Below are 144,179 nucleotides of genomic sequence, written 5' to 3'. Positions count from 1 at the left end.
AGAGATCTGTCCTGGTTGGCGGTATGGGATAGATTAGCGACGAAGGGCTTCATGTTTTCCCGCCGAATGGCACATTCGCCCAAATGCCCGAGGGGCTGCAGCACAGACGAGGACGCGGTGCACGTCATGGTGAAGTGTCCCTTCGCACAGGAGGTGTGGAGACTGAGCAGTCTGCTGTTGTCCTGGTTTTACCCGTCGCAGGTGACAAGTCGGGACATTATGTGGGGAGTCTTAAGGGAGGTGCGGGGAGATAACAGAGACCGAACGTGGGCCATAATAGGCGCGACAAAGGAAGCCTTATGGAGAGCCCGCAGAAAAGAGTTGGATGGGTCCCCTATATCACTTTTGGGGGTGTGCTACTGGGCGAGGAGGTTGCTAGAAAGAGTGATGGAAGTAGATCGGGTTAGGCTGGGATACAAAGCTGCAAGTGTGAAGTGGAAATGGCCCCTACCCGGCGTAGAGTAGCGAGGGGACCGGCAGGTATAGGGAAGGGATAGAGAAGGAGGGCTATGCACATGTTAACCGGCCTGCTAAATCATTTGGGAGAGGAATATACGTGTTCGATCCGGGGAAGGTGATGCGATGGAACAGCGCACGGGTTTATGGTGGTAATGAATGTATATAAGGGGCATGGGACGGTGTGCGTTATGGCGGCGAGCTTTTTCTGCTGAATTGTATGTTAGTGGAGCCCGCGGATGTGATGGAGACTCGAAGGCGTCGATCGAGGCGCCCGGGAAGGAGTGTTTTTCAGTACTCTTTTTGTTTTTTTTGTACCTGCTGAGAAGTTTAATAAAACTTTTAAATCGCAATTACCAGCGAAACGTCGTACTCAAATTGTAAATGTTGTGGTTTCACGCTTCAACACACCGGTGGGCTAAAGCAGTGAACTATTTGTCTTTTGTCAACGTGACACTTTTTTACTGATTGGCCGTGTCGGGTGGTGGAGGGTTACGACACATTTATAAATAACGCGATCTAAACCCAAAAACGCTGATTATGAATAATATTGGTCGCGAAAGCCTACGTGTTAAAGTGGTAGCATAGCCCAAGAAATCGCACCAGTGCTCCAAATGGGGCCGTGTAAATGCTAAACAGAATGGGACCAAGCACCGATCCTTGAGGAACCCCAGACTGCACTGAACTGACCGAGGGCTTAAAGCCGTCCATATTGACATACTGCTTTCGCTTTTGCAGGTAAGAGCGTAACCACTCCAGAGCAGAATCTGTTACCCCCATAATATTTTCCAACCGTTCAAATTAAATGTCATAGTGAATTGTATCAAAAGCTGCGCTGAGTTCTAGAAGAACCAGAGCACTTGGTGTACCGTGGTCTGCAGCAACTAACAGATCGTTAACCACCCTAACCAGAGCGGTCTCTGTGCTGTGTTATACTCATTCATTTAAAATCAGATGCTGCCAGAGCCGATTTGCTACAGCGCGCTCAAGGACCTTAGAAATAAAAGGAAGATTGGGAATAGGTCGGTAATTAATAAAGCACTCCGGATCAAGACCTGACTTTTAAGCAGAGTAGTGACAACGGCCACCGTGAATGAACAATACCTGTTTTTAGAGATCTGTTGAATAGATCCAATGCAAATGATTCCAATGGGGCAAAACTTTATTTGAGGATTTTAGAAGGAAATTGGTGTAGAGGACAATATGTCGGCCGGGAATTGGCAATCAGGGCGGAAAGCTCAGTGGGAAAAATAACTCGGAGCATAGTTAGTGGTGTACCATTGAATTGAGGCTGGAAATCCAGAGGAAGAAAATTAGCTGGAGAAGAACACAGCCGTCAGCTAATGGTAGTTAATTCTAGATTTGAAGCTTTCGTGACTGCAAGGATTCATATTCTTAGGATTTTTCGGTAAAGTCACGTAGGTAAAAATTTTAAATTTAAATTAATAAAAGTAAAATAAAATTAACAAGAAAATAAAAATAAAAATCACGACGTTTCGGAGGCAACACAAGCTTCCGTCTTCAGGTGGAACCGTCACAGCACGACAGCTGTATCAAGTAAATGAGAGATTTTAAGAGATACCACTCCGTATATATAATGGTTGAGGGGGGGGGGGAAGGGCCAGGAACGGCCCACTTTTTATTATTATGGTAAGGTGCGGCTTGAGACTACGGCTAGATTACATAACAAATGACTGAGCCTTTATTATGGAGAGGTGCGGTTTGTGACTACGTCTAGCCTACATAACAAAATGCTGCAAATGAGACAGAGCCTTTGCCATGTAGATGGTAAAGTACAAAAGCAGGTCAGGAAGAAACAGCCTCTTGCTATGTTGTTTGGTGGGTAACACTTATAGCATGAAACTAGTGTGTGAAAAAAGGAAGCTAAACCTGGTAAAACAAAACTGGCTGTCTATCAGTAACCTGTACAGTAACTCAAGAATAGTTGTCTGTCAAATAAGATGGTCCAAATAAGTGTAGTTAAATCTTTTTTGCATGGTTAATCACATCTTTCCAATTACTCAGTTTGTAACCATCATCACGGTTGAAATTATGTCTGTGTTTGTATATTTGTATGGCTTTGTGTACAAACCTTTGATGGTAGCCAGGAGGTTTGCAGAGCACCTTGGTCTCGGAAAAGACAATTTCATGAGAGCCCACAGAGTTGTAGCAATGATCGGCAACGGCCGAAGAATCAGTTCTGCCGTGTTTCAGATCTGACTTGTGCTCGCGGACACGATCAGAGACATGACGTTTCGTTTCTCCAATATAGCAATCACCACAACTGCAACTCAGTTTGTAGACTCCAGGATACTAGTTATTTTATTGATGACATTTTTTGACAAAGACTTACACCAGTCAGCTGAAGCCGAAAAATTGCTACAGGGAACTGGCTTTAGTAGTTGATGGATGGTTGAAAAAGAGTCCGTGTTTTACTTTTACTGGCTGCAATAACGCTGGCAATATATTTTGATTTAATCCACTCTCTTTATAAGTAAGGAGAGATTGTTAACAAAATTAGACGTTGAATGGTGAGGCTTGATTTCCTCCAAATCCGTTCAGATTGACGAGCTTTGGTTTTAAGGGGGCGTGGCTGGCTGAAATTAACTGGTACTCAAGTGGAGCCATGGAATGGAGAATGTCGGATAATGTATTGTTATACTGGAGTGCATCCTCATTAATACGGAGTAAACTTCGTTCTGATAAAACCGAGATAGATAAAGCATCAGAAAGTGCAGTTGGACTAAGGGATTTGAAATTATGAAACGAGATCCGGCTGTATGAACGAGCAGGGCGAAATAAGGACATTTCAAAGAACACTGCAGAGTGGTCAGATAGACCAATGTCTAACACAGATATATTATGCAGATGAAGAGCAGTGGAGCAAACCAAAACCAGATCCAGAGTATGTCGGAAGTTCACTGGCAGGAGGACATGAGAGAGACCCAGGTGCTATGGGTTGACTAACTGAGATGACTGGCTGATGCACCACTTGTGCCTCCTACTGTGCCAACTTGCTGTGTTTTACCCGCCCGGCGCTCCACTCAATGTTGTGAGCATCATTCCTCTGCCCTCCGCTGTTGTTGGAGGACGACTGCCTCTCACTGCTCAGTAGCATCCTTCATCCCCCTCCACAGAGGCCGATCTTGACACTGCTGGTACGAGTTATCGGGCAAGTCTACTCAGCTCCACAATTGTTGGTCTTCCAAGTTATTGCATGTATTGGTTTTGAGCAGGCAGGTTTCACACTATCAGTTATCGTTTGGCATAGGATACTTGACAGCGGTTTCTCGAAATCACATATCATGAATTAACAAAATAAGAATAGATACTGTTAATGAGTCTTCCTCCGTTTGAATGTCCTTCTGTTCGTCACTCGCTTAGCAACAGTGACCATCATTGTTTCCTCCACAAACTGCATCAGCTTAGAAAAAAAGATGCAGCTGTGACTCATCATCACAGAGCCGATTTAATTCTTAATTATAGCAAAATGGGTAACGTTCACACCTTTTGAAATCTCTCGTGACACCAGGTCCATAGTGGCTAAAGCAATGCATGTCTGCATCAAATGTAGCTGGGGCTTTTAGTGTTTCCGTTTAATTGGAAGAATAAAAGTGATAAGGACATGCTAAAACGCTGATCAACCTCAAAGGAGGTTCAGTATTCTCCAGGGGAGGCGCTTTGTCACGAAATTTTGCCATGACTCTGCAGCCAGTGAGATATAAAGACACTGAACGCGATGCAATCGCACTCTAGAGCCGCAATCTAGAGGATCTGGGAGACCTAGTTCACACTTCAACACTGCAGGTAAGTCCCTCACATATTAAACCATTAATGTGCGCAGAATACATCGTGCTAAGTTTCCATGACAAATACATGTGGCTTGATACATACACTGCTATTCTGTGATGTCTTCGGCAATTAACGTGGGTAATTTATCATTTATATGATTTATGAGTGCTCTATTACTATCGCTCTAATAATAACTAACGTAAGGGTATGAGTAATATAGTCGAGATGGTGTAATGTATAAGTGAAAATTGTTAAGTTTCATTCACGACTCTGATCCTTACCACAACTGTACCTCAAATTAACACGGTTGGCTACGTACGGTGTGAAATACGTTCAACATACACACAACTGTAGTAGTAATCATCAACCATAACACTAATATAAATTTTATCTCAATCACCAATCCTGGTGTAATCATAAACCCCTTGCACTAACCATAAAAGCGCATTACACCAACCCGTCAACCCATCCCGAGCCCCGAATCCCACCTTAAACTTGGCAACTACTCTTCAACTATCAATAGACTCTGAATATAAACCAACCCCTGCACTAATATAAACAATACATGGAAGACTATTCATAAACCCCTGAGCTAGCACTAATTACACTAATTACATTAGCTATAACCATAAACCCTTACTATTGCTTTGGCCGTAACCTCTCATACTAGCTCTAACCATAACCCCTTACACGAGCTTTAATCATAAACCCTTTAACTATAACCATAAACTCTTACTCTATAACTAACCTTAAACCTTTATACTAGCTCTCACTATAAACATTTATATTTACGTGATCTATCCCAAAAAACACTCTATTATTAATAATATTGGTCGCAAAAGCCTAAGGGTTAAACTGACTAACCTCTATTGAGAGGATACTTTTCTTCAAACCAAAAAATTGTAGAAACTCCACATCAAGCGGATGAAACTGATGTCTTCACTAGCGTTCCTAAAAAAAATCAAAGATAAAACCAAACGCAGTTAAACTAACTCATCACGTTTAATTATTGAAAGCCAATCAAATACTACATAAAGCTAGTGAAGCATTGATAAAAGAGCGAATATAGCATAATCCGAGTGAACTAATTCACATTTCTAAATCACTAATGTACTTATACTGACAAATTAGTAAGTGTCTTTACAGATTAATGGAATATAATTGACACAATAACAAAGCAATCGGCTGACAACGTATTTTAGAAAACTAACTATGCATATTAACAAATTTGCTATACTGACTGACAAAGAACTCTCAACTTAAAATAAACAATTGAAAAACAAAACGGTTATCAACAGGACTCACGTTGAATTAACCAACGATATGATATTAGTCCTATCTAAAGGTCTTAACTTTGCTGTTGCCCCACGTACAATCCCTGTTCATGACATAAATGCTTAAGTGGGATCAGCAGTTAGACATCTCCCACATAATCAAGCTGAGATGACTAGGCATTAGGTTGCCAAAAATAATTGAGAACAGTAAATTGTGAAAAATAAATATTAGTCTTAGTGAGGAAAAAGCCTCAAGAGATTTGAGAGCAAATAAAGATATCCAAGTTCTTGCTGCTGATGAGGGCTGATCATCTGTTGTGATGCCCATTGAGGATCATGATATTAAAATTAAAAATTTACTTCAAAGTAAACGAGACCCAACCAATGCCTTGGAACGCAGGATGACTGCAATTATTGCCAAGTCATTAATTCCCAAGGAAGAGCAATACCTGATAAAATAAAGGGCATCAAAACCACCAAGACTTTATGGGTTGCCAAAGATGCACAAACCTGATGTCCCATTAAGACCATACAAATTACTACAATACATAACAAATAAAGCCCTACATCGGCAGGACCAACTTTGTTCATTAGCAACTCAGAAAGTATTGTAAATATAATTATAGATATTAAGCTTAACCCTAATGATGTTCTGGTAAGATTTGATGTGACTTATCTGTTCACGACGGTTCCGGTGAACGAGTCAATCAAATCACTCGATAATTCTAGAATTGAAGCTTTCGTGACTGCAAGGATTCATACTTTTTGTTTTTTTCGGTAAAGTCACGTAGGTAAAAAATAAAATAAAATTGTATATTAGTGTATTGTGTAGTGTATTCTATAGTATATAGTGTAGTGCATTGTGGAGTGTATACCAGTGCATAGTGTAGTGTATTATAGTATAGTGGATAGGAGTTTATAGTAGTGTTTCGGATATAGTTGTGTATTGTGTAGTGTTCAGTATTGTGTAGCAAAGTTTATCATAGTGTATTGCGTAGTATATAGCAGTGTATAGTGTAGTGTTTAATAGTATAGCGTAGAATAGTGTAGTGTATAGTAGTGTATAGCAGTGTATGGTGTACTGTTTAATAGTGTAGTGTAAAGTAGTCTATAGTATCGTAGTATATAGTGTAGTGTAGAGTATAGTAATGGTGTATTGTGGAGTATATTAGTGTAATGTATATCAGTCTATAGTAGTGTAGTTTATTGTACAGTGTAGTGTAGAGTATAGTAGTGTAGTGTATTGGTAATTTAATTTAGCTGTTTCATTTCTTAATATCTTTCCTTTTTCGATTTAAGGCTTTCGTGACTGCAGGGATTCATCTTCTTGGTTCTTTCGGTAAAGTCACGTAGAAGGGAAATTATAAAATAATAAAAATGAAACATAATAAAAGGCCGCAGGATTTCAGACAAAAAACAAGCCAGTCTGTAGGTGGGGGAGTTGATAGTAGAGACAATGTCTGAAATCATGCGGCCTTTCACTGGAAAAACCACCTCTGCGGTACTAAACTCTACTCACCTGGTATCGACAATCAAGGGCATTTCCCTGTCCCCAGACGACCTGCTTGTCAGTTTTGATGTGGTTTCCTTATTCACCAAAGTTCCTGTACCTGACACCATCGCAATCATTGAAGACTTGGTTCATCAAGGACTGAATACTGAGGTGCCCCCCCTGGTGAGACACTGCTTAACCAATACATACTTCACCTGGAATGGAACTTTCTACAAACAAATTGAGGGCACCCCAATAGGCTCCCCCCCTATCTCCGGTTGTAGCCAACTTTTCATGGAGAAATTTGATTCTGACGCCATCCAAACTGCCACTCTACGCCCGACCTTATGGAAGAGGTACGTAGATGAGTTATGGTTAGTGCTAGAGTAATGGTTTTTGTTTCGATTTAAAGCTTTCGTGACTGCAAGGATTAATCTTCTTAGTTCTTTCGGTAAAGTCACGTAGGTAAAAAATAAAATAAAATTGTATATTAGTGTATTGTGTAGTGTATTCTATAGTATATAGTGTAGTGCATTGTGGAGTGTATACCAGTGCATAGTGTAGTGTATTATAGTATAGTGGATAGGAGTTTATAGTAGTGTTTCGGATATAGTTGTGTATTGTGTAGTGTTCAGTATTGTGTAGCAAAGTTTATCATAGTGTATTGCGTAGTATATAGCAGTGTATAGTGTAGTGTTTAATAGTATAGCGTAGAATAGTGTAGTGTATAGTAGTGTATAGCAGTGTATGGTGTACTGTTTAATAGTGTAGTGTAAAGTAGTCTATAGTATCGTAGTATATAGTGTAGTGTAGAGTATAGTAATGGTGTATTGTGGAGTATATTAGTGTAATGTATATCAGTCTATAGTAGTGTAGTTTATTGTACAGTGTAGTGTAGAGTATAGTAGTGTAGTGTATTGGTAATTTAATTTAGCTGTTTCATTTCTTAATATCTTTCCTTTTTCGATTTAAGGCTTTCGTGACTGCAGGGATTCATCTTCTTGGTTCTTTCGGTAAAGTCACGTAGAAGGGAAATTATAAAATAATAAAAATGAAACATAATAAAAGGCCGCAGGATTTCAGACAAAAAACGAGCCAGTCTGTAGGTGGGGGAGTTGATAGTAGAGACAATGTCTGAAATCATGCGGCCTTTCACTGGAAAAACCACCTCTGCGGTACTAAACTCTACTCACCTGGTATCGACAATCAAGGGCATTTCCCTGTCCCCAGACGACCTGCTTGTCAGTTTTGATGTGGTTTCCTTATTCACCAAAGTTCCTGTACCTGACACCATCGCAATCATTGAAGACTTGGTTCATCAAGGACTGAATACTGAGGTGCCCCCCCTGGTGAGACACTGCTTAACCAATACATACTTCACCTGGAATGGAACTTTCTACAAACAAATTGAGGGCACCCCAATAGGCTCCCCCCCTATCTCCGGTTGTAGCCAACTTTTCATGGAGAAATTTGATTCTGACGCCATCCAAACTGCCACTCTACGCCCGACCTTATGGAAGAGGTACGTAGATGAGTTATGGTTAGTGCTAGAGTAATGGTTTTTGTTTCGATTTAAAGCTTTCGTGACTGCAAGGATTAATCTTCTTAGTTCTTTCGGTAAAGTCACGTACAATGGAAATAATAAAATAATAAAAATAAAACATAATAAAATACAATTCTCATGACGTGTCGGCCACAACGCAAGCAGCCGTCCTCAGGTGAAGAACATGTCTGTCGGAAAGACAGCGTCTGAATGAGCACCACCAAGCTTGGCAGCGTATATTTAAGCTGGGTTAGAGGGGGAAGGGCGCCTTGACAAAGGAATTTGCATATCAAGATAAAGTTTGCATATTCATGGCAAATGCAAATATGGGATTAGTCACTACTTGTGGAATGCGTAGGAGGTGGGGGGGGTCTCAAAGTCATATTATGCCCGTGCATTATGTAGGATTAGCAGCATCAAAGGGAGGGAGTAGGGTTAGCAGTAATAAAGGGAATGAATTTTAATAGTAAGGAGCTGCAGCAGCTAAACCACCACGTAAAAAACTAAAATATAAAATATGCCTCCAGCTAAACTTTTTTCTTAAACCCAACATTAAATTATATACTGCATTACTATACACCACGCTATACCTTAGACTATACATTGTAATATTACACTATGTATTATTCTACCCACCCTACTGTATACCACACTGTAGTATATTGACTATACAATTACGATACTAATATATATATTACCTTATACATTATATAAAATAGATTCCAAGAACACAGGATGAGATGTTACTATCCTTTGTGCAAGCACTTCCAAGAGTTCATGAACAGTGAGCCTGGTGAAATTTGGGGAGCGCATCGTCAGTAGTGAACCTTTGGTTCCTAGGGTGTTTCGGCCTTTCATACTATACACCCTCCCCAAAGGCGGCCAGCGACAGGGTGATCAATCCTACGCTTGCGTCCCATTCCCAATTAGTCATAGGAGTTGCCTTGTTGTTGATAGCCATGGGACTATGCATGGCAGGGGCGTCCTCCTCCCTGAGTCAAGCATTGTTGACTGCATACCTCCTGGCCCTCTCACTTTGGGGCCCAGCTGGGGTCTTTCCTCTTCATCCAGAGCCACTGACTGCTGCCTTCTGCCGCCTCTGATACAGTTCTGATTGCCGAACGCTGGCTCTGGCCCTTAATTCCCAGGTCTCTAAGCAGTCTGGTTGTAGATGTTGCCACAAAACCTCTGCAGCCCACCTCCACTGGTCGGACATCTGTGTTCCAGCCATGATGCCGTGCTTCGGCAGCTAGATCGGCATAGCGCAGATGTTTTCGCTCATAAGCCTCATCTACTGAGTCCTCCCAGGGTACTGTGAGCTCAATGATGAAAACCATCTTGAGCGAACGGGACCAGAGCACCATGTCAGGTCTTAGGGTGGTGGTTGCGATCTCCGGAGGAAACACAAGTTGCCGGCCAATGTCAGCTAGCATTTTCCAGTCGCGGGCCAAGCGCAGCTGGTCTCGCTCTAATGGTGTAGAGCCGTTCTTCGGTGGTTTAGCCCCTTCGCGGACAAAGGTCGTCCGTAAGGGGTGTGATGCTGCTGGGGGTGGTAGGGAGTTGGTGGCAGCTTGCTTGTCCTCCAGGGTGGACGCAAGGTTTTTAAGGACTTGGTTGTGACGCCAAGTGTAACGTCCTTGGGTGAGGCTTGTTTTACACCCTGTGAGAATGTGCCTGAGGTTGGCTGGCATGGAACAGAGGGCACTGTCCGGATCTTCACCATACCATTGGTGAAGATTAACTGGTGTTGGAAGGACGTCATATGTTGCTCTGATGGAAAAGCTCAACCGCCTCGCTTCCATGGCCCACAGATCCTTCCAGCTGATCTTCCTCTTCTCCACACTGTCCCATCGAGTCCACTGTCCCTGTTTGGCAAGAGAGACTGCCTTGGCCCACCTTGCAGCCTCCTCCTGATGGCGTACTTCCTGCACTACCACATTCCGCCGCTCTGGTGCAGTGGCCTTACTCCAAGCAGCACGGCTAGTTAGCCCAAGGCCTCCTCTCCCTTGCTGAACATGGCCCACAATGTCAGCATGTCTGAGGGCTGCTGTTGCCTCCTGGACTGCTTTTCCTGGCCTCCATTTGCACCCAGTTGCCAAGGTCGGCGCGTTGTTGCTCACCACTGGGTCTCGAGATTCATTCAGTGTCATCGGGAGCCTGGTTTTTGCACACTTGATGGTGGTAAGGCATCGTGGAACTCCGAGCCACTTCTTTAAGTAGCTCGTGACTCCTCTTTCCATCTTCTCCACTGTTGAGATTGGAACCTCATACACTGCTAGGGGCCACAACACCCGGGGTAGGAGACCAAACTGCATACACCAGGCCTTTAACTTTCCAGGTAGCTGGGTGTTGTCGATGGACTGTAGGCTACTACTGATGTCTTTGCGCAGCTGTTGCACTTGGTCTTTGTTCTTCAGGCTTGCATCATACCACCTTCCAAGGCTTTTTACCGGCTGCTCAGACACTGTTGGGATTTGGTCATTTCCGATGAAGAATTTCAGGTCACAGAGTACTCCCTTCACAATCGAGATGCTGCGTGACTTGGATGGTTTAATCTTCATACGGGCCCAGCTGATGTTCTCCTCGAGTTTTCTGAGCAGTCTCCTGGTGCATGGGACTGTGGTGGTCAATGTTGTAATGTCGTCCATGTAGGCTCTGAGTGGAGGGAGGCGAAAACCAGAGTCGACTCGCTGTCCACCAGCAACCCATTTTGAGGATCTGATGATAACCTCCATTGCCATTATGAATGCCAATGGAGAAATGGTACATCCCGCCATTATACCTACATTCAGGCATTGCCATGATGTGGTGAACTCTGAGGTGGTGAAGCAGAGCTGCAGATCCTGAAAGTACGACTTCACCAGGGTTGTGATGGTGTCCGGTATGTGGAAAAATCTGAAGGCAGACCACAGGAGTTCATGGGGCACAGAGCCAAATGCATTGGCGAGGTCGAGGAAGACTACATGGAGGTCCCTTTTCTCCACCTTGGCCATTTAGATCTGGTGCCAGATCATGCTGGAATGTTCCAAGCAGCCAGAGAACCCTGATATTCCTGCCTTCTGTACAGATGTATCGACGTACGCATTGCTTTGCAGGTACTCGGCCATCCTCTGGGCAATGACCCTAAAGAAGATTTTACCCTCGACATTCAGTAAGGAGATTGGGCGAAATTGGCTGATGTTCACTGCATCCTTCTCCTTAGGGATCAGGACCCCGCCTGCCCTACGCCACACTTTGGGTATTATCTTCTTTTGCCAAGCTGTTCTCATAAGCCTCCAGAGGAACCTCAGGACGTCTGGTGCGTTCTTATACACTTTGTACGGGACTCCATTTGGCCCCGGAGCTGATGCTGTTCTTGCCCTTCGAACTGTGTTTTCCACCTCTTTCCATGTCGGAAGGCTGGTCTCAATATGATGTTCCGGGGGTTCAATGGGTGGGATATCTGATGGGATGGCCAGATGTTCATGTCGCTTTGAGTCAAAGTTTGTTGTTCTCAGGTGCTCTTCTAGGTCTTTCTATGTTGTTTTTAGAACTCCACTTTTTTCCTTCGTGAAGAGACTTTTATGGAACTTGCGGGGATCTTTATAGAATAGAGTTCTAGTTTGTTCTTTCTTCCTTCTGCGTTTCCGTAGGTTCTTTGCTCTACGGAGGGATGCCAACCGGGTTTTGATGTCAGCCTGAAGTGCCTCTATGCCCTCCTTTTCCACTTCCGAGGCTTTCTTCCACTGTTTCTTAAGCTGTCTCCTGTCTTGAACGAGGCGCTTGATTTCTTGTTGCCTCCTGGAAACTGGTGGGGTTGGAACCTTTCTCCCGCCTTTTGCCTCTTGCACTCAAAAGCTTTCTGCCCCGTACTTATAGATGATGTCCCCCATCCTCTCCAACTTCTTCTCCACTGTGCCTCGAAGTTTCTCGAGGGTCAAGGTAAGGTCAGTATTCACTGTTTCCCACAACTTCTTGTCACTGGCGCCAGGCCACTTCACATACGGTCTGTGCCTTGGTAATCTCCTCTCGACTGCAGGTCTGGGAGGCTGGGTGAGTTCCACTCCTGTTGTTGGTTCCACCTCAGTTGTTACTTCGGTGCTTGAGTTTACGTCCTCCATGACAGTGGTACTGATGCACTGCAAACTATGGTTTGCGTCCAGTTGCTGTACTTCATTCGACTGATTTGATCGCTTTCGCAGAAAGTAATCAATGCGAGGCCTCTTACTCTCTTTACCCAAACACCCCTTCTTCCCCTGGTGGATCCTCAACCCATGGTGTGATGTAACTTTCCTCCAACCACAAACACATACCTGCATCTGTTTGTGGCCCGCTGTTGCAGCGGAACTTGTGACAGTTGCTGTGGTGTTCTCTTGTGCTGTGCTCTCATTACTCGTAGTCGTTTCCGGTCCAGTCGTTACCATGTTGTCAGCCGATGAGTCATCTTCCGCCCCCGCTCTCGCAGACTCGAGGGGTATTCTCGTATGTTGACTTTCTGTAGCTAAAGCGGGTGTTTCCAACATACTGCGAAGCATGGGAAACTACAGAAATGGGAAGCTAACCCATGACTGTCCCAGTGGGGTCTATTCCCTCCTGTCAGCCGTCTCTCCGTGCCGCCACAAGGACTTTCCCCTGTTGTCAGCTGATCTTTCTCAGCAGTCACTGGACAAGTCCAGATATTCAGATTCCAAGAACACAGGATGAGATGTTACTATCCTTTGTGCAAGCACTTCCAAGAGTTCATGAACAGTGAGCCTGGTGAAATTTGGGGAGCGCATCGTCAGTAGCATTACACTTTTATACTATTTATTATTATACAACCTGCTATACACTATACCATTGACCGTCGCATGAAAGGTACTAAGAGGAGACTTGCAGCAGAGCAAAGACTCCATTCCCTGCGGAGAATACAAAAGATATATAGTCAATGCCAGTGAGTGGACTGCGGTCTGAAAGTCACCGTAAACGTGAACACAATCAGTTAAAATCCGAAATGCTTTATGTTCAAGGATGCAGTCCGAAACATGTCGTTTGGTTTCTCCAATGTAACTGCTACCACAGAGGCAACTTAGTTTGTAGATGGCAGGGTACTGTATGTCTGGAACCACATCTTTTACAGACGGAACCAGATCACGGATTTATGTACTGTGTTGAATCGGACCTGGATCTTGTGTTTAATCAGGATTTTGGAGATCTTTTTTGTGACCCCAGCAATGTAGGGTAAGGTGATGGTTTTGAATGGCTCCTCAACAGGATCCTTCTTGATGGTTGGAGTGACGGCTTTGCGGATTGTATAGTCGGAGTAACCATTAGCCTTAAGAGCTTGGCATACGTGCTTGAGTTCACTGGCAATGTGTTCCTGGTCGGAGATGCATTGGGCTCTATGGTGTAGAGTCTTGATGAGGGAATTATTCTGGGATGGATGGTGGTGGGAATCCGGTTTTAGGTAAGCATCCGTATGGGTGGCTTTCCTGTAGACAGAGTGGCGCATTGAACCATCAGGTCTCCTTTTAATTAGGACATCCAAAATGGGTAGCTTGCCATCTTTTTCGACTTCCATGGTGAATCTGATGGCTGGGTGTATGGAATTGATGTGGTCGAGGAATTGGTCTAGAGCAGGACGGCCATGTGGCCAGATGACAAAAGTGTCATCTACATACCTCTTCCATAAGGTCGGGCGTAGAGTGGCAGTCTGGATGGCGTCAGTCTCAAATTTCTTCATGAAAACGTTGGCTACAACCAGAGATAGGGGGAGCCCATTGGGGTGCCCTCAGTTTGTTTGTAGAAAGTGCCATTCCAGGTGAAGTATGTATTGGTTAAGCAGTGTCTCACCAGCGGGGGTACCCCAGTATTCAGTCCTTGATGAACCGAGTCTTCAATGATTGCGATGGTGTCAGGTACAGGAACTTTGGTGAATAAGGAAACCACATCAAAACTGACAAGCAGGTCGTCTGGGGACAGGGAAATTTCCTTGATTATCGATACCAGGTCAGTAGAGTTTAGTACCGCAGAGGTGGTTTTTCCAGTGAAAGGCCGCAGAATTTCAGACAAAAAACGAGCCAGTTTGTAGGTGGGGGAGTTGATAGTAGAGACAATGGGACGAAGTGGTGTATCTTCTTTATGTATCTTTGGCAAGCCATATAATCTTGGTGGCCTGGCTGCAGAAGGTTTCAACGAGAACTGTTTGGTTTGATCAATTAATGCGGTTGAATCAGAAATGATTTTGTTGGTTTTAATGACGAGGCTGTTGGTGGGGTCTCTTTTTAGTTCTTGAATTGTGTTGTTGTATTCTATTTTGGCCATGATGTCAGTGGCATTACCTTTGTCGGCTGAGAGGATGGCAATGTCATCCCTCTTTTTTAATTGAGCTAATTCAAAACGCTCACCTTTGCTGATGTTGCTAGCTGGCATCTTAGCGTTTTTGAGGGTTGCAGCGATTTCAGATCTTGCTACGTCTGCAGCGATGTGACCCATGCCCTTGACAGCCACATCTACTTGGGCAATGATATCATTAACTGGTATGTGTCTAGGTGTGACTGCAAAGTTTAGCCCTTTTAGCTTAAACGGATTTCAGACCATCAGGAATACCATAGAGCCCAATGCATCTCCGACCATGAACACATTGCCAGTGAACTCAAGCACGTACGCCAAGCTCTAAAGGCTAATGGTTACTCCGACTACACAATCCGCAAAGCCATTACTCCAACCATCAAGAAGGATCCTGTTGAGGAGCCATTCAAAACCATCACCTTACCCTACATTGCTGGGGTCACAAAAAAGATCTCCAAAATCCTGATTAAACACAATATCCAGGTCCGATTCAATACAGTACATAAAATCCGTGATCTGGTCCCGTCTGTAAAATATGTGGTTCCAGACATACAGTACCCTGGCGTCTACAAACTAAGTTGCCTCTGTGGTAGCAGTTACATTGGAGAAACCAAACGACATGTCTCGGACCGCACCCGTGAACATAAAGCATACCTGAAACACGGCAGGACAAACACCTCAGCCGTGGCAGATCACTGTTACAATTCAGTGGGCTCACATGACATTGACTTCTCCAAGACAGAGGTTCTCTGCAAGCCATCTGGCTACCATGAGAGATTCGTTCATGAGGCGATCCACATATACAAACACAGAGACAATTTCAACCGAGAAGATGGATTCTGGCTCAGCAATCAATTGAAGGACGTAATAAACCATTTCGGATCTTAACTGATTGTGTTCACATTTACGGTGACTCACTGGCATTGACTATATATCTTTAGTATTCTCCGCAGGGAATGGAGTCTTTGCTCCGCTGCAAGTCTCCAACCACCACTCTTCCATTGACATATTTCGTTGCTTCCTCTTAGTACCTTTCACGCGACGGTCAATTGTATAGTGTATAGCAGATTGTATAATAATAAATAGTATAAAGTGTCATGTTTAATATAATGTATAAGGTAATATATAGTATCGTAATTGTATAGTGAATATACAGCAGTGTGGTATACAGTAGGGTGGGTAGAATAATACATAGTGTAATATTACAATGTATAGTAATGCAGTATATAATTTAATGTTGGGTTTAAGAAAAAAGTTTAGCTGGAGGCATATTTTATATTTTAGTTTTTTACGTGGTGGTTTAGCTGCTGCAGCTCCTTACTATTAAAATTCCTTCCCTTTATTACTGCTAACCCTACTCCCTCCCTTTGATGCTGCTAATCCTACATAATGCACGGGCATAATATGACTTTGAGAACCCCCCCACCTCCTACGCATTCCACAAGTAGTGACTAATCCCATATCTGCATTTGCCATAAATATGCTAAATTCCTCTGTTGATATGCAAATCCCTTTGTCAAGGCGCCCTTCCCCCTCTAACCCAGCTTAAATATACGCTGCCAAGCTTGGTGGTGTTCATTCAGACGCTGTCTTTCCGACAGACCTGTTCTTCACCTGAGGACGGCTGCTTGCGTTGTGGCCGAAACGTCGTGAGAATTGTTTTTTATCATGTTTTATTTTTATTATTTTATTATTTCCCTTCTACGTGACTTTACCGAAAGAACTAAGAAGATTAATCCCTGCAATCACGAAAGCTTTAAATCGAAACAGAAACCATTACTCTATCACTAACCATAAATCCTTACACTAGCTATAACCACAAACCTTACACTAGCTCTAACTATAAACCCTTACTCTAGTTCGAATCATAAACCCTACCTCTGGCTCTAACCTTAAACCCTTGCTAAAGCTGTAACCATAAATCCTTACTCTCGCTCTAACAACACAGTGATACCTTTCCCAACTCTGCCGTATCGAAAGTGTGTGTTCAGCCTCACACGGTCCACGTAGTGAGTTACGTATCCGGAACACGGGGCAATATTTCATGCTCTACACGGTTTCATGCTGCAGTACAATGATGGTGTGGATGAATATCTCGCTACCATCCTTCCCTCCCCAACACTCCCATGTGTTATCACTCGACGCGTTACCAGCCACACTCCAAACACCACCTCCATCATCTTCTTCTTCTTCACCACCATCATCACCATCAGGCTGTATGTGGTTGCGTTATGCGACGCATAGGGGCCCAGTTGGCCACAAGGAGGGCCCCCGAATCAATAGATAAACAAGTAACAAGATGGGAAGAATGTATTTGAAAAAAATATGGCAAGAATTAACCATAAATGCCTAAAACATTGTTACAAATGAAAGCATTATACTTCCGAAAAATACCTGAACACCAGGATTTTTTGGTAATTGATGTGCGCATAAAAGCAAGATGCACGACAGCTTAAATGTTAGCATTATACCTTTACATATTTGTATTAATACCGTCACTGTGAGACTGTCTTCCTCTAACCCAATACACGGTGCAACTAAAATAATATATATTTATAGCCTACATATTATTGTTTACGGGTTAAAAACCATCCGTAACTATTTCAGTAAAAGTGAGTCGGGAGAAAGGAGGGAGGCCACAGTTGTATCTTGTATAGCCCCCCATTGTAATGGGAAGCTGAAATAGGTAGTTGAGCCCCTGATCACCATCATCATTCATTGTGAGTAAAATTGTAATAAAGGACTCGTTCACTGGGTCTGTCTCCGTTGTCCTTTATTTGGGTTTTTTACACTTGTCCCACACGGCCCTCGCTCAGAGCCTCCCCGCTTGGCAGCTCCACAGCTGCCTTCGCTCCCGTAGCCTTTCTCGCTCCTGCAGCTCCGCTGCAGGTCCCCTGTGCAGTCCTCCGGCTGCTCTCACTGCAGCTCCACCGCTGCTCCCCGTTCCTCCGTGCTCGGTCACCGCTGGCCAACGGTGCCGAGTCTTACTGTGTGTGTGGCGATTTCGCCACTCTCCAACCTCCGCCCTTTCTTCTCCTGCCACGCCCAAGATGGCATCTTCGTGCCACGTGGCCGATGGTGCCGACAGCGGAGGCAAGGCGGCGACCTGCGGACCTCCATCGGCTCTCCCCAACGCCGTCCTCGGCGTGACGAGCTCGCACAATTGCGCGAGCACGATTTTCAGTGTCTCCAGCTGCGCCGCCATCTGTCTCCATCGCAAGTCCGCGTCCTCCGGCGCAGACGGGTCCACCGACGCGGCGACGTCTTGGACTCCCGGACCCGTACTCGTTCCCGCACGGATCTCCTCCTCTATCGCAGGCAGGTCCCCCGCCTGAGGAAGGTCGTCGTCGTCGGATGATGTAGCAGATGATGGCGTAGGAATATTCTTTCTTCTGAGCTGTTTTGACATGCCGTTTCACTTCTGACACCAGTGTAATAAAGGACTCATTCACTGGGTCTGTCTCCGTTGTCCTTTATTTGGGTTCTTTACACTTGTCCCACACGGCCCTCGCTCAGAGCCTCTCCGCTTGGCAGCTCCACAGCTGCCTTCGCTCCCGTAGCCTTTCTCGCTCCTGCAGCTCCGCTGCAGGTCCCCTGTGCAGTCCTCCGGCTGCTCTCACTGCAGCTCCACCGCTGCTCCCCGTTCCTCCGTGCTCGGTCACCGCTGGCCGACGGTGCCGAGTCTTACTGTGTGTGTGGCGATCTCGCCACTCTCCAACCTCCGCCCTGCGTGGCCTCACTCTGTCTCTATCCCCAACACTCTCTCGTCTCTTCCGGTATCTCTCCCTTAAGACCTCACCCCTCTCTCTCACGTGACCTAACTCCTCCCCCCCATGACGTCATATCTGCCAGGCCGTTTACGCCCGCATTACACCACCCTCCCCCGTAGAGAAAATCCAGCCGACCTCGGCTGAACAATAACGACAACAAGTAATGCGAGCGAACACAACCATCACACATGCAAGGACAACGAAGCATACAATAAATATAACAATAACAATAAGAACACAACAGTAAAATCCGCGTGCGGGTCGCCGGTCCGTCCCGGACGGGCGGCGGCCCTCCTGCAGACCGGGAACGTGACGGGGTTTTAGGAGCGACAGGATGAAGTCCTCCTGTCGCTATTGGAGGCCCGTCAACGTCCCGGTCCCGTATCCCTGAAGGCCCAGCGTCGGGGGTGTCCCGCGATCGTGTCTGCGGCGGGGTCGGAAGGGCGGCGGGGCTCGGAGTCCCCGCAGCCATGGTAGGCACACCCCGAGCAGAGTCCCCTGTCTCCTGTAGTGTCACGGCCGACTTGTCTGTAAAAGGCACGACAGGCGCTCTTGCAAGGTCAATAGGCACAGGCAAGGATGAGTCGGCAGCAACAGACCCCGGCAAGGCAACATCAGGAGATGACGCATCAGTTCGAGGGGCCACATATGGTTTCAAGCGCGACGTGTGAACGAACCAACGCCGAGATCCAAACCGAACACGCGCAGACTGTGGGTTGGGAACCTCGATGAGGCGAACCGGCCCTTGCCATGGTTTATGTAATTTAGGAGAGGTACCTGGCCGCACCTGCGGGCAATGGAGCCAGGCCATGTCCCCCACCTTCCAGGGGCACTCCCCCTTGGAGCGTCCAGCACACCGCTCGTTCCGGGCCTGGGCCTTGGCCGTAGCCATACGGGCCCCTTCCCGCGCCTCAGTAACACGGCGAACGGTATCCTGAATGTAATCAGGAAGAGACTTAGCAGGTCCCCTCACTCCAGTTCCCAACTGCACATCCATCGGCGGCACGTTTTCACGACCGTACATAAGGAAAAACGGCGAATATCCTGTAGCCGCATGCGGCGTCATCCGGTATGCCGAAAGTACCCCAGGGATATGCAAATCCCAATCTGATTGTTTTTCACTCACCGTGTGACACAACATGGCGGACAAAGTCCGATTTAGCCGTTCGACCATACCATCCGTTTGTGGGTGGTAGGGAGATGTCCGTATCTTTTTAGTTCCAAGAGCCGCACACACTTCCCCCAACAATTTAGAAGAAAAATTCCGGCCTTGGTCTGTGAGGAGCCTCTCTGGCGCCCCCTTGTCCATAACGTACCCAAATAGAAAGGCGTCTGTGATAGACGCCGCTGACTGGTCAGGCAACGGCCAGGCCATCGGCCAGCGGGAGAGGTACTTCACCCCAACCAGCAAGTATTTATTACCTTTAGCGGATGGCGGGAAGGGTCCCAAAATATCCAACGCCACCAATTCATTAACTCGAGACACCTGAATAGACTGTATCGGCGGCACATATGGTTGTTTAGGTGGCTTTCGCCGGGCACAATCGGGACACTGCAACCCCGTTAACACCAGCTCCATCAACCTTTGAAATGTGGCAGGGGCAGCATTTAACCCCATCGGAAGACAATTAAATTGGAATAACCCCTGCGGCGTACGGAAAGCAGTCTTCTCCCGCGAGGGCTCGTCAAGGGGAAGCTGCCAGAATCCCGAAGAGAGATCTAGCGTTGAAAAGAACTTCGCCCCCGACAAGGCATCGAGGGAGTCGTCCATACGCGGCAGGGGGTACGCATCTGCCACAGACACTTTATTTAATTTCCGAAAATCCACACAAAATCGCAATTTGCCGTCCTTCTTTTTAACCAAAACAACAGGCGCACCCCATGGGCTGTTACATGGAGATATTATGTCCGCAGCCAACATGTCATCCACTGCCCTCGAACCTGATCTCGCTCCGCCGGACTCATCCGATGTGAGTTTAACCGAATAGGGGCAGCGTCCCCTGTGTCAATATGATGGTAAAGCAACGAGGTGCGTCCCAAGTCCAAATCGTCGGAGCTAAACACATCAGAATAACTCAATAATAATTTATGAAGCGCGCAACGTTGTTCCCCGGAAAGGGAAGGATTTTCCCCACACAATTCGGCGATCCAGCGATTATCTGCGGCCCCAGGGCCTGAAACACCACCAACCATGACCTGGCTGCCCAGATAATCCTGTGCCGTAAACGCCGTAGTGGCATGTGCCACAACCGTACCAGCCGGCACACACACATTTTCGGTACTTGCATTAAGCACCTGCAGAAACGGCTGCTGGTCCGGCCGGACAATAGTTTGCGCCCCAACGAGCGCCGATCCGCCCGTTATGGTGGCGGACGGCGACAACAAAACCCCAATTGCACCTTGACGACCAGGCACAGGCTTCCGATATCGCAAAGGGATAAGCATCTGTAAGGCAGGTGGAATATCAACAGATACCTCGGACAGCGCCTGCACCTGGGCGACCGGAGCAGGTCGCCCCCAGGGCGACGGTAGAAATGTAATTTTTCGCCCACCCGGTAATTCAATGCAGTTTTCATTAATTCTGATTAGAATGGGCATCTTGGCCAGAAAGTCAGTTCCCAACAAACAAGGAACCGCAAGGGACCTCGAAATTAACACAATTCCCGAGGCCGACACTCCCCCGATAGATATTTTAGCGTCCACCTGGCCCACAATGCCCATGCTACCCCCATTCGCAGCGACGCAGGAATCGTAAACCGGACGCACGGCCTCTGGTGGGATGCCCAACAGATGGAAGATTACTTCCGATATAATGGTCGCGGACGCTCCGGAATCCACTAAAATACGCACGTCCACCCCTTGTATAGAACCAGGTACAGTGGACGAACCCATAGCGGCCGCGACGACCCGCCGTGCCAATTTACGCCACTGCGTTACCGAGCGACGTGGCCCAGTCGATGGCCTCCCCCCGTTATTAACAACACCCGGATCGCACGACAACGGTGATGAGTGAGGTGTCAAGCCTTGCCGGGTGTCTGGTGCGCACCGACTTGCCTGTCCTGGAGGATCCTTCCGCGGCACGTCCGCTGTCGAGGCCTCCTGCTGGGGCGGACCTGGGACACGGGCCCAGCAGTCCCTGGCGTAATGGCCCTTACGGCCGCAGCGGAAGCAGTCGATGTCGTTGCGCCGCGCCGCAGGCCCCCCGTCCTGACGCTCCCGTGTCGGCAGCGCAGATCGCGGCCCCGGCCTACTGCGGGCCGACCACTGAGCAGAGGCGGCTGTCAGCTCCTGCGGGCCCCCCCCCCGTCAGGAACGTACACCGCCTTCTTGGGATCCCAACCCACGGCACCTCCTTCGACGATGGGCCCCCCCGTCCACACCGTGACTTGCTTCCAACGGCGCAGGTTGAAGTGGGCATCAAGACATTTAGCGGCCGCCCGGGATGTCAGCTTTTCGTGGCCACACACCGGCATAGGAATCCCCAAATCCCGGGACAGCTCGAGCATCTTACCCAAGATGAGAGGTTCGAGCAGGTCAGGCTCCGTCTCCGGGTATGCGGCCATGGCCAACTCCAATACCGCACCCTGTATGCCACCGGCAACTCCTCGGGTGCTCGCTGGCGTTGAACAAACCGGTGATGAGCATCATCCGGTGGCTCGTATGCATCTGCCATCTCGTCGAAAACTCCTCTCAATGTTTTCTTCTTCTCGGCCTTTATAGAACGGAAGAATCTCACCGACTCGTCATCGAGAAGAGTCGGTAAAACCTCCAATGCCTCAGCGTCCGTCCACCTCGCTGAGCGTACCGCCGCCAAAAATCTGCAGGCGAAAGCACTCCAATCGCCACCGATGGAGAATTCTTTAACGGTCGTGAGATGACGACTGCGACTCCTTGTTGCGCCGTCCTCAGCCGATGACTCATCAGGCGGCATATTCAAAATGGCGTCGCATCGCAACGTGTTCAAGATGGCGGCCTCCCACCGCGGAGAGCGCAAGATGGCGGCTTCCCGCCGTTCTTCTCCTGCCACGCCCAAGATGGCGTCTTCGTGCCGCGTGGCCGATGGTGCCGACAGCGGAGGCAAGGCGGCGACCTGCGGACCTCCATCGGCTCTCCCCAACGCCGTCCTCGGCGTGACGAGCTCGCACAATTGCGCGAGCACGATTTTCAGTGTCTCCAGCTGCGCCGCCATCTGTCTCCATCGCAAGTCCGCGTCCTCCGGCGCAGACGGGTCCACCGACGCGGCGACGTCTTGGACTCCCGGACCCGTACTCGTTCCCGCACGGATCTCCTCCTCCATCGCAGGCAGGTCCCCCGCCTGAGGAAGGTCGTCGTCGTCGGATGATGTAGCAGATGATGGCGTAGGAATATTCTTCTGAGCTGTTTTGACATGCCGTTTCACTTCTGACACCAGTGTAATAAAGGACTCGTTCACTGGGTCTGTCTCCGTTGTCCTTTATTTGGGTTATTTACACTTGTCCCACACGGCCCTCGCTCAGAGCCTCCCCGCTTGGCAGCTCCACAGCTGCCTTCGCTCCCGTAGCCTTTCTCGCTCCCCTGTGCAGTCCTCCGGCTGCTCTCACTGCAGCTCCACCGCTGCTCCCCGTTCCTCCGTGCTCGGTCACCGCTGGCCGACGGTGCCGAGTCTTACTGTGTGTGTGGCGATCTCGCCACTCTCCAACCTCCGCCCTGCGTGGCCTCACTCTGTTTCTATCCCCAACACTCTCTCGTCTCTTCCGGTATCTCTCCCTTAAGACCTCACCCCTCTCTCACGTGACCTAACTCCTCCCCCCCGTGACGTCATATCCGCCAGGCCGTTTACGCCCGCATTACAAAATTAACAATTTTCAGTTTAACTTTTTATAATAAAATGTTATGCCACTGTTTAAGTCACCATGTATGTTACACGCATGTGTTCTTGGTGTGTGATGATGGGGGGAATTGTGTAGAATTATAAGTGAAACAAAGTGGGGGGGGGGGGGGGGGTTCATAATCATTACCATTTATTGTAATTTTTATGTATTTCAGATTTTTATTTCCCGCACATTCAATTCGCGTCATTGGCTATGTACGGTGCGAAAGAGGTTGAACATCCATACATACATTTCATTCTATGTTAAAACATTTTTTATTTCATTCTATTTACATGAATTATGTGTCTGTTCTCTTTGGTTCTTTCAAATCTCGATTATGTGTCTGTTTTTTATGTTTACGTGATACCAAGTCGGGAAAAATCATGTAGAATTTGTTCAACAAATATGGAGGGGAGTGAAAATTTTGGACCCAGGAACACAATGCCATTTTCCCATAAGGTCTGTTATTTGTCAAACGCAGTATTGCCCAAAATAGAAATTTCCAGAAACACAACCCCTGTGTTGGGCGAGGTATTGCTGTAAATAATTACTCTTACTAACCATAACCCCTTAATCTATCACTAACCGTAACCCCACAATCTATCTCTAACCATAACCCCTTATTCTAGAGCTACCCATAAACCCTTAATCAAATGTTATCCCATTTTTAAATCCTTCATATTAAGTTCACTTGCTTGCTTGCTTGCGCACTTACGACCGTGCAAATCTTTCGGTCGTTTTTTAACCCACTTCCCGTGATCCAATCGAGCTGACATTTTGCACACAGACTCGTTGTGCGTGACAATTTATTTTCGTGAAATTTTTTTTTCAAAATGTAACACTTTTTAGGAATTTTTTTTTATATTTAATTACCATTTGCTTAATGGTGGCAGGCAATCATCTGACCCATAAGTGGCAGCCATCTCAAGCCAGAGGACGAGAGGACTCTAGCCGCCACGCATATAAAGGATTTAGAGTGAAAAACTTTGTTTTTACGGGTTAATTTTTGTAGCTGCTCACTTCGAGCTATAAATGCCCTGATAGTGCATTTTCTTTGTACTGTTCGCCTTTTGGCATTCTCTAGTCTGAGACTGGTGAGACTAGGCCCTAAGGATGGCTGCTGTCTCGGATGTAGGCCAATCAGTTTCAAAGACAATGCATATATTATCAGAGCATGTTTGTTTGCATGTTCACCCAAGTACGTGTGGTTAATGCAGACTTGATTCCTTGCAAAAGGTTTATATTTTGTGTTAGAACATCTTAACACCTGACTTAAAACTTTCGTAACTGCAGGAATTCATATTCTTGGTTCCTTCGGTAAAGTCATGTAGATAGAAAATTTAAATACAAATTAATTTTAAAAAAGCAAAAAACCACGACACAAGCAGTCTTCATCAGGCGGAGAGAAAAGAGGGGGCAAGCCTCCAAATGCAACTGCTTATGAGGGCTTTCAAAGTGAGCAAAGTTGTGCGCGTAAACAGCATGGGCGGGGCAGCCAGTGCCAATGTAGGAGCAAAGCACCACAAGTACAAGTAAAGCGAGTGCGTTAGACAATGGGGGGAGGGAGGGGACAGGGACAGAGGGAGAGGGGGGGGGGTAGAGATTGAGGTGGAGCTGAAGGTGAGGGCGCAGTCCAAGTGTGTTAGACAATGAGGGGAGGAAGAGGTTAGAGATAGGGTGGAGAGAGAGGGGGGGTAGAGATAGGGGGAGAGAGGGGGTAGAGATGGGGGGGGCATTGCACCTCGCTACACGCATCCACACTGCTGACGGTAGAGGTTGACAAGAAAACACAAATCAAGTCATGACCCAAAGTGGTTGATGACATCTTTCCAATGATTGCTGAGTTTAAAACTGTCGTCTCGGTTTAAATTGTGTCTGTATCTGTATATATGTGAAGTGGTGTTATTTCACGCGGACAACTACTTCTTTTTCTCCTCTGTCACTTTATTTGTACAGAACTCCTCGCGTTCAACACCACATATCTCCGTCGCAACTCTACCGCTTTTACTGCTCGTCTGCCACGCTCCGCTCGCTCACTCTCACTCCGCTAGCCTCTCCGCTGATAGCCTGTCACAGTATACTCTGCTAGCTTTTCCACTGCTAGCCTCTTTGCAAGTCTTCCACTTGTACTGCTCGTCTGTTACGCTCCACTCGCTCTCTCGCGCTCCGCTAGCCTCTATGTTGTACTCTGCCAGCTTCTCCACTGCTATCCTCCCACTATGCACTCCGCTAGCTTCTCCACTACTAGCCTCTCACTATATCCTCTGCTAGCTTCTCTACTGCTAGCCTCTCACTATATCCTCCGCTAGCTTCTCTACTGCTAGCCTCTCACAATATACTCCACTAGCTTCTCTACTGCTAGCCTTATCACACTCACACTTAGGATTCCGCTAGCCTCTCTAGTGCTAGCCTGTCTACCCTCACTCCTCCAACCTCGCCCTTGCATCCAGCGGGGGATCAGCCAACACCGCTGGAGAGGACGAGGTGTGGAGAGTGGCATCTTGGACTTCTCTTTTGTTCACTCTTGTCTTCACTCCCACCAACTCAACTCCTCTGCCTCACACGTTCCCGTTTTATCCTGCTCCTCATTAAATGCCCTAATTAAGCTGGCGTCTTCCCATCGCCTCTCGCCCATGGCTTCCACTGCTATTGCCTCAATCTCTCGCCAACCTGGCGATAGTTCCGCGCCTGCATTTTCAGCCAGCCAATCACTGCTATGCATCTTAATTGGTCGTCTCTCTCGTTGCTTTCTCTCGCAGCACCTGTTCGCCCTGATGTGACCTCACTGTCCACAGCTCACACATGCGTGCATACTGTTTGCAAACCCCCCACGCGCGCGTTACTCCACTACATATGGATGGCTTCGTGAACGAATCTTTGTTGATAGCCAGTCGGCTTGCAAAGTACCATTGTCTTAGAGAAATCAATTGCACGTGAGCCAGCCGCATTAAAATAATGATCAGCCACGGCAGAGGTGTTGGTCCTGCCGTGTTTCAGATCTGCCTTATGTTCACGAACACGGTCTGAGACATGTCGTTTGGTGTCCCCAATGTAACTGCTGCCGCAGATACAGCGTAGTTTGTAGACGCTGGGATATTGCATGTCAGGAATCTTGTCCTTCATAGATGAGATCAGGTCAAAAATTGTATGCACTGTGTTAAATCGGACCTGAATCTTGTGTTTGTTCAAGATTTTGGAAATCTTTTTGCAAGGTGATGGCTTTGATTGGATCTTCAGATAGCTCCTTGGGGTGATGGCTTTGCGGATTGTGTAGTCAGAATATCCATTTGCCTTGAGAGTTTGGTGTACGTGTTTGAGTTCACTGTTTAGGTGTTTATGGTCGGAGATACATTGAGCTCCATGGTGTAGCGTTTTGATGAGGGAATTCCTCTGGGATGGATGGTGGTGGGAATCAAGTTTTAGGTAGGCGTCAGTATGGGTTACTTTCCTGTAGACAGAATGGCTCATTGAGCCATCTGGTCTCTTTTTGATTAAGACATCCAAGAAAGGTAGCATGCCATCCTTTTCTACTTCCATGGTGAATTTGATTGCTGGGTGTATGGAATTGATGTGGTTGAGGAATTGTTTTAGAGCCGGTTGGTCATGTGGCCAGATGACAAACGTGTCATCCACGTACCTCTTCCACAAGTACGGGCATACAGTGGATGCCTAGATGGCGTCCGTCTCAAATTGTTCCGTGAAAATGTTGGCCACAACCGGAGATAAGGGAGAACCCATTGGAGTGCCACCGTTTGTTTGTAGAATGTTCCACCCCAGGTGAAATATGTATTGGTGAGACAGTGTCTCGCCAGGGCTGGTACATCAGCATTCATTCTTTGTTGGACCAAATCTTCAATAATTACAATGGTTTCGGGCACAAGAACTTTGGTGAACAAAGAAACTACATCGAAACTAACGAGCAAATCACCTGGGGACAGTGAGATGTCTTTAATTGACGATACCAGTTGAGCTGACTTAAGAAAAGAAGAGGTGATCTTACCAGTGAATGGCTGCAAGGTCTCAGACAGCTATTGGGCCAGTTTGTAGGTGGGTGAGCCAATGGTGCAGACGATAGGACAAAGGGGTGTACCTTCTTCATGGATTTTTGGTAAGCCATATAATCTGGGTGATCGTAGCAGCAGACGATTTTAAGGAAACCCGTTAGGTTTGTTCAATTAATGAAGCTGAACCAGTGATGATACTGTTCGTTTTTGTAACGAGGCAATTGGTGGGATCTGTTTTAATTTTAGTGTAGCTACAATCATTAAGTAGGTCCTGAATTTTGTTATAGTACACGTTTTTATCCATGATGACCGTGGCATTGCCTTTGTAGACTGAGAGGATGATGATATCTTCCCTCATTTTTAATTGAGATAACTCAAAACGCTCCTCCTTACTGATGTTGCTGACTGGTATCTTAGCACTTTTGAGGGTTGCAACGATTTCAGAGCTTGTCACGTCTGCAGCGATATGTCCCAAGCCCTTAAGAGCTGCATCGACCTGAACAATAATGTCATCCACTGGTATGTGTTTGAGGGTGACTGCGAAGTTCAATCCTATAGCCAAAACCGACTTTAAACCATCGGAAGCGGTCATGTTATCTACATGTTCCCGATCAGATGTAGAAATTTCGTCTGTCAATATCCCGGCGTCTACACACTAAGCTGTATCTGCGGCAGCAGTTACATTGGTGAAACTAAACAACATGTCTTGGACCGTATTTGTGAACATAAGGCAGATCTGAAACACGGCAGGACCAACACTTCTGCCGTGGCTGATCATTACTTTAATGCGGCTGGCTCACGTGAAATTTATTTCTCTAAGACGATGGTACTTAGCAAGCCAACTTGCTATCAACAAAGATTCGTTCACGAAGCCATCCATATATACAGACACAGACACAATTTCAAACGAGACGATGGTTTTAAACTCAGCAATCATTGTAAAGATGCCATCAACCACTTTGGGTCATGACTTGATTTGTGTTTTCTTGTCAAACTCTATCGTCAGCAGTGTGGATGGGTGTAGTGAGGTGCAATGCCCCCCCCCCATCTCTACCCCCCTCCCTCCCCCTATCCCTACTCCCCCTCTCTCTCTCCCCCCTATCTTTACCCTATTCCTCCCCCCATTGTCTAACGCACTGCTTTAGTTGTACTTTGGTGCTTTGCTCCTACATTGGTGCTGGCTGCCCAGCCCATACTGTTTACATGCACAGCTTTGCTCACTTTGAAAGCCTTTATAAGCAGTTGCATTTGGAGGCTTGCCGCCTCTTTTCTCTCCACCTGATGAAGACCGCTTGTGTTGTGGTTTAAACATCGTAGTTTTTGGCTTTTACTTTTTAATTAATTTTTAATTTTAATTGTACTTCTTTCTATCTACGTCACTTTACGGAAATAAGCAAGAATATCTTAACACCTGTTTTATTTTTTCAAACCACTATCCCCATCGCTAACCATAATCCCAATAATTACCTATAAAACCTAACTATATCATTGACCATGAACATCAGGCCAAACTCTAGTACAAACCAGAAGTCCTAACCCAAAAGTAAATCAACGTTTATGTGTGTACACGACTGCATTCATTAAAGAAAGAAAGGCTGTGTTTAATTATCTAGAGTCATGCGTTTAATAGCTGTGCTGTTTGAAATGAACTTTGGCTCATTTATTCCGAAAATTTGATAAGAATATACACAATGAAGAAGTTAAACAACAACAACATCACACAATTTACAAAAGTTCACGAAAATTCAGCATACCACTGTGCCTAGCCTTTGTGGAGTATTAAAAAATATAATACCCAATAAACAATGATGCAGCCAGCTAAGCTCTCACATTTCGAGTCCTAAATTATAAACAAAGATTTAGATATAACAAATAAAGTACCAACATTTGGGGGGGAATCAGAAAAAGTGGGACGCTTCGCCAAAGTTTTTCACAGTGACATTATAATATTTTTTTCTTCCGAAAACGGATATTGAGAAACGAAGGCGTACAAAATGTGGAGAGATCACGAACCATTTCCGATTTGCTGACAACATAATAATTTAACGTCTAATGGATATGAAGTGGAGGAAATATTAGAATAGCTTAATAGGCCTTGTACAACAAGTTCGCTCAACATTTGGATAAATCTGTCACGTGGACAAAACTGGAACACTGAGGAGAGTATATTACATACATAGCACTGCTATTAAAAGTGGACCGAATAAAATACACCTCCCTCCATAGATAAAAAATAAAAGTACATATTTTAAATCACCTACATTTTTCTTTCGGAGTAAATATTCTTCATCAGCGTTGGTTCAATGCAAGCACCAACCCTGACGCCTGCTGTATATATCTGTAGTTTGCATGTCTCTCTCCCCGTGGTGGCGTGGATTTTTTTCCCTCCACATTTAAAATCAACAACATGCGTTTACATTATTTCACTACTATGCATTTCTACATGGATAAGCCACTTCGTTTAGTTATTATTTGTGGCCAGGTCGCTTCTGAAAAATAATTTATAGCTCAGTGGGCCTTACCTGGTAAAAAAGAAAAAAGCTTAGTTTAAGAAAAGGCTGGATCGACTTTGCCATTCACTTTCTCATCAGCAGAGTCAGGTTTGCTAAACATCATCATCATCATTATCATCAACCTGGATCTACCGATTGCTGAATGAATGCCTCTGTAATCCATCGCCAAAATATTATTCTGATGCAAAAATCCATTAAAGCTGATTTCATTGCTCCATGTCCAAAGTGGAGTCCTCTCAGGGGCTATCATCCCATTGCTAGATGAGATTATTTTCTATTCTAGGTTAGGGCTTGTGTAATAAAAAAACTAACTATAAACTATTCGTTTTATATTTTACCAGGATAAGGCCAACTGAGATATCAAACTTTTTTGAGAAGCGACCTGGCCACAAATGATAGCTCAACGAAGTAGCTTATCGTCACGTGGAAATTTAAAGCAGCCATATAATCTAACCGCATGTTGATTCTAAATGTGGAGGAGAAAACCGGAGGACCCGGAGGAAAATCCACGAGATCATAGGGAGATAGATACGCAAACTTAAAATATACAGGGGTCAGGGTCAGGATCGAACCGACAACCTCCTGTATATCCAGCGAGGTAGTTAACATCTCGCCACCGTGGTGCCTTTGTTTACACAGCAGTATGGTACACTTACAAAGTTCTCTGTTCATATGTACGTACAGGTGTCCTGGGCTGATGGAGCTGAACGTAACAGAGGCCATGCAGATGACTCCTCCAGGAATGATCTTCATGACGGGTCTCCTGCGCGAGCCGGAGAGCACGAGGCCTCTCGTGTTCACATTTATATTTGTGATGTACGCCCTCACTCTTATCGCAAACACATTGCTGGTTCTGGCCACCTTGCGAGAGGAAGAGCTACACAAGCCCATGTACATCTTCATGTGTGCACTTTTCATGAATGGAATTGTTGTGAGCACCAACACGCTGCCAAGAATCATGTATGATCTCGTGTCCACCAATATAATTTCCTTTCCCGGTTGTGTCATACAAATGAGCTTCATCCACACCACGAGTCTATTCGAATGCTTTATATTGGCTGCAATGGCAGCGGATCGGTACGTGGCTATATGTAAACCCCTCCACTATAGTTCCATCCTCACGTCTGTACTCGCTGTTAAAATATGCTTCGTATTAGTTGTGATTTCATCCTTAATGTTATCAGGAGAAATGGTATTGGCAAGCCTTATTCAGCTATGCAGCAAGCCAAGAATTGTATGGATGCCAAGTTGTGATTTTATGTCATTGACAAAAATGAGCTGTGAAGATGTAACCATTAACATCATATATGGGTACGTTATTACAGCTGTAACAGTTTTTGTCTCACTGGGGATCATTGTGTTTTCCTACGTCCGCATTCTCTACGACTGCCACAAGTCCAACCAGCGCAAAAGTCAGCGTAAAGCAGTCAGCACGTGCGTTACTCACTTCCTTGTCCTCATTACCTTCTATGTCTTCTTCCTTTTCATGGTCTTACATCATCGCATTCCGAGCTCTACAGTCATCCCCATCACGATCCGTTCAACCCTCAGCTCACTCTACTACATCTTCCCTCCCGCGCTCAATCCAATTATTTACGGCCTTCGTACGGCTGAGATTCGGCAGAGTTTAGTGAAAATGTTAAAGTATAAAGTTGAGTCCATTTAAAAAAACAAGCATCGAAATTTCGTTGGATGTGCACCAAAGTAGAAACTCGATACGATGCGCCCAAAATATCAAATACCTAATTATTCTATAAGCATAGGTTTTACCCTTTCATAAAAAAAATTCTAAATATAAATGTGAACTGACATTCAATTTCAACCGTTTGAGACATCACGAGAACTGATTTTGACACACCACCACCCCACAAGATTTTCTGACCAGGGTAGCGAATCGCGGGAAAATAAGTAATGCTTGCAAACATTTGTATCTATTTTTTTATATATCGTGCCGATTTATAATTCTCTGTTTCATTTGCTATATAGTACTAACCAAGTGCCAACCATGAGTCCACAGCCGTGCCTCCCCTGTGCTTTCCCGCTTCCCTCTCCCTCATCCGCTCTCAATTCCCTCCCTCTCACATCACCCACTCTCAGCTATCACCACCCGACCTAATTAACTTCCCTTTATCTAATAACTCTCTGTCCTCTCCCACGCGACTCACTCTCTCTCATTGGCCTATCTTGCCTAACTCAACTGTGTGTGTGCTCACTCCGATCTATAAATGTCCTGACAGTGGCATTGTCTTTATGCTGTTCGTCTTTTGGCGTCTAACACTGTTTGAGACTGGGCTCTAAAGAAAGCTGTCTCTGGTGTGAACCAATCAGTTTCAAAAACAACGCATATACTTCCAGAGTATATTTTTGTTTGCATGTTCACCACAAGTATGTGTGGTTAATGCAGACATGATTCCTTGAATAAAGTTTCTATTTGGTGTTTTAACATTTTAACACCAGTTTTATTGCTAGAAAGGGTAAAATCAATTCTTGTATTTTGAAACTGGCATGAAAGTTCCCATGATGTAATACACGTGCTATGTTCTGGTTTTGTCAGGGATTGCGATTAGTAGCTGTGAAGGATGCAATTGTGTTAATAATTTAAATAAACGAGTTATTTTTTTTCAATGCATATATTTAGGCCGAATTAGAATAGCCAGTGTCTATGAATATAAGGCTATAGTTCTGTACTTTAGTCATATGGCCATATTGCTAATCATTGTTTACTAATCACATGTCATTCGTGTGTTGTTAATTAAATATAGCATTGAAAAACACATTGTATATCAATAGCATTATATAGGTGACGGAAAGGCTATGGAACTAATCTGCGGGCGATACCTTTTATTGGGACTATTTTTGGGTAAACATTCATCCGCAACTCAGATGTGAAGGAAATGATTCGGGTTGAAATGTAATAATTATTTTAGAACGAGTCTTGATGTCGGAGCTAAATACAATGTATGAAAACACTAAAAACTAAACTCTTTTCTTTTACCAGGTAAGGCACCACTGAGCGATGTAGCTCACTTTCAGAAGCGATCTGGCCACGAATGATAGCTCAACGAAATGGCTTATCATGTGGAAATGTATAGCAGCCAAATACTCTAAATTTAACATATCGCCAATTATCGACATTATACATAACTTATGTAATACCTCCTTAATTGTCGACAACATGTGAAATAATTTGTAGGAATTAAACTATTACGTTTGTTGCACGCATTAATATAACAAATAAAATTATACATTTCATAATCGAGGACACATTCAATCAACAGGTATTAAACATATGAAATAATACAAAATACATTTGTAAAAAGAATCCGTCGATTAAATTTAGTCGATTATCAATTGCGTATGCCTACTCAATCGACAGCGAAGAGAATACGCGGTCACATGTTACCTCCGTTCAACTCGGCTCGCAGAGGGTCTGCGATGTATTTCTCTGGTCTGGTGGTCACAGAGCCCTTCACAAATCATGAGACCATCTTCGTGAAGGCAATATCCCGTGTGTGTGTGTGTGTGGGAAACAACATGGGGGAGCGGTAGTGCCGTGGTTAGCGTGCTGCGCTACGAACCCGGCCACCCGGGTTCGATTCCCAATCACGTCCAATACCGGTGACAATTATCTCAAGCAATCCTGTGCCTCCTCGAGGTCGACTCAGTCGCAAATGAGTACATGATACGGTGTGTAAACATCGCCAATGGAGAGACAAAGGCGGCCAGGCGTGGTAGTGGCCACCCACCCCCTCGTGTGCCGTGCCGGCCTTCATAGGTGCTCGCTAACAACACTTGCCCCAACAGTCTGGTAAGGCTACACAACGGATCTTTGTCTTTGTTTGGGAAACAACATCCTTAAATATAGACACATTCACCCGTGTTAATGGTGCAACAAATGTAAAATTAACTCTCCAGCAGTCGTGTGCGACTGTGGTTATCCAGAATAGACCATACAACATATAACGCGCAATGCCCCGATCCACACATACGAAAGAGACATCACAGCGACGATGCACTCTGCTGCTCCTGACGCGGTTGTCTGGGCTTGATCACCTGAATGTGACATTGGAGTTGTTGCTCTGTATCTACACCATCAGCCCCATACGAAATAAGAAGAATGGTGAAACATCGTTAATTTCGTGAAATAAACCAAAATCAAATGACAGCTGCTTGCTTGGGATTGCTTCCTGATTTAACGCAGCTGGTAGTAATAATGTATTTTGTATTATACTGTACAGGGTGTTTAGTTTTGTTTACCTGGGATTGGAGTGGCTTGCTCGGCTGTCTGCAATATCTTGCGCCCTCCTCTGACTCAGTGGGCGTCACGATGGCTAGGAGATGTTAACTACCTCGCCTGGTATACAGGAGGTTGTGTGTTCGATCCCGACCCTGCCACCTGCTGTATATTTGGAGTTTGCATGTCTCTCCCCGTGGTGGCATTAATTTTTCTCCGGGTCCTCCGATTTTTCCCTCCACATTTAGAAACATGCATTTAGAGTATTTGGCTGCTTTAAATGTATCACGTGATAAGCCATTTCATTGGGCTATTATTTGTGGCCACGTCGCTTCTGAAAAAGAGCAATATAGCTCAATGGGCCTTACCTTGTAAAATAAAAATAGAAGATAGAAATAGTATATTTGGAGTCTGCGTGTCTCTCTCCCCATGGTCGCGTGGAATTTTTCTCTGGGTCCTCTGGTTTGATTCTCTCCACGTTTAAAATCAACGTCACGCGTTCAAAATATTTGACTGATATAAATTCATACGTGATGATAAGCCACTTCGCTGAACTATCATTTGTGATAGCCAAGTCATATAAAAAAAAAAGCTATACAGCTCAGTGGGCCTTACCTGGTCAAATAAAAAATAGTTTAAGTTAAATAGACTCACTATCCACGTGCATAATGAGCCAGATGGGGAGGCAGGCGCCATGAAGGGTTGAGGGAAGGTGGATCTGTGGCCACCTATAGCACAGAAATGTATCTGAAGGAGAGGTTACGTCCAAAGGATGTGCGCGCTGCTGGTAATATACAACAAAACATACAGCAATATAAAAAAACTTTACAAAAAGTGATCAATTACACTTGCCAATTTTTATCGTTGTCAAATCATAGTTGCAAGTTACAATGCGAGAAAGGCAATGCGAGAAAGGCGACGAGAGTTGTCCCTCATTGTGGCATGCGATGTGTCGCCATGCGCTTTGAGTGTTTCCTCCGTTTGTTTTGCCAAAAAAGGCGACTTCAAGGGGATTCGCGTAGTTGTTTGGGTTACAAATAAATACTTTGCTCAGGAAAGTATATTACGCAATGATATATCTCTAAAACTGTTTCAGTGGCCACGACTAAACATATCGCACCTCCGATTAGCACGGTTGACGACGTATCGTGCGAGACTTTCAACATACATGAACCTCCGATGAGCAAAATTGGCTACGTACGGTGCGAAAGAAGGTCAACGTATATATATCTCCGATTAGCACGATGGACTACGTACCATCTGAAAGACGTTCAACATACATATATCTGAACTGATTTTTTTTAATGGACTTGCATTGGCAGACTGCTGTGCTGTGGACCAGCATGGGGCAGGGTCAGTAATGTAGCGCGACTGCCCCCTAATGACTGCGCGTCGCACACAGCAGGGTGCTCTGTCCGGTGCTGCACGAAAGACAACGGCTCTGCACAAATGTCGCGGCCAGGGGCGAAACTATGGTTGGGGGGTTGTGGCAGCGTTATGTGACGCATAGGGACCCAGTCGGCCACAAGGGGGCCCCTAATCAACAGATAAACAAGTAACAAAATGTAAAGAAAAATATTTTAACAAAAATATATATTTTTAATTACTATAAATGCGTAAAAACATTGTCACGAATGAAAACATTATACTTCCGAAAAAACCTCGCGTGAAATCTAGTAGCGCTACTGCTGGTGTTTGTTACTGAACACCAGGATTTTTTGCTAACTGACATGCACATCAAAGCAAGACGTACGACTACTTAATTGTGAGCATTGTACCTTGACATCTTTTAATACTGTCACTGTGAGACTGTTCCGCTGAACCCAATACACGGTGCAACTATATATAGTTATAGCCTACATATGATTGTATACGTGTTAAAATATCCGTAGCTATTTCAGTAAAAGTGAGTCGGGAGAAAGGAGAGGGGCCCACAGTCGCATCTTGCATAGCCCACCCCCCGTTGTAAGAGGTAGCTGCGCCCCTGGTAATCTGCGTGCATTGATGATGCGTTGATGACGAAGAGTTCGCAATGACGCATTTTCAGATGAGTTGCACACTCGCCCAGATGCGCTGCTGTTCAGAAGATGAATCACTGGTCTGAGGGGGAACTCGGTGGGGGGCGAGGTATGAAGTTCGGCCCAACCCTGTCATTACAGGAATAGAAGTCTCTACTGCCTTGTGCAGCGCTTTGTGGCTGTAACTTGTTGCATGGTCAAGCGCTGTGCAACTCTGGGAGCGTGCTTTGTGTTTCGTTCTGATCTAATTACAAACTGCAAGAGGTCTGTCCAGTGAAGGAGGCTGTGCTCAGTCTGCCAAGTAAAATATCCTTTGGCTGTGGACTTTCTGTTCGTTGCAGAACACGTCTAAATTGAAAGCTAATTTATTTAGAACTGCTTTTTGCACGGTTGGCGACGTACGATGCAAAAGAGGATCTACACACATGCTGTACACACTTAGAGGCCCGCAGACTCACACAGAGACCCACATACTCACACAGACACTCAAAGACTCAGAGATCTATAGACTCATACAGATATCCATGGACTCACATAGAGACCCAAAGACTCACATTGATTGGAAATAATTTCTTTCGAACTTATTTTTGTGTTTAGTTTGTTGTCCTTCCCCCGCACCCCAGATTATCGCGATTGGCAGCATACGGTTCGAAATAAGTTCAACACACACATACATCACAGGGCCCGGGGCCAATCTGTCTCTAGGAATTTATCCAATGGGGGGATGAAGGTGGGAGCAAACACGCAAGGATAATGTGGAATGCGCGTGGAAAGTGCTACTCGTTCTCTATGTGTTGCCTGCCCATCCCTGTCCGTGAAGCACGGACATGGCTCGCGTGATGAGGTGCTGATGAGGTGGTGAGAATCTCTTTCTCGAGCGTACATGGGGCAATGGAATTTGGTGTAGCCGAAAACAAGTTTCCGTGATTTAGACTACCATGCATCCATTCCCATTGCAGTTACTGTGTCGCATGATGCTGCCACATAGCAGCGTTACGCGACGCATAATTGCGCCCCTGCTGATCCACATCACAATGTACTGCGCCTACCCATCCTGATAGTGGCCCTGTGTCACAAATATGGAGCGGCCCCCGCGTTTACGACGTAATGCGTCCTGGAAGCCCTGCCGTAAATCCGACCCTATTTTCCTCTAGACCAGTGGTCGGCAACCTGCGGCTCCGGAGCCGCGTGCTGACTCTTTTTCTGCCCCTTTGCGGCTCTTTTGCTGCCCCCTTGCGGCTATTTGGCTGCCCCCTTGCGGCTCTTTTGCTGCCCCCTTGCGGCTCTTTGGCTGACCTCTTGCGACTCTTTGGCTGACCTCTTGTGGCTCTTTGGCTGACTTCTTGCGGGCAGCCGTTTTTTTTAAAGAAAAAAACCGTTAACCTCAAACATAATTCAACACAAATATAATAAGCAAATTATTCAATATAGCAGAGAATGGTTCACTATGGAATGCCTTGGTGACAACAAAATGTACAACAGTCAAACTGTATTGTTGAAGAATAACTAAGTGAAGAATATAGCTAAATAGACGCGGTTTATTCCATCACCTATTTTGTTTATTTAAATCAGAACGTGTTTGTCATCGGCCGTTTACCTGCTGCTGTGTTTGTGTGCAGGTACCTCTGTGCGTGTGATGCGGCTTCTGGAACTATTTTGATCAAAGACAAAAACAAAAAGAACAACGGCTCTTCTTCTTATCTTACCTTTGAACATTTGCCGAACCCCTGCTATAGAGAGTAGAAACACAGAAACATCACTTGCCGAAGTGTTTTGTCCTTTTATCAGCCATATTTAACAGGGGGTTTAGTAGGTGGAATTCCGCACACAAAAAACACTTGATAACAAGAGCCCCACGCCAAGTCACATCGCAAACCAGACTTGGCTCCGTTCAAACGCGTTCAGAGTCGTGTTGGAAGGTGCCTCTTAAATCAAGTCTCTGCGGTGTAAATCGATGCACGACGGCAATGCATGAACGTCGTAAAGGTGGATCGTTGTAAATCGGACCACCGTACACCAGATACCCCTTGAATAGTAAATTTTGTTGTGGGTTTACTTTCCAACACAACCGGTTAGTGCTGAAATAGTAACTTACGTGACAAACCTTACTAATTGGCTGTGTCGGGTGGTGGCGGGTTTAACGATACATTTATATTTACGCGATCTAACCCAAACATATTTTATTAAGGATACTGGATCCGAGTTATTGTAAAGGTGTCAAAGTGGGAGTGTGCTGGGAGAAGAGGGGAGAGAATGTAGAGGAGAGTGAAGAGGGGGGAAGGACTGTATCATGAATGAGGTTGTAATTCGCGTCGTTAGTGTCGCGAGTGTCGCATTCAAGGAAGGTGACCTCTGTTATGGATAATATTGGTCGCGAAAGCCTACGCGCTAAACGGATACCTCGGTAAATTTCAGTAATCAAAATATTATTTTTTTACATTTCCACACGAAGGCATTGCAAATTCCAAGAGTTTATCTGGAGGGAGTTACATGAATCTCCCCCGCGGATGACGACCGAAAGTGCAGTTCCGCCATTTAAAATAATCAGAGACAGGACCCCCCCCACACCCAATCAAATCACGCGCGGGGAGCACGAATTGTACATGCCGCCTTTGTGTTTGGTCAGGCTCTAAGAAGCCCGTGCGTAAACACTGAACTGCGTTACATGTTAAACTTCTATCACACCGTACGTAGCCAACTGCGCTAATCGGAAGCGTGGGGAAATGACAACAAACTAAACACAAAAAGCAGTTCTAAAGAAATGAGTTTGTCAATCTCGATGATGATTTAAAAGTGCGTAGCTCCAGTGGATTCTTAATGTCGGAAGAAAGAGCGTTCCAGACGGGTACAGAAGCACATCCGACAGTGCCATGCAGTTACCGTCTCTGTTCGATGGCTAGCCAAAAGCCGCGTGATGGTTAATTTACCTTGACGAGATCAGCAAGGTGTCGTGGTTCATTTGTAGAAAGCACTTTGTTTGTAATGAGTGCGACCTTAGAATGTATTTGTTCAGCAACCAGAAGCCAATGCAGCTCAGCGAGCACCGGACGGACATGGTTAGGATGATCTTGCAGTACCCATCACGACGCGTGTCAAAGATAGTTGTACACGGCTACACGCTGCAGCTTGGTGATTAATGTTTTGGCAGACGCCCCGTAGAGTAGTGAGTTGCAATAATCGAGTCTTGTCGATACTATGCTGCAGGCCACCATAGCCATGAGAGTCTCTTCGTCTGGCTCTCCGAGCCTCTTGCATTGAAACTCACGTGTGCTATTCTGACTCGGGAATTAAGACGGATCATTCGATGACCACTCTGACATCAGTGACGATGAAGAAGTGTTCGGTGTTTGTTGAACACTCATATCTCTATGTGGTGTACCGTGTTGAGTACTCACTCATGGAACATCAAGGAAGATATTCCTGTCTCTTACTTTCTACTGGTGAAATCCAACGAATGTATCAGAAAGTTATTTTAACAATGGAAGAATGTTTTAATCAAATGGACCCAGACCAAAAAGGAACATACAGTCTGTTCCCCTTTAAGGCTGCGTGTTTTCATAACGCGAATTGGATATAACGCGATCGAGCGAACGGAACTACGTCGCAGCGCGAGCAGGAATAAGCGGTCGTACGGCTGTCTCGGCGTAGCATCACCAAACAAGGCGTTGGGATGCTGCTGGATGCTTCTAGATGCTGCTACCACGCTCAACCTCAGTCTTTGTTCACCCTGCGTACCTCACGTGTTATCGCGGACTGTGGTTTATCCCTATATTATTTATTATAACGCGATCTTCCCATAACGCAGTGTTATTCAGGAATGCAACTACTACCGCTGCGGTAGTTGCTAAGCAATACAGTTGCTGTGCACAGTGAGTGGGTGATTGTGTGAGTGAGTGGGTGAGTCAGTGACTATAGATGAGTGAGTGGGTGAGTGAGTGTGTGAGTGAGTGAGTGGGTGAATTAGTGACTAGATGAGTGAGTGGGTGAGTGTGTTGTTGTGACCTGTCGTGTGGTGAGTAAATGGGAGAGTTAGTGGGTGATTGTGTGAGTGAGTGGGTGAGTCAGTGACTATAGATGAGTGAGTGGGTGAGTGAGTGGGTGAGTGAGTGTGTGAGTGAGTGGGTGAGTGTATTCTTGCAATCTCCATTGTGGTGGTTGACCATAGTATATGCAAGACCGAGGCCTCAACATGGGCGGACAAGTCGATGGTAGTAGCGATAGAAGAGTGATTGGGAGAGACACACGAGCAAGGAAGACTTCGGCCTCAAAGAGACAACCCGGAGGAATTCCAAAGTGCAGCAATGCGAGGAGAAAAGCCGCCAGGAGTTGCTTTGACCGTGCACTACGGCGGTTGTGGGATAATGTAAGTAGAAAGGAAGGTTCCTTGGTTGGCAGCTTTGATAGCGTGAGGGACAGCGAGTGCTACTGCTGCCATGCTGCTGAACCTGGCTCATTAGAGAACTCCACAGATGCATCATCACCTGTTCACACCTTTGCAATTCCCACGAGTTCGCATGTCCCCCCCCCCCCCCCCAGTGGTCAAATCAAAAGTTGTTGGACTTCTTGTGAACGTTGAGGATTCACTTTGGGAGGGATCTGCTGTGTTCCCGAGTTAATTGGACGCGAGAGAAGTGGAGCGTAGAGATTCAACTTAGAGACCCCCCCAGGGAGATGGCTTCGGGTTGAGAGACGACGCCTGCTGATAAACTCAAAAGCGCTGTCCTCACGCCCGCCCTAATCACAACACCCGCCACTCTATCGTGGTGCTTTTATTCGCTCCCAGTAACTTAATCCGAGGTTTAGATAGATATGCGTGCATCCTTGGTTGCCTTAATATAGGCACGCACGTAGGTTTACTTGATTGTGTGATTGTATAATTGATATGACGCATTTAGTTGTTAGCGTTTCGTACTTTGTTGTAAGTTATGGCGTCTTGAGTTGCAGTGGTAGCCACGATATCAGCTGTAATTGAATTTCATTGTTGTATTGTATTCCTTAAAAGGCTATGAAGATCAGGTAGTGGGACAGGTATGAAGGTAAGATATAACATATACGTTTTTTGTACACTCATGCAAACAAAATTACAGTATTTGTAAAATTATCCACGAGTCAATGTATGTTAAACACATGCATACTAATTAGAAACGTGCGCACACTTGTTGACCCGTTCTATAATAAGGTATTGAATAATACTGTGCATTGTATTCAGACTGCTTAAGTAGTAATAATTCTATATCACGCATTGCAAAGTTTCTGCAGCTCATTTCTATCACACGACAGTTTCCTCAAATTAACACGCAGTAGTAGTCGGAGGCTTTCGCGAGCAATATTATCCATACGTTTTATTTGGATTAGATCGCGTAAATATAAATGTGTCGTTAAACCCGCCACCACCAGACACAACCAATTAGTAAGGTTTGTCACGTAAACCAAACATGCCAAATAAGTTACGAGTTCAGCACACCAGTGTGTTGGAGAGTAAACCCCCTCTCCAGCACACAATTGTAAATATGGGTTTACTCTCAAACACACAACCGGTGTGCTAAACTAGTAACTAAATGGCACGTTTTTGTTTACGTGACAGCCCTTACTAATTGGCTGTGTCGGGTGGTGGCGGATTTAACGACACATCTATATTTACGCGATCTAACCCAAACAAACTTTTGAACAACACGAGTTTAGAACTATTCAATATTATTGCCTTGTTTGTAAACACCACATTTCCTTGATATTATACGGAGTATATATAACGTGTTCGTTAAGCAATTCAATATATCTGCGGGAAAAACACAACTGTAATACGTAAATCTATGGCGATTATTCAAGGCAGAATGGAATAAAAAATGTATCAATTCAAGAGGAGAGGATATATATATTTTTTTCATTTTACCAGGTAAGGCCCACTGAGCTATATAGCTATTTTTCTGAGGCCACCTGGTCACAAATGATAGCTCAACAAAGTGTCTCTAAACACGTGATGTTGATTTTAAATTTAAAGGAAAACCCGGAGGACCCGGAGAAAAATCCACACGACCACGGAGAACACACAAACTCCAAATATACAGCAGGCTAATCAAACTTAACAGTGAAAATCAAAGTCAACTTGTGGCAATGTAACAAGTGTTCAATTATGCGCTGTGACATATGGATCAGAAACATTGCCAAAGATAAAAAAAAACTTCAAATATAGATTAAAGATAAATGGAATAAAAGCTGAAAAGTGTGCAGAGAAGCATGGCTACGTGCATCAAAATCAGAATATTTATACTGGAGGAATCCGATGAGCATGCTTGGCAATCCATTGAGACAGACCAATGATGCAAGTTAAGAGACATCACATTGACTTTCGATTTAAAGCTTTCGTGACTGCAGGGATTCATCTTCTTGGTTCTTTCGGTAAAGTCACGTAGAAGGGAAGGAATAAAATGATAAAAATAAAACATAATAAAATCATTCTCACGACGTTTCGGCCACAACGCAAGCAGCCGTCCTCAGGTGAAGACCAGGTCTGTCGGGGAGACAGCGTCTGAATGAAACACCACCACGCTTGGAGTGTATATTTAAGCTGGGTTGTAAGGGGGGAAGGGAGCCTTGACAAAATAATATCAATAGGAATTTAGCATATTTATGGAAAATGCAGGCATGTGATTAGGGTGGTGAATAGTAATAAACCACCCTATACCTATATAGGGTGGTGTATAGTAATACAGTATATAATTTAATGTTGGGTTTGTCTATGGCAGCATATAGTACGGGATAGACCCGTGTGATGTAAGGGAAAAAAGTTTAGCTGGAAGCATATTATATTTTTTGCGACATAGAATTGTAATGTATTACTTATTGTTAGTAGCTCAGCTTATTGGAGAGTATATTTAGTATACTGATGATACTATATAGTTTATACTTTAGTTTTTTACGTGGTTGTTTAGTTACTGCAGCTACATACTATTAACATTCCTTCCCTTTATTAATGCTACCCCTATCCCCTCTCTTTTGATGCTGCTAATCCTGCATAATGCACGGGCATAATATGACTTTGAAACCCCCCGCCCACCTCCTACGCATATCACAAGTAGTACTAATCACATTCCTGCATTTCCCATAAATATGCTTAATTCATATTGATATGCAAATTATTTTGTCAAGGCGCCCTTCCTCCCTTCCAACCCAGCTTAAATATACGCTCCAAGCGTGGTGGTGTTTCATTCAGACGCTGTCTCCCCGACAGACCTGGTCTTCACCTGAGGACGGCTGCTTGCGTTGTGGCCGAAACGTCGTGAGAATTATTTTATTATGTTTTATTTTTATTATTGTATTACTTCCCTTCTACGTGACTTTACCGAAAGAACCAAGAAGATCACATTGACTGTAAAGAAAAGCAAGTGGGTTGGGTACAATCTGGCAGTAGGGGTGGCAGCTGACGTGCATACTGCTGACAGAATGGCAGTCAAAGGAGGAGACGGAGAGACGATGGCATCAGTTTCGGAGGGAGGAGGGTTGTGGATCGGGGCGTCGTTGCCTGGCAGACAACGGTAGGACGCTGTGCGCGAGTCTAAATGTTTGTAGTGTATAGCGTAGTGTGTGTAGTGTATAGCGTAGTGTGTGTATTGTATAGAAGTGTATAGTATAGTATGTTTGTATTTTGAACTTCGCTCGCATCGTACGTAGCCAACCCTGCTATAATGGATGATATTGGTCGCGATAGCCTTCGTGTTAAACCCAACCCTGCTAATCGGAGGTGTGGGGGAAGAACAGTAAACTAAACACAAAAAAGCAGTTCTAAAGATTCGTTTTCAATATAGTTGAGTGGCGTAGTGTGTAGTGTATAGTCGTGTAGTATATAGTGTAGGTTATAGTCGTGTATAGTAATGTATTGTAGTATATAGCGTAGTGTGTGTAGTATAAAGGAGTGTATAGTGTAGTATGTATATCTGTATGTTGAACTTCGTTAGCACCGTACGTAGCCAACCGTGTTTCATTGGAGGTGTGGGTATATCGCAATCATCGTTTGCCACCGGTATCAGGCAGCCTTCCAGCCTTGTGGTTTCCTGCTCTAACGAGAAAGACGGTCCGAATAGCTCCATCTCGCGAGTTAACTTTTCCCAATTATGTCCTGGGTTGTGTTTTTCTTTCTCAGGTGTAAATCGCTCAAATCCACGGTTTTAGTGGCGATTCCAGCCTCCGCAGTCCCGAGTGAAAGGGGGGGGACCAACACCGCGAGTCGTGGCTGAAGGAGCTCACGTCCAGTGTCAGGCTTCAAGTTCGTTTGTTTAGCCAGGTGAGAAGCCAAGAGGCCAGCGTGAGTCTCATTCGCAAAAGTTACCAACATGCCACCACTAGCAAATCGCGTTCAAAGAAGCACAGCAATGAAGCAAATATAAATTGGAGCAAAAACAAGCACGTTCGAGAAGATAAAAAAGCAGTGCTAAAAACCATATTCATTAGATAAATACATTTCCAGCAACGCGCACGTTGGATCGGGACAAATTCATTGTGAAAACCCCGCATCGTACAACACACGTACAGGAGCATTGACGTAGATTCAGGGCGATCGTCGCACTCGTCTGTCCAAGCGACAATGGAGTGTGTCCGATACGACTGCCAGTGAAGGAATTTCAGAGAATTGTTCAGTTTAAACACACAAACACGTGCATTGCGTGTATAAAAATACAAAAAATCCGTATGCATTATGCAAAGCGACCAAATAAAAAATAACTGCATTTGGGTGATCTTAATTCACCTTTAAAAATTTGCAAATATGACTAACCGGCAGGCCAGCGGTGAGACAGAGAGACATTTGGCCACGTTTGGTCAAGTTGTTGATGTTCATTTAAAACAAGATGACCAACATGCAGTTCCTGAGTTGAATAAAGGCAGAACGTTCCCAGTACATCAATGGTATCTGCATACATTGGGAAAGTAGTTGCTACCAACTCAGTATCCGATCATTGAGTAATGCTGTTCATTATAATATTTTTCTTGCAAGATCCCTGGAGATGGGATATCTCATTTGCAAGGCTGTCCAGGGGTGTTGATTGGCACGTACACAGCAAACACAATGACGTGTTTACACACACACACGTATACACAACAGCCGCCATTCGCCAATAAGTGGCGGTGACGTCACCACAGCACTTGTGCCAGGCTAGGTGCATTTTCAGGCCACGTGGAAGTGTCGAAGGCTCGCTGACAAGAAGTCATGGAACATACCCAGATGCCATGGTGTGATTAACGGTGATGACTGGCAGATGCACCACCTGTGCTCCCAGCTGCGCCAACTTGCTCGATTTTTCCACCCGGCGCTCCGCTTGTTGCGAGCGTCGCTCCTCGGTCCTCCGCTGTTGTTGGAGGGCGACTGCCTCCAGCTGCTCAGAAGCGTCCTTCACCATGCTCCTCCACAGAGGCCAATTTTTACACCACTGATATCAATCTTCAGCAAGTCCACTCAGCTGCATATCCTCATCTCTTATCTAGCCCGTGATGCGCCCGTTTAGCTCCCTCGATCCGGTAAAGCAGAAGCTACTTGGGCATGCAGTGGCTGGGCATGCGGGCTACATGACCCTGCCAACGTAGCCTTGGCTGCCAGAGGAGCTCAATGATGGGACTGTGTCCAGATCTTGCAAGGATATGGATCGTAGGCAGGCCAGTCTGAATGTTTCAAAGCGGCAGAGATGTTCCATTAAAGAGGGACCCACATTTCACAAGCATAGAGAAGCGAGGGCATAACTGTGGAGTGACAGGCCAGGAAGCTTCCACACAGCAGCGTTAGGCAGCTATGAAAAGATGATGCCGCTCGACTGATTCGGAGTGAGACCTCAGCTGCCAAACCAGAGCTGGTCATCAGCACACTGCCCAGGTACGGAAATCTCGCCACTCCGCAAGTCCCATCACCCATGGGGAGTTGAGGGGGCGGAGTGTTTCATGGCACAATATTCCCAGGCAGGCGTCTAATTTTTGTGGTGATGATGGTAAAGTCCCATCTCTTAGTGACACACTCCAGGTGAAGCACGGCGCCTCCATCTCAGAGTGAGCGGCAATCGCCAGATCATCAGAATACATAACATGGTTGAACGTTTCCGGGGTATCAGTTGTATCTGTGTCAGATGGAAAACTTTTCGAACTACGTGATAAAAAAATATGTTAATTAATGTAGGCGCCAGAGGACATCCCTGTCGCACCCCAATGTGAACAGTGGATGATTCTGACTCCCGGCCCGCAGCTTTACTTGGGTCTGCTCACCATCTCGACGGTCCTTTATGATTGTGAGCAGAGTCAGGAACCCCAAAAACACGAAGAAAAACCCAGAGCCCAGGCCTATTGATGGTATCAAAAACCTTGACCAGGTCACTAAATAAGAGATGTAGGTCCCGTTAAACATCATACACCTCTGTTGTTGCAGACGGACAGAGAATATGGCATATCCGTATTATAACAAAGTCATAGACCCCCCACCCCCATACAGCCTGAACAGACTGTTGGAACAAGTGTTGCGAGTGGGCACCTATGTAGGCCGGCATGGCACACGAGGGGGTAGGTGGCCAACACCAAGCCCGGCTGCCTTTGTCTCCCCAGTGGTGATGTTTAGACACCACACCAGATACTCATTTGAGGCTGAGTCACCCTAGGGAAGGCCCAGGACCGGTTCAGATAATCGTCACTGATGTTGGTGGTCGTAAGCAGGACTCGAACTCAGGTTCAGATCGCAGCGTGCATTACCGCTCCCCACATACCCGTATACATACAGATATACACACACAGATTAATATATACACACACTAATTATACAATCATACATACACACATGCATACAGATATACTATACATACGCGTACATACCCACGATAATATACACGCACACACCCACTCACAAGGAATACATCAACAGATTCGTGGATAGCCAACTCGCACAGTCCCTCATACTCAAACGTACGAAAGGTGGTCCTGGCTGAGGCAACTCTATCGTCCATGCCAACACGAACACTGTGTCGGGCACGAACACGGATCCCACTCCCTCCTCTCTTGTCTCCCCCTTCCCTTTATAGACCCTTCTCTTTCAATTTCCTGCGGGTTTCCCCCCAATCCCATATCCCTAATTTTCCAGACTTTCTTGCCAGCACAATCCTTCCCCCATCTCATTCATGTGCGCGGTCGCCTTGTCCTTTACATCACCCCGCACGCAACCATAATGTGCCCCAATGAACTTTACACACACACATTGTATGTAGCAAAGACGTACACACTTATTCCCTCGTTATTTACGAAATTTGCCATCCGCGAATCACATCTGGAACACGACTGCTGCATCGAGAGAGAGATGAGAATGTGATGACAAAGTGATGAAAAAAAGTAATGGCATGTATTATTTATGTATTTATTTAAGGTAATTTATTTCAAATATAGGTTTTCCTAAGCCAAGATAATTACACGTGTAATATGCTATTCTCTGGAACGTATCCCTTGCGCATAACGAGGGAATACTGTACACACATTCATACACACTTACACACATTCATACACATGCACACTTACACACACATACACACACACAAAGACAAGGGAAAATACTGTATCGCCCTATCTTTGCCCTCCCCCATTGTGCAAGAGCGCAGCTGCGTGGTCACCACATCTACGCCTCTACAGTATATGAGGAACGAAACAGTAAGACTTCTCCACAAATCTGGCTGTCGCCTGATGAAGCTAGTTGTAATTACTGGCGAAACGTCGTACTCAGATTGTAAATATTTTGGCTTGGCTCTCCAACACACCGGTTAGTGCTGTACTAGTGACGAATTGGCACATTCTGTTTACGTGACGACCCTTACGAGTTGGCTGTGTCGAGTGGTGGCGGGTTTTAACGACACATTTATATCTTGATTTGAAGCTTTCGTGACTGCAGTAATCCATACTGTTTGGTTCTTTCGGTAAAGTCACGTAGGTATAAAATAAAATGTATCACGACGTTTCGGGCGCAACACAAGAGTCCGTCATCAGGTGGGAAAGCATGGTCTGCTGCTGATGCAAACTGTTTTAAAAGGTTTGAAATGGGTGTAGCCCAAGGGTCATAAAGAAGTGGCTGGGAGATGAGCATGATGTTAAAGTGAGAAATTAGCATGTAACTGGGCACAGAAGTAGCTATGATAATGTGAAAGATTAGCATGATGTTAATGTAAGGAATTCGCATGTAACTGGGCACGAAAGTGGCTATGTTAATGTGAGAGATTAACATGAAATAACAGCTGATATAGGCAGGTATGATGGAACCATCACAGTCAGTTAAGACTTTACCTGGTTAATAACGTCCTTCCAATGATTGCTCAGATTGTACCCATCATCTCGGTTGAAGTTGTGTCTGTGTTTATATATCTGGATGCTTCATGAACAAATCTCTGAAGGTAGCCGCTAGGTTTGCAGAGTATCTCCGTCTTGGAAAATCAATTTCGTGTGAGTCCACAGCGTTAAAACAATGATCGGCAACGGCCGATGTATTGGTCCTACCGTGTTTCAGATCTGCCTTCTGTTCACGAACGCGGTCCGAGATACTGTATTTCGTTTCGTTTCCCCAATGTAACTGCTTCCACAACCACAACTCAGTTTGTAGACACCAGGGTACTGCATGGCAGGAATTACATCCTTTACAGATGGGATTAGATCACGGATTCTGTGTACTGTGTTGAAACGAACCTGGATCCTGTTTGTTCAAGATTTTGGAAATATTTTGGTAACGACTGGTATGTATGGCAAAGTGATAGTTTTGGTTGGCTCCTCAGAAGGTTGTCTCCCCATGGCTGGGGAGGCAGCTTTGCGGATTGTACGGTCCGAGTATCCGTTCATCCTGAGGGCTTGGTGTACGTGCTCCAACTCACTAGCTAGTTGGTGCTGGTCGGAGATGTATTTATATAGTTACGCGATGATATTGTTCGCGAAAGCCTACGTGTTAAACTGACCTCTGCTCTTTATCCCCTCTGCATTGCCCCATCCATCGCTTCCGATTGACGCCAGTCGATCTCCCCGGGCCAGGTTGCGAGTGATCCGGATGGAGACGAATCTCACGGACGGGGCCCCGAGGGAGGGGTTGATCCTCCCTCCGGGGATGATTCTCATGACGGGTCTCCTGCGCGAGCCGGCCAACACGAGGCCCCTGGTGTTCGCGTTCATCTTGCTCACGTACGCGCTCTCCGTGCTGGGCAGCCTGTGCCTCACGCTGGCCATCGCGCGCGAGGCGCAGCTCCGCAAGCCCATGTACGTGTTCTTATGCGGGCTCGCCCTGAACGGCGTCGTCATGACCACGGCGACGCAGCCGCGGATCCTCTACGACCTCGTGTCCGTCAACGTCATCTCATTCGCCGGCTGCGTCGCGCAAATGTCCGTGCTGCACTTCGCCACCGTCGTCGAGGGCTTCATCCTGGCCGCGATGGCCGTCGATCGCTACCTGGCCATATGCAGGCCTCTCCACTATGGCTCCCTGCTGAACGGCGCGGTCGCGGCTAAGCTCTGCGTGCTGCTGATGGCGCTTGCCGCGCTGTTCGTGTCCGGGGAGGTCATCCTGGGCAGCGTCGTCACATTGTGCACGAAGCCCCGCGTCGTCTCGATGCCGAGCTGCGATTTCATGTCGCTGACGAAGATGAGCTGCGAAGACACCAGCGCCAACGTGGCGTACGGCTACTTCCTCATCGCCGTGCCAGCTGCGGGTTCACTGGGGATAATCGTTCTCTCCTACGTCGGCATTTTGTACGAATGCAAACGGTCCAGCCGTCGAGGTGGGCAGCACAAGGCGATCAGGACCTGCGTCACTCACTTCTGCGTCCTCTGCATCTCCTACGTCTTTGTCATATTCATGGTCTTGCAGCACCGCATAAGCAACTCCGATGCTATTCCCACCGCTGCTCGGTCCATCCTCAGCTCCCTGTATTACATTTTCCCTCCTGCATTGAATCCAATCATTTATGGGCTTCGTACGAGCGAAATCCGACAAAGTTTAAGCAAACTCTTGCATCACAAAGTTATTTCGACTTAGCAAACAATCTGGCACGGCTACAAGGCAGCTGTTATGAATACCTGTTGCATTCGCACTTATCTGGCAGCGCACACAAGTACTAGATTCATTGCGAGGATATTTTAATGATCACAAATTACTTGCCAAAGAGTGAAAGCCGCCTATTACTAATCCCCCCCCCCGACATAAGTTACAACAACGTATAGTAGGGTTGACGTTGTATTGTAAACTGCACTCATAAGTGGCTGCCACCTATTATTAAGCTCTTGAAATAGACGTAAATATAACGTTCAGGTGTTTCCGCTTAGGGGCGCCGCGGTGGCGAGATGTTAACTACCTCGCTTGGTATACAAGAGGTTGTGGGTTCGATCCAGACCCCATCGCCTGTGTATTTGGAGTTTGCGTGTCTCTCTCCATGCGGTCGTGTGGATTTTTCTCCGGGCCCTCCGGGTTTCCCCTCCACATTTAGAAACATGCGCCGAGCTGTTTGGATACTGCTATAGATTTCCATGCGTAAACCAACTTCATTGGGCTATTATATTGTGATAGCCAGATCGCTTTTGAAAAAAAGAGGCTATTATAGCTGAGTGGGCCTTACCTGATAAAATAAAAAAGCATTGTATAGTTTAAAATAGTTGAGTTTAATCATGTCATTGAATGGGGACCGCAGAGCTTGGGCAATTGGTGGCGCTGGTGCTGGCTGCCTTCAGTCTGTGGCTTTCCGCACCTCTGACATTAAGGAAACTGCGCAGTGGGCCTTACCTGGTTAAAAAAAAAAACTCAAGTCACCCTCTTTGCAATGCCACAACATCTGCGTTAGCTCGGGTGATCCATTCTCTGAATCCACTAATTCCACGCAACATCGGCCACCAGCCCGTGCGCCGCATTCATCCACGCATTCCAGCTTGCTTGATCTCGCAAACACCTCCTCACGAAAAAGGACCCCGACTGACAATGGAGAAAATCCCTGCCTTCGATCTTCCACCATAAAGCTCATGTGGCCCACAACTCTGAACTGCCGTCCACTGCACAAACCATAGGCAGCAGCAGGTGGGAATACCCGATAATGCATATATGGAAAATTAAGATTCTCCAGTGTGCAGAAATTGTCAACTCAGAAGAGAACCATGTAATATTTGTACGTACTGGAGGTACAGGAGTGCGTGGTATAAAAAAAATATATAGAACATTTTTCTCCAATTTATTTACCCGCGATTCGCAACCCCTCGGTCAAAAGCCTTGCGGGGTGGTGCGTCACAAATCAGTTCTCGTGATGTCGAAGCAGTCAGAAAACAAATGTTAATGAGCGGCTGTCCACGAAACTTAAGTCTTATTGCCGTAGAGCAGGACCCAGCCTGATGACGAATAGCCGCTCCGTGTTCCAAAGGCCCTAGACTTGGTCGGATGGTTCCTCGATTCATTTCTGGAATCATTATTTGGCGGGCAGTGGCATCGAAAGGTGACCACTCATGGTGGTGTCACACGCTCGAGTGGGGAAAGCAGCTGCAAAATCTGAAGCAACTTCTGATGGAGAGTCTGCAGCTCACTCAATTTAAGACTGATAAACGGATGTGCTAATAATTTGTTTTAATTTTAGTACTGTTTTATAAGGACCGGTGTGTTATTCTGCATCGGTGTACCGCCACCATGTTCATATAACGGACTCAATGCCCCATTCACAAATACCAAGGAGGAGGCATCATCACAGTGACACACAACTACTCCTGATGCAATTATCTGGCTCAAGCACATCAACGTCAAATTATAGCTACTGCTATACATCAACATTCGCAGACAACCCTGGGCCGATTTTGATGAACAAAATGTGGATTTTGTTGATGCGTTTCTCGATTGTATGTTTTTGTATGCATCGCTATCCCAAGATAAAATGTTATATTTCAATTTGTTAAAGTGTGAAAATGAAGCTCCACTTCAAAGCTCTGTCAACAGGTGGAATGTGTTGCACATCACGAAGCAAAGGCTTTTTTTATACTCGGAAGGTGCGATTGAACGATAAATGGGGGCATCAATCATACACTTTAGACTTTACACAATAGGATGGAATCAGCAGTGCAGGGGCGAGAAGGGAAATCCAGACTATGTACGTTGAACGTCTATGCGCATCGTACATAGCCAACCGTGCTAATCGGAGGTGCGGGGGAAGGACAACAAACTAAACACAAAAATCAGTTCTAAAGAAATCAGTTTTCAATCAAGATTTAAAAGTGCAAAGCTCCCAGTGGCTACCTAATATCGGAAGAGCGTTCCAGATGGCCACTGAAGCACATCCAAAATGGCTGCTATGTGGTACCCGTCTTTGTTTGACGGTTAGCCAAAAGCTGTTGCTGCTGTTGCGACAGGGATTATCGGAGTTTGCGTGATGGTAATTTATGCTCCATGACGAGATCAGTGAGGTATCGTAGTTCATTTTGGGGCAAGCATATTGTGTGTGTAATGAGTGCAAAAAACTAGGGGGCAGCAGCAGCAGAAAAGGAGCGACCCATTCACCAACAGAGCCGAGCAGGGCGTGTGGCAGAGAGCAGGGTGAGATCGTTGATTTTAGGTCAGCATTCAACTTGACTTCTTGCAACCTGTGGAATAAATCCTGCCGAAAGGCAGAATGCTGCTCAAATGTGCTGCCAGAGACAGCATCGCCCCAGGTAGACGAGGCAGAGTCCGCACCGACGTCCAGCCACCAAAACCAATTTCATTAGATGCTGGACGATCGCTCATGGTAGGGACAGTCAAAAGAGCCGTGATCCGCGTAATGCTGCATTTGTAGAGGTCGAATTCACGCCGGCCATTGAAACTGAGTAGCGAGGGCCTAACTACATGGGAGAGTGCAGCAAGGGCAGAATTTAATAAAAAGCGGCTGGCGTAGTTGAAGAAAGGTAACAGGAATTCTCTGTGATGAGCCGACGCCGTGAAATTCAAAGGCAAGATCCACACAAGGGCAGTCAAGGACGAGTAACGGGTCCAAATGCCTGGAAGTTCGAAGAATGTCGGTCCTTAGGAAAATTAAACAAGACCCAAATAGAATTAGCAATGAGATGAGAAATTATGTAGGTAGCAACAGTGATCACCGAGATGACGTGCTGGTGGGAGAATGCATCCTGAGGACAGGTCACAAGAGCAGTTTGTTTGAAATATTTTTTGGTTAGATCGCATAAACATAAATGTGTTGTTAAACCCACCACGACCCGACATAGTTACCACACCAGTGTGTTGGAGAGTAAACCCACAACATTTACAATTCGAGTACGAAGTTTCTAGTCATGAATTGGCATGTTTTGTTTACGTGACAAACCTTACTAATTGGCTGTGTCGGGTGGTGGGGGGTTTAACGACACATTTATATTCACGCACTCGAACCCAAAAAACCTCTATTATGGAAAACTACTGTTTAGTTCCCGACTAATTTGCGAATATTGCAATGACACACGTGGTAATCCCCTCAAAAACCGTTCTAAAATCAAAACTTGAACGGACATTCGTCTTACGACCACTTCGACATCACGAGAACTGATTTTGAAGCACCACAAACCCCGCAATATTTTCTGACCCAAGTTTGCGAATAGCGTGAAAGTAAATAATTAATACATGCTTTTTTTTTACTACAGGCACCACCGTTGTACCTCCAATACGTTCAATTGCTGAAGCTCCCTGCGGTCCCCGATATATGAAGGTGCGAGGTGGAAACGCTCTATCCCGTACAGACGGGATAGGTAGGAGTCCACATTTTTTGCTGTACCACTGCTCCTCCACCTCGACGCCCACCGGGAAAGGTGTTTGATATCAGTGCAATGATCCACCGAACCTTGCTGCCTCCACAGTGCTGTATAAAAACAGGCCACGTGCGTAACCGCCGCCACCACCACCACCCGACACCACCACCACCTGACTGAACAGTTTACATTTCCTAAAACAATTTTTATTTTATTTTACCAGGTAAGAAGGCCTACTGAGATATGTAGCTCTTTTTCAGAAGTGACCTGGCCACAAATGATAGTTCAAAGAAGAGGCTTATCACGTGGAAATTTATGACAGCCAAATACTAGAACATGTACGTTGTTGATTATGAATGAGGGAAAAGCCGGACGACCTGGAGGAAAATCCACACCACCATGTGGAGAGACAAGTAAACTCCAATTGTACAGGTGTCAAGGGTTGGGTCTTGCATTGAACCAACGGTTATATAAAAATATTAACCCCAAAAGCAAAATTGTAGGTGATGTAAAAAAGATACTTCTATTTTTTCTAAGGGAGGTTATTTTATTCAGTCCACTTTGATTCGCTGTGCAAGGTATGTAATATACTCTACACACATTGATTGTAAATTTGGAGGGAAAAACCGGAGGACTCGGAGAAAAATCCACGTGACCACGGGAAGAGAGACAAGCAAATTCCAAATATAGAGCAGGGTCGGGATCGAACCCGCGACCTCTTGTAAGCAGTCGAGGTAGTTAACATCTCGCCACCATGGCGCCATTTACACAATGGATAAGCACACCTAGTTTGCGCATTGCCACAAACACCACTTGGCCGATTCACATGGCTCGCTTGATACGAGTGTCCAAATCACGAGGAGAAAGGCAATGGTGAAGCACACACGCTGGCGGAAACCACCACCACACCACGGAACAATTTGACAAGCTCCACTTTAATATCAAAATGTAAAGGCAGCATTTAAGAAAAAATGCATTGTTGAACTCAAGTGATAACCGCCTCGGTTTTATGTAAAGAAATGATTTAACATCAATCTGGCTTCAACTATTGATCCTGCCATAAGACGCAGATTCATTTACCCAACAAGTGGCACGATGGTTCGAGAATCTGTGGATTGACGCCTTTCCACGCCCTGCAAAGAGATTCCGCCCCACTGAGAAGTTTCTCGAACTGCAGGCGCTGTCCGTGGCAGGGAGAGTGGAGCCTCCCACGTGAGTGGATCGGGAATCCACGGCTCAGGGCACAGGCAGCGAACCCTCGCCAACAATGGCACGTGCCAGGTTCTGCACGATCGCCATGCGGATGAGATCCTTCTTCTCCTCGTACTCCTCCTGCTCCTGCAAAACAAACCCAGCCCATTATTCTTCCCACCTACTTCCTCCTCTCGTGCATTTGCACGAGGCCTGACGCACTGCACGAGGACTGACGCATTGCACGAGGCTTGACGCATTGCAAGAGGCCTAATGCATTGCACGAGGCCTGACGCGTTTCAAGAGGCCTCACGCATTGCACAAGGCCTGACACATTGCACGAGGCCTCACGCATTGCACCAGGCCTTACGCATTGCACGAGGACTAACACATTGCACGAAGCTTGACGTACTGCACGAGGCCTGATGCATTGCAAGAGCCTTGACGCATTGCAAGAGGCCAAATGCATTGCACGAGGCCTGACGCATTGCACACGATTGATGCATTGCATTAGGTCTGATACATTGTACATGGCCTGATGAATTGCGCAAGGTCGGATGCATTGCACAAGGTCTGACGCATTGCAAAAGATCCGATGGGTTGCATAATGCATCAGGTATGTACTTGAAGACCGATCAGCAACGGGTAATGGTGATATGCATGTTAGACATGTACGTGAGATGCAGTGTCCTCACCTGATCCGTTCCTGCCCATTTTCCCACGGAGCTCCTCTCCACGGCCTCCTCCAAGCAGTCCAGCAGCTGTGAGCTCTGCTCAGCATCAAAAATCACCTGGCGAGAGTGGCGATAAGGACAACAGACAGAGGAGGCCTCAGTATAGAAAGCGCTTGTGAAACCCAAGATCGTCCGCAATCAATCCCACTGCACCAACCAATCAGCTGCCCGGAACCCAACGCCCATGCAAACACAGCCACCATGACGACTTTCTTGCAAGACGAACGCCATTGTCATCGCGCTTTACCTAGTCTGTGGCTGCAGTAAGTATATTCATGTTTTTGTAGAGGAGTATTGTGAGGAACTATGAGGGAGCCAACAGGAGGAGGTGCGAGCGGGCTGACAGCCGAGGGTGACGTCATAGTCACGGGTGCTGTAAGGGGGTAACTTTGAGAACAAACGCGGGTCCGAGCTACGGGGAGGAGTCGCCAAAGGAGTACTTGAGGGGGACCCCGTGATAAAGATGTGGTCGTTGTGGGGAGCCAGGGCAAACCCCCGTCCCGGGCAGACGAGTGGGAGAGCCAAGGGGATAGCCGAGAGTAGGGCTCCGAGTAATCAGTAAAGATCGGCTGAGAGAAAGGGTTTCTCTCTCCTCGTCGCTGGGCGGTGTTGGATGAACCCCCTCTCCGGCCAGATGAGTGAGAGCCCCAAGGGATAGCCGAGGGTCGGACAACATAGTGTTCGGGAGTCCAGGGTAAGAACCAAGAATAGAGAGCACCTACCCCTGGTGTGAGCTTAAGTGTCAAATGTAATACATTTTATTTTATTTTATACCTACATGACTTTACCAAAACAGCCAAAGAGTATAAATGTAAGTGTTAATAAACGGCAACAGCCCTCATAGTAATTTCCTTCTCCACGTGGTCTTACTTCACAACATTTTAATACTTGTATGTATAATGTTGAGAATCTTTCGCTCCGTACGTAGCCAATGGTGTTAATCGGAGGTGTGGGTGAATAACAAACTAAACGCAAAAAGCTGTTTCAAAGAAATTAATTTCAAATCGTGATTGAAAAATGCATAGCTCCAGTGGCTTCCTAATATCAGAAGGGAAAGCATTCCAGACAGCCGCAGAAGCGCATCCGGAAACCCATGATGTGGTGACTGTCTTTGTTTGACGGCTAGCCAAAAGCTGCTGCGAGGATGAGCGGAGTTTGAGCGATTGTTTATGCTCCTTGACGAAATCAGTAAGGTATTGTGGTTTATTTGTGGCAAGCACTTTGTGTCAAATGAGTGCGACCTTATAATGTATGCATTCAGCAACCAGAAGCAAATACAGCTTAGCGAGCACTGCATGGGCACGGTCGGATTTTAGAGTACCCGTCACGACACGTGCCAAATTATTTTGTACATGCTGCAGCTTGGTAATGTTTTTGCCAAAACGTCCCATGGAGTAGTGAGATGCAATAATCTAGCCTTGTTGACATTATGCTACACACCACCATGTTGGCTATGTCACAACTCAATAGTGGTCGAATATATTGTAGAGCCCTGAAATGAAAAATTGCAGGACCTGACCATATTTAGTTTGTAATGTTCATCACAAATATACAAGTTCAAAGGAGGCACATCAGTATTTAAAAATGCTCCAAACGATGAAATACTGCAGCTAACCAACCTCAAATTGAACTTCAAAAGAAGGAGTATAACCTGCTAGTGAATGCCAAAGTTTAAGCAAATCCGACTGTTAATGAAACACTGAACGGAAAAACCAGTCCAGAATTTGCTTGTGTTCACCCAACACTTGTTAAATTCCACATTCCCTGCAGGTCATGCTGCTTATGAGATGTGTAAAAACTTACTATTTACGTGGAGGGGAAAGCGATGTGATAAAAAATATATAGTGGAGGGAGGGTGATGATGGGGAGGTGGGGTGATGATGGGGAGGTGGGGTGATGAGGGAGGTGGAGGAGGTGGGGGAGGTGGGGGAGGTGGGGAGGAGGGGAGATGAGTGAGGGGGAGGGGAGATGAGGGAGGGGGAGGGCAGATGGGCAGGTGAGGGAGGTGGGGAGGTAGAGGAGTTGGGGATGTGGCTGAGTGCATGGGGGAGGAGCTGAGGGGGTGGGGGTAGTAGGGAGATGGGGTAGGTGGGGAGATGGGGTGGTGGTGAGGTGGAGGAATGGGGGAGGTGGGGTGCTGGGGAGAGGTGGGGGAGATGGGGTGGTGGGGAAGTGGAGGAGATTGGGTAGTGGGGGTGGTGGGTAAGTGGAGGAGATGGGGTCAGCACCCCACCTCCCCACTGGGAGGTAGGGTGCTGGGGGAGATGGAGTGGTGGAGGGGTGGGGGAGGCTGGGTGGTGGGGGAGGTAGAGGAACTGGGGAGGTGGAGGAGCTGGGGAGGTCAGAGATGGGTGAGTGGATGGGGGAGGTGGGGAGCTGGGGGAGGTGGAGAAATGGGGTGGGGGAGTGGTGAGGTCAGGGTGGTGGTGAGGTCGGAGTAATGGTGAGGTGGGGTGCTGGGAGGAGGTCGGGGTGGTGGGAAAGATGGGGTGGGGGAGGTAGTGCTACCTGCTGGTGAGTGAGCAGGGGCACGGCGTCGCCCAGCAGTGTGAGCCAGAAGCCGGTGGGGGCCACTCGAGCGGTCATCAGCGTGAGCAGCAAGCGCGCAGCCTCGGGGAGCCTCCGGTCTCCATAGAGCCGGTGGAACTCACGGTACTTACCTGGGGAAACGTGCACCGGATTTATATTTGGTTGTCTTTGCTCTGATTTCTATTTTAACGTATTGGCGGTACAATGGTGCACGGTATATAGTAAATAAATAATAATAAATCTCAATAATTATTTACTTTCCTTGGGATTTGCAACCCCGTTCAGAAAATCTTAGTGCTGGTGCGTCAAAATCTGTTCTCGTGATGTCAAAGCAGTCGGAAGACAAATGTTTATATGAGTGGCTGAACATGAAGCTTCACAGTCTTTTGCCATAGCGCAGCACCCAGCCTTGATGACAATTGGCTGCTGTGTTCAAAAGGCAGATTTGACTCCTCATGCCCTCGACTTGATCGGCGTTTCCTCGATTCAACAGACCGCCGGGTCATTTTTAACGAATAATCTTTTTTTACAATGTTGTTACTTGTTTATCTGTAATTTAGGGCTCCCTTGTGGCCGACTGGACCCCGATGCGTCACATAATGCTGACACATACCCCCCCCCCACCCAGTTGCGCCCCTGAAGCCAGCCTTCACAGGTGCTCACTAACAGCACTTGCCCCAACCGTCTGTTAAAGGCCATATACGGTGGTGGATCTTTGTGTCTTCGGCTTGCGTGTCTGTGCACGTCGCCCACCCAGGAAGGTGAGACGGTCGCTCAGCAGGATAGAGGAGCCCAGGCTGTCTATGAGCTCCAAGTCGCAGAAAGCTCCACGGGCGGCGTAACTGTCCAGGAACCTGCAGCGGCACCAATCGACGATCAACCAACAACGATCGACAAATAACGAGCAGACTGACAGTCTCCTTCTCCCACAACCGTCGAATACTCTGGGAAAAATAATACGTGTTCAAAAACACAACCCATCGGCTGGCCAAGGCCTTCTGGGAGTGCATGATTTTTATAAGTATATTATTATTACTTTTTATTATTTACATGTGTAAAAAATATGATTGTTTTTCAATATTTTTGGGGGAAAAATCCAGTTTCCATTTTTGTTGTCCATGACTTTATTTATTATTTCATTATTACTTCTTATTTTATTTTTTTATTGAGGCAATACGCAGGCCCGTTACATCACGTAGTGTCGCATGTGTAGAGGTGTAATTGTGTATGGGCGCGGATGGCTAACAAACACAGGGGGCGTGGTTAGGGCCGTACACAGAGGAGGTGCTCACACCGACGTTCGCACCTGCATCCCCCACGGGCCCCTCCCGGGGGCCGAGTACTATAAAAGGTGGTGAGCCGGAGGGCTCGAGGTCGGGGTATCAGCTTTAACCAGCGAAGACCGAAGACCAGCTAGCATAGGCCCCGGAGCTCCCCTGGCTCGCTGTCCTTGTCAGGGCCGACCAGGGCAAGCCGGTGGCGTGGCCCCGAGAGCCCAGACTCAGGGTGCCGGGATCCCAGCTTGACCAGGGCTGGGATAGGTAGCCTCCCTTAGCTCCGTAGTGGAGGACTTGGGCTTAGGTTAGCGGGGTTAGATGTTGTGTCTCCCTGTTAGCCGAGTAAAGGGGACGTTAACCCCTTAAGTACTGTGTGTACCCGCTACTGTACACAAGTTGGTGTTAATAAATAAGTGTGCCTCCGATCCCGTCGTCAAGCCTCCTGAATACTTCCCACACATGCGTGAATCGTCAACATGAGCTTAAATCCGGTTATGGAAAGCAGCAGGGGGGGGGGGGTTAAGAAAGATGGGCAGCAGGCCTCCTGCCCCAAACAAGGTGGTAAGAGGTCTGGGAGTGTATACATTTTCACAGCATTGATTCAGCACGAGCAAAACCCTGGTCCAGTGTCGACATACATTGTCTCATCAGCTAGCTCGAATCAATGCTGGTGAACTGCCAGAATGTGATACAGGGGCAGTTTGCTTGCACTGGAATGAATGCTGCTTGAAAGCACTCCTAGAAGATGGTGAGATCCATGCAAGAATTAATTGTAAACTACTATTTTATTATTGTAGCAGGTAAGGCCCCACTGCGCTATGTAGCTCCTTTTCAGAAGCGACCTATCACAAATGATAGCTCAAAGAAGTGGCTTATCGCATAGAAATTTACAGCAGCCAAATATTCTACACACATGTTGATTCTAAATGTAGAGGGAAAACCCAGAGGACCCGGAGACAAATCCACACGACTATGAGGAGAGATTTTGACTTAAAGCTTTCGTGACTGTAGGAATTCATATTCTATGTCATGTAGATAGAAAATTTAATTAAAACAATAATAAAACTTTTATTATTGTTTATTTTTTTCTACGTGACTATACCGAAAAAATCATGGAACATGGGGAGAGACACGCAAACTCCATACATAGAGCAGGCGTCAAGGACGGGATCGAAACCACAACCTCATTTATACCAGGCAAGGTAATTAACATCTTGCCACCGTGGCACCCCACTATTTTTCATGTGGAGGAGACATTGCTGATAGAATTTATTATTTATGTTCTCCACGACGAAATTGGAAGATTATTGTGAATGATTAATGATGGGCGGTGACGGGGCCCAGCTGTAGCGCGTTCTCCGCTCGGGGAAGATTCACGGTGTATGTCCAGTGGCCACCCCGGAGCGTGGAGGAGCGTCGTGGAGAGTGGTGGAGAGTGGAAAAGCGAGGTGGAGAGTGGTGGGACATGGTGGAGCATGGTGGAGCATAAAAAAGCTTAGAGGAGTGTAGAAAAGTGGAGGAGCGTGGAGGACTGTGGTGGAGCATGGGTTAGCGTGGAGGAGTATGTAGGAGTGTGGGTCAGTGTGGATGAGTGTGGGTTAGCGTGGAGGAGTGTGGGTTAGCATGGTGGAGTGTGGGTTACCATGGAGGAGCATGGAGGAGTGTGGGTTAGCGTGGAGGAGTGTGGGTTCGCATAGAGGAGCGTGGGTTAGCACGAAGGAGTGTGGGTTAGCGTGGATGAGTGTGGGTTACCATGGAGGAGCATGGAGGAGTGTGGGTTAGCATAGAGGAGCGTGGGTTAGCACGAAGGAGTGTGGGTTAGCGTGGAGGAGTGTGGGTTACCATGGAGGAGCATGGAGGAGTGTGGGTTAGCATAGAGGAGCGTGGGTTAGCACGAAGGAGTGTGGGTTAGCGTGGAGGAGTGTGGGTTACCATGGAGGAGCATGGAGGAGTGTGGGTTAGCGTGGAGGAGTGTGGGTTCGCATAGAGGAGCGTGGGTTAGCACGAAGGAGTGTGGGTTAGCATGGAGGAGTGTGGGTTACCATGGAGGAGCATGGAGGAGTGTGGGTTAGCGTGGAGGAGTGTGGGTTACCATGGAGGAGCATGGAGGAGTGTGGGTTAGCGTGGAGGAGCGTGGGTTAGCACGAAGGAGTGTGGGTTAGCGTGGAGGAGTGTGGGTTCGCATAGAGGAGTGTGGGTTAGCGTGGAGGAGTGTGGGTTAGCGTGGAGGAGTGTGGCTTAACGTCGAGGAGTGTGGGATAGCATGGAGGAGCATGGAGGAGTGTGGGTTAGCGTAGAGGAGCATGGAGGAGTGTGGTGGGGTATGGAGGAGCGTAATGGAGTGTAGATAAGCGTGGTGGAGTGCGGTTGAGCGTGGAGGAACGGGAGTATTGTGGAGGAGTGTGGATAAGGGTGGTGGAGGAGTACGGTGGAGCACAGAGCAGCTCGGTGGAGCGTGGACGAGCATGGTTGAACATGAGAGAATGTAGTGGAGATTGGTGGAGTGCGGTGGAGTGTACCGGTCGGCCAGTGCCGTGGTGAGTGCGGGATCTTTCGCTCGGAGGCTCCAGTTGAGCGCGAGTCCGAGTCTCCCCGAGCGCACTGCCCTCACCGCCATCTCCTTGCAGATCCCGCGAGCTGGGATACCAACAAAGACAAAAATCCCCCGCAAAGCCTTTCATTTAATCTTGGGGAAAGTGCTGTTAGCGAATAGTAGCACATATGAAGGCCTACCCCCCAGGACATACTCTTGCAAAAGGTAACAGACATTCTCTCATCAGAGCATGTTTGTTTGCATGTTTTCAAAAAAGTATGTGTGGTTAATACAGATTTGATGCCTTGCAACATGTATAAATTTGAAGTGTGGGTTAGCGTAGAGGAGTGTGGGTTAACGACACATTTAAATATGTATACGATCTAACCCAAAAATCTTGATTTGAAGCTTTCGTGACTGCAGGAATCCATACTCTCTGGTTCTTTTGGTAAAGTTACGTAGATATAAAAATCAAAGAAAACACGACGTTTCGGTCGCAACACAAGCGTCCGTCATCAGGTGAGAATTAATTATCTGCTGTTGTTAGACAAGACTCTCTTACAATCACATGTAGCATTAACAGACAAAATGTTCACATCTGATTGGGACCATGTAGATAACATGACTATTTTTTCAGCTGCTTCAATGTCAACCAAAAGCAGAGTTAACCTGATTGCCAAATTCAACCTCCTGTCAAAAAAGAAATCCAAACCACACTTGAAAAAGTTAGATGTTAACAAGATTGTTATAAATCACAGTAACAGCCCAATTTCTGACAGCCTAAAATCGGTACTAAGGGGTTGAATTTCGCAGTCACCCCCAAACACATCCCGGTGGATGGCACCATTGCCCAGATCGACGTAGCCCTCAAAGATCTGAGACACATCCCAGTAGACGTTGCAAGATCTGAAATCGCTATCCTCAAGAATGCTAAGAAACCCATTAGCAACATCAGCAAGGACGAGGGTTTGGAAAAAGAGAGTTGATATTGTCATCCTCTCAGCCGACAAGCGCAATGCCACTGTCATCATGGATAAAACCACATACAACAACAAAATTTAGGACCCTCTCAATGATGGCTGCTATACCAAAATTAATAGAGACCCTACCATTAGCCTGGCTACTAAAACCAACAAAATAATCACTAATTCGACTTCCCTAATCGAACCCACCAAACAGCTCTCTCTAAAACCTTCGGCTGCTAGACCACCCAGATTTTACGGCCTACCAAAAATCCATAAAGAGGGTACTCCACTCCGTCCTATCGTCTCCACCATTAACTCACCCACTTACAGACTGGCACGATTGCTGACTGAGACTCTGCTTTTCTTCACGGGCAAGATCGCCTCAGCTGTACTTAATTCGGCCCACTTGGTTTCACTAATCAAGCACATATCACTATCCCCGGAGGATTTGCTCGTCAGTTTCGATGTAGTCTCCCTCTTCACCAAGGTACCCGTACCTGATACTATTGCAACCATTGAAGACCTGGTCCAACAGGGACTGAATCCTGATGTACCTTTGTTGGTAAGGCACTGCCTTACCAACACATACTTCACCTGTGATGGTACTTTCTACAAACAGAATGAAGGTATGGACTCTCCCCTATCACCAGTGGTAGCGAATGTTTTCATGGAGAAATTTGACACAGATGCCATCCAGACATCCACCCGACGTCCTTCCTTGTGGAAGAGATACGTAGATGACACGTTCGTCATCCGGCCACATGGCCTGCCAGCACTGAACCAATTTCTCAACCACATCAATTCCATACACCCATCTATCAAATTCACCATGGAAGTGAAAAATGATGGCAAGCTACCATTCCTGGATGTTTTGATCGAGAAGAGGCCTGATGGCTCATTGGGACACTGTCTATAGGAAAGCCACCCACACGGATTCCTATCTAAAGCCTGACTCCATCCACCATCCAGCCCAGAAGAATTCCCTCATCAAAACACTACACCATAGGGCTCGTTGCATCTCCGACCAACACCGCCTAGCCAGTGAGCTTGAGCACGTACGCCAGGCTCTTAGGAGGAATGGATATTCTGACCGCACAATCCGCAAAGCTGCATCTCCAACCATAGGTAGATAACCCTCTGAAGACCCAATCAAAACCATCACCTTGCCATACATAGCAGGGGTCACCAAAAGGATTTCCAAAATCTTGAAGAAAAACAAGATCCAAGTTCGGTTCAATACAGTACACAAAATCCGTGATTTGATCCCACCGGTGAAGGATGCGATTCCGGACATGCAATGTCCTGGTGTCTATAAGCTGAGTTGTGTCTGCGGCAGCAGTTACATTATTAAAACGAAGCGACATTTCTCAGCCCGGGTTCGCGAACACAAAGCGGATTTGAAACACGGTAGAACCAACACCTCGGTGGCGGATCATTGTTTCAACGCTATGACATTGTTTTTTCCGAGAACAAGGTGCTCTGCAAACCCTCGGGCTACCATCAGAGATGTGTTGATGTAGCCATCCAGATATTCAAACACAGACAAAACTTTAATCGAGGAGATGGAATCAGATGGAGCAATCATTGGACGGACGTGATAAACCACATCAAGTTTTGACTGCTGTGATTTGCACTCACCCACCTGTGCTGTTTTCATCTACTAATTCATGGACATGCTAATTTCTCCAGCCCCCACCCGTCCCTGCACGCCACAAACCCTCCCCCCTCTCCCCCGTGAACTCCTGCAGCTACGACTCTACAAACCCCACCCCCCTTCCCCCCCCTCCCGTGCCTATATAAAGCCACAACAGCAGATCAACCTCTTATGTTTAAACATCTTAACACCTCCTGTTTTATTGCCAGAAAGGGTAAAACCTATTCTTATTATTGTTTCATCATTTTGGATACTGGCAAAAAAGGTCCCACAAGGGTTCCGCATACGGAATTTCACTTTGCGGATAACCTGTCAGGACCGGTTCCGTTCCGTATATATCCAGGGTTGCCTATGCAAGGGACGCAAAGAGGTGAACCAAATTCAGAAAATAAATAAATCAATACTCATACGGGCCTGTTGGCTCGTGAGTTTAAATAGCACGCTCGACTCTCATTGGTGAGGAGCTCTCACAGGGGGAAGAGCTGCTGGACGTAGGGTGCTCAATCTGACTGGAGGGTGGAAAACCATCCAAATCGGATTAGTCATCAGGGTCATTGGAAAGAGCCTTTAACGTGAAATAAAGAGGATCAGTGAAGAGTCGGGCAAAGTTCCATGTATGTTTGTATGTGTGTTGAACTTCTAACGTACCGTGCATAGCCAACGATGCTAATAAATGTATGTTGAACTTCTTTCGCACCGTACATAGTCAACCGTGCTAATGTATGTATGTTGAACTTCTTTCGCACCATACGTAGCAAACCATGCTAATGTATGCATGTAGAACTTTTCGCACCTTATGTAGTCAACCGTGTTAATGTATGAATGTAGAACTTATTTCGCAATGTATGTATCCAACCGTGCTAATGTATGTAAGTTGAACTTCTTTCGCACCGTGCGTAGCAAACCATGCTAATGTATGCATGTAGAACTTTTCGCACCTTATTTAGTCAACCGTGTTAATGTATGAATGTAGAACTTATTTTGAAATGTATGTATCCAACCGTGCTAATGTATGTATGTTGAACTTCTTTCGCACCGTACATAGCCAACCATGCTAATCAGGATTGTGAGGGTGAAGGACAATAAACTAAACACAACAACATTTCTAAAGAGATTAGTTTCAAACTAGATGATTTAACAGTGCACAGCTCCAGTTGCTTCCTAATATTGGAAGGAAAAGCGTTCCAGAAATGACCAAGGAGGGGATTGAAGGAGCCAATAGAAGGGGTTTGGAGCGCCTCCTCCAACAGAGTAATTCCCTGATGGGTGACGGACGTACTGTGCTGAAGACGGAACGAAGTCTAAATTAAAGACTTCCCTGGGCTGGAACTCCTTTACACCCTGCGTTAAACGAACTACATCCCTGCTTATTGAAGGGCCACTTGCTGCTTAAAGGCCTGTGGGCAGGCAAATACTGTGTACAGAAGAACAAAAAAAAAAGATCTTACCCTGCTCCTGCAAGTTCCTCTCCTGGCAGATCCTGAGCACCTTCTGGGCCTTGCGCTCGCTCTGCAGGGGCAGCCGCACGAGCCACAGCTTCATGACAGCGCGGCCCTCCTCACCGCACGCATCCAGGTACACCGGCGCCAGGCTCCACAAGCTGCGGCACCGCACCAACACAAACAGACCACCACCATCACCGCCGCCACTGCCATTGCCACAATCTCCGCCACCATCTCCGCAACCACCGCCACCATCACCGACATCGCCGCCAGCGCCACCACCATCACCACCACCGCCGCCATCGCCGCCATCACCACCACCACCACGGCCAGCGCCACCACGGCCACCACCATCACCACCACCACGGCCACCACCATCACCACCATCACCGCCGCCACTGTCACCACCACCATCACCGCCACTGTCACCACCGTCTTCACCACCACCATCATCACCGCCGCCATCACCACCACCACCGCAGGCACCACCATCACCACCATCACGGCCAGAACCGCCACCACCACCACAGTCTTAAACAATGGACTTTTGGGCAAAGAATTAAAAATAAGTAGAGGTTTTACCCTTTCTGGCAATAAAACAGGAGGAGTTAAGATGTTCAAACACCAAATAGATACCTTTTACAAGGCATCAAGTCTGCATTAACCACACATACTTGTGCCAAAATATGCAAAGAAACATGCTATCTGTGTATGTATATATGGGCAAAAAAAACCCATACAGTAGAATCTCTGATCACGAACGCTTCTGACCACGACCAAATCGGGTTCCGACCAAAAAATTCACAATATTTTTTAATCTGGTCACGAACACATACTCGGGTGGCGATCAAACACGGCCGCGGCCGATTTCCCCTTCCGCGCCATTTTTTTTTGTAAGCGCCAAATTTCCTGTCGTGAATTCGGAGAGAACTCGGAGTTAAGTTTTGTTTGTTTTGTTGAATTACACAAGGCGTAACAGTTATGTATATAACTTTTGTTATATAAAATTCCTAGGAAGATATTAATTTTGTGAGTGTAGTCATACCCCTCCCCCCTCATTCAAGCCGTAATTTAGAGAGCGAAAGCGCTGAGTATGTAAATCGATAACATCATTCATACAATGATGCGGTGAAGTAAACGTTCATACGATATTACGGTGAATGCGTCCAAAAACAATACTGTACCAAAATATTACTGTTAACTTACTTTCAATAGAAACATGAATTGCTCATACGAATATTCTCACTCTCTCTCTCGCAGAATCGACCGACTGATGTAGCAGACGAAACAATCATCTTGTTGAACGATTCTAAACCTTGACGCGGCAATGTTAGTTTTCTCTGTTGTTCAAGGTTTTCTCAGTGTTATTCAATGTTTTTACATTTAGTTTACTATTACACTGTGAATTCTATGGCATAATTAACTATTTTTGTGCTTAAAAATCTAAAAAAAACTATATTTATATACAGTTCATAGGAGTTTGGAACGGATTAATCGTATTTACATACAATCCAATGGGGAAATTAGGTTCGAGTCACGACCAAATCGGGTTGCAACCAAAGTTATGGTCGTGACCAGAGGTTCTACTGTACATAGATACTTCAGACCGTCTGTGAAAGCCAGCAGTGCCTTCCTTCGTGAGAATGAAGTGAATGTTCAATGTACTCAATAATTATGTAATTAAATGTAGTTGAGCTTGTTATAAAGAAAACCCACCTGTGATGCGCCATGAGGTTCGTGGCGAATTCCAGGAGGAGGAACTCACGCAGACTGGTGCCCGACCTGCAACACAACCGCTAATTCACAATTACACATGACCCACAACACACAAAGACACAGATCCCCCGTATAGCCTTTATAGACTGTTGGGGCAAGTGAAGTTAGCGAGCACCTATGAAGGCCAGCACGGCACATGAGGGGTAGGTAGCCAGCACCAGGCCCGACCGCCTTTGTCTCACCAGTGGCGATGTTTACGCACTGCACCAGGTACTCATTTGAGGCTCACTCAACCTAGGGGAGGAGGCCCAGGACTGGTTCTTGGCTGTGAGTGAGAATCGAACTCGGGTATTCAGGTTTGTAGCGCAGCGCGATAACCACTGTACGACCAAGCACACACTCACACACACTCGTGTAGTGACTGTGCTTGTCACTGTATGGTGCCAGGGCTTACGAAGCCACGGCGGGTAATGTGTTGTTATTACGGGCAGCCCGGGTTACAGGCTGTAGTACCAGCCCTAGTGGGGCTTGGGTGAGCGCTGGTTAGCGCGGAGGCACCGCGAGCAGTGTGCGGTGCTGGCTCCTGGTGAGGGAGCGAGAGGGAGCGTCAGCCAGCCAAGGTTACCTTGGGGCATGATACGCTGGTTGACCTGCTGTCACGTGACCGGACAATATTGGAGGGGGGCCACCGATGGACAAGGGCCATGGGGCGGTCACGTGGTCCAAAGGAGCTCTCGGGAACCTTCGAGAAGGAGCTCTCGGGAACCTTCGAGAAGGAGCTCGAGAGACCTGGAAGGTGGGCGGGGCGAAGGGTGGAGCCAGCCCCAGCCCGGGGGCATATAACGAGGGCCCAATGAGGAGCTCGAGGTTCTTCGTGTGCTGGTATTACGAAGATCCACGTCAGGGAGAAGCCTCTAGCCACGCGGTCTGGGACCCCGTTTGTGGTCCGGACCGGGATAGCGAACCGTGTCTAGTTCTGCTGTAGCGTGGTTATATGGGCATTCCAGACCCAAGTGCAGATCGTGTTGTGTTGCGTGTTAATGTGTAATAAATAGTGTTGCTCCCAAGATAACGTCTGCGACTCAGTTAGACTCACTACACTGGTATACGACGGCACCGATATAGATACTTATATACAACTGCCACCTTGCACCACTAAGTGGCAGCAACATCACCACAGCTCTTGTATGTATGTTAAACTTCTTTCGCACCGTACGTAGCCAACCGTGCTAATGTACGTTGAAATTATTTTTCGCATGTATGTTGAAAATATTTTGCACCGTACGTAGCGAACCGTGCTAATTCATGTTTGTTGAACTTTTTTTTTACCATTCGTAATGTATATATGAAATGTTTAACTTCTTTCGCACTGTACGTAGCCCACTAATCAAGAGTTAAAATTTAATTGGAGTGTTCAAGGCTAGGAGTATTTTAAAGTTGTCATGTGAAGTATTTAAGGCTCTTGCAGGCAGGTCATGGGACAGACCCAAGTGTTATGGGAGAGGCCAATTTTGACACGGCTGGTACCAATTTTTAGCGAGTCCACTCAGCTCGACATCCTCTCATACCTCATCAGTCCATCTCTTCACAAGCACGTGTTGTGCCCGTTTAGACCCCTCTATCCAGTCAAACATAAGTTGCTTGGGCATGCGGTGGGCTGGACATGCGGGCTACATTTCCCAGCGAACACACATTGCCTGCCGGAGGAGCTCATTGATGGGACTGTGTAAAGATTATTTTCAAAATCTGCGAGCGCCTCACGTAATGTTCTGGTTAAACCCAGGCTAGATCGTGGACAGACCAGCCTGAATGTTTACACCATTGGAACATCCTTTGCCAGTAGCAAAATATGATAATAGTTTTTTTACCCTTTTATCTGGCAACAAAACTGACACTTTTTTCTTACAAGGAGTCATGTTTGCATTGACCACAATACCTGCGGTGGGAATGCAAACAAAAAACACAACTCTGATAATGTATACAGTCCTTGAAATTGATTGGTCCACAAAAGGTTCAGTTTTGTTGCCAGATAAAAGGGTAAAAAAACAATTATCATATTTTGCTACTGACAAAAGAGGTTCCAATGGTGTAAATGCTTTCCCCGAGCTCTCATACTCTGATGGTGCATTGTCTTTGAGTTGTGCGCCTTTTGGCGTCATCTGGTCCAACACCATGTGAGACTAGTCTCTAAGAAAAGCTGTCTCGGGTGTGGACCAATCAATTTCAAGGACAGTGTATACATTATCAGAGTTGTGTTTTTTGTTTGCATTCCGACCGCAAGTATTGTGGTCAATGCAAACATGACTCCTTGTAAAAACATGGTGTCAGTTTTGTTGCCAGATAAAAGGGTAAAAAAACAATTATCAGCCTGAATGTTTCAAGCTTGTGCAGTTATTCCTTCAAAGGACTCCACGTTTTGCAAGAATGGAGAAAAGGGGGCATATAAATGTGGCCGAGAAGGCCCGGTGTTTCATACGGACCGACAGGAGCAGGTAGCACCCACACAGCATTATGCAACTGATTAAATATAATGCTGCCTAAACTGATTCAGATTAGTAAGGGTTGTCACGTAAACAACACATGCCAACTCATTATCAATTACTGAACGAGTAACTAATTGGCATGTTTTGTTTACATGACAAACCTTACTAACTGGCTGTGTCGGGTGGTGGTGGGTTTATTGATACATTTATGTTTACGCGATCTAACCCAAAAAAAACCTTTATTATGGATAATATTGGTCGAGGAAACCTTCAACTACTACGTGTTAAACTGATCCAGATTGAGACCTCTGCAGCTGGTCTTAAGCACACTGCTCATGTATGGGAACGCCTCCACTCTCTCCACAACTGCCCCAGTTAATCAAACAGGAGTTGAGGTGGCGGAGGAATTGATGGGATAAAATACCCAGGTAGGCGCTCTGATTTGGTGGCTGATGATAAGGCCCCACCTCTTAGTGGCATACTCCAGGTCCAGCAGTAGATTTCTCCAACTAATTATCAGAGTGAACAGCAATTCCCATGCAACTATATTAGAAAGAAACAAGTTAATAATCATTCCTACATTAACATTAGCCGCCCCGCCCATCTCTAAACCTTTATAAACAGCCTGCCTAAGCAGCTTTCCCCCTCTTTATTCACCTGATGACGATTGCTTGTGTTGCGATTGACACATCGTGATATTGTTATTTTTTTTTCTTTTCTATCTACGTGGCTTTAATGAAAGACTCAAAGAATATGAATTCCCACACCATTAGCATACGCAACAAAGTTGACCAGTTAGGAGCCATCCCTTGACCCCACACATACACACATACAAAATACAAAGATCCCCCACATAGCATTTAACAGACTGTTGGAGCAAGTGCTCTTAGCGAGTAGTTGAAAAGCTATATGGCGGATCTTTGTCTTTTATACGCGTAGCATGAGGCGCTGGCTCTTACTGGAGTTGCTGACAGTGATGCAGCAGGTCACTGAGATGGGCCACGAACCACCAGTTGTTAAGCGCCAAGCTGCAAAGAGATAATAAGAACATTTGGGTGAGTTGGCAATCCACAAAGGCCACCGCACTAAACGTGTCCCACACCAAGCACCCCCCCCCCCTTTCAGTCTCAAAATGCAAAAACCACCGTCACCACCACGGAGAGCACATGTGACAATATGCACAACACACGCCTCCTTCCCATCTCAGAACACATGCGTATTCTGTGACTTGTATTTCTATAATGACGCAAATGATTATTAACTTGTTAATTTCTAATATAGTTGCGTCGAATAGAACAGGTTGCCTGTGAGTGCATTCCCTGTGAGTGAGTTCCCTGTCAGTGAGTGAGCTGCCTCTGAGTGATTGAGTGAGTTCCCTGTGAGTGAGTTCCCTGTGAGTGAATGAGTTCCCTGTGAGTGAGTTCCCTGTGAGTGAATGAGAACCCTGTGAGTGAGTTCCCCGTGAGTGAGTTCCCTGTGAATGAGTTCCCCGTGAGTGAGTTCCCTGTGAGTGAGTGAGTGAGTTCCCTGTGAGTGAGTTCCCTGTGAGTGAGTTCCCTGTGAGTGAGTTCCCTGTGAGTGAATGAGTTCCCTGTGAGTGAGTGAGTTCCCTGTGAGTGAGTGAGTTCCCTGTGAGTGAGTTCCCTGTGAGTGAGTGAGTTCAATGTCAATGAGTTCCCTGTGAGTAAGTTCCCTGTGAGTGAGTTCCTGTGAGTGAGTGAGTTCCCTGTGAGTGAGTTCCTGCGAGTGAGTGAGTTCCCTGTCAATGAGTTCCCTGTGAGTGAGTTCCCTGTGAGTGAATGAGTTCCCTGTGAGTGAGTGAGTTCCCTGTGAGTGAGTGAGTTCGCTGTGAGTGAGTTCCCTGTGAGTGAGTGAGTTCCCTGTGAGTGAGTTCCCTGTGAGTGAGTTCCCTGTGAGTGAGTTGCATGTGAGTGAGTTCCCTGTGAGTGAGTTACCTGTGAGTGAGTTTCCTGTGAGTGAGTGAGTTCCCTGTGAGTGAGTTCCCTGTGAGCGAGTTCCCTGTGAGTGAGTTCCCTGTGAGCGAGTTCCCTGTGAGTGAGTGATTTCCCTGTCAATGAGTTCCCTGTGAGTGAGTTCCCTGTGAGTGAGTTCCCTGTGAGTGAATGAGTTCCCTGTGAGTGAGTTCCCTGTGAGTGAGTTCCCTGTGAGTGAGTTCCCTGTGAGTGAGTTTCCTGTGAGTGAGTGAGTTCCCTGTGAGTGAGTGAGTTCCCTGTGAGTGAGTTCCCTGTGAGTGAGTGAGTTCCCTGTGAGTGAGTGAGTTCCCCGTGAGTGAGTGAGTGAGTTCCCTGTGAGTGAGTGAGTTCCCTATGAATGAGTTCCCTGTGAGTGAGTTCCCTGTGAGTGAGTGAGTTCCCTGTGCGTTCCCTGTGAGTGAGTTCCCTGTCAGTGAGTGAGTTGCCTGTGAGTGAGTGAGTTCGCTGTGAGTGAGAAAGTGAGTTCCCTGTGAGTGAGTGAGTTCCCTGTGAGTGAGTGAGTGAGTTCCCTGTGAGTGAGTGAGTTCCCTGTGAGTGAGTGAGTTCCCTGTGAGTGAGTGAGTTCCCTGTGAGTGAGTGAGTTCCCTGTGAGTGAGTTCCCTATGAATGAGTTCCCTGTGAGTGAGTTCCCTGTGAGTGAGTTCCCTGTGAGTGAGTTCCCTGTGAGTGAGCTCCCTGTCAATGAGTTCCCTGTGAGTGAGTTCCCTGTGAGTGAGTGAGTTCCCTGTGAGTGAGTTTCCTGTGAGTGAGTTCCCTGTGAGTGAGTTCCCTGTGAGTGAGTTCCCTGTGAGTGGATGAGTTCCCTGTGAGTGAGTTTCCTGTGAGTGAGTTCCCTGTGAGTGAGTTCCCTGTGAGTGAGTGAGTTCCCTGTGAGTGAGTGAGTTCCCTGTGAGTGAATGAGTTCCCTGTGAGTGAATGAGTTCCCTGTGAGTGAGTTCCATGTGAGTGAGTTCCCCATGAGTAAGTGAATTCCCTGTGAGTGAGTTCCCTGTGAGTGAGTTCCCCGTGAGTAAGTAAGTTCCCTGTGAGCGAGTTCCCTGTGAGCGAGTTCCCTGTGAGCGAGTTCCCTGTGAATGAGTTCCCTGTGAGTGAGTTTCCTGTGAGTGAGTTCCCTGTGAGTGAGTGAGTTCCCTGTGAGTGAGTTCCCTGTGAGCGAGTTCCCTGTGAGGGAGTGATTTCCCTGTCAATGAGTTCCCTGTGAGTGAGTTACCTGTGAGTGAATGAGTTCCCTGTGAGTGAGTTCCATGTGAGTGAGTTCCCTGTGAGTGAGTGATTTCCCTGTCAATGAGTTCCCTGTGAGTGAGTTCCCTGTGAGTGAATGAGTTCCCTGTGAGTGAGTTCCCTGTGAGTGAGTGAGTTTCCTGTGAGTGAGTTCCATGTGAGTGAGTGAGTTCCCTGTGAGTGAGTGAGTTCCCTGTGAGTGAGTTCCCTGTGAGTGAGTGAGTTCCCTGTGAGTGAGTGAGTTCCCTGTGAGTGAGTGAGTGAGTGAGTTCCCGATGAATGAGTTCCCGTGAGTGAGTTCCCTGTGAGTGAGCGAGTTGCCTGTGAGTGAGTGAGTTCCCTGTGAGTGAGTTCCTTGTGAGTAAGTGAGTTCCCTGTGAGTGAGTGAGTTCCATGTGAGTGAGTTCCCTGTGAGTGAATGAGTTCCCTGTGAGTGAGTGAGTTCCCTGTGAATGAGTTCCCTGTGAGTGAATGAGTTCCCTGTGAGTGAGTTCCCTGTGAGTGAGTTCCCTGTGAGTGAGTTCCCTGTGAGTGAGTTCCCTCTGAGTGAGTTGCATGTGAGTGAGTTCCCTGTGAGTGAGTTACCTGTGAGTGAGTTTCCTGTGAGTGAGTGAGTTCCCTGTGAGTGAGTTCCCTGTGAGCGAGTTCCCTGTGAGTGAGTGATTTCCCTGTCAATGAGTTCCCTGTGAGTGAGTTCCCTGTGAGTGAGTTCCCTGTGAGTGAATGAGTTCCCTGTGAGTGAATTAGTTCCCTGTGAGTGAGTTCCCTGTGAGTGAGTTCCCTGTGAGTGAGTTCCCTGTGAGTGAGTGAGTTTCCTGTGAGTGAGTGAGTTCCCTGTGAGTGAGTTCCCTGTGAGTGAGTGAGTTCCCTGTGAGTGAGTGAGTTCCCTGTGAGTGAGTTCCCTGTGAGTGAATGAGTTCCCTGTGAGTGAGTTCCCTGTGAGTGAGAGAGTTCCCTGTGAGTGAGTGAGTTCCCTGTGAGTGAGTGAGCTCCCTGTGAGCGAGTTCCCTGTGAGTGAGTGATTTCCCTGTCAATGAGGTCCCTGTGAGTGAGTTCCCTGTGAGTGAATGAGTTCCCTGTGAGTGAGTTCCCTGTGAGTGAGTTCCCTGTGAGTGAGTTCCCTGGGAGTGAGTTCCCTGTGAGTGAGTGAGTTTCCTGTGAGTGAGTGAGTTCACTGTGAGTGAGTTCCCTGTGAGTGAGTGATTTCCCTGTCAATGAGTTCCCTGTGAGTGAGTGAGTTCCCTGTGAGTGAATGAGTTCCCTGTGAGTGAGTTCCCTGTGAGTGAGTTCCCTGTGAGTGAGTTCACTGTGAGTGAGTGAGTTAGTTCCCTGTGAGTGAGTGAGTTCCCTGTGAGTGAGTTCCCTGTGAGTGAGTGAGTTCCCTGTGAGTGAGTGAGTTCCCTGTGAGTGAGTGAGTTCCCTATGAATGAGTTCCCTGTGAGTGAGTGATTTCCCTGTCAATGAGGTCCCTGTGAGTGAGTTCCCTGTGAGTGAATGAGTTCCCTGTGAGTGAGTTCCCTGTGAGTGAGTGAGTTCCCTGTCAATGAGTTCCCTGTGAGTGAGTTCCCTGTGAGTGAGTTCCCTGTGAGTGAGTTCCCTGTGAGTGAATGAGTTCCCTGTGAGTGAGTTCCCTGTGAGTGAGTTCCCTGTGAGTGAGTTTCCTGTGAGTGAGTTCCCTGTGAGTGAGTTCCCTGTGAGTGAGTGAGTTCCCTGTGAGTGAGTGAGTTCCCTGTGAGTGAGTGAGTTCCCTGTCAATGAGTTCCCTGTGAGTGAGTTCCCTGTGAGTGAATGAGTTCCCTGTGAGTGAGTTCCCTGTGAGTGAGTTCCCTGTGAGTGAGTTTCCTGTGAGTGAGTTCCCTGTGAGTGAGTTACCTGTGAGTGAGTTTCCTGTGAGTGAGTGAGTGAGTTCCCTGTGAGTGAGTTCCCTGTGAGCGAGTTCCCTGTGAGTGAGTGATTTCCCTGTCAATGAGTTCCCTGTGAGTGAGTTCCCTGTGAGTGAATGAGTTCCCTGTGAGTGAGTTCCCTGTGAGTGAGTTCCCTGTGAGTTCCCTGTGAGTGAGTTCCCTGTGAGTGAGTGAGTTTCCTGTGAGTGAGTGAGTTCCCTGTGAGTGAGTGAGTTCCCTGTGAGTGAGTTCCCTATGAGTGAGTGAGTGAGTTAGTTCCCTGTGAGTGAGTGAGTTCCCTGTGAGTGAGTTCCCTGTGAGTGAGTGAGTTCCCTGTGAGTGAGTGAGTTCCCTGTGAGTGAGTGAGTTCCCTATGAATGAGTTCCCTGTGAGTGAGTTCCCTGTGAGTGAGTTCCCTGTGAGTGAGTTCCCTGTGAGTGAGTTCCCCATGAGTAAGTGAATTCCCTGTGAGTGAGTTCCCTGTGAGTGAGTTCCCCGTGAGTAAGTAAGTTCCCTGTGAGTGAGTTCCCTGTGAGCGAGTTCCCTGTGAGCGAGTTCCCTGTGAATGAGTTCCCTGTGAGTGAGTTTCCTGTGAGTGAGTTCCCTGTGAGTGAGTGAGTTCCCTGTGAGTGAGTTCCCTGTGAGCGAGTTCCCTGTGAGTGAGTGATTTCCCTGTCAATGAGTTCCCGGTGAGTGAGTTCCCTGTGAGTGAATGAGTTCCCTGTGAGTGAGTTCCATGTGAGTGAGTTCCCTGTGAGTGAGTGATTTCCCTGTCAATGAGTTCCCTGTGAGTGAGTTCCCTGTGAGTGAATGAGTTCCCTGTGAGTGAGTTCCCTGTGAGTGAGTTCCCTGTGAGTGAGTGAGTTTCCTGTGAGTGAGTTCCATGTGAGTGAGTGAGTTCCCTGTGAGTGAGTGAGTTCCCTGTGAGTGAGTTCCCTGTGAGTGAGTGAGTTCCCTGTGAGTGAGTGAGTTCCCTGTGAGTGAGTGAGTGAGTGAGTTCCCGATGAATGAGTTCCCGTGAGTGAGTTCCCTGTGAGTGAGCGAGTTGCCTGTGAGTGAGTGAGTTCCCTGTGAGTGAGTTCCTTGTGAGTAAGTGAGTTCCCTGTGAGTGAGTGAGTTCCATGTGAGTGAGTTCCCTGTGAGTGAATGAGTTCCCTGTGAGTGAGTGAGTTCCCTGTGAATGAGTTCCCTGTGAGTGAATGAGTTCCCTGTGAGTGAGTTCCCTGTGAGTGAGTTCCCTGTGAGTGAGTTCCCTGTGAGTGAGTTCCCTCTGAGTGAGTTGCATGTGAGTGAGTTCCCTGTGAGTGAGTTACCTGTGAGTGAGTTTCCTGTGAGTGAGTGAGTTCCCTGTGAGTGAGTTCCCTGTGAGCGAGTTCCCTGTGAGTGAGTGATTTCCCTGTCAATGAGTTCCCTGTGAGTGAGTTCCCTGTGAGTGAGTTCCCTGTGAGTGAATGAGTTCCCTGTGAGTGAATTAGTTCCCTGTGAGTGAATTAGTTCCCTGTGAGTGAGTTCCCTGTGAGTGAGTTCCCTGTGAGTGAGTTCCCTGTGAGTGAGTGAGTTTCCTGTGAGTGAGTGAGTTCCCTGTGAGTGAGTTCATTGTGAGTGAGTGAGTTCCCTGTGAGTGAGTGAGTTCCCTGTGAGTGAGTTCCCTGTGAGTGAATGAGTTCCCTGTGAGTGAGTTCCCTGTGAGTGAGAGAGTTCCCTGTGAGTGAGTGAGTTCCCTGTGAGTGAGTGAGCTCCCTGTGAGCGAGTTCCCTGTGAGTGAGTGATTTCCCTGTCAATGAGGTCCCTGTGAGTGAGTTCCCTGTGAGTGAATGAGTTCCCTGTGAGTGAGTTCCATGTGAGTGAGTTCCCTGTGAGTGAGTGATTTCCCTGTCAATGAGTTCCCTGTGAGTGAGTTCCCTGTGAGTGAATGAGTTCCCTGTGAGTGAGTTCCCTGTGAGTGAGTTCCCTGTGAGTGAGTGAGTTTCCTGTGAGTGAGTTCCATGTGAGTGAGTGAGTTCCCTGTGAGTGAGTGAGTTCCCTGTGAGTGAGTTCCCTGTGAGTGAGTGAGTTCCCTGTGAGTGAGTGAGTTCCCTGTGAGTGAGTGAGTGAGTGAGTTCCCGATGAATGAGTTCCCGTGAGTGAGTTCCCTGTGAGTGAGCGAGTTGCCTGTGAGTGAGTGAGTTCCCTGTGAGTGAGTTCCTTGTGAGTAAGTGAGTTCCCTGTGAGTGAGTGAGTTCCATGTGAGTGAGTTCCCTGTGAGTGAATGAGTTCCCTGTGAGTGAGTGAGTTCCCTGTGAATGAGTTCCCTGTGAGTGAATGAGTTCCCTGTGAGTGAGTTCCCTGTGAGTGAGTTCCCTGTGAGTGAGTTCCCTGTGAGTGAGTTCCCTCTGAGTGAGTTGCATGTGAGTGAGTTCCCTGTGAGTGAGTTACCTGTGAGTGAGTTTCCTGTGAGTGAGTGAGTTCCCTGTGAGTGAGTTCCCTGTGAGCGAGTTCCCTGTGAGTGAGTGATTTCCCTGTCAATGAGTTCCCTGTGAGTGAGTTCCCTGTGAGTGAGTTCCCTGTGAGTGAATGAGTTCCCTGTGAGTGAATTAGTTCCCTGTGAGTGAGTTCCCTGTGAGTGAGTTCCCTGTGAGTGAGTTCCCTGTGAGTGAGTGAGTTTCCTGTGAGTGAGTGAGTTCCCTGTGAGTGAGTTCATTGTGAGTGAGTGATTTCCCTGTGAGTGAGTGAGTTCCCTGTGAGTGAGTTCCCTGTGAGTGAATGAGTTCCCTGTGAGTGAGTTCCCTGTGAGTGAGAGAGTTCCCTGTGAGTGAGTGAGTTCCCTGTGAGTGAGTGAGCTCCCTGTGAGCGAGTTCCCTGTGAGTGAGTGATTTCCCTGTCAATGAGGTCCCTGTGAGTGAGTTCCCTGTGAGTGAATGAGTTCCCTGTGAGTGAGTTCCCTGTGAGTGAGTTCCCTGTGAGTGAGTTCCCTGGGAGTGAGTTCCCTGTGAGTGAGTGAGTTTTCTGTGAGTGAGTGAGTTCACTGTGAGTGAGTGAGTTCCCTGTGAGTGAGTTCCCTGTGAGTGAGTGATTTCCCTGTCAATGAGTTCCCTGTAAGTGAGTGAGTTCCCTGTGAGTGAATGAGTTCCCTGTGAGTGAGTTCCCTGTGAGTGAGTTCCCTGTGAGTGAGTTCACTGTGAGTGAGTGAGTTAGTTCCCTGTGAGTGAGTGAGTTCCCTGTGAGTGAGTTCCCTGTGAGTGAGTGAGTTCCCTGTGAGTGAGTGAGTTCCCTGTGAGTGAGTGAGTTCCCTATGAATGAGTTCCCTGTGAGTGAGTGATTTCCCTGTCAATGAGGTCCCTGTGAGTGAGTTCCCTGTGAGTGAATGAGTTCCCTGTGAGTGAGTTCCCTGTGAGTGAGTGAGTTCCCTGTCAATGAGTTCCCTGTGAGTGAGTTCCCTGTGAGTGAGTTCCCTGTGAGTGAGTTCCCTGTGAGTGAATGAGTTCCCTGTGAGTGAGTTCCCTGTGAGTGAGTTCCCTGTGAGTGAGTTTCCTGTGAGTGAGTTCCCTGTGAGTGAGTTCCCTGTGAGTGAGTTCCTTGTGAGTAAGTGAGTTCCCTGTGAGTGAGTGAGTTCCATGTGAGTGAGTTCCCTGTGAGTGAATGAGTTCCCTGTGAGTGAGTTCCCTGTGAATGAGTTCCCTGTGAGTGAATGAGTTCCCTGTGAGTGAGTTCCCTGTGAGTGAGTTCCCTGTGAGTGAGTTCCCTGTGAGTGAGTTCCCTCTGAGTGAGTTGCATGTGAGTGAGTTCCCTGTGAGTGAGTTACCTGTGAGTGAGTTTCCTGTGAGTGAGTGAGTTCCCTGTGAGTGAGTTCCCTGTGAGCGAGTTCCCTGTGAGTGAGTGATTTCCCTGTCAATGAGTTCCCTGTGAGTGAGTTCCCTGTGAGTGAGTTCCCTGTGAGTGAGTGAGTTCCCTGTGAGTGAATGAGTTCCCTGTGAGTGAATTAGTTCCCTGTGAGTGAGTTCCCTGTGAGTGAGTTCCCTGTGAGTGAGTTCCCTGTGAGTGAGTGAGTTTCCTGTGAGTGAGTGAGTTCCCTGTGAGTGAGTTCCCTGTGAGTGAGTGAGTTCCCTGTGAGTGAGTGAGTTCCCTGTGAGTGAGTTCCCTGTGAGTGAATGAGTTCCCTGTGAGTGAGTTCCCTGTGAGTGAGAGAGTTCCCTGTGAGTGAGTGAGTTCCCTGTGAGTGAGTGAGCTCCCTGTGAGCGAGTTCCCTGTGAGTGAGTGATTTCCCTGTCAATGAGGTCCCTGTGAGTGAGTTCCCTGTGAGTGAATGAGTTCCCTGTGAGTGAGTTCCCTGTGAGTGAGTTCCCTGTGAGTGAGTTCCCTGGGAGTGAGTTCCCTGTGAGTGAGTGAGTTTCCTGTGAGTGAGTGAGTTCACTGTGAGTGAGTGAGTTCCCTGTGAGTGAGTTCCCTGTGAGTGAGTGATTTCCCTGTCAATGAGTTCCCTGTGAGTGAGTGAGTTCCCTGTGAGTGAATGAGTTCCCTGTGAGTGAGTTCCCTGTGAGTGAGTTCCCTGTGAGTGAGTTCACTGTGAGTGAGTGAGTTAGTTCCCTGTGAGTGAGTGAGTTCCCTGTGAGTGAGTTCCCTGTGAGTGAGTGAGTTCCCTGTGAGTGAGTGAGTTCCCTGTGAGTGAGTGAGTTCCCTGTCAATGAGTTCCCTGTGAGTGAGTTCCCTGTGAGTGAGTTCCCTGTGAGTGAGTTCCCTGTGAGTGAATGAGTTCCCTGTGAGTGAGTTCCCTGTGAGTGAGTTCCCTGTGAGTGAGTTTCCTGTGAGTGAGTTCCCTGTGAGTGAGTGAGTTCCCTGTGAGTGAGTGAGTTCCCTGTGAGTGAGTGAGTTCCCTGTCAATGAGTTCCCTGTGAGTGAGTTCCCTGTGAGTGAATGAGTTCCCTGTGAGTGAGTTCCCTGTGAGTGAGTTCCCTGTGAGTGAGTTTCCTGTGAGTGAGTTCCCTGTGAGTGAGTTACCTGTGAGTGAGTTTCCTGTGAGTGAGTGAGTTCCCTGTGAGTGAGTTCCCTGTGAGCGAGTTCCCTGTGAGTGAGTGATTTCCCTGTCAATGAGTTCCCTGTGAGTGAGTTCCCTGTGAGTGAGTTCCCTGTGAGTGAGTTCCCTGTGAGTGAGTTCCCTGTGAGTGAGTTCCCTGTGAGTGAGTTCCCTGTGAGTGAGTTCCCTGTGAGTGAGTGAGTTTCCTGTGAGTGAGTGAGTTCCCTGTGAGTGAGTGAGTTCCCTGTGAGTGAGTTCCCTGTGAGTGAGTGAGTGAGTTAGTTCCCTGTGAGTGAGTGAGTTCCCTGTGAGTGAGTTCCCTGTGAGTGAGTGAGTTCCCTGTGAGTGAGTGAGTTCCCTATGAATGAGTTCCCTGTGAGTGAGTTCCCTGTGAGTGAGTTCCCTGTGAGTGAGTTCCCTGTGAGTGAGTTTCCTGTGAGTGAGTTCCCTGTCAGTGAGTTACCTGTGAGTGAGTTTCCTGTGAGTGAGTGAGTTCCCTGTGAGTGAGTTCCCTGTGAGCGAGTTCCCTGTGAGTGAGTGAGTTCCCTGTGAGTGAGTTCCCTGTGAGTGAGTTCCCTGTGAGTGAGTTCCCTGTGAGTGAGTTCCCTGTGAGTGAGTTCCCTGTGAGTGAGTTTCCTGTGAGTGAGTTCCCTGTGAGTGAGTTCCCTGTGAGTGAGTTCCTTGTGAGTAAGTGAGTTCCCTGTGAGTGAGTGAGTTCCATGTGAGTGAGTTCCCTGTGAGTGAATGAGTTCCCTGTGAGTGAGTGAGTTCCCTGTGAATGAGTTCCCTGTGAGTGAGTTCCCTGTGAGTGAGTTCCCTGTGAGTGAGTTCCCTGTGAGTGAGTTCCCTCTGAGTGAGTTGCATGTGAGTGAGTTCCCTGTGAGTGAGTTACCTGTGAGTGAGTTTCCTGTGAGTGAGTGAGTTCCCTGTGAGTGAGTTCCCTGTGAGCGAGTTCCCTGTGAGTGAGTGATTTCCCTGTCAATGAGTTCCCTGTGAGTGAGTTCCCTGTGAGTGAGTTCCCTGTGAGTGAGTGAGTTCCCTGTGAGTGAATGAGTTCCCTGTGAGTGAATTAGTTCCCTGTGAGTGAGTTCCCTGTGAGTGAGTTCCCTGTGAGTGAGTTCCCTGTGAGTGAGTGAGTTTCCTGTGAGTGAGTGAGTTCCCTGTGAGTGAGTTCCCTGTGAGTGAGTGAGTTCCCTGTGAGTGAGTGAGTTCCCTGTGAGTGAGTTCCCTGTGAGTGAATGAGTTCCCTGTGAGTGAGTTCCCTGTGAGTGAGAGAGTTCCCTGTGAGTGAGTGAGTTCCCTGTGAGTGAGTGAGCTCCCTGTGAGCGAGTTCCCTGTGAGTGAGTGATTTCCCTGTCAATGAGGTCCCTGTGAGTGAGTTCCCTGTGAGTGAATGAGTTCCCTGTGAGTGAGTTCCCTGTGAGTGAGTTCCCTGTGAGTGAGTTCCCTGGGAGTGAGTTCCCTGTGAGTGAGTGAGTTTCCTGTGAGTGAGTGAGTTCACTGTGAGTGAGTGAGTTCCCTGTGAGTGAGTTCCCTGTGAGTGAGTGATTTCCCTGTCAATGAGTTCCCTGTGAGTGAGTGAGTTCCCTGTGAGTGAATGAGTTCCCTGTGAGTGAGTTCCCTGTGAGTGAGTTCCCTGTGAGTGAGTTCACTGTGAGTGAGTGAGTTAGTTCCCTGTGAGTGAGTGAGTTCCCTGTGAGTGAGTTCCCTGTGAGTGAGTGAGTTCCCTGTGAGTGAGTGAGTTCCCTGTGAGTGAGTGAGTTCCCTATGAATGAGTTCCCTGTGAGTGAGTGATTTCCCTGTCAATGAGGTCCCTGTGAGTGAGTTCCCTGTGAGTGAATGAGTTCCCTGTGAGTGAGTTCCCTGTGAGTGAGTGAGTTCCCTGTCAATGAGTTCCCTGTGAGTGAGTTCCCTGTGAGTGAGTTCCCTGTGAGTGAGTTCCCTGTGAGTGAATGAGTTCCCTGTGAGTGAGTTCCCTGTGAGTGAGTTCCCTGTGAGTGAGTTTCCTGTGAGTGAGTTCCCTGTGAGTGAGTTCCCTGTGAGTGAGTGAGTTCCCTGTGAGTGAGTGAGTTCCCTGTCAATGAGTTCCCTGTGAGTGAGTTCCCTGTGAGTGAATGAGTTCCCTGTGAGTGAGTTCCCTGTGAGTGAGTTCCTTGTGAGTGAGTTTCCTGTGAGTGAGTTCCCTGTGAGTGAGTTACCTGTGAGTGAGTTTCCTGTGAGTGAGTGAGTTCCCTGTGAGTGAGTTCCCTGTGAGCGAGTTCCCTGTGAGTGAGTGATTTCCCTGTCAATGAGTTCCCTGTGAGTGAGTTCCCTGTGAGTGAGTTCCCTGTGAGTGAATGAGTTCCCTGTGAGTGAGTTCCCTGTGAGTGAGTTCCATGTGAGTGAGTTCCCTGTGAGTGAGTTCCCTGTGAGTGAGTGAGTTTCCTGTGAGTGAGTGAGTTCCCTGTGAGTGAGTGAGTTCCCTGTGAGTGAGTTCCCTGTGAGTGAGTGAGTGAGTTAGTTCCCTGTGAGTGAGTGAGTTCCCTGTGAGTGAGTTCCCTGTGAGTGAGTGAGTTCCCTGTGAGTGAGTGAGTTCCCTATGAATGAGTTCCCTGTGAGTGAGTTCCCTGTGAGTGAGTTCCCTGTGAGTGAGTTCCCTGTGAGTGAGTTCCCTGTCAGTGAGTTACCTGTGAGTGAGTTTCCTGTGAGTGAGTGAGTTCCCTGTGAGTGAGTTCCCTGTGAGCGAGTTCCCTGTGAGTGAGTGAGTTCCCTGTGAGTGAGTTCCCTGTGAGTGAGTTCCCTGTGAGTGAGTTCCCTGTGAGTGAGTTCCCTGTGAGTGAGTGAGTTAGTTCCCTGTGAGTGAGTGAGTTAGTTCCCTGTGAGTGAGTTCCCACTGAGTGAGTGAGTTCCCTGTGAGTGAGTGAGTTCCCTGTGAGTGAGTGAGTTCCCTATGAATGAGTTCCCTGTGAGTGAGTGATTTCCCTGTCAAAGAGGTCCCTGTGAGTGAGTTCCCTGTGAGTGAATGAGTTCCCTGTGAGTGAGTTCCCTGTGAGTGAGTGAGTTCCCTGTGAGTGAGTGAGTGAGTTCCCTGTGAGTGAGTGAGCTCCCTGTGAGCGAGTTCCCTGTGAGTGAGTGATTTCCCTGTCAATGAGGTCCCTGTGAGTGAGTTCCCTGTGAGTGAATGAGTTCCCTGTGAGTGAGTTCCCTGTGAGTGAGTTCCCTGTGAGTGAGTTCCCTGGGAGTGAGTTCCCTGTGAGTGAGTGAGTTTCCTGTGAGTGAGTGAGTTCACTGTGAGTGAGTGAGTTCCCTGTGAGTGAGTTCCCTGTGAGTGAGTGATTTCCCTGTCAATGAGTTCCCTGTGAGTGAGTTCCCTGTGAGTGAGTTCCCTGTGAGTGAGTTCCCTGTGAGTGAGTTCCCTGTGAGTGAGTTCCCTGTGAGTGAGTGAGTGAGTTAGTTCCCTGTGAGTGAGTGAGTTCCCTGTGAGTGAGTGAGTTCCCTGTGAGTGAGTGAGTTCCCTGTGAGTGAGTGAGTTCCCTATGAATGAGTTCCCTGTGAGTGAGTGATTTCCCTGTCAATGAGGTCCCTGTGAGTGAGTTCCCTGTGAGTGAATGAGTTCCCTGTGAGTGAGTTCCCTGTGAGTGAGTGAGTTCCCTGTGAGTGAGTGAGTTCCCTGTGAGTGAGTTCCCTGTGAGTGAGTGAGTTCCCTGTGAGCGAGTTCCCTGTGAGTGAGTGATTTCCCTGTCAATGAGGTCCCTGTGAGTGAGTTCCCTGTGAGTGAATGAGTTCCCTGTGAGTGAGTTCCCTGTGAGTGAGTTCCCTGTGAGTGAGTTCCCTGGGAGTGAGTTCCCTGTGAGTGAGTGAGTTTCCTGTGAGTGAGTGAGTTCACTGTGAGTGAGTGAGTTCCCTGTGAGTGAGTGAGTTCCCTGTGAGTGAGTTCCCTGTGAGTGAGTGAGTTCCCTGTGAGTGAGTGAGTTCCCTGTGAGTGAGTTCCCTGTGAGTGAGTGAGTTCCCTGTGAGTGAGTGAGCTCCCTGTGAGTGAGTTCCCTGTGAGTGAGTGAGTTCCCTGTGAGTGAGTGAGTTCCCTGTGAGTGAGTGAGTTCCCTGTGAGCGAGTTCCCTGTGAGTGAGTGATTTCCCTGTCAATGAGGTCCCTGTGAGTGAGTTCCCTGTGAGTGAGTTCCCTGTGAGTGAGTTCCCTGGGAGTGAGTTCCCTGTGAGTGAGTGAGTTTCCTGTGAGTGAGTGAGTTCACTGTGAGTAAGTGAGTTCCCTGTGAGTGAGTGAGTTCACTGTGAGTGAGTGAGTTCCCTGTGAGTGAGTGAGTTCCCTGTGAGTGAGTTCCCTGTGAGTGAGTGAGTTCCCTGTGAGTGAGTGAGTTCCCTGTGAGTGAGTGAGTTCCCTGTGAGTGAGTGAGTTCCCTGTGAGTGAGTTCCCTGAGAGTGAGTGAGTTCCCTGTGAGTGAGTTCCCTGTGAGTGAGTGAGTTCCCTGTGAGTGAGTGAGTTCACTATGAATGAGTTCCCTGTGAGTGAGTTCCCTGTGAGTGAGTTCCCTGTGAGTGAGTTCCCCATGAGTAAGTGAGTTCCCTGTGAGTGAGTTCCCTGTGAGCGAGTTCCCTGTGAATGAGTTCCATGTGAGTGAGTTCCCTGTGAGTGAGTTCCCTGTGAGTGAGTGAGTTCCCTGTGAGTGAGTTCCCTGTCAATGAGTTCCCTGTGAGTGAGTTCCCTGTGAGTGAATGAGTTCCCTGTGAGTGAGTTCCCTGTGAGTGAGTTCCCTGTGAGTGAGTTCCCTGTGAGTGAGTTACCTGTGAGTGAGTGAATTCCCTGTGAGTGAGTGAATTCCCTGTGAGTGAGTTCCCTGTGAGCGAGTGATTTCCCTGTCAATGAGTTCCCTGTGAGTGAGTTCCCTGTGAGTGAATGAGTTCCCTGTGAGTGAGTTCCGTGTGAGTGAGTGAGTTTCCTGTGAGTGAGTGAGTTCCCTGTGAGTGAGTTCCCTGTGAGCGAGTGAGTTCCCTGTGAGTGAGTGAGTTCCCTGTGAGTGAGTGAGTTCCCTGTGAGTGAGTTCCCTGTGAGTGAGTGAGTGAGTTCCCTGTGAGTGAGTGAGTTCCCTGTGAGTGAGTTTCCTGTGAGCGAATTCACTGTGAATGAGTTCCCTGTGAGTGAATGAGTTCCCTGTGAGTGAGTTCCCTGTGAGCAAGTTCCCTGTGAGTGAATGAGTTCCCTGTGAGTGAGTTCCCTGTGAGTGAGTTCCCTGTGAGTGAGTGAGTTCCCTGTGAGTGAGTTCTCAGTAAGTGAATGAGTTCCCTGTGAGTGGATGAGTTCCCTGTGAGTGAGTTTCCTGTGAGTGAGTTCCCTGTGAGTGAGTTCCCTGTGAGTGAATGAGTTCCCTGTGAGTGAATGAGTTCCCTGTGAGTGAGTTCCCTGTGAGTGAGTTCCCCATGAGTAAGTGAGTTCCTTGTGAGTGAGTTCCCTGTGAGTGAGTTCCCTGTGAGTGAGTTTCCCGTGAGTAAGTAAGTTCCCTGTGAGTGAGTTCCCTGTGAGCGAGTTCCCTGTGAGCGAGTTCCCTGTGAGCGAGTTCCCTGTGAATGAGTTCCCTGTGAGTGAGTTCCCTGTGAGTGAGTGAGTTCCTGTGAGTGAGTTCCCTGTGAGTGAGTGAGTTCCCCGTCAATGAGTTCCCTGTGAGTGAGTGAGTTCCCTGTGAGTGAGTTCCCTGTGAGTGAATGAGTTCCCTGTGAGTGAGTGAGTTCCCTGTGAGTGAGTGAGTTCCCTGTGAGTGAGTTCCCTGTGAGTGAATGAGTTCCCTGTGAGTGAGTGAGTTCCCTGTGAGTGAGTGAGTTCCCTGTGAGTGAGTGAGTTCCCTGTGAGTGAGTTCCCTGTGAGTGAGTGAGTTCCCCGTCAATGAGTTCCCTGTGAGTGAATGAGTTCCCTGTGAGTGAGTTCCCTGTGAGCGAGTTCCCTGTGAGTAATTTCCCTGTCAATGAGTTCCCTGTGAGTGAGTTCCCTGTGAGTGAGTTCCCTGTGAGTGAGTTCCCTGTGAGTGAGTTCCCTGTGAGTGAGTTCCCTGTGAGTGAGTGAGTGAGTTAGTTCCCTGTGAGTGAGTGAGTTCCCTGTGAGTGAGTGAGTTCCCTGTGAGTGAGTGAGTTCCCTGTGAGTGAGTGAGTTCCCTATGAATGAGTTCCCTGTGAGTGAGTGATTTCCCTGTCAATGAGGTCCCTGTGAGTGAGTTCCCTGTGAGTGAATGAGTTCCCTGTGAGTGAGTTCCCTGTGAGTGAGTGAGTTCCCTGTGAGTGAGTGAGTTCCCTGTGAGTGAGTTCCCTGTGAGTGAGTGAGTTCCCTGTGAGCGAGTTCCCTGTGAGTGAGTGATTTCCCTGTCAATGAGGTCCCTGTGAGTGAGTTCCCTGTGAGTGAATGAGTTCCCTGTGAGTGAGTTCCCTGTGAGTGAGTTCCCTGTGAGTGAGTTCCCTGGGAGTGAGTTCCCTGTGAGTGAGTGAGTTTCCTGTGAGTGAGTGAGTTCACTGTGAGTGAGTGAGTTCCCTGTGAGTGAGTGAGTTCCCCGTCAATGAGTTCCCTGTGAGTGAATGAGTTCCCTGTGAGTGAGTTCCCTGTGAGCGAGTTCCCTGTGAGTGATTTCCCTGTCAATGAGTTCCCTGTGAGTGAGTTCCCTGTGAGTGAATGAGTTCCCTGTGAGTGAGTTCCCTGTGAGTGAGTTCCCTGTGAGTGAGTTCCCTGTGAGTGAGTTCCCTGTGAGTGAGTGAGTGAGTTAGTTCCCTGTGAGTGAGTGAGTTCCCTGTGAGTGAGTGAGTTCCCTGTGAGTAAGTGAGTTCCCTGTGAGTGAGTGAGTTCCCTATGAATGAGTTCCCTGTGAGTGAGTGATTTCCCTGTCAATGAGGTCCCTGTGAGTGAGTTCCCTGTGAGTGAATGAGTTCCCTGTGAGTGAGTTCCCTGTGAGTGAGTGAGTTCCCTGTGAGTGAGTGAGTTCCCTGTGAGTGAGTTCCCTGTGAGTGAGTGAGTTCCCTGTGAGCGAGTTCCCTGTGAGTGAGTGATTTCCCTGTCAATGAGGTCCCTGTGAGTGAGTTCCCTGTGAGTGAATGAGTTCCCTGTGAGTGAGTTCCCTGTGAGTGAGTTCCCTGTGAGTGAGTTCCCTGGGAGTGAGTTCCCTGTGAGTGAGTGAGTTTCCTGTGAGTGAGTGAGTGAGTTTCCTGTGAGTGAGTGAGTTCACTGTGAGTGAGTGAGTTCCCTGTGAGTGAGTGAGTTCCCTGTGAGTGAGTGAGTTCCCTGTGAGTGAGTTCCCTGTGAGTGAGTGAGTTCCCTGTGAGTGAGTGAGTTCCCTGTGAGTGAGTTCCCTGTGAGTGAGTGAGTTCCCTGTGAGTGAGTGAGCTCCCTGTGAGTGAGTTCCCTGTGAGTGAGTGAGTTCCCTGTGAGTGAGTGAGTTCCCTGTGAGTGAGTGAGTTCCCTGTGAGCGAGTTCCCTGTGAGTGAGTGATTTCCCTGTCAATGAGGTCCCTGTGAGTGAGTTCCCTGTGAGTGAGTTCCCTGTGAGTGAGTTCCCTGGGAGTGAGTTCCCTGTGAGTGAGTGAGTTTCCTGTGAGTGAGTGAGTTCACTGTGAGTAAGTGAGTTCCCTGTGAGTGAGTGAGTTCACTGTGAGTGAGTGAGTTCCCTGTGAGTGAGTGAGTTCCCTGTGAGTGAGTTCCCTGTGAGTGAGTGAGTTCCCTGTGAGTGAGTGAGTTCCCTGTGAGTGAGTGAGTTCCCTGTGAGTGAGTGAGTTCCCTGTGAGTGAGTGAGTTCCCTGTGAGTGAGTGAGTTCCCTGTGAGTGAGTGAGTTCCCTGTGAGTGAGTTCCCTGTGAGTGAGTGAGTTCCCTGTGAGTGAGTGAGTTCACTATGAATGAGTTCCCTGTGAGTGAGTTCCCTGTGAGTGAGTTCCCTGTGAGTGAGTTCCCCATGAGTAAGTGAGTTCCCCATGAGTAAGTGAGTTCCCTGTGAGTGAGTTCCCTGTGAGCGAGTTCCCTGTGAGCGAGTTCCCTGTGAATGAGTTCCATGTGAGTGAGTTCCCTGTGAGTGAGTTCCCTGTGAGTGAGTGAGTTCCCTGTGAGTGAGTGAGTTCCCTGTCAATGAGTTCCCTGTGAGTGAGTTCCCTGTGAGTGAATGAGTTCCCTGTGAGTGAGTTCCCTGTGAGTGAGTTCCCTGTGAGTGAGTTCCCTGTGAGTGAGTTACCTGTGAGTGAGTGAATTCCCTGTGAGTGAGTGAATTCCCTGTGAGTGAGTTCCCTGTGAGCGAGTGATTTCCCTGTCAATGAGTTCCCTGTGAGTGAGTTCCCTGTGAGTGAATGAGTTCCCTGTGAGTGAGTTCCCTGTGAGTGAGTGAGTTTCCTGTGAGTGAGTGAGTTCCCTGTGAGTGAGTTCCCTGTGAGTGAGTGAGTTCCCTGTGAGTGAGTGAGTTCCCTGTGAGTGAGTGAGTTCCCTGTGAGTGAGTTCCCTGTGAGTGAGTGAGTGAGTTCCCTGTGAGTGAGTGAGTTCCCTGTGAGTGAGTTTCCTGTGAGCGAATTCACTGTGAATGAGTTCCCTGTGAGTGAATGAGTTCCCTGTGAGTGAGTTCCCTGTGAGCAAGTTCCCTGTGAGTGAATGAGTTCCCTGTGAGTGAGTTCCCTGTGAGTGAGTTCCCTGTGAGTGAGTGAGTTCCCTGTGAGTGAGTTCTCAGTAAGTGAATGAGTTCCCTGTAAGTGGATGAGTTCCCTGTGAGTGAGTTTCCTGTGAGTGAGTTTCCTGTGAGTGAGTTCCCTGTGAGTGAATGAGTTCCCTGTGAGTGAATGAGTTCCCTGTGAGTGAGTTCCCTGTGAGTGAGTTCCCCATGAGTAAGTGAGTTCCTTGTGAGTGAGTTCCCTGTGAGTGAGTTCCCTGTGAGTGAGTTTCCCGTGAGTAAGTAAGTTCCCTGTGAGCGAGTTCCCTGTGAGCGAGTTCCCTGTGAATGAGTTCCCTGTGAGTGAGTTCCCTGTGAGTGAGTGAGTTCCTGTGAGTGAGTTCCCTGTGAGTGAGTGAGTTCCCCGTCAATGAGTTCCCTGTGAGTGAGTGAGTTCCCTGTGAGTGAGTTCCCTGTGAGTGAATGAGTTCCCTGTGAGTGAGTGAGTTCCCTGTGAGTGAGTGAGTTCCCTGTGAGTGAGTTCCCTGTGAGTGAATGAGTTCCCTGTGAGTGAGTGAGTTCCCTGTGAGTGAGTGAGTTCCCTGTGAGTGAGTGAGTTCCCTGTGAGTGAGTTCCCTGTGAGTGAGTGAGTTCCCCGTCAATGAGTTCCCTGTGAGTGAATGAGTTCCCTGTGAGTGAGTTCCCTGTGAGCGAGTTCCCTGTGAGTGAGTTCCCTGTCAATGAGTTCCCTGTGAGTTCCCTGTGAGTGAGTTCCCTGTGAGTGAGTGAGTTCCCTGTGAGTGAGTTCTCTGTAAGTGAATGAGTTCCCTGTGAGTGGATGAGTTCCCTGTGAGTGAGTTTCCTGTGAGTGAGTTCCCTGTGAGTGAGTTCCCTTGTGAGTGAGTGATTTCCCTGTGAGTGAGTTCCCTATGAGTGAGTTCCCTGTGAGTGAATGAGTTCCCTGTGAGTGAATGAGTTCCCTGTGAGTGAGTGAGTTCCCTGTGAGTGAGTTCCCCATGAGTAAGTGCATTCCCTGTGAGTGAGTTCCCCGTGAGTAAGTAAGTTCCCTGTGAGTGAGTTCCCCGTGAGTAAGTAAGTTCCCTGTGAGTGAGTTCCCTGTGAGCGAGTTCCCTGTGAATGAGTTCCCTGTGAGTGAGTTCCCTGTGAGTGAGTTCCCTGTGAGTGAGTTCCCTGTGAGTGAGTGAGTTCACTGTCAATGAGTTCCCTGTGAGTGAGTTCCCTGTGAGTGAGTTCCCTGTGAGTGAGTTTCCTGTGAGTGAGTTCCCTGTGAGTGAGTTACCTGTGAGTGAGTTTCCTGTGAGTGAGTGAGTTCCCTGTGAGTGAGTTCCCTGTGAGCGAGTTCCCTGTGAGTGAGTGATTTCCCTGTCAATGAGTCCCCTGTGAGTGAGTTCCCTGTGAGTGAATGAGTTCCCTGTGAGTGAGTTCCCTGTGAGTAAGTTCCCTGTGAGTGAGTTCCCTGTGAGTGAGTTCCCTGTGAGTGAGTTCCCTGTGAGTGAGTGAGTTTCCTGTGAGTGAGTGAGTTCCCTGTGAGTGAGTGAGTTCCCTGTGAGTGAGTTCCCTGTGAGTGAGTGAGTTAGTTCCCTGTGAGTGAGTGAGTTCCCTGTGATTGAGTTCCCTGTGAGTGAGTGAGTTCCCTGTGAGTGAGTGAGTTCCCTATGAATGAGTTCCCTGTGAGTGAGTTCCCTGTGAGTGAGTTCCCTGTGAGTGAGTTCCCTGTGAGTGAGTTTCCTGTGAGTGAGTTCCCTGTGAGTGAGTTACCTGTCAATGAGTTCCCTGTGAGTGAGTTCCCTGTGAGTGAATGAGTTCTCTGTGAGTGAGTTCCCTGTGAGTGAGTTCCCTGTGAGTGAGTTCCCTGTGAGTGAGTTCCCTGTGAGTGAGTGAGTTCCCTGTGAGTGAGTGAGTTCCCTGTGAATGAGTTCCCTGTGAGTGAGTTCCCTGTGAGTGAGTTCCCTGTGAGTGAGTTTCCTGTGAGTTCCCTGTGAGTGAGTTACCTGTGAGTGAGTTTCCTGTGAGTGAGTGAGTTCCCTGTGAGTGAGTTCCCTGTGAGCGAGTTCCCTGTGAGTGAGTGATTTCCCTGTCAATGAGTTCCCTGTGAGTGAGTTCCCTGTGAGTGAATGAGTTCCCTGTGAGTGAGTTCCCTGTGAGTGAGTTCCCTGTGAGTGAGTTCCCTGTGAGTGAGTTCCCTGTGAGTGAGTGAGTTTCCTGTGAGTGAGTGAGTTCCCTGTGAGTGAGTGAGTTCCCTGTGAGTGAGTTCCCTGTGAGTGAGTGAGTTCCCTGTGAGTGAGTGAGTGAGTTCCCTGTGAGTGAGTTCCCTGTGAGTGAGTGAGTTCCCTGTGAGTGAGTGAGTTCCCTGTGAGTGAGTGAGTTCCCTATGAATGAGTTCCCTGTGAGTGAGTTCCCTGTGAGTGAGTGAGTTCCCTGTCAGTGAGCGAGTTGCCTGTGAGTGAGTGAGTTCCCTGTGAGTGAGTTCCTTGTGAGTAAGTGAGTTCCCTGTGAGTGAGTGAGTTCTATGTGAGTGAGTTCCCTGTGAGTGAATGAGTTCCCTGTGAGTGAGTTCCCTGTGAGTGAGTTTCCTGTGAGGGAGTTCCCTGTGAGTGAGTTACCTGTGAGTGAGTTTCCTGTGAGTGAGTGAGTTTCCCGTGAATGAGTTCCCTGTGAATGAGTTCCCCGTGAGTGAGTTCCCTGTGAGTGAGTTCCCTGTGAGTGAGTTCCCTGTGAGTGAATGAGTTCCCTGTGAGTGAGTGAGTTCCCTGTGAGTGAGTGAGTTCCCTGTGAGTGAGTGAGTTCCCTGTGAGTGAGTTCCCTGTGAGTGAATGAGTTCCCTGTGAGTGAATGAGTTCCCTGTGAGTGAGTTCCCTGTGAGTGAGTTCCCCATGAGTGAGTTCCTTGTGAGTGAGTTCCCTGAGTGAGTTCCCTGTGAGTGAGTTTCCCGTGAGTAAGTAAGTTCCCTGTGAGTGAGTTCCCTGTGAGCGAGTTCCCTGTGAGCGAGTTCCCTGTGAATGAGTTCCCTGTGAGTGAGTTCCCTGTGATTGAGTTCCCTGTGAGTGAGTGAGTTCCCTGTGAGTGAGTTCCCTGTGAGTGAGTGAGTTCCCTGTCAATGAGTTCCCTGTGAGTGAGTTCCCTGTGAGTGAATGAGTTCCCTGTGAGTGAGTTCCCTGTGAGTGAGTTCCCTGTGAGTGAGTTCCCTGTGAGTGAGTTCCCTGTGAGTGAGTTTCCTGTGAGTGAGTTCCCTGTGAGTGAGTTCCCTGTGAGTGAGTTCCCTGTGAGTGAGTTCCCTGTGAGTGAGTGAGTTCCCTGTCAATGAGTTCCCTGTGAGTGAGTTCCCTGTGAGTGAATGAGTTCCCTGTGAGTGAGTTCCCTGTGAGTGAGTTCCCTGTGAGTGAGTTTCCTGTGAGTGAGTTCCCTGTGAGTGAGTTACCTGTGAGTGAGTTTCCTGTGAGTGAGTTCCCTGTGAGTGAGTTCCCTGTGAGCGAGTTCCCTGTGAGTGAGTGATTTCCCTGTCAATGAGTTCCCTGTGAGTGAGTTCCCTGTGAGTGAATGAGTTCCCTGTGAGTGAGTTCCCTGTGAGTGAGTTCCCTGTGAGTGAGTTCCCTGTGAGCGAGTGAGTTTCCTGTGAGTGAGTTCCATGTGAGTGAGTGAGTTCCCTGTGAGTGAGTGAGTTCCCTGTGAGTGAGTGAGTTCCCTGTGAGTGAGTTCCCTGTGAGTGAGTGAGTTCCCTGTGAGTGAGTGAGTTCCCTGTGAGTGAGTGAGTTCCCTATGAATGAGTTCCCTGTGAGTGAGTTCCCTGTGAGTGAGTGAGTTCCCTGTGCTTTCCCTGTGAGTGAGTTCCCTGTCAGTGAGCGAGTTGCCTGTGAGTGAGTGAGTTCCCTGTGAGTGAGTTCCTTGTGAGTAAGTGAGTCCCCTGTGAGTGAGTGAGTTCCATGTGAGTGAGTTCCCTGTGAGTGAATGAGTTCCCTGTGAGTGAGTTCCCTGTGAATGAGTTCCCTGTGAATGAGTTCCCTGTGAGTGAATGAGTTCCCTGTGAGTGAGTTCCCTGTGAGTGAGTTCCCTGTGAGTGAGTTGCCTGTGAGTGAGTTCCCTGTGAGTGAGTTACCTGTGAGTGAGTTTCCTGTGAGTGAGTGAGTTCCCTGTGAGTGAGTTCCCTGTGAGTGAGTGATTTCCCTGTCAATGAGTTCCCTGTGAGTGAGTTCCCTGTGAGTGAGTTCCCTGTGAGTGAATGAGTTCCCTGTGAGTGAGTTCCCTGTGCGTGAGTTCCCTGTGAGTGAGTTCCCTGTGAGTGAGTTCCCTGTGAGTGAGTGAGTTTCCTGTGAGTGAGTGAGTTCCCTGTGAGTGAGTGAGTTCCCTGTGAGTGAGTTCCCTGTGAGTGAGTTCCCTGTGAGTGAGTGAGTTCCCTGTGAGTGAGTGCGTTCCCTGTGAGTGAGTTCCCTGTGAGTGAGTGAGTTCCCTGTGAGTGAGTGAGTTCCCTGTGAGTGAGTGAGTGAGTTCCCTATGAATGAGTTCCCTGTGAGTGAGTTCCCTGTGAGTGAGTGAGTTCCCTGTGCGTTCCCTGTGAGTGAGTTCCCTGTCAGTGAGTGAGTTGCCTGTGAGTGAGTGAGTTCCCTGTGAGTAAGTGAGTTCCCTGTGAGTGAGTGAGTTCCCTGTGAGTGAGTTCCCTGTGAGTGAATGAGTTCCCTGTGAGTGAGTGAGTTCCCTGTGAGTGAGTTCCCTGTGAGTGAGTTCCCTGTGAGTGAGTTCCCTGTGAGTGAGTGAGTTCCGTGTGAGTGAGTGAGTTCCCTGTGAGTGAGTTCCCTATGAATGAGTTCCCTGTGAGTGAGTTCCCTGTGAGTGAGTTCCCTGTGCGTTCCCTGTGAGTGAGTTCCCTGTCAGTGAGTGAGTGAGTTCCCTGTGAGTGAGTAAGTGAGTTCCCTGTGAGTGAGTGAGTTCCCTGTGAGTGAGTTCCCTGTGAGTGAATGAGTTCCCTGTGAGTGAGTGAGTGAGTTCCCTGTGAATGAGTTCCCTGTGAGTGAATGAGTTCCCTGTGAGTGAGTTCCCTGTGAGTAAATGAGTTCCCTGTAAGTGAGTGAGTTCCCTGTGAGTGAGTGAGTTCCCTGTGAGTGAGTTCCCTGTGAGTGAGTTCCCTGTGAGTGAGTGAGTTCCCTGTGAGTGAGTGCGTTCCCTGTGAGTGAGTTCCCTGTGAGTGAGTGAGTTCCCTGTGAGTGAGTGAGTTCCCTGTGAGTGAGTGAGTGAGTTCCCTATGAATGAGTTCCCTGTGAGTGAGTTCCCTGTGAGTGAGTGAGTTCCCTGTGCGTTCCCTGTGAGTGAGTTCCCTGTCAGTGAGTGAGTTGCCTGTGAGTGAGTGAGTTCCCTGTGAGTAAGTGAGTTCCCTGTGAGTGAGTGAGTTCCCTGTGAGTGAGTTCCCTGTGAGTGAATGAGTTCCCTGTGAGTGAGTTCCCTGTGAGTGAGTTCCCTGTGAGTGAGTTCCCTGTGAGTGAGTGAGTGAGTTCCGTGTGAGTGAGTGAGTTCCCTGTGAGTGAGTTCCCTATGAATGAGTTCCCTGTGAGTGAGTTCCCTGTGAGTGAGTTCCCTGTGCGTTCCCTGTGAGTGAGTTCCCTGTCAGTGAGTGAGTGAGTTCCCTGTGAGTGAGTAAGTGAGTTCCCTGTGAGTGAGTGAGTTCCCTGTGAGTGAGTTCCCTGTGAGTGAATGAGTTCCCTGTGAGTGAGTGAGTGAGTGAGTTCCCTGTGAATGAGTTCCCTGTGAGTGAATGAGTTCCCTGTGAGTGAGTTCCCTGTGAGTAAATGAGTTCCCTGTAAGTGAGTGAGTTCCCTGTGAGTGAGTGAGTTCCCTGTGAATGAGTTCCCTGTGAGTGAATGAGTTCCCTATGAGTGAGTTCCCTGTGAGTGAGTTCCCTGTGAATGAGTTCCCTGTGAGTGAATGAGTTCCCTGTGAGTGAATGAGTTCCCTGTGAGTGAGTTCCCTGTGAGTGAATGAGTTCCCTCTGAGTGAGTTGCCTGTGAGTGAGTTCCGTATGAGTTCCCTGTGAGTGAGTTCCCTGTGAGTGAGTTCCCTGTGAATGAGTTCCCTGTGAGTGAATGAGTTCCCTATGAGTGAGTTCCCTGTGAGTGAGTTCCCTGTGAATGAGTTCCCTGTGAGTGAATGAGTTCCCTGTGAGTGAATGAGTTCCCTGTGAGTGAGTTCCCTGTGAGTGAATGAGTTCCCTGTGAGTGAGTTGCCTGTGAGCGAGTTCCCTGTGAGTGAGTTCCCTATGATTGAGTTCCCTGTGAGGGTGAGAGTTTCCTGTGAGTGAGTTCCTGTCAGTGAGTGAGTTCACTGCAAATGAGTGAGTTCCCTGTGAGTGAGATCCCTGTGAATGAGTTCCCTGTGAGTGAGTTGCCTGTCAGTGAATGAGTTCCCTGTGAGTGAGTTGCCTGTGAGTGAGTGAGTTCCCTGTGAGTGAATGAGTTCCCTGTGAGTGAGTTGCCTGTGAGCGAGTTCCCTGTGAGTGAGTTCCCTATGATTGAGTTCCCTGTGAGGGTGAGAGTTTCCTGTAAGTGAGTTCTTGTCAGTGAGTGAGTTCACTGCAAATGAGTGAGTTCCCTGTGAGTTTGTGAGCGAGTTCCCTGTAAGGTGAGTGAGTGAGCGAGCGAGTGAGAGTAAGGTTCCTCGCCTGCAATCCTTGAGCAGCTGGTGTAGGTTCATGTCGAACACGACCTGCAGGAGCTGGTCGAGCGGGGAGGAGGCCGCGTCGTTCCCATACACACAGCAGGCCGCCTGCGCCAGGCCGCACCGTCAAAACCCTGATCTCCCGGCACATGCCCTCTATTCCTCAGCATCACCATTACAGCCAGAATTTTGGAGATAATCCTCCTCTATGGACACTTGTCGATTGACTAAATCAGATTCTCCCCGTAAACGAAATTTCACTACGCCACAAGTCGTGAGATCATCAAACAAGAGGCCACCCGGGAGGGCTGCGTCATCTATCCGTAACAGTGTCACGGTGTCCCTATCCAGTCCAGCAGTAATGCGTACACATCGCATCGCCAGTCACTCCAACATGCAGGAGATCTTTTGGTGAGTACCCTAAAAAGGGTAGTTATTTCTGTTATATTAAATTAATTAGTTTCCCCAATGTAACTGCTGCTGCAGATACAACTTAGTTTGTCGACGCCGGGATATTGCATGTCGGAAATCTTGTCCTTCACAGATGGGATCAGATCACAAATTTTATGTACTGTGTTAAATCGGACCTGGATCTTGTGTTTGTTCATGATTTTGGAAATCTTTTTGGTTGGGGAAACTAACTCTATGGACAGTTTTCGATTGATTAAATCGGATTCTCCCCGTAAACAAAATTTCACTACGCCACAAGTCGTGAGATCATCAAATAAGAGGCCACCCGGGAGGGCTGCGTCATCTATCCGTCTTTCATTGACATGCTAATTTCTCTGCTCCAACAGCTGCTCCAGCAGACCCACCTCTCTCTCTGTCCCCCCCTCTCTCTCTATTTAAGGCCTCGACACAGAGGCATTGTGTCTCTGTGTGTCTATGTTGTGTCTCTCTCTGTGTGTCTCTGTGTTGTCTATCTCTGCTTATGTGTCTGTCTGTGTGTCTCCGTGTCTGTGTTTTGTTTCTCTCTCAAATTTAGTTCTACCTGATGACGGTTGCTTGTGTTACAATCAAAACGTCGTATTCTAATATTAAATTTATTTTCTTTCTATGTGACTTTACCGACTGAACCAAAGAATATGAATTCCTGCAGTCACGAAAGTTTTAAGTCAAAATGTATTATGTTCTTTATTATTATTTTTGTATTGTGGGGTTAGCAGAGTTGGAATTACTGCTCGAAACAATACCTACTTTTTGTATTAAATTAATAGGAAAAGCCGTTCCGACTTAAAAAAAATCATTTAACAGTGTGTATTTTTGAAGAACACACCCCTTTCATATATCAAAGGAAACCTGTATTAGTAATGTGACAAAACCTCCCTCAATTCCACACAGGATTCGCTCGTTATTCCAAACCTGCTATGCGCTAATCGCATCTGCAACTCTGCGCGACTTCTCCATCGAGAGAGAAAGAGAGTTAAAGTAATGAGATGAAGTTTTAAGAGATAAAGTGATGAGAGATAAAGTGATGAGAAGATCAAATGATGAGATAGAGAGAGATAACTTCTCGAAGCTTTAGAAGCATCTGCAGACGTCGCGCATACGGCAATATCATTATCCATGAAATTTACTCTTCACGAGCATCTCCAGAACGTATCCCCTTGCGAATAATGAGGGAATACCCAGCAACATAGCAAAGATCGCCTCCGACTGTGAACAATTGGCAGGACTCCCTCCAAAACAAAGAGTCATCACTCAGAGAGACTCTCCTGGTTAAAAACCAAAGGCAATAATAGTCATATAATCATCATTGTCGTGAAATCATCTCTGAGTTGGACCGCCATTGGGCGAAAGGCTCGGAGCGCTGCGTGGGATGGTCAATGTGTGTGTGCGCACTTGTGTATAAATTATAAACTATACTACACACTACAATACCCACTACATCTATAATGCGCACTACAATATACGCACTCACTTTTGCCTTAAATCTGTGTGTATATCTCAGTTTGTGTCTCTGTGTCTGTGTGTTTATGTCTATGTGTGTGTATGTATCTCTGTGTGTCTGTGACTTTGTGCATCTCTGTACGTCTTTGTATCTGTGTCTATGTGTGTCTGTATTTGTGAGGGGTACTGTAGCAGTTAATGTGCCGTGCTACGAACCCGGTGACCTGAGTTCAATTCCCACTCACGGCCACCGGTGATAGCGATTATATAAACCGGTCCTGGGCCTCCCCTAGGTCGACTCAACCTCAAATGAGTACCCGGTGCAGTGTGTAGTAAACATTGCCACTGGGGAGAGAAAAGCGGCCGGGCTTGGTGCTGGCCACCCACCACCGCTAACAGCAATTGGCCCCTACAATCTGTTAAGGATACACGGTGGGGGGGGAGGGGGGAATCTTTGTCTTTGTAGGATGAACGGAGGTGCTGCAGCAAGCGCACCTGTACGTAGTGCTGCAGCTCAGAAGGCTTGGCCGTGGGGTGGCTGTAGAGCAGGCGAGCCACCATGTAGCCATACCACCGCACGAGGCCCCTGCTCTCCATCAGCGCCTCCTCCTCCCCGGCCAGGATCTGCACAACCGCACGAGGGAATCGTTCCGCCGGCACCTCGTCAGGCAACAGCCAGAACTGTGGAAAAATCCTCCTTTTTCGGTCTTAAATAGAGGGGGATAAATGTGATGTCGTCACACTTGTGACCCTATTACTCCATTGTAATTTATATGAATACATGAATGACCCCCCACCTCTGGTCTTCACACCTGATTGGCCAAAACCGGAGGAGGATTTCTTCAAAATTCTGGCTCTCGCCTGATGCTAGTTGTTGTAATTACCGGTGAAACATCATGGTATTTGAATTGTAAATGTGGGTTGACTCTCTTAACATACAAATTAGTGCTGTAATAGTACCTAATTCGCATTTATTGTTTACATGGCAAACCTTACTTATTGGCTGTGTTGGGTGGTGGAGGTTTTAGCAACACATTTATATTTCAGTGATCTAACCCAAAGAAAACCTCTTATGGATCATGTTGGTAGCGAAAGCCTCCTACTACTATGTGTTAAACTGAGGGGACATCACTATCAGTTTAAGTCATCAGTTTAACATCATCAACAAAATCGTCTACTACCACTTGTAAGTCACTCGCTACTAAGTTGCGTTTGTGTGCTGAGCGCGCTTGCTCGTGTGGCGGAGGGACTACTTTAAGCGGTGCAGAGGTACAATGCTCCTTTATTTGTTGTTGTCATTCGCCCATATTACCGCACGTATAACTCCACCGCTCGCCTCTCTCCATCTTGACTCGCTCTTGAGCCACATCGCCCCCCATGTAAACATGAGCAAATATACCCCATACAAATATTTATGTATCTATTAAAACTATAAGTACCTATGACATATGATATTTTATTGTTTTATGTAATATATAATTTTTATATATGTTGTACTTACTTTGCTCTATGATTTAGTATTATTCTTCCTCATTGAATTATAAAATTTGTGAGTTATTAAGACTTTACATATGGACAATTGGAGTGCTGGAATGTATCTCCTGTATCTTAGTAAATTCTTAAGGGACATAGCTGATCAGTTAACATTACATCAGTTGAAGTCGTGTTCGAAACTTATCATTCCCAGAATATTCAAACTTAGTTTTGCTGGCCAGCTGGCTTGGCAGGACGTCACGTCTGGAAGGACGGACTGACTGTCACGTCCAAAGGACGTGTGAGCTGCTACTGCATAGTTTTTATGTGTATGTACGTATGTTTAACTTCTTTCACACCGTACATAGCCAAACGTCTAATCGGAGGTGAGGGGGAAGGACAACAAACTAAGCACAAAAATAAGTTAGAAAAAAATAAGTTTTCAATATTGATGATTTAAAAGTGCATAGCTCTAGCGGCTTTCGAATAGCAGAAAGAAGAGCGATCCAGACGGCCACTGAAGCGCATCTGAAAGAGGGCAATGCGGTGACCGTCTTTGTTCGATGGCAAGCCAAAAGCCACTGTTGCGAGGATGAACGGAGTTTGCGTGATGATCGTTTATGCTCCTTGACGAGATCAGCGAGGTATTGTGCGACAGGCGTGGGAGGAAAGCCAATTTTATTGTATGCTCATTTACTTGAAAGGTGCGATTGGTAGTAAGATTTTCTTCAAGTTAGTTAGAAACTAGTATATGTGCACAGTTTCCTTAGATGTCAAAGGCGCAGGATGCAAATTCAGATTCCAAAGAACACAGGATGAGATGTTACTATCCTTTGTGCAAGCACTTCCAAGAGTTCATGAACAGTGAGCCTGGTGAAATTTGGGGAGCGCATCGTCAGTAGTGACCCTTTGGTTCCTAGGGTGTTTCGGCCTTTCATACTATACACCCTCCCCAAAGGCAGCCAGCGACAGGGTGATCAATCCTACGCTTGCGTCCCATTCCCAATCAGTCATAGGAGTTGCCTTGTTGTTGATAGCCAACATCCCATGGGACTATGCATGGCAGGGGCGTCCTCCTCCCTGAGTCAAGCATTGTTGACTGCATACCTCCTGGCCCTCTCACTTTGGGGCCCAGCTGGGGTTTTCCTCTTCATCCAGAGCCACTGACTGCTGCCTTCTGCCGCCTCCGATACAGCTCTGATTGCCGAACGCTGGCTCTGGCCCTTAATTCCCAGGTCTCTAAGCAGTCTGGTTGTAGATGTTGCCACAAAACCTCTGCAGCCCACCTCCACTGGTCGGACTTCTGTGTTCCAGCCATGATGCCGTGCTTCGGCAGCTAGATCGGCATAGCGCAGATGTTTTCGCTCATAAGCCTCATCTACTGAGTCCTCCCAGGGTACTGTGAGCTCAATGATGAAGACCTTCTTGAGCGAACGGGACCAGAGCACCATGTCAGGTCTTAGGGTGGTGGTTGCGATCTCCGGAGGAAACACAAGTTGCCGGCCAATGTCAGCTAGCATTTTCCAGTCGCGGGCCAAGCGCAGCTGGTCTCGCTCTAATGGTGTAGAGCCGTTCTTCGGTGGTTTAGCCCCTTCGCGGACAAAGGACACCATCTCCATAGAGGCCTATGGTGGTAAGGCATCGTGGAACTCCGAGCCACTTCTTTAAGTAGCTCGTGGCTCCTCTTTCCATCTTCTCCACTGTTGAGATTGGAACCTCATACACTGCTAGGGGCCACAACACCTGGGGTAGGAGACCAAACTGCAGACACCAGGCCTTTACCTTTCCAGGTAGCTGGGTGTTGTCGATGGACTGTAGGCTACTACTGATGTCTTTGCGCAGCTGTTGCACCTGGTCTTTGTCCTTCAGGCTTGCATCATACCACCTTCCAAGGCTTTTTACCGGCTGCTCAGACACTGTTGGGATTTGGTCATCTCCGATGAAGAATTTCAGGTCACAGAGTACTCCCTTCACAATCGAGATGCTGCGTGACTTGGATGGTTTAATCTTCATACGGGCCCAGCTGATGTTCTCCTCGAGTTTTCTGAGCAGTCTCCTGGTGCATGGGACAGTGGTGGTCAATGTTGTAATGTCGTCCATGTAGGCTCTGAGTGGAGGGAGGCGAAAACCAGAGTCGACTCGCTGTCCACCAGCAACCCATTTTGAGGATCTGATGATAACCTCCATTTCCATTATGAATGCCAATTTCCCAATCTCTGCGGTCCTATATTGGGACGTCTGGACAAATCCCATTCAATCACCTACTTATTAAACTATTTAAAACTAAACTTTCTTTTTTTTTACCTGGTATATAGCTCTTTTTCAGAAACAGCCTGGTCACAAATGATAGCGCAAAGAGTCGCTTATCATGTGGAAACTTATAGCAGCCAAATACTCGAAACGTATGTTTCTAAATGTGGAGAAAAAAAACAGATGACCTGGCGAAAAATCCACACGACCACGGGGAAAACACGCAAACTCCAGAATATACATGCATCAGGGTCGGGATCGTACCGACGACCTCCTGTATACCAGCCGAGGTAGTTAACATTTCGCCACAGCGGCGAGGCGGGCATCGCTCAATTCCTGTTCCAATGGAAATTAATCCAGCTGCTGTATCGCCATCCCACCCAGGGGCGACGCATTGAGACGGTGACCTCGGGTGAAAACCAGCGGAGAGAATTTCCCCTCTCACCTTGCACAGGAGCTCCAGGTGCTGGTGAGAAGCAAAGGCTCCCTCCCGAAGCACACTCTGGCATTCCTCCTGCCAGTGTCTCCACCTCAAGTCGAACTCGGCCAGGGACTGCGAGGCCTGGTCACGCACCACCACACATTCCAACGCACCCCCACCACACATTCCTACACACCGCCACCAACACCGCCGCTAACACATTCTATAGAAAAATTTTGGGTTAGATCGCGTAAATATCAAGGTGTCGTTAAACCCACCACCACCCAACACCGCCAATAAGTAAGGTTTGTCATGTAAACAAAACATGCCAATTCATTACGAGTTCAGCACACCGGTGTTGAAGAGTAAACCCAAAACGTATGTTGAGGCTATAAGGGGGCTCTTTGTCTTTGTCTTGTAAACTAAACATTTTTTATTTATTTTACCAGGATAAGGCCCACTGAGCTATATCGCTCTTTTTCAGAGGCAACCTGGCCACAAATGATAGCTCAACGAAGTGGCTTATCATCATGTGGTAATTTTTAACAGCCAAATATTCTTAAACGCATGTTGATTATATTAATGCGGAGGGAAAAACCGGAGGACTCAGAGAAAAATCCACACGACCAGAGGGAGAGAGAGACACGCAAACTCCAAATATATAGCGGGCATCAAGGTCAGGATCGAACCCACGACCTCTTGTATACCAGGCAAGGGAGATAAAATCATGCACACAGTGTGTACGAGTGTGTGTGTACGCACCGTATAGAAGGGCATCCGTTTGAGCAACGTGTCCATGTGCTTAATCAGACTCCGAGAGCCGGGGGGCACAGAGGAGGCTGTGTGGGATAGCAGTTGTCGCGCCTCTCCTATGCGGCCCTGAAGCACAAAGCCCAGCACCTGCACCCGGCATCAACAACAGGGTTAGACAAAGGTCCCCCACGTAGCCTTAAACAGACTATTGGGGCAAGTGCTGTTAACGAGTATCTATAAAGGTACACAGCATCCGCTGTCGCATGACTCTCTAGTTCAGCAGATATTCTTCCCAAGACCCATTGCGCATCCATGTCACGTGGATGCGCCGATGCCGGAAGAGTGTAATAGTGATTAAAAGCCCATGGGCTGCAAATAAGTCAAGCAGGCTCCTACCAGTGTTGTTGAGCTTCCAGGAGTGTGCTCACCATGTGCTAGTATTGAGCATGCTTCCAGGAGTGTACTCACCGTGTCCTAGTCCTGAGCGTGCTGCCAGGGGCTTTTTCACCGTGTGTCAGTACCGAGCGTGCTGCCAAGGGCGTGTTCACCGTGTCCTAGTAGTGAGCGTGCTGCCAAGGGCGTGCTCACCGTGTCCTCGTAGTGAGCATGCTGCCAGGAGTGTACTCACCATGTCCCAGAACTGAGCGCGCTGCCAGCAGTGTACTCACCATGTCCTAGTAGTGAGCGTGCTGCCAAGGGCGTGCTCACCGTGTCCTCGTAGTGAGCATGCTGCCAGGAGTGTACTCACCATGTCCCAGTACTGAGCGTGCTGCCAGCAGTGTACTCACCATGTCCGAGTAATGAGCATGCTGCCAGGGGTGTGTTCACCGTGTGCCAGTACTGAGCGTGCTGCCAGGGGCGTGCTCACCATGTCCCAGTACTGAGTGTGCTGCCAAGGGCGTGTTCACCGTGTCCCAGTACTGAGCATACTGCCAGGCAGTGCTCACCATGTCCCAGTACTGAGCGTGCTGCCAGGGGCGTGCTCACCATGTCCTAGTACTGAGTGTGCTTCCAAGGGCGTGTTCACCGTGTCCCAGTACTGAGCGTGCTGCCAGGGGCGTGCTCACCGTGTCCCAGTACTGAGGGTGCTGTCCTGGGCTGCTGCTGCTCAGCACGAGCTGCGCCTGTGTCTCCACGTGGCTTCCGTGCAGATGCACCCAGTCCAGCAGCAGGGGCACCAGGAGGCCAGCTACAATGCAGCACACCACAGACGCTCGTGAAACTCCAGGCCTTAACCCTCCTGCAGACATCAAAGTCCGCTGTCTCCCGGTTCGCCAGGGTACAATGACAGTACAGCAAGTGGAATCATTCCCATTTGTTCTCAAATGTTCATTTTCATCCATCTGTACGCTTGCTTGGGGTTTCTCCAGGTACTCTGGTTTTCCTCCCACATATTTAAACACCTGTTAATAGAGTTGGCCAAACATCCAAATGTAGGACAGAGCTTGGGCAATAAAGGAAACTAAACTATTTTATTTTAGCAGGTAAAGCCCAGAGCAGTTGTCCTCGCCACTTGGCTGTGGTTTCCTGCACCTCCACGCATAAAACTGCACGCAGCATTACAAATCCCACAGCGGCGTTTTGAGACGCGATTTACAATGAATTATCAGAACATTTATTTACACTGATGTAATTCGATAAGCTATGAAGCTCTTTTTGTTCACAGATGTCCTGTAAGGGGTGAGTCAAATGTTATCACAACAAATAATATGTAATGGTTCGAAAGAGGCGCACACACTGAACTTTGGAGGCAACACTATTTATTGTTAATGTAGTGGGTTCGAATTAGGTGCACACACACACAGCTTGGAGGCAACACTATTTATTAACGGTAAGTAATATAACACTGTACATGAGGTGGTGACCACCTTCCTCAACTCACTAACACTCTGGAACGTGACACAGACTGGACCAGGCAGGCAACGGCCTGCCTGGCCCAGGACGACGACTCGGGACTTGACGACCGATGATGTCTTCTCTTTGGAGCACAGTACAACAGCCTCGCTCTGCGTTCACACCACGCTTATATCTGCTTTGGCGTGGCTGGCTCCGCCCCGGCGTGGCTGGCTCTCTTCAGGCCACGCCTCCCTTCCCAGGACACGCCTCACTTCCCCCACCTCTGGGAAGGTCCGGATCCCTTCACCACGTGACCCCCCAGGCACCCCCTTGGGGCCCCCAGCCTTCGTACGGGCCGACACAGTAGTGACCGTTCTATGTCACTAAATTAACACAACTGGTAAGTCTAACATAGGGTGGTGACCACCGACCTATCCTCGCTAACACACAGTCACTTGCTAACAGTGACACTCTGATACGGATAGCGTGGCCAATCCAGGAGGGCTACGGTTGGCCATGCTGACTTGAGGCTTGACTCTTATTCTTCACGAGGCGTCTTCATGAGGCATCTTCATCCCGGACCCAAGCAGCCTCGAACCCGGTGCGAAAGCCACTTATATGCGCCTCGGCGTGTCCGGGCTACACCCCAGCCACCCCCACCTTCGAGAACTCTCGAGAAGGTTTTTCTCCTGTCCACGTGGCCCCCAAGGTGCCCCCGGCCCCCATCTTGATCCGGTCACGTGTCCAGCCGGATTCATCCAGAGTGCTACGGCTTCACACAATCCCTGTGGTACTGACCCACGGCCTCCAGGCACCCCGAACTGGCCGTGACGTCATTCCCGCATCCAGACGTGATGACGTCATGTGTGTGTGTGTGGACCCGCGTGGTAGTGACACTCCCCCGCGTAGTGACATCACGCGTGTGTGCGTGTAGGCCCATACGGTAGTAACGCTACAAGTCACCACAAATACAAAAACATGATAATAGTGCAAATAACAAGAAAGATAAACAAATCGCCCAAACACATACAAATAAAACTAAACCATCCCCATCCTACTTATCAGAAGGGACCTGATGGGATTACACCAGAGACAGCCTTCTTCATGGCCTTATCCCACCAGTGTTAGACCAGAGATTTCCAAAAGGAAAACAACAGTAAAAAGACAACACAAGTACCAGAACACTTATAGCTCGGGTCGAGCAGTCATATCTACGGGACATTTTTGTCAGGCCACAACAAAACAATGCATATATTATCACAGAATGTTTCTTTGCATGTTTTGCCACAAGTATGTGTGCTTAATGCAGACTTGAGCCTTGCAAAAGTTACCTATTTGGTGTTTGAACATCTTAACACCTCCTGATTTATTGCCAGAAAGGATAAAACCTATTCTTATGTTTTTCATCATTTCCAACACATCTGACACATTTTCCTGCCTGTTCACATACAGAGCACAATAATCACAACTACTGCGATATATCTGTAACTTCATTTTAGCGATAAATCGTTTTCAAGAATAGTTAGTTCACGCCAACTTTTGTTAAACGACATTTACATTGTTAATCTTGATTATGTTTGGCAACTGTTTCAATTACTTCTGTTCCGCAGTAAAGTTTACTCTGATTTCTACTTGGTTGTCTTGCTCTGATTTCTGTTTGGCTGTTTTTTTGCTCCAATTTCGAAATGCTTAATTGTTGAACTTTGCTTTGTCAATGTTATTGGAATTGTGGTGACCCAGGTCACACTTGCAAATAAAGCTATCCTGGCCTTTATAGTTCTCGCCTGGTTACACAAATCAACGTGGGGACTTCAACATTTGGATTATCAGGGACCCCAGTGTTAATAACTTTTCCATAGAGACGTGAGGGGTAAACGGTCACCCACCTTGAGCTGCTTCGACATAAAGAACCTCGCACAGATTCCAGATCAGCTCCAAGTCCAGCAGTGCCTGCACCTAGGAGAAGGAGAGACACAGGGGCATCGTCCTGATGGTTACCCCTGACATCAAACATCTTAATGTGTGAGTGTGGATATGTGCGACAGCTACGAACCCGAGTTCGATTCCCGCTCATGGCCAACACCAGTGACGACCATCTGAACCGGTCCTGGGACTCCGCTAGGTCGATTCTGCCTCAAATTAGTACCTGGCGCGAAGTGTAAACATCACCACTCAGGAGACAAACGTGGCCGTGCTTGTTGCTGGCAACACACCCTTCCGTGTGCCGTGCCAGCCTTCAAAGGATTGTGGGTTTACTCTCCAGCTCACCGGTGTGCTGAACTCGTAATAAATTGTCACGTTTTCTTCACGTGACAAACCTTACTAATTGGCCATGTCGGGTGGTGGCAGGCTTGACGGCACATTTATATTTACGCGATCTAACTCCAAGATCTCTATTATGGTGTTACACTTATCTATTACAACTAGCCGCTTGGTCTTTTGGGCCAATGGGCCCATACTGAGCAGCTCTGTAAAAAATATATATATATACAATAATACCTCGATATATGAAGTAGAGGCGTTCCTGGAGCTAATTTTGTGTATTTAAACTGTGTATTGATTCACTTTTTACATTAGCATTATGACGATTCGTTCCCAGACTTCATAAGTTACCATTTGACACTATACACACTTCATAGCTTGATATTATATTTACACTGCACAGTATTAAAAAATATAAACTGACATAAATAAAAAACATAGTGTAGAAGCATAATTTTAGTCATATCATGATAGGCTATCCCTCACAATCGAGGATTGTCTTCCCTAGAAAAGTTGGATTATCTGTGGGTACGAAGATGGCTAAAGAGACCGATCTGGGATTGACAGATTCCGCTGCAGCTCGAGCACATGTGGCCAGAAAGAGTGGGTGGAGCTGGATTAGTAAATCGGGCTGCAGTGTTGCTGATTCCGCCGTTCACGCTTTCCTCTTTCTGAGTCCGCCGTTGTGTTTCAAAATATTTGGATCCTTGAAACAGACTCTGTCTCCATCTGAGGTGATCCTGGGCAAGAGTCTCCCATGAGTTGGTGTCAATGGTGCACTTTTTTATGTTGGCCTTAAGGACATCCTTGAAGCACTTTCTCAGCCCTCCTCTTGAATGCACACCCTAAGCTGGGGAGTAGAAGACTTGCTTCGGGAGTATGGAGTTGGGCATACGGACATGGCCGGCCCAGCGAAGCTGATGTCGAATGATCATGGCCTCAATGCTCGAGGTGTTTGTTTGCGAGAGGATGCTGATATTAGTGTGTCGGTCTTCCCACCTGATTTTAAGGATCTTCCGCAGGCGGCGTTGATGGTACTGTATGTTATCCATGTCTAAGGTCCGTAAAGTAAGGTAGATATTATGTTTGCTTGATAAATAATGATCTTAGTTTTGGACCTGATGTCACGTTCCTCAAACACCCTTTTCCTCAGCCGACCATAAGCTGAACTTGCACATTTCAGGCGATTTTGGATTTATTTATCGACATCAGCATTCTGTGAAACAAGGCTTCGGAGGTATGGCAAATGCTCAATATTTTACAGAGTCTCACCGTGGATGTATAGTCAGAGCTGGAGACTGCTCATTGAGAACTGGTTGATGGAGGACCTTAGTCGTTGCAATATTAAGCGTCAGTCCCATTTTCTCATTCGCCTGAGTAAAAGTTTTGACGATTGCCTGAAGATCCGCTTGAATGGACACACACTACAGCATCGCACAGTATAATGGAACTCTACAACTGCTGTTGGGATGGTCTTAGTTTTACATCGAAGTCGTTTGATGTTGAACAGCTTACCTTCCATTCGGTAGTTTTCGCTCCACCCCTGCTCGAAGCTTGCCAATAGTTATCTGTAGCATCATGGCAAGGAATACTGAGAAGAGTGTTAGGGCGATGACAGCCTTGTTTGACTCCAGTCTTAACTTCAAAGTGGTCTGAGATGGATCCATTACTAAAAATCACTGCTTGCATACCACCATGCAGCAGGTGAAAAATTGTGACACATTTGGTTGACATCCATACCTTGGAAGGCTACTCCACATTGCTTCTCGGTAAACAGAATCTAAGGCTTTTCCATAGGTCAAAGAAGGCCATGTAGAGTGGTTTGTGTTGTTACTGACATTTTTTCGGCAGTGAAGATCATGTCAGTTTGCCTCTGGATGGCCTGAACCCACATTGGGATTCTGGGAAGAGTTCATTAGCAAGTGGCAAAACATGGTTCTGCAGAGTTCTTGCAATGATCTTTCCTGCAGTGGACAGCAAGGTGATGCCACTGTATTTTCCACAATCGGATTTATCTAATGTATTAAAGATTTTCACAATCATGGCATCCCTGAGGTCGTTAGGGATCTCCTATTATTTCCAAATCTTCAAGATGAGCACTTGGAACCATGATGTCAGCTCCTCTCCCCTTTTTTTTTTTATTTCAGCAGGGATTCCATCAGTTCCAGTTGTAATTGTTCTTCATCTGCTTGATGGCTTTCATAACTTCATCAAGGGAGGGGTAAATTCCAAGTTCGTTTCTGATTGCGTGGTGTGGCAAAAAGTGCGAAAGCTTAGATCGTGGATATTGCCATGATGTTTTGTAGTTGTATTTCTGGCAATACAGGGTGTTGGTGATGATAAATCCATGTTCTGTGCATGTCGTCAAGATGAGAATGCCATTGGAATTGACTTTTCCCACTCCTTCCTTGCCGATGGTTCCATTCCAGAAGCTTAAGTCCCTCCCGACTCTGGCATCAAAATCAGAGAAGAATAAGTTTGTCTCCCGCAGGAATGGTAGAAAGGACCTGATCAAGGTTGGCATACTTTGTTTCACCATAAGTCAAGAGTTGTGGCATATGCGCTGATGACAGTGGCATATTGGCTCCCTACCAGTTCGAGACGAAGAGTCACGAGGTGCTCTCTGATTCCGATAGGTAACTCGTCATAGCTGATTGATTAGTTTGTTCTTGATGGCAAAACCAACTCCGTGCAGCCGCCATTGATCTTCCTGGCTGCCTTTTGAGAAGAGGGAGAAGCCATCTCCTTATTCCTTGAGCTGCCCCTCCCCTGCTCACCGAGTCTCACTAAGGACAGCCACATCAATGTTGTGTCGTCAGAATTCCTTGGTAACGATTACGGTGCGGCGTTCTAGGCGTTCACTTTTAGGGTTGTCCAGGTCCAAAATTGTATTATCCGACTTTTATTTTTGTTTCAACCGCAGTAATGGTGATCCCTCTGGACGTGGTGATCTAGTCGGGAAGGAGTGAGGCTGACTATGGTTAGAGCACCGTTTCTAGCTCTTTCCCCGTGTGGGGTGAGTGGAGTGGATCCTAAAGAAGACTGCTCAGTCGCAATTACAGCTGCCGAAACACACTCCTTTCTCCTCCAAGTGTTTGACGACCTTCTTGTAGCTGCTGCCTTCGTGCCAGTTTGTGACCTCACCCTGGTGGTGCTGTCTCAGGTGAGTGGACATTTCAAGAATGATCCCCCCTCGTTTCTTAACCATATTTCTGCTATGAAGAGAGAGCGCATTGTTCATCACTTTAGAAAGCGCCAGGGTACTAATAAGTCTAGCCCTTCTTCAGAGGACGAGTTTGATCTGGCACTGTAATGGAGCCAAAAGTGCAACCATAATGCACCATGGGCAACGATCAGTGCTATTCTTATATATAGTACTGGAGATCGATTTATTATACATTTAAGGGTTTGAAGTTTTCGTGACTGCAGGAATCCATACTCTTTGGTTCTTTCGGTAAAGTCACGTAGGTAGAAAAAATAATAGATCACGACGGTTCGATCGCAACACAAGCAATAGTCATCAGGTGGGACAACCACAGCAAGAAAAAACTGCTGAAGTAGGCGAGAGATCTTCCGTGGCACGAGGTTATATAGGCCTCGGCGGTAGGGGGGGGGAGAGAGGGGGCGGGGCAGAAAGTGGACCACCGTGGCAGCACTAGAGAGATCGGCTGCAGGGGGGGAGAGAGAAGGGGGGGGAGAGAGAAGGGGGGGGAGGCGGGGCAGAAAGTGGACCCCGTGGCAGCACCCGGGGGTAACTTCTCTCTCCCCCCCCCTAGCAAGCCGATCTCTCCAGTGCTGACGCAGGATCCACTTTCTGCCCCGCCCCCTCTCTCCCCCCACCTCCTCTCCCCCCCCCCTACTGCCGAGGCCTATATAACCTCATGCCACCGCAGATCTCTCGCCTACTTCAGCAGTTTTTCCTTGCTGTGGTTGTCCCACCCGATGACGATTGCTTGTGTTGCGATCGAAACGTCGTGATCTATTATTTTTTCTACCTACGTGACTTTACCGAAAGAACCAAATAGTACATTTAAGGGAATTTATTTACATTATTTTTAGCTTTCTGTTTAAAATAATTATTTAAAAAAATCAAAAGTTTGTTATCCCGAAACTTCATGTATTGACTATACACACATCGAGGCATTACTGTACATGAGACAACCACAGACAACAATTAATTTGTGATATTTCTAAAAAGGGTGTATCTCAGTTTACCTGTTCTTTGCAATAGTCCAACTTAATATGGTCCTCAGTTGACACTGCCACCACCACACAGCACAGAAACACACACGCGAACACAAGTTGAACACGGATGAATCAGACTCCGATGATTTCACACGGATTCAAGGGTTTTACTATGATGAAATCAACCGAGCCAAAGCGGCGTGAAATAATCCCGTTCATTTAACACAGCAGCTTCTCAGCAGGCAATGTACCGATTCACAATGGACTTTGAGGGAGGCCACGTAATGATCCGGCCCAATCACGAGTGACACCCTTTAAGTTAATTTGTTGATTGTACAAGCAGTTTAACACGCAGATCATTAATGCTGCAGTCAGCTCACCGGGTAAGTTGAAGAATCAATGTGATGACGATTGACTGAGTTTCAAGCGCAACACCCCATCTAATTGATACATTTTACCCATGAGAATTGGGTGGAAATGCCACATTCCTGTCGGCGGGGACTTTCTCCATACGATAACCGACGTCCACTTACCCACAATGTGGTACTTATCTATTTGACACATAGGCTTTCGCAATTAACATTATTCATAAGAGGTTTTTTTGGGTTAGATCAATTAGCTACTACTTCAGCCCACTGGTGTGTTGGAGAGTAAATCCACATTTACAATTTAAGTACGACGTTTCGCTGGTAATAACATCCAGCACCATCAGGCGATTTTGCCAGAATTGATTGGCACGTTTTGTTTACGTGACACACATTACTAATTGGCTGCGTCGGGTGGTGGCGGGTTAACGACACATTTATACTTCCACGATCTAACCCAAAAAACCTTTATTTATTAAATGGTACTTATCTATGTAACCTTTTAACCAGTATCCAAAATGAAAAAAATAACAATAGGTTTTACCCTTACTGCCAATGTTAAGATATAAAAAAACAAATAAGATACCTTTTTCAAAGCATCAAGGCTGCATTAGCCACACATACTTGTGGCAAAACATGAAGAAACAAACATGCTGTGGTAATATACACATTGTCTTTGAAAATAATTGGCCTTGTCTCACCAGTGTTAGACCAGAGACTGCCAAAAGATGAACTCCTTGAACGACTAGCCCTCGCCCTGCTAAAACCACACATCACCTCCTCCGCAAAATACTGCTGCTTCCAGTCAGGTTACCATCAAAACTATTCCACAGAAACAGCACTCACTAGAGTGCATGATGACATTTTAACGATCATTGATTCCAAAGAACACAGGATGAGATGTTACTATCCTTTGTGCAAGCACTTCCAAGAGTTCATGAACAGTGAGCCTGGTGAAATTTGGGGAGCGCATCGTCAGTAGTGACCCTTTGGTTCCTAGGGTGTTTCGGCCTTTCATACTATACACCCTCCCCAAAGGCGGCCAGCGACAGGGTGATCAATCCTACGCTTGCGTCCCATTCCCAATTAGTCATAGGAGTTGCCTTGTTGTTGGTAGCCAACATCCCATGGGACTATGCATGGCAGGGGCGTCCTCCTCCCTGAGTCAAGCATTGTTGACTGCATACCTCCTGGCCCTCTCACTTTGGGGCCCAGCTGGGGTCTTTCCTCTTCATCCAGAGCCACTGACGCCTCAACTGTTGCACTTGTAAGTCTGGACATTTCGTCAGCCTTCGACACCATCAACCACTCGCTCCTTACTTCCCTCCTGAAATCCGACTTCGGTATATGTGGCTCAGCACTCAAGTGGATAGCTTCGTACCTTTCTGACCGGCAATCTTCAGTCAGGGTGGGCATGTCCACATCGCCTGAAACAATAGCATTATGCGGGGTTCCCTAGGGCTCTGTACTAGGTCCCCTGCTCTTCACAGCCTACACTTCCCCGATCGGCCGGCTCATCGCAAGCTTCGGTGTTAAGCATCACTCATACGCGGATGACACTATTCTATTCACCGCCATCGATTCCAGCAATGCATCTGGATTCGAGAGGCTCTCGGAATGTACCACCGCCGTGCAACAATGGTTCACTGCACACAACCTAGCCCAGGGGTGGGCAAACTTTTTGACTCGCGGGCCACAATGGGTTCTAAAATTTGACAGAGGGGCCGGGCCAGGAACAGATGGATGGAGTGTTTGTGTGGACTAATATAAATGACATGTAAAAATCATTACATAAAAGGATTTGGCCTTTAACAGGTAGCAAAGCATTTATTTGTAAGGCAATTTAACAAATTGCACGAACATGAACAATACAAAAACATGTCGTAACATGATGAAACATCATGAAAACATCTGAGGCCTGCGCCAAACCAATTACATCACTTGAACTTCTTTATTATCTACATTAACAGGTTAGAGCAGCCACGCAGGCTGTGTGTCGGAGAGTTGGCTCCAACCTCGTTGCAGCAACACATAATCACTTTCAGTTTCAGTGGGAACAGTGTTGTTGATCTCCCATTTTTGCCAGTGCATCCAAGTATGGAGTTATTTTGGTTGTGGCAATTCTCAGGATAGATCTGAGGTACTGATCCGTTAACTTTGATCTGTGACGGGCTTTGTTGGCGTTCATGACACTGATTGTCTGCTCACACACATAAGTCGAGCCAAACAAAGTCAGTATCTTCTGTGCAGTCCTCCGGAGGTTTGGAAACGTGGCTCTGTTAAGTGAAGCATAAAGGTCATTCACTTTAACTTCTCCTTTAGGACGGAGTCAGACTGAAGATCTATCAGTTCCAACTGCAGCTCCTGTGGTGCTGTTTCAGGGTCTTGTGACAGGGGACAGGACACCAGCTGAAGTGACTGTTCAATGTTTTCGAAATCAGAGAACCTACGGCAGAATTCTTCATGCAGGTCCTCAAGTGATTTGCTGTATTTTTTTGCGTTTCGCGGTGCCTCTTCCTGCATGGCAAGTGTGGGGAAATTAGCGAAAGATTTGTTCGCAATTTGTCCGGAGAACAAAGTGAGCTTGGATTTGAAGGCTTTCACATGTTTGTACATGTCGTGAACGAACTGATCTTTCCCCTGCAGTTTGACATTCAGCTCATTCATGTGTGAAAATATGTCCACAGCAAACGCAAAGTCACTAAGCCAGTTCTTGTCACTTAGCTCAGGGAATTCGTCAGATTTCCCCATCAACTCCAAAAATGTGATGTCCTCTTTCAGCTCCCACACTCGTTGTAACTCTTTCCCCAAACTTAACCAGCAGACACGAGAGTGGTACATGAAGTCCTGATGATCCGCATCAGTTTCCTCCAGGAACGTAATAAACTGACGGTGCTGAAGTCCCCTTGCTCGTATAAAGTTCACAAGTTTTACGACTGGATTCACGACATGAGCTGCAATACAGACTTATACAGGGATTCCTGAAAGATGATACAGTGAAGGAAAATAAGATCCTGGACAGGGTTTTCCTCTTTCACTTTATCCTGGATTCTTTTCAGCAGCCCAACATTTTTTCCAGTTAAATTTGGCGATCCATCCGTTGTGACATTGACAAGTTTACTCCGAGGTAGCGTCATTCTTTCGATGACAGCAGATACCTGGTAATACAAGTCCTCTCCCCGTGTTGTTCCTTTCAGGGACTCCATGGTCAAAAATTCCACACGGAGAGTCACAGTCCTGCGTGATAAACTGACTTTTTCAAATTTGCTTTTGATCTCTGGACACAAGATGTCTGCTGTCTGTACAATGTATTCTTTTAAAACCTTGCCTTTGGAGAAAGTGGTAATGAGTGGTAATGTTGGTGAGAAGAAGTTTTTAAAGAAAATTTAAATCGTAGTAAAGAAGGAAATTATAAAAAAAGTTTGTATAATTAATGATTTTTCAAACTTTAATTGTTTTCTGTGCTTAAAACTCTTTAAAAAAAACTGTGGGGTCTAGAACGGACTCGTGAAATTCGGAGAGAACTTGGAGTTAAGTTTTGTTGAATTACACAAAGCGTAACAGTTATGTATATAACTTGTTATATAAAATTCCTAGTAAGATATTAATTTTGTGATGTAGTCATACCCCTCCCCCTCATTCAAGCCGTAATTTAGAGAGCGAAAGCGCCAAGTACGTAAATCGCTAACATAAGAACCCGTTAATCTCTTCTCGCATCATTCATACGATGATGCGGTGAAGTAAACGTTCATACGATATTACAGTGAATGCTTCCAAAAACAATACTGTACCCAAATATTACTGTTAACTTACTTTCAATAGAAACATGAATTGCTCATACGAATATTCTCTCTCTCTCCCGGTCAAAGTGCGCCATCTATTGGGGAAATGGGGGCATTACAGGAGGAAGGTAAAATTTTATTTAATAATATTTGGACAAGTTCGGCGGGCCGGATTAAAAAGCCCAACGGGCCGTATACGGCCCGCGGGCCGTGCTTTGCCCATGTCTGCGCTAGCCTGTCTCCGCGCTCTCAACTGGCTACCCATCGCCAGTAGGTTCACATACAAGATCGCCTGCCTCTGCCACAATGCCTTCATATCCGCCTGCCCGCCGTACCTTTCTTCATTATTGACAACTTGCAGCGCAGCACACGGCAGATGCCTGCGCAGCGCGACTCACGACCTCCTCTTGATACCAAGATCCATGATGGTCATGTCTATGCGCCGCTTCTCGGTGGCAGCCCCAACAGTCTGGAATGCTATCCTCTGCATAATCGCAGCATCACCTCAATCGCTTCTTGCAAGAGAGACTTAAAAACTCACCTCTATAATCATGCTTTCGAGCGACTCTGAGCTCAGCTCCGCGCCTCTGAGTTGCGGCCATTATGTCCGCAAATTTGCGCGCGTTATAAATTGAACTATTATTATTATCATTATTAAGATAATGCAAGTAGCAGAATACGTATAGCTTGGGTCGAGCAGTTATATCTATGGGACCTTTTTTCCAGTATCCAAATTATACAAAAGAACATGTTTTATCCTTTCTGGCAACAATAAAAACACTTTGGTTCTTTTGGTAAAGTCACGTAGGTAGAAAAATAATAGATCACGACGTTTCGATCGCAACACAAGCAATCGTCATCAGGTAGGACAACCACAGCAAGAAAAAACTGCTGAGGCAGGCGAAAGATCTGCCGTGGCACGAGGTTATATCCGGCCTCGGCAGTAGGGGGGGAGAGAGAAGGAGAGGGAGGCGGGGCAGAAAGTGGACCCCACAGCGGGGTCAAAAACAGGTACTACTACACCACGCAGTGCTCGCCTGTCTCTACCCCACACCCCCACCCCTCCCTCTCCCCCCTTGCTCCTCCCCCTTTCTTACCGATAGAACCTCTTACCATGGCAACTCTCTCTCCCACTTCAGAAAAAATTCTTGCTGTAGTTTTCCCATCTGATGATGATTGCTTGTGTTGCAATCGAAACGTCGTGATTTTATTTATTTAAATTTATACCTACCAGTCCCTCCAGAAAAACGCGATTATGCGATCGCATGATTCCACGCAAAATCGGCCAAAGTCCGCATATTTATGCGGGGGGAGCGTTTTTTCAAATACGCCGCACTTTCGCCGCATAAATTGCAGATTTCCGCGCGCAAAATATGCGGGCTTGCATGATTTCATAATCCCCGCATTTTCGTTGCAAAAAGTCACATATATCTTAGCAGAAAGTTGAAAAATGTTGCGTTTACTTCACACAAGCGCAGCCATTTCCCCTGTTGCCATGGGAACGTTATGAAGTAACGTCACTCATTACGCGACATCATTGAAAAGCTGCAAACCCCGCGATGCCAATGAAACCATGATGAAGTCCGCAAATCTTTCTCATTTGCCAACAAACATAAGCGCAAAAGACCGCGCAAAGCAGTTGTAAGATTGCACTTTTTTGTTAGTAGTATGTAAATTTACATTACTGTAAGACTGTACTGTTACTGTATTGCTTACGTTACTGTGCACTGAAAACACTTATTTTAACAGAAGATGTCTGTTTTGTATAGCTACCTCTGTAAAACAGGAAGCACACATTTTATTTTTTAATATTTTATTTATTCATTTTTACAGAAGTTGTAGCATATTCATTTTTCGATTTAAAGCTTTCGTGACTGCAGGGATTCATCTTCTTGGTTCTTTCGGTAAAGTCACGTAGAAGGGAAGTAATAAAATAATAAAAATAAAACATAATTAAACAATTCTCACGACGTTTCGGCCACAACGCAAGCAGCCGTCCTCAGGCGAAGAATGAGAACATTATCAAGCTAGGAGCTTATATAGGTGTAGCGAGGAGGAGCGCCTTAACAAAAGAATGTGCATATGAAGAGGAATTTAGCATACCAATGGACAATGCGTAGGGGGTGGGCGGAGGGGTTTCAAAGTCCCATTATGCCCATGCATTATGCAGGATCAACAGCACCACGGGGGGGCGCAAGGAACAGCGTTAATAAAGGAAAGGAATGTTAGTGATATGTAGCTGCATTTACCAAACAACCACGTAGAAAACCGAAGTGAAAACTACATAAAAAACTAAAATATAAACTGATACTTACTATACTCTACAATAAGCTGAGTTACTAACAACAAATAATAAAATTACAATTCTACGTCGTAAGAAGTATATAATATACTTCCATCTAAACTTTATTCTCTTAGCATATACAGTACTATATACTGCCATAGATAAACCCAACATTAAATTATATACTGTATTGCTGTAAACCACCCTATACTTTATACATTTTAATATAACACTATGTATTATTCAACTCACCCTAATGTGTATCGAAATGGTTTATTACGTCCTTCCAATGATTGCTAAGCCTGAATCCATCTTCTCGGTTAAAATTGTCTCTGTGTTTGTATATGTGGATCGCCTCATGAACGAATCTCTCATGATAGCCAGATGGCTTGCAGAGAACCTCCGTCTTGGAGAAGTCAATGTCATGTGAGCCCACTGAGTTGTAACAGTGGTCTGCCACGGCTGAGGTGTTTGTCCTACCGTGTTTTAGATCAGCTTTATGTTCACGAATGCGGTCTGAGACGTGTCGTTTGGTTTCCCCAATGTAACTGCTACCACAGAGGCAACTTAGTTTGTAGACGCCAGGGTACTGTATGTCTGGAATCACATCTTTTACAGATGGTACCAGATCACGGATTTTATGTACTGTGTTGAATCGGACCTGGATCTTGTGTTTAATCAGGATTTTGGAGATCTTTTTGTGACCCCAGCAATGTAGGGTAAGGTGATGGTCTTGAAAGGCTCCTCAACAGGATCTTTCTTGATGGGCTCCCCCCTATCTCCGGTTGTAGCCAACATCTTCATGGAAAAATTTGAGACGGACGCCATCCAGACTGCCACTCTACGCCCGACCTTATGGAAGAGGTACGTAGACGACACTTTTGTCATCTGGCCACATGGCCGGCCTGCTCTAGACCAATTTCTCGACCACATCAATTCCATACACCCAGCCATCAGATTCACCATGGAAGTCGAAAATGATGGCAAGCTACCCTTTTTGGATGTCCTAATCAAAAGAAGACCTGATGGTTCAATGAGCCACTCTGTCTACAGGAAAGCCACCCACACGGATGCTTATCTAAAACCGGATTCCCACCACCATCCATCCCAGAAGAATTCCCTCATCAAGACTCTATATCATAGAGCCCAATGCATCTCCGACCATGAACACATTTCCAGTGAACTCAAACACGTACGCCAAGCTCTTAAGGCTAATGGTTACTCCGACTACACAATCCGCAAAGCCATCACTCCAACCATCAAGAAAGATCTTACGACGTAGAATTGTAATTTTATTATTTGTTGTTAGTAACTCAGCTTATTGTAGAGTATAGTAAGTATCAGTTTATATTTTAGTTTTTTATGTAGTTTTCACTTCGGTTTTCTACGTGGTTGTTTGGTAAATGCAGCTACATATCACTAACATTCCTTTCCTTTATTAACGCTGTTCCTTGCGCCCCCCCGTGGTGCTGTTGATCCTGCATAATGCATGGGCATAATGGGACTTTGAAACCCCTCCGCCCACCCCCTACGCATTGTCCATTGGTATGCTAAATTCCTCTTCATATGCACATTCTTTTGTTAAGGCGCTCCTCCTCGCTACACCTATATAAGCTCCTAGCTTGATAATGTTCTCATTCTTCGCCTGAGGACGGCTGCTTGCGTTGTGGCCGAAACGTCGTGAGAATTGTTTAATTATGTTTTATTTTTATTATTTTATTACTTCCCTTCTACGTGACTTTACCGAAAGAACCAAGAAGACATTCATTTTGTAAAGCTACTGAACTTGTTCGACTCAATGTTTTGTAAGTTTGAGCCATCTGTTTGTTAAGGTCTGAAATAAAACAAGATGAGAACTTAAATATTCCCAGCACTTTCTGTGATGTAGTATGCTTGCTTATCATAGGAAGTAATAAGAAATTACTCTTTACATTAAAGTAGTAGCCTAGTGAATAGGGTGTTGGGGTAATCACTTTTTTTTCTCTTTTTCATCAAACCGCAGTTTTTGCAAGTTCCCGCAGTTTTTGCAAGTTCCCGCAATTTTTGCAAGTTCCCGCAATTTAATCGCATAAAATTGCATAAATATCCCGCATATTCCATCGCATTTTTTAAGAAAACGTGCCGCATAATCAACGATTTTTGCCCGCAACAATCACCAAAAAACTCCGCGTTTTTCTGGAGGGACTGACCTACATGACTTTACCAAAAGAACCAAAGAGTATGGATCCCTACAGTCACAAAAACTTCAAATCTAGATTAGATTTTTTTAAGGAGTTTATTATACCTACTATAATCCCCCAGGAATGTCTGTCCTTAACGCTCGTGATGTCACTCCATGTCGACCAGCCCCCCTCATTAATAATCATGACCAGGTGACGTCCTCCAAATGGACACCCCCCCCCTCCATTAGTAATTAGCGGGTGACGTCCCTCCACATGAGGGGGCGAGGCGCCTGCCCCCTCCTCAGCGTCAACTTATAACCCTCACTACAAAGGCAGAACCCCCACGTCACGCGATCTCCGTAACACTTTTGAGACATAGAACTAAAAATGACGTCAGGATGAACAAGGGATTATAACCTTTAAATGAAATTGTCTGTGTCACCACAGCCTTACAAATTGCACACAAAGGGGTGCAATGAATACCACATCGCGGTCTGCTTTTCGCTTGCAAGTTTCAGATTTACTGCAATACACCCGTCTTTGGATGGGCAAAAGGCTAGTAGATAATATTTATCACGAATCAATATTATCCATTAGCCTACGTGTTAAAGCAGAATAATTGGCACCAATGTAAAGGGCATTGGGGTTTTGTTTTTCTCTTGGGAAAGTCGGGAATAGTGATGCAACTCTCGTCTAAAGTTTAACTTAGGTTCCATTATCTTTATGAGAAGTACCAGGACTCCCCCATGACAGACTTACTTGCCATCTTCTGTAAGCCTTCCATGGTTGCTCTCATCACTGAACGGTAGCTGCGGCTAAATTCCACCAACCTGCACAAAGAAACCACACGACATGACCACCACATGACCACTACACACACAACCACCGCAGAAACACACAACCACACCAGAAGTACATTACCACACAACCACACCAGCACCACACAACCACCCTGGCACCATACAAGGATCACAAAACCATACCACCACCACACAATGACACCAAAACCACAAAACTACACTGGTACCACACAAACCAAACCAGCACAACCACACCGGCACCAAACCACAACCACACCGGCACCACACATCATACAACCACACCAGGACCACATCCCAACCACTACACAACCACATCACTATATGATGGGAAAACCAATCACAGCAGAAAAATTAAAGATGTGAATGAGTGTTGCCTACAAGCAGTGCGAGTGGTGTCCCCACAGATGACCATGCTGCACTTACGATGCCGCATGGGAATCAAAACCGGCCTAGACTTGTGTCTGTTTCACTGCTACCTGTTGGGATGGCCACATTTGAGCTGGTGATGTGAATAAAAAAATTGCCATGCATTGCAGTTCTTTTGAGCTGGTAGGCTGGACAGCGCTGTCTCCCCGACAGACCTGGTCTTCACCTGAGGACGGCTGCTTGCGCTGTGGCCAAAACGTTGTGAGAATTATTTTATTATGTTTTATTTTTATTATTTTATTACTTCCCTTCTACGCGACTTTACCAGGAAGTAGGCCAAGGCCTCCACTTGGTGCAAAGAGGCCTCCATGGTGATTGGTCGGGAGGGAAGGTTTGAAGGGATTGAAGGAGAGGTTCAAACAGAAAAAGGTGGGAAGTGGAGGTTGAGCGTTGAGGGATGGTTGAGAACCGTTGAGGGAGGACAGGGATTGGCTGAAAGGAATACAGTGAGAGAAGTTTCGCGAGAAGAGACTCGAAAGGGTTAAAAGGGGAGAGCACAAGGGGAGGGGATGTTCGGGGAGCTTCAAGAGTCAAGCCAGAAGCGGGGCCCAGTGTGTCAAATAAAGGCTCCAAGTACAACGTGTGTCGGCGTCATTACACTGGTACCAAACACAGGTGCCTCCACTAGTATGACACACACGTGGCAACTGCTAGAATCACACACACGTAGTTCTTATTGGCACCACACACACGTGGCACCTACTGGTATCACACACATGCCTCATATAACTATCCCACATGTGACTTCAATTGACATCACACACGTACCTCCTCCTAGTATCACACACACACGTGGCCCATACTGGTATCACACACACACGTGGCTACTACTGGTGTCACACACAGGTGCCGACTACTGGAATTACACACAGATGCCTCCTACTGGTACGCATGTGCCCGCCAGAGGCGGCTGCCGTACTGTTTCTTGTCGACAGGGCCGGCACCCTGCTGCTGTTGTAGGGAGGAAAAGATGCTGTACAGTTCGCTGTAGAGGGTGCGCATCACGGGGCAGCTCATACTGGCGTCACGCTCACACTCCACGAGCATCGCGTCGCTGTCTCCCCCTCCCGTCACACCGCCTCCTACAGACAGACACACACACAAGACAAAGATGCCCCGTATAGCCTTAACGGACTGTTGGAGGAAGTGCTGTTAGTAAGTAGCAGCGCCTATGAAGGTCGGCACAGCACACGCAGGGGGTGGTTGGCCAGCATCACGCCCGAACGCCTTTGTCTCCCCAGTGGTGATATTTACACACCGCACGAGGTACTCATTTAAGGCTGAGTCAACCTATAGGTGGCCCAGGACTGGTTCAGATATTCGTCCGTCGTGTTGGCCGTGAGCCGGAATCAAACTTGGGTCGTTGGGTTCATAGTGCAGTGCGCTAACCACTATACTACTGTTTGCGAGCCCACGCACCGTCACACATGTAGCGAGTATGTGTAGTGTGAAAACCCACTACCCGTCACGCATGTAGCGTGTGTGTGGTGCAAACCCACGCACCGTCATGAATGTAGCATGAGTGTGGTGCGAGTCCACGCACCGTCACGTGTGTACTTTGTGTTATAGAGGAGCAATCCCCCAAGATGCCAGTCGAGGCCCAGCAATGCTTGCCCTGAACCCAGGCCACTCACCAGCTGAGAGATGGGGGCAAGAGGTTGCCAAGGTCAAAATCCACCACGTCCAACATTCTCATTCATTCACACCCTCATACTCCCATCAACACTCACACTCCCATCCCCACTCCCATTCACACTCTCATTCACCCACACTCCTATCCACACTCTCACACTCCCATCAATACTCTCACACTATCATCCATACTCTCACACTCCCTTCCACTCTTACACTCCCACACGCTGGCTTTTCTCACCGTCTCCTGAACACTTTCGTCCCTTTCCTCCATGACGCCGCCGTCTCTCTCCCTCTCCGAATGCAGCTGCGGGAACACAACAGCCAAGTTAGTGGGCGGCAGCAGGAGTAACGCAGTAGTAACACAGCAGTATAATACCTGTGCCTCACTGCAAGAAGCATCTCGGTCCGAATCCAGACTTGTTCCGTGTGCAGTTTGTATGCTGCACCCTTGGTTCTGCTAGTGTGAGTTTGAGTGAGAAAATTTGCTGTATGCTGTCCCACCCTGTTGTCGAGTGTGAGTGTGTGCTTGAATGGAATTTGTATGGGCTCCCGCCCCCCCATTACTGTTTTATGGCTTTCATTCGGGTTTCCTGTTTCTTCCCATGATCTTCTTGCCATTAAGCTCATAATTCACAGCCCCTGAACCGCACCCGTACTAATGATAGCAGCAGCAGATGATACACAAATGGGGAATTAAACTCCCCACTGTGCTACTGCGGTCACCTAAAAGAGACCACTGAACATTTCCACGTATTGGCGGTACACCGGAGGTGCACGGTGTACATTTAAAAAAGCATATTTTTTGCAATCATTATTTCTTTTTCCACGATTCGCAACCCCGGTCATAAAATCCTGCGGGGTGATGATGGTGCGTCAAAATTAGTTCTTGTGTCAAAGCGGTCAGAATGTTTATGAGTGGCTGACCACGAAGCTTTAGTCTATTGCCGTAGAGCAGCACCCAGGTTGATGACGATTGGCTGCTGTGTTCCAAAGGCAGATTTGGCTTGTGCCCGAAACTTCGTCGGATGGTTCCTCGATTCAACGGGACACAAATCAATGGTCAATACCGACATTTTTTAGCAAGTCTCAGGAGACTGATTAAACCTTTGAATCGTGTCAAACTTGGCGATAGGGTCAACTAAAAACTGACAAACAGATCTGCTGATTCAAATTGAAATTTTAGAGTATTTTACGAGGACCAGTGTGTTGTGGTGCACCGCCAATATGTCCAAATAACAGACTCAATGCCTCATCACACAAAAACAAAGGAGGCATCCATCACAGGGATATTCCTCAACCACTCCTAACACAATAAATCATCTGGCTCAACCACCTCAAGGTAAATTCAGAACCGTTGCTCTACATCAATGTGAGCCACATGAAGAATGCATTTGTGAACGTTGTCACAGCATTTCGATTTAAAGCTTTCGTGACTGCAGGGATTCATCTTCTTGGTTGTTTCGGTAAAGTCACGTAGAAGGGAAATAATAAAATAATCAAAATAAAACATAATAAAATAATTCTCACGACGTTTCGGCCATAACGCAAGCAGCCGTCCTCTCCTCTGTGGTAGCAGTTACATTGGAGAAATCAAACGACATGTCTCGGACCGCATCCGTGAACATAAAGCAGACCTGAAACATCGTAGGAAAAACACCTCAGCCGTGGCAAATCACTGTTACAATTCAGTGGGCTCACATGACATTGACTTCTCCAAGACAGAGGTTCTCTGCAAGCCATATGGCTACCATGAGAGATTCGTTCATGAGGTGATCCACATATACAAACACAGAGACAATTTCAACCGAGAAGATGGTTTCTGGCTCAGCAATCATTGGAAGGACGTAATAAACCATTTCGGATCTTAACTGATTGTGTTCACGTTTACGGTGACTTTCAGACCGCAGTCCACTCACTGGCATTGACTATATATCTTGTATTCTCCGCAGGGAATGGATTCTTTGCTCCGCTGCAAGTTTCCTTTCACCACTCTCCCATTGACATATTTCGTTGCTTCCTCTTAGTTTCTTTCACAAGACGGTCAATGGTATAGTGTATAGCAGATTGTATGATAATAAATAGTATAACATTGTAATGTTTAATACAATGTATAAGTAATATATAGTATCGTAATTGTATAGTGAATATACAGCAGTGTGATATACAGTAGGGTGGGTAGAATAATACATAGTGTAATATTACAATGTATAGTCGAAGGTATAGGGTGGCGTATAGTAATACAGTATATAATTTAATGTTGGGTTTGTCTATGGCAGTATATAGTACGGGGTAGACCCGTGTGATGTAAGAGGAAACAAGTTTAGCTGGAAGCATATTCTTTTATTTGCGACATAGAATTGTAATGTATTACTTCCTGTTAGTTGTTCAGCTTATTGCAGAGTATATTTAGCATACTGATTATACTATGTAGTTTATGCTTTAGTTTTTTACGTGGTGGTTTAGTTACTGCAGCCACATTCTATTAACATTCCTTCCCTTTATTAATGCTACCCCTATCCCCTCCCTTTGATGCTGCTAATCCTGCATAATGCACGGGCATAATGACTTTGAAACCCCCCGCCCACTTCCTACGCATTTCACAAGTAGAACTAATCCCATATCTGCATTTCCCATAAATATGCTAAATTCCTCTTGATATGCAAATTATTTTGTCAAGGCGCTCTTCCCCCTCCAACCCAGCTTAAATATACGCTCCAAGCCTGGGGTGTTTTATTCAGACGCTGTCTTCTCGACAGACCTGTTCTTCACCTGAGGACGGCTGCTTGCGTTGTGGCCGAAACGTCGTGAGAATTATTTTATGTTTATTTTTATTATTTTATTATTTCCCTTCTATGTGACTTTACCGAAAGAACCAAGAAGAGGTTGTCACAGCAGTTAGTACGCGCTCTCACAGGCATCCACGGGGCTGTTCCACGACAACCGCCAAACTGGTAACCGCTTTCAGAACCGATTTCTGCTTTAGAGAGCAAATAACTGGCAATAAATTCCAGGTAGAATGTCAGCCACGCAAGCACCGATTGGCATTGCGCGAAAGAACGATTGGCGCGGCGGCCTAAGTCTCCACGTGGTAATTTCCCCCCGGCTCACTGGTTAAAATGAAAATTTACAGCCTCGGAATTAAAACTATAAACTACTTTTATTTTACCATGTAAAGCCCACTTAGCTATCATCATGTGGAAATGTATCGCTCCCTCACGCTAACTGCTGGTTGGAACTCCACGAAAGAGAGGGAGAGTGCTGGAGGATACTTGGTCTTCTCTTCCACGTCTTTAAAGAGGTGATAGAATACCCACATTTTTTACTCGCCACATGACTCTGCCGATTTGGACTGTGATCAAAATGTGCATTGCTCGACATTCTAGGTGGGTCTTTTGAATATAACCGCTAATGCCATGAACACATTAACCCAGATCTTACATTACATGCTAATTGCTCTCCCATTAACACAGCCACCTCCGTGCGTTCGTCATGGAGGTCGTCCTCGGATCTGACATTAACATGCTAATTTCTTGACTTAAAGCTTTCGTGACTGCAGGAATTCATATTCTTGGGTCTTTCGGTAAAGTCATGAAGATAGGTTTAAAGAAAATAAATAATAACGAAAAACTACGACGTTTTGATCGCAACCAAAGCAATCGTCATTTTTTTTCTCCTGATGACGATTGTTTGTGTTGCGATCGAAACGTGGTAGTTTTTTTGTTTTCTTTTAAACTATCTACGAGACTTTACCGAAAAACCCAAAAATATGTTAATTTCTCTCACGTTAACATAGCCACCTCCGCGCGCTCGTCATGGAGGTCGCCCTCCGATCTTAAATTAACATGCTAATTTCTCACATTAACATCATGAGCCCCGCCCACTTCGTTCATGACCCTTGGGCTAAACCCATTTCAAACCTTGAAAACAGTCTGCCTCAGCAGCTTTCCTCTCTTTTTCAATGGTTTTATTTAACTTGACTTGTGTTTGTCGTGGTCAAATCTTGTAATCAAAAGTAAGTCTACTTCCTGTTGTCCGATCAATTCCAAATTTTGCGCATGTACTCAGATCTAGTGACAATGCATGCCTGTATTAAAATCGGCATCAATTAATTGCCTCCTTTCAAGCAATTACAAATTTTTCATGGACGGCATATTAATTGTATATTTTTGTTACCTGAAAATCGCCGCGGTCCCTAAACTGTGGAATCGGCTCGCAGAAAAAGCAGGTGCCGCGTGTCTCAGGCACGCCTGCAGTGTGAACGAGTTACGGCCAGCATTACTCGACACAAAAAAAGTAGTACATTGAAGATTAATTTATAAAGTTATCAATTAATTGAAGTAAGAGTTGATGTGGGAGCAGACGCCACATCATTGACGTACTTGTCGAGGGCGAGTTAAACGAAGTTGTGGAAAAAACTCCTTAAATTTTTTTTTAAGCAACGTTTCTCTTTAAAAGTTCACTAAAAAGTTCTACATAAAAGTGATACTTCATGCATCTGTTTGTATGTCCTGGTAAAATATTGTAATCAAAATGTTGTCCAGTTCTCCTTGTCCAATCGATCCCAAATCTTGCACAAACAGTCAGATCCAGACACAATGCATGCCTGAATCAAATTCGCCATCAATTAATCAATTACTGGGCTCGTTTAAAGCTATTGATTGTTTGTATGAAAGCCTTATTTGACGAGTGCTTTACAAACAGGTTTTTGTGAAATAAATATATTATTAGCAACGTAGGAGTCGAGAGTTCAAAACTCGGCCGCAACATTGTTTTGGTACTATTTCTTGCATTTCTACTTTTCTCAGGTAAACACTCACGTAAAATCCTTTGGTGTGTTTACAAAAGTTGTGTATATTATGTCGTGCATCCAATGGGACAATGCATGAATAAGGTTAGTGACGTCATTTTTCCACTAACCCTATTCAAAGTAAACTATTACCATTTATATTTATGTTTAATCCATTTACATTTAAAATTAAGCTGCTTGTGGTCGACTAATCGGTTGAGTGTTGGCCTTTCAGTCAAAAGTTATAATCTCAGGAATGAAATTTTAATTTATTTTAAAAGAAAAATGTTGCTACTTTATATAGAGCTGTAAAGTCTAGCATATTTAAGAGTGACTTGTCTGTAGTTCATAAGTTGCTTGAGCTTTCGAAATGTCACTTTTATATTCCAATATTCTACTCTCAGGTCATGAGTTCAAGGCCCGACTTATCAAACATTGCCAGCCACTCTTTGACCCAAGGTCATTTGTCCTATACTCGTGCCAACAAAATATGGAAAACTACAAATCAAACAAAAAACAAACAACTACGGTTACATCTTCTTGGTTCTTTCGGCAAAGTCACGTAGAAGGGAAGTAATAAAAATAAAACATAATAATTTATTATGTTTTATTTTATTATTTTATTACTTCCCTTCTTTGTCGTAACCGTAGTTTCGATTTAAAGCTTTCGTGACTGCAGGGATTCATCTTCTTGGTTCTTTCGGTAAAGTCACGTAGAAGGGAAGTAATAAAATAATAAAAATAAAACATAATAAATTATTATTAAAATAAAACATAATAAATTATTATGTTTTAATAAATTATGATGTTTTATTTTTATTATTTCATTACTTCCCTTCTACGTGACTTTACCGAAAGAACCAAGAAGATGAATCCCTGCAGTCACGAAAGCTTTAAATCGAAACAGCGGTTACGACAAATGTTCAACAAACAATGGATCATGGCAAGAGAAATCGAAAAGAAACTGCAACGCAACGAAAGCGACGATTAGAAAAGGCTTGGAAAAAGTACGAAGAAAAGCGTGCTAGTGAAGATAAGCAGGCAAAGCACGCCAGACTTGAGAAACGACGTGATCGTTTGCATGATCAAACAACAGAAGCACGTGACGTCCGATTGCAACGAGACCATGACCATCATATACAATCAAAAATTCAAGAAAAAAACCACAAGCTGGTGATGCTCAATTGCAACGTGTGCGTGAACACGTCACAATTCAGAGTTGCACAAAGACTTGAAGCACGTGATGTGATATTACAGCAAAATCGTAAAGATGAAGCGCAATGTCTTCATGCACTCAATGCTGACATGACTAAATTTGACAATCCAATCAATATATTCCGCGATCAATTCTGTGAAGTCTGGACCAAACGCTGCTATCCAAGTCAGATTTACAGAGTACGACGTAATGAAAATGCATTCCACTATCTACCAAACAAATTGTCATCAAAGCAAACATTGCAACTGTGTTCACGTTGCAAGACACACATCAGCAGTAACAAAAGAGCTGCACCGCCAAAAGCCTAATGGAATTATTTGGATCCTGGTGAAATTTCAGATGTGATTCGAGTCTTAACACAGCCAGAACAACGTCTATTACCAAGAGTTATACCATTTTTGAAGATAATCAAATTCAGTGGAGTCTTCGGTCAATTTGGCTTCCGTGGACAGGCAGTTCTCTTTGCTATGGACATCTTTGAAGTTAGTGACACACTTCCACGGGCAATGGCTAATACTGGAATGGTTGTCATCACAGAAGATCTTGAGAATCTGAACATCACACGTGAATTCTCTATAAATCGTGACCAAGTTTACAATGCACTAAACTGGCTAATTCAAAACAATCCACTTTATGGGGATGTAACAATCAATGAAGAAGCTACCATCGCTGATGTACATTCAGTTGCTATTCCTGCGCAACAACCAGTGGAGCAAAATCCACCGCAAGGACCTGCAAATGCTTACACGCCAATCAATGAAAGATGTAGAATTGTTCGTGCTGCATGGCATCAAGCAAATGAGGGTGTGTTTACATGGGGAAATGCAGGTGTTCAATGTTGTGCAATGGTGTTGGCAAATATTGTAAGAGCTGCTATACCGCCACCAAGCATATGGACCACAAACACATTGAACGTGCACTTGATTGCGGGTGATGAAATGTATGAAACCATTCAATTGGCCAAACTTGAGAATGTAGGATATCCAATGACACAAATGGATATCTGGAAGTCAAACATTTTGGTGTCATGAGAAACTACTTCATTATGTTCAACAACTCATTCTCAATAGCCTATGATGAGCAAACACTTCTCGTTGGAAGTGTACAAGACTCAGTCAATGAAGGCGATTCACAAGGAATGACTTTGGGCGGGGATGCATTTAATGACTTGTTCACGAATCATCAGGCTGGCGTACAAATAACAGGATCCAAATCACTAGGAATTATGCATACGATGACAAATACTACCTCTTTGGTTCTTTCCGTAAAGTCACGTATAAAGATAAAATAATAAATTAAATAATAGCATACGACGTTTCGATTGCAACACAAGCAATCATCATCAGGTATAAATGAAATCGAAACAAAAATCTAACCAGAAAACTATAGACAGACATATAAGCAGACAGATGTCTATAGTTTTCTGGTTAGATTTTTGTTTCTATTTCATTTATACCTGATGATTGCTTGTGTTGCAATCGAAACGTCGTATGCTATTATTTAATTTATTATTTTATCTTTATACGTGACTTTACCGAAAGAACCAAAAAGTAATTCCTGCAGTCACGAAAGCTCCAAATTTAAAATACTACCTCACTGATTCACATTCATGTGGTCAGAAAGGTGCACCGGCAGGCAATGGCAGAGCATGCATAATTGAGTGTGAGACAGTTGAAGAACTTGAACGAATCTGCAGACCATCAACAGGATCAAGAAATGTTCAATTCACCATCAACGTCATATATGTTCATCCAAAAAATGTCATCGCCGATCCAGGGATGCGAGAAGAAGAAGATTCATCATCACATCTGCGACACGCAATGCAAGAAAATATGGCAGCACAAGTTGAATCGATGCCTGTACAAACATCAGTCATGGCTTCGATAGATTGTGATTAGCCAAATGTGGAGGAGGAATACGAAGTCTCTGATAATACTCACGAAATAAGGCGTAAAACAACCAACAACCTTGTCAATGAAGCACAATGCAAGTGCCCGAAACATCGTGATTTATTTTATTTTATACCTACGTGATTTTACCGAAAGAACCAAAGAGTATGGATTCCTGCAGTCACGAAAGCTTCAAATCAAGATTGCTAAGTACATTGCAAAATCTGAACCTATAGAGCAGGGGTCTCAAACTCGCGGCCCGCGAGCCAATTGCGGCCCTTGGGACGATATTTTGTGGCCCCCATCTTAATATGAAAGTTTAATGTTAGTGCGGCCCGCGAGTTTTATATTGTAGCAACTCCGCTGTTAGCTGCTGTGTGGGACAATGTTATGATGTTCTGGTTTCCTACTGTGTGCCTGTCCAGTGAATGCGGCATGCATGTGAGTGACATGGGGGGCGGGGTCGTGTGTGTGTGTGTGTACGTGTGAGAGTGAGTGAGAGAGAGAGAGCCGGGAGAGAAAAGAGTGGCTTTGGATGTGCGGAGAGCAGGAGGGTGAAATTCATAGTTTTCCGCCCTCTTTCGCGCAGGTCATGATGTATCCAGTGCTTCATTTGTAAATCACAAGGTGCCGGAATGCTAAGTACATATGACAGCGCAGGTACGACGAGCACAGGTCCCGGAACGCACATAAAACGACGCTTAAAACAGCACACACATGCCACTTACAATGCAGTGGGACTTATTTAGGCTATACTGCAGTGACGGTATCAGTCTTTATGTCAGTGATTAATAAAGTGGCATCTTGAGCAAAGGCGACTTCTGTGTCCAGCGGAGAAAACGAACGGAACACACACACACACAATTTGTTAAATTGAAGGCAAATTCAAGGGACACCACGGCTCCTTTACGCACACGCTGCGCTGTGAGGTTTTGGGAGCTTCTTTACGCAGACGGATTAGTCTAAACCGCAGCAGTTTATAACACGTCATTGAGCTAATATCTACATTTTACTGTCTGGGCTGTTTTACATTATTATTTACACCTGATATGTGTGGATGAATTTTAATGATTTAAATTCCCTCATCCTCTGGTGGTGACATTTACGCACCGAGCCACAGACTGTACATGACGATGTGCATAATTATTTTGGTTCATCTTAGAAGTCTGCATTTGTTATTATTGTATGAAATTGTGATGCTGTTGTTAAGAAAGCTTTATATATAACTTATTAGATTATCTTGTTATTGCGTGGCCACAAATTAGTAATTCATCCACCGATGTCAACAGGGGCTCCGTCATTTTCTAGTGATTACATTATATTGTTACATTTTATTTTAATAATTTCTTAAAAAACTTGTTTTAATATTCATATTTTTTTCGATACGAGAGGTTCCGGATTTGCTCAAATAAGTCCCGGAACGCAGGCAAGCCAACACGCCGGCACAAAGTAAGCACAAAAATCCATAGAAAAATGTGATGATGTGACTGAAGGCAGCGAAAGCCCCGACAGTGGCCAGCAGCATTTGAACCCCGTGGTCACACAATGACGCTGCCTCATATAGTCCTCTCCTCTCCCTCTTTCGGCTCTCCACTGTGCGCACACCGGAGCGCGTCAAAGCGCAGATCCACAGCTCATCCCGGCTCAGATCCCCGTGCTTTGAACAGAGAAGCGTGTATAGTAGCAGCCGCTACAGCTGTGTCTGCCTGTGACTGGGGTGTGGGGACGAAATCTGATGGGAACGCATTACCCCCCCCCCCATAATCTACGCACCTGTTGTTACCGGAAAAAGCAGAAATGACGTGCATTTGCGGAAATTACGTCTCCGTGCGTCGCTGGTTGGCTAAACACTTGACTGAAACTTTATTGCGTGAGCGACAGCAAGTGGAATGAATATATATCTTGTCACACAGCCCCAATCATGTCTTTTTCAAAGCCTGCAGTGAAGAGAAAGGTTGGTGACGAGCACAGACAATTTCAGGAAAAGTGGGAGATGCAATATTTCTTTGTTGAGCACATGAGCACCCCGACGTGTCTTATTTGTACAGAAAAAGTTGCGGTGCACAAGGCATACAACCTCAAACGTCATTACTCAACTAGACATGCTGAGGAGTATGCAAAATACCGGGGAGATGAGAGAGCCAACCGGGTTGCCAATCTTAAAACATGTCTACTGAGGCAACAAAATGTCTTCAAGAAAGCAACCAAAGAGAATAATGCAGCAGTCGAAGTAAGCTACGTGGTTAGTGAGATGATTGCTAAGGCAGGAAAGCCATTCACAGAAGGCGAGTTTATCAAAAAGTGCATCTTACAGGCTGCAAGTATAGTCTGTCCGGAAAAGAAAGGTCAGTTTAGCAACATCAGCCTTTCTGCTAACACCGTGGCAGAGCGCATTTCTTACCTGTCAAGTGACATTTATGATCAACTGCGTGAGAAAGCCAAATTTTTCAATGCATACTCAGTCGCTCTTGATGAGAATTCAGACATCACTGACACTGCCCAGCTCAAAATATATGTCCGTGGTGTTGATGACAATTTTGAAGTGATGGAGGAGTTGCTCACAGTAATTCCAATGCATGGCCACACCACCGCTCAGGAGATATTTTGCCAGCTGTGTGATGCCATTGTGAATGCCGGTTTGCCATGGAAGAAGTTTGTTGGAATAACAACCGACGGAGCGCCATCAATGACAGGGAGGAAAAATGGACTGGTGGCACTTGTTCAAAGAAAACTAGAAGAGGAGGGTGTGGAGGAGGCCATTGCTCTGCACTGCATCATCCATCAGCAGGCCCTTGGCAGCAAATGCCTGAAGTTTGACAATGTGATGTCTGTTGTTGTGAAATGCATCAACCAAATCAGATCCAGAAGCTTAAAGCACCGGATGTTCTGTACTTTTTTAGAGGAAATGGAGTCAGAATATGAGGATGTGCTCCACTTCACCGAGGTACGTTGGCTCAGCAGGGGAAACGTCTTGAAGACATGTTTTGAGTTGAGAGCAGAAGTGAAAGCCTTCATGGAGAAGGATGGGGTGGCTGTTCCTGTGCTAAGTGATCCCAAATGGCTCATGGACTTAGCTTTTCTTGTTGACATCACGCATGAGCTGAATGTACTGAACAAGAAGTTACAAGGCCAGGGGCAGCTCGTCAGTGCTGCCTATGACAACGTGAGAGCATTCTCCACAAAACTTGTGTTATGGAAAGCCCAGCTCTCTCAGACAAACCTTTGCCATTTCCCAGCATGCAAGGCACTCCTGAATGCAGGCACACCATTGAGTGGTGAGAAGTATGTTGATGCCATTTCGAGGCTATAGGAGTAATTTGATCACAGATTTGCAGACTTCAAGACGCACAGAGCCACTTTTCAAATTTTTGCGGATCCCTTCTCCTTTGATGTGCAAGATGTCCCTCCTGTGCTTCAAATGGAGCTCATTGACCTGCAGTGCAACTCTGACCTCAAAGCCAAGTTCAGGGAGGTGAGTGGAAAAGAAGACAAGCTTGGGCAATTTTTGCGAGAATTGAACCCCAGCTTCCCTGAGCTTTCCCGAATGTTCAAGCGGACCATGTGCCTTTTTGGGAGCACATATTTGTGTGAAAAGCTCTTCTCCACATTGAACTTCAATAAGTCCAAGTACAGGTCCAGACTTACTGATGATCATCTTCAAGCCATACTGAGGGTCTCAACTGCTTCCTCCCTCAAGCCAAATGTGGCTCAGCTATGTGAGAGGAAGTGCTGCCAGGTCTTTGGCAGCAAGAAGTAGGCAAGAGAAGCCATGTTCAGAAGAACCGTTCATGTTCTTCAATATTCTATTCATGTTCAAAAGAACCCATTGAAGTTAAATAACTGTTAGTAATGACATTTGAGAAGTTTGGATTTTTTTAGCAAAGTTTTTTTTGTGGAATACCTGATGCGGCCCAGCCTCACCCAGATACTGCCTCCAGCGGCCCCCAGGTAATTTGAGTTTGAGACCCCTGCTATAGAGCTTTCCCCAGGAATCAGGCAAGAAAAACAGAATATTTGACGTGAAGAAAATGATGTGTCGCGCAAACTGTTCAAGATTTGCATGAGAATAATGAAGGAGCGACAGATTTCAGCTAGTGAATGTGTATTCCGATTATGTCATCTCAACCTTCGAGTTAGTTCAAGAAAATGTCTTCCTCAATACTCGAAAACCCGAGCAGCGATACAGTGTGTTGAGATTCATTGAACAAGGTCAGGCATCTGGATATTGCGCCAGCAGCTTTGAACGATACGAAAAGCATCCTTTGCAATATCAAGATATGTGCTTGGTAGAGTTTGCAATGTTGTTTGAACCACATTACGCTAAAACAGAAGACGATCTTCAAGTTAATATCAATGAGGATGCATATGAAGAGGTACACATCTCTGCAAGAGGAAGAGAGATGATCACGCTCACTGATAGAACAAAAATGCTCAAATGAAATGTTCCAGCAGTTGTTAGTGCCACACTTTGTGCTTGCAACAGATCATGAACACTACTTTTATAGCCTTCTGGTTCAATACACACCATACAGAAGTGAACAAGAGCTATTTCAATGATTTGAGACTGCAAAGGAAGCTTTTCTGGCAAATCAACAACAGCTAAAACAGATGAGTGAGCATATGCAAGTGCATCGTGAACGGGACAGACGACTCGAGAATACATTCAATCAACTTTATGCACTCAACATTCTCGAACAAGCTTTACCTATTGAAATGGAAAATGAACAACAAGAGGTGCCAGATGTGCCAATAGATGAAGAACAATTACAATCGGCACGTAGAGCAATTAATGTAGAAGAGGAAATGTTTAGAATGGTCACAGAAATCATAAGCATGCAATTGCATGAAGACCCTGAGACTGAAGGCTCTCCTGAATGCTTAAGAGTCTTCATCACTGGTGGAGCTGGAGTGGGCAAACATTCCTACTTAAATTGTTGCAAAATCAAATCAATCAATGCTTTGCAAAGAAGGCTGTAGTAGTCTTTGCGTTAACTGGAGTCTCTGCGCGCCTTATCAGTAGATAAACTATTATTTCCACATTGAAATTGCCTGTTCAAAGAGATGGTCGAAGCGCTACCATGTCACCATTAACCGGACATTACTTGAAAACCATGCGACTACAATGGAAGAACATTAAATGCATAATCATCGATGAGATATCAATGGTCTCATATCAGATGCTATGCATGATTGATATGCGTCTTCGACAGCTAAAGAATAAGTATGATACATTCTTCGGTGGTATGAATGTCCTGCTCTTTGGCGATTTGATGCAACTTCCTCCAGTTAGACCGAATAAGACCAGTCACTCCTATATATGACCAGCCAGAATATCTACAACAAGCCACTCATCTATGGAGATTATTCACACTGTGTGAGCTGAAAGAAAATAAACAGGGTGATAATACGTTCATCAATGTATTGAATGCACTGCGAGTTAGAGAAATGAGAGCTGAGCATTTTGCAGTATTAAAAAGCAGACGTCTTCAAGAACCAATTGGAGAGTTTGCCATAGATAAAGCTCTGCGAATATATCCATCAAATAATCAAGTGAATGCTCATAATGAAGCAGTGCTTCAATACTTCAGAGCTCTTAACACCCCTATGTACACAATCACAGCACAAGATCAATTACTGGATGTCACGAGAAATGTTGAAAATATCCAAATGAACACAATCATTCCAAAGGACATCAATAAGACTGAAGGCTTGCCACATTAATGTATAATATTTATAGGAGCCAAAGTCATGATAATTGTTTTTTGACCCTTCTATCTGGCAACAAAACTGACACCTTTTTTACAAGGAGTCATGTTTGCATAGACCACAATACCTGCAGTCATAATGCAAACAAAAAACATAACTCTGATAATGTATGCACTGTCCTTGAAGTTGATTGGTCCACACCCGAGACAACTTTCCTTAGAATCTTAATTTTGGAGCTTTCGTGACTGCAGGAATTATTCTTTGGTTCTTCCAGTAAAGTCACGTATAAAGATAAAATAATAAATTAAATAATAGCATACTACGACGTTTCGATTGCAACACAAGCAATCATCATCAGGTATAAAAGAAATAGCAACAAAAATCTAACCAGAAAACTATAGACAGACATATAAGCAGACAGACATCATAAAGATACACAGAGAGAGAACACGTATCGGCACAAAGAGAGAGGTCGTCTCTGTGACGGGGCCTTAAATATAGAGAGGGGGCGGGGGCGGAGAGAGGGAGGGGGCAGAAAAAAATGTGCATGTCAATGAGTGGACAACGACGTGGTACGGTACGCAAGCTTTAAAATTAGGAGAAAGACACACTAAAATTAAATAACCTAGTAAAATATCGAAATGTAATGTAATGCAACACAGAGAGTCAGTCAACACACAATTAACGCATAGCCCGGTTGATTACGTATTTCAAAGATTGCTAAGTTAGAATTTATGTGTGAAAATTCCAAAGAGAGGACACAGGCAGAGAGAGAAAACAAAAAACCAGAGAGAGAAAAAAGATAAGCTTCTAGATTTTTGTTGCTATTTCTTTTATACCTGATGATGATTGCTTGTGTTGCAATCGAAACGTCGTAGTATGCTATTTTTTAATTTATTATTTTATCTTTATACGTGACTTTACCGAAAGAACCAAAGAATACGCTTTCCTTAGAGCCTAGTCTCACATGGGTTGGACCAGATGACGCCAATAGGCGCACAACTCAAAGACAATGCACCATCAGAGTATGAGAGCTCGGGGAAAGCATTTACACAATTGGAACCTCATTTGCCAGTAAAAAATATAATTGTTTTTTTACCCTTCTATCTGGCAACAAAACTGACACCTTCATGTCATGTTTGCATAGACCAGTGTGAGACTAGGCTCTAAGGAAAGCTGTCTCGGGTGTGGACCAATCAACTTCAAGCACAGTGCATACATTATCAGAGTTATGTTTTTTGTTTGCATTATGACTGCAGTTATTGTGGTCTATGCAAACATGACTCCTTGTAAAAAAGGTGTCAGTTTTGTTGCCAGAAGAAGGGTAAAAAACCAATTATCATATTTTTTACAGGCAAATGAGGTTCCAATGGAGCCAAAGTTATGTTAAGATCCAACATTGATGTCTGTAAAGGACTTGTAAATGGTGCAATCGGATATATCACAAAAATCACTTGGCCTATTCCTAGTCGTGCACAATTGCACGAAAGACAAATACATTCACTAGTTGAAATCGCCTTTGGCAAGGACGGCACACACGAAATTAAGCCCAAATCAGTTAAGTCCCCTGCTAATCGTGGCTATGGTACAGCTGAACGAAGAATGCTCCCACTAATTCTATCATGGGCATCGACAGTGCACAAAATGCAAGGATGTACAGTGCGCATCATGCAGTCGTGTACTTGGGATCAAAGCTCTTCGAAGCAGGTCAGGTATATGTTGCCTTAAGTCGTGTTCGCTCGCTGGATGGACTTCAAATTGTAGATTTGGACAACCAAAGACTGACCGGAAACACACCATGCAAATAATGAAGCGTTAGCAGAAATTTATAGAATGAGAAACCATCAACCACATAAAAAAAAATTAGATTTGTGTGACATCTTATACACACAAATATGGTTGAGTACATTGCAAACAACATGAAGGGAATGTATAGAGTTAAGAACAGTGCTCTCGGATCGCACTATAAAGTGTAAGGTCGACAAAAGAAGTAAGCTTAGTCTTAGACCGGGTCTGTTTTTTTCTAAAAGTATTTTCAAAAAGTATCAAATAATATTCTTTGTAATAAATTCTTTGTTAAAATGAAGACAAAAAATTTGAAAATAAACTCCTTAAAAATGTTTTTTTAAAAGACAACGGTTTTATTTTAAAGTGCACTAAAAAGTTACAAAAATTTTCTTTCAGCCGTCACCAGCTGATCAGAATATATTTATATAAGTGATATTAAAGGAGTGCCCCACGGTTTTATGTTGTAATTCCAAATGTCCAAAAATATTCTGATCAGCTGGTGACGGCTGAAAGAAAATAATTTGTTACTTTTGAGCGCACTTGAAAATAAAACCGTTGTCTTTTATAAATACATTTTAAGGAGTTGATTTCAGCCTGATGACGACCGCTTGCATTGCGATTGAAACGTCGTAGTTTTTTGTTATTTATTTTTAACCTATCTACGTGACTTATGTAGTGCTTTTTTCAGAAGCTACCTGGCCACAAATGATAGCTCAACGAAGTGGTTTATCATGTAAAAGTTGATAGCAGCCATATACTCGAATCGTAAGTTTCTAAATTTGGGGGGAAAACCCTAAGGACTCGGGAGAAAAATCCACGCGACCACGGGGAGAGAGACATGTAAACTCCAAATATACAGCAGGCATCAGGGTCGGGATCAAACACACGGCCTCCTGATTACCAGGCGAGGTAGTTCACATGTCACCACCGTGGCGCCCACGTGTGTTAACCCAGACATGTTAATCCAGGAAAGCCTCGCTGAGTCTCAACTCTTCAGGAGGGTCCTGCCAAGTTGTCGTATTCAGGGGGCGATGACTGTTGTGTGTACAGGATTCCCTCGTTTATCACAAACTTGCTGTCTGCATTTTCAGTCGCCCCGCGAATCACAACTGGAACTACACAACTGTGTTTGTAAACTACCATTTTATACTTTAATATTTCCATAATAGAGGTTTTTTTGGGTTAGATCGCGTAAATATATAAATGTGTCGTTATAACCCGCCACCACCCGACACGGCCAACTAGTAAGGGTTGTCACGTAAACATAACGTGCCAATTCGTCACTAGTACAGCACTAACCAGTGTGTTGGAGAGCCAAGCCACAACATTTACAGTACTCAGATTGTAGCGTGGTGCAGCGAAAACCATTGCTCGACCGCTCCGCTATCACCACAGACCCCCCCCCCCCCCCGTATAACCTTAACAGACCGGTTTGGGCAAGTGATGAGAGCGCGAGCGCCTATGGAGACCAGCACGGTGCACGTGGGGGGGGGGGGGGCAGCACTACGCCCAGTCGCCTTTATCTCCCTGGTCGCGTTTTTTTTACAAACCACACCAGGTCATCGTTTGCGGCTGAGTCGACCCAGGGGGAGGCCCATGCCGGTTCAAATAATCCGTCACCGATGTTGGTAGCAGTAAGCGGGAATCGAAATCAGATCGCCCGAGTTTGTAGCGCAGCGCGCTGACTGCTACACTACCGCTCCCTCGCAGTAGTGCCAACGATGATCTCCCCGCACTCTCTCACTCGGCGACATCGCCATACTTCACCATTTTCAGCCTCCGCTCACTCCACCTTCTCTCCCGCCTGTTCGCGCCGAGTGCGCGCTGACGTCACCCGCGCGCTTCCGGAGTCGCGCGCTGCGTCACGTGAGCCGCGGCCATGTTTGTAAGGGCGGAGGGGGTGACGTCGTCAAAGTTACCGGGGCCTCCGCCACATTGGTAAGGGAGAATAATCTGAATACTGTATGCATTTATACTGGAGGAATCCGATGAGCTATAAAGCTATTTTTCTCACAGATGTCCAGTAGGGGGCGGGTAAGAACGTTACAAAAACAAACTACAAAAACACGACAGTCGTGCAAAGTACAAGAAAGGTAAGCAAATCACACAAACACATACTGTACAAGTAAAACTAAACCATCCCCATCCTACCAGGCAAAGCCCACTGAGGTATTAACTTATACTGGTAGGAACGAAGTGGACCAGACCACCAATAGATTATACTGGTAGGAACGAAGTGGACCACACCACCAATAGATTAATGTGTCCGTCCGTCCGTCCGCGTCCGTCCGTCCGTCCGCGTCCGTCCGCGTCCATCCGTCCGTCCGCGTCCGTCCGTCCGCGTTTGTCCGTCCGTCCGCGTTTGTCCGTCCGTCCGCGTTTGTCCGTCCGTCCGCGTTTGTCCGTCCGTCCGTCCGCGTTTGTCCGTCCGTCCGTGTATCAACATCGCCCCCTACTGCAAACACTTGGCATGACCCTGTCCGACAAGATGGCCGCCCGCTCCCCCTGCTTCCGGCGCATCACGGCAAAACTTTAAACTTCGCTTCAAAATTACTTTACTGAAACGCAGCACGTTTATTTAAAAAATTACTTTACTGAAACGCAGCACGTTTTTTTAACACAGAGACAAGAAACATTTATTAACACAGAGACGAGATACATTTAATCGCCTTATTTGTGCACGAAAAGCACGGCGCGAGGCCTAGTGCGGCAGGCTTCGCGAGGCCTAGTGCGGCAGGCTTATTAACACAGAGATGAAACGCAGCACGTTTATTTAAAAAAAAATACTTTACTGAAACGCAGCACGTTTTTTTAACACAGAGACAAGAAACATTTATTAACACAGAGACGAGATACATTTAATCGCCTTATTTGTGCACTAAAAGCACGGCGCGAGGCCTAGTGCGGCAGGCTTCGCGAGGCCTAGTGCGGGAGGCTTATTAACACAGAGATGAAACGCAGCACGTTTATTGTTGTTGTTGTGCATATTGGCAGTGGTGCCTGACTCGGCTGAATCTGCAGCCCGGCAGCGGCAGAGCAGAGGCAGCGAGAGGCCTCGTCGCTGCTGCTATGCACTCGCTTATAGTTCTACCGTGTTCACTACATCTCTGTCGTGTTCACTACATCTGCTGTGTTCACTACATCTCTGCCGTGTTCACTATCATCTCTACATCTCTGTCGTGTTCACTATCATCTCTACATCTCTGTCGTGTTCACTACATCTCTGTCGTGTTCACTATCATCTCTACATCTCTGTCGTGTTCACTATATCTCTGTCGTGTTCACTATCATCTCTACATCTCTGTCGTGTTCACTACATCTCTGCCGTGTTCACCACATCTCTGCCGTGTTCACCACATCTCTGCCGTGTTCACTACATCTCTGCCGTGTTCACTACATCTGCTGTGTTCACTACATCTCTGCCGTGTTCACTATCATCTCTACATCTCTGTCGTGTTCACTATATCTCTGTCGTGTTCACTATCATCTCTACATCTCTGTCGTGTTCACTACATCTCTGTCGTGTTCACTATCATCTCTACATCTGTCGTGTTCACTATATCTCTGTCGTGTTCACTATCATCTCTACATCTCTGTCGTGTTCACTACATCTCTGCCGTGTTCACCACCTCTCTGCCGTGTTCACCACATCTCTGCCGTGTTCACCACATCTCTGCCGTGTTCACTATCATCTCTACATCTCTGTCGTGTTCACTATATCTCTGTCGTGTTCACTATTATCTCTACATCTCTGTCGTGTTCACTACACAGTCCCTCCAGAAAAACGCGATTATGCGATCGCAAGATTTCACGCAAAATCAGCCAAAGTCCGCATATTTATGCGGGGGGCGCGTTTTTTCAAATACGCCGCACTTTCGCCGCATAAATTGCAGATTTCCGCGTGCAAAATATGCGGGCTTGCATGATTTCATAATCCCCGCATTTTCGTTGCAAAAAGTCACATATATCTTAGCAGAAAGTTGAAAAATGTTGCGTTTACTTCAAAACAGGCGCAGCCATTTCCCCTGTTGCCAGGGGAATGTTATGAAGTGACGTCACTCATTACGCGACATCATTGAAAAGCTGCAAACCCCGCGATGCCAATGATACCATGATGAAGCCCGCAAATCTTTCTCATTTGCCAACAAACATAAGCGCAAAAGACTGCGCAAAGCAGTTCCCCAGTGTGTTACATGACAGTGGGGGCAAATTATTTTGCATAGCTACCTCTGTAAAACAGGAAGCACACATTTTATTTTTTAATATTTTATTTATTCATTTTTACAGAAGTTGTAGCATATTCATTTTGTAAAGCTACAGAACTTGTTCGACTCAATGTTTTGTAAGTTTGAGCCATCTGTTTGTTAAGGTCTGAAATAAAACAAGATGAGAACTTAAATATTCCCAGCACTTTCTGTGATGTAGTATGCTTGCTTATCATAGGAAGTAATAAGAAATGACTCTTTACATTAAAGTAGTAGCCTAGTGAATAGGGTGTTGGGGGAATCACTTTTTTTTTCTCTTTTTCATCAAACCGCAGTTTTTGCAAGTTCCCGCAATTTTTGCAAGTTCCCGCAATTTAATCGCATAAAATTGCATAAATATCCCGCATATTCCATCGCATTTTTTAAGAAAACGTGCCGCATAATCAACGATTTTTGCCCGCGACAATCACCAAAAAACTCCGCGTTTTTCTGGAGGGACTGACTACATCTCTGCCGTGTTCACCACATCTCTGCCGTGTTCACCACATCTCTGCCGTGTGCTGCAATGTTTGATTATTTAGCTGCTGGCTGCATGTTTGGTGGCGATGCTACCGTTATAGCAGCACCAACTGCGGTTGGTTCTGGGTCGATGGAAACGACGCTTTTCACTGCGAGTTTGTAAAGGGTTCCAGCAGCAAATGCGGTCTCTGTTTCAGCAAGCATATTTTCAACGTGGGCGTCCAGACAACCATTGGGGTCTTCAAAGTCGTGGTTGTTTTCGGTATCCATGTCGTGCGCGCGAATAAAAACTCGAAGTGCCAAACAAACACTGCTCAATGTAGTACTGTTATATGAATATGCCAAACGCCCGTTTATTCAACTCTATGTAGACGACATAAAATGCACCAAGGTGCCGTTTATTCCCTCTATTTTATTTCACCTTTATACTAGTAAATGCATTCGAGTTTCCCCATCTAAGGTCAATTAATCTCAGATGTGATCGTTTGGAAATGAAAGGCTACGAGTCTTTAAATCTCACAGCGTTTCTTGTCAAAACAAACACTTTTAATTAACGTTACACTAGAATACAGTAATTTTTTCTTTAACTCCTCTATACCCGGTCGATATCCCTGTACCGGTACTAAGTATTATTCCTACCAGCCCACCCCGCAGGGTCCTGTTTTCTCATAAGCGACCTGGCCATCACAAATGATAGCTCAACAAAGTGGTCCATCATTTGGACATTTATAGCAGCAAAATAGCCTAAATAATCTAAATGCATGTTTATAAATGTGGAGGGAAAACCCGGAGGACTCGGAGAAAAAAAAATCCACGCGACCACTGGGAGAGACACACGAACACTCCAGATAGAGCAGGCGGTCAGAGTTGGGATGGAAGACCGGACCTCCTGCATGCCACAAAAAGGATATTGGCCTTCGCGACCAACATTATCCACAAGAAGTGTTTTTGAGATAGATCGCGTAAATATAAATGCGTCATTAAACACGCCACCAACTCAACAGTCAATTAGTAAGGTTTGTCACGTAAAACAATTCGTGACTACAATTGTGGCTTTAAACTACTCTCAAACACGCAACCGGTGTTACTGAACCAGTAACGAATTGCCACCACAAGTTTACGTGACAAACCTTACTAATTTACTGTGTCGGATGGTGGCGGGTTTAACGACACATTTATACTGGTAGGAACGAAGTGAACCAGCCTACAATAGATTATATCGTCCGTCCGTCCGTCCGTGTAGCAACATCGCCCCCTACTGAAAACACTTGGCAGGACCCTACAACAACCTTTAGACTCAGTGACGCTTTCCTGGCTAAACAAGTGTAACATTCCCTTATAATTCCCTGAGATAGCTTTTAATTAAAACATTTAAATTAAAAATTATTAAAACATTTAAAATAAAAATTAACTCACAGCGGCCTAAAGCCTACAGCTAGGTCTAAAGCCTAGAACTAGGCCTCAAACTCTCCCTTCGTATCGTCCGATTAGGTGTAGCAACATCGCCCCCTACTGCAAACACTTGGCAGGACCCTACAAAAACCTTTAGACTCAGTGGGGCTTTCCTGGCTAAACAAGTGTAATAATACATTATGTTTATATTCTTTGGTTATTCGTTCCTACCAGCCCACCCCGCAGGGTCCTGTTATTTACGCGATCTAACACAAAAAACAAACAAAACAGCGAGTTGGCA

General features: G+C 46.4%; 3 protein-coding genes across 5 annotated transcripts; 2 read left to right on the top strand and 1 right to left on the bottom strand.

Annotated features, from left to right (window-relative positions):
• Positions 1-30,646: 30,646 nt before the first annotated feature.
• On the top strand, positions 30,647-31,669 carry LOC144950539 (olfactory receptor 52D1-like). Its single transcript, XM_078880676.1, has one exon. It carries the CDS (start codon positions 30,647-30,649, stop codon positions 31,667-31,669), a length of 1,023 nt encoding a protein of 340 aa, XP_078736802.1.
• A 17,619-nt stretch (positions 31,670-49,288) lies between these two features.
• On the top strand, positions 49,289-50,269 carry LOC144950538 (olfactory receptor 52D1-like). The gene has a single exon (XM_078880675.1). The coding sequence runs from the start codon at positions 49,289-49,291 to the stop codon at positions 50,267-50,269; it is 981 nt and encodes a 326-aa protein (XP_078736801.1).
• Positions 50,270-54,884: 4,615 nt separating this feature from the next.
• NUP85 (nucleoporin 85) lies at positions 54,885-139,602 on the bottom strand. Of its 3 annotated transcripts, XM_078880717.1 has the most exons (21): positions 139,530-139,585; positions 137,657-137,755; positions 122,616-122,681; positions 122,286-122,379; positions 121,662-121,824; positions 120,255-120,325; positions 110,933-110,976; positions 106,342-106,411; positions 103,687-103,808; positions 102,629-102,766; positions 101,891-102,007; positions 98,218-98,346; positions 95,837-95,940; positions 71,457-71,525; positions 68,015-68,080; positions 66,305-66,456; positions 62,224-62,341; positions 59,181-59,281; positions 58,407-58,558; positions 55,860-55,955; positions 54,885-55,311 (listed from the first exon to the last, which is right to left on the bottom strand). In XM_078880717.1, the coding sequence occupies exons 3-21, from the start codon at positions 122,646-122,648 to the stop codon at positions 55,210-55,212; spliced, it is 1,941 nt and encodes a 646-aa protein (XP_078736843.1). In that variant the 5' UTR covers positions 122,649-122,681; positions 137,657-137,755; positions 139,530-139,585; the 3' UTR covers positions 54,885-55,209. The 3 variants fall into 3 exon arrangements, with proteins under 3 accessions (XP_078736843.1, XP_078736842.1, XP_078736844.1); XM_078880716.1 differs by lacking the exon at positions 137,657-137,755 and having other exon boundaries at positions 139,530-139,602; XM_078880718.1 differs by lacking the exon at positions 137,657-137,755 and having other exon boundaries at positions 139,525-139,569.
• Between the last annotated feature and the right edge of the window lie 4,577 nt (positions 139,603-144,179).

This window comes from Lampetra fluviatilis, chromosome 58, assembly GCF_964198595.1.
Source record: "Lampetra fluviatilis chromosome 58, kcLamFluv1.1, whole genome shotgun sequence".
In the NCBI taxonomy this organism is placed as follows: domain Eukaryota; kingdom Metazoa; phylum Chordata; class Hyperoartia; order Petromyzontiformes; family Petromyzontidae; genus Lampetra; species Lampetra fluviatilis.
Note: the sequence above shows the minus strand (reverse complement) of the source record. Positions and strands in the feature narration are given on the sequence as shown.

Excerpts from the sequence above, each read along its gene's own strand:
- LOC144950539 (XM_078880676.1), top strand. The coding sequence starts at position 30,647 with ATGGTACACTTACAAAGTTCTCTGTTCATATGTACGTACAGGTGTCCT.
- LOC144950538 (XM_078880675.1), top strand. The coding sequence starts at position 49,289 with ATGGAGACGAATCTCACGGACGGGGCCCCGAGGGAGGGGTTGATCCTC.
- NUP85 (XM_078880716.1), bottom strand. Across the intron at positions 71,526-95,836 it reads CAGCTGCTCAAGGATTGCAG|CTTGGCGCTTAACAACTGGT; the intron begins GCGAGGAACCTT and ends ATCTCTTTGCAG. Across the intron at positions 59,282-62,223 it reads ACCACGGCACTGGCCGACCG|GTTCCTGGACAGTTACGCCG; the intron begins GTACACTCCACC and ends GTGCCGCTGCAG.